The sequence below is a fragment of the Bufo bufo genome, chromosome 8 (genome assembly GCF_905171765.1).
Source record: "Bufo bufo chromosome 8, aBufBuf1.1, whole genome shotgun sequence".
Lineage (NCBI taxonomy): Eukaryota > Metazoa > Chordata > Amphibia > Anura > Bufonidae > Bufo > Bufo bufo.
The window spans coordinates 1,316,147-1,460,325 of NC_053396.1; the positions used below are offsets into that span (position 1 = coordinate 1,316,147).

Sequence of the window (144,179 nt, forward strand, 5' to 3'; positions counted from 1 at the left end):
CGTCTGTGTGAGGACAGTGGAGGGCGATACTAGGGAAACTGTATGTGCGGGACGCAGAAGGAATCCCGAAGGGGAATGGAAGATTGGCTGTGATTCTGTGAAGTTAGTGAACTTGATAAGAAGTGATGCAATAAAGCGTGATGATGATGATGATGGGATGGAACGTTTAGGAGCCATTGATCATAAGTATTCCCATCTAAGGGGGGGGGGAATAGAAAGCTGAAAGTGCAGCTACTCGGCTCTGCTACACCGGCATGTTCAGTCTCTGGCCTCAGCTGTCAGAAGATGATGTGAAGCTGCACCACGTTCGGTGTGATGGCGGTCTCTGGATATACCGATGTCCTGACTACATAATGTGTGCGTTATTGGAGAGCTGGCGATGCCCCCCCTGCGGTGTTCTGGGAAAGAGATGCATCGGAAGGCAGTAGATGCTGGCCATGAAGTAAGCACCCCCTCCGACAGGTTCTCTTGGTATGTAGTACAAGGCCTCGGTCTCCGCTCTGTGGACTCCTCCATCTTCTGACACACCTCACCGGGTTTCTCTGCACCTTCCATAGGTGAAGCTCCAGCTTCTATAGATGACTGTAGAGCTCCCCCAGGGGAAGTAGCCGGTGTGTACGCCGTCTATAAGGGCTATTCCGAATCCAGGATGACCTGGGCAGACAATAGTTAAATCTCCTCAACAATCATTTCATTTTCAGGTGAAATGAATGTGACAAAAGCTTGCAGACGCCTCCAGATAACTCCTTCCATCTGACAAAAAAATGGACAAGGGCCGACCAATAACCCGTGGACACGTAGGTCAGGATACTGGACTCCACATGATCGGAGACTCCTTCACAGGCCCGGTGCCTTTCTACCTCCACTGAGACCACGTTGGTGGGTAAAGAGCCTTCGAATCCACCTCACTTGTCACAAAGACACCACCCAAACTGGTGAAGGATAAGGTCCTTACTGGAACGTCTATCGGTAGACAACGCATTCTGGAGTTCAAAGGACTCCTTTTCCAAGTCTCAAGCACTGGACGTAGAGGCTCTAGGAAGCTGCTGCTTTTATTTGTCAGTGTGCTGGCCGAGCTATCAACCGCTCTCCGGGGCCCCTGTGTCCCGGGCCTCTGCACACCGGGCCCCTGCATCCCACTCGCTCATCCGGGGGCCCCTGCGTCCCGCTCTCAGGGGGTCTCTGCGTCCCGCCTACATCTAGTCCTCCGGGGCCCGTGTCCGGCTCTCTCCGGGGCCTCTGCGCACTGGGCCCCTGCGTCCCGCTCTCCGGGGGCCCCTGCGTCCCGCCTACATCCAGCCCTCCAGATTTCTGAAACACGTTGCAGTGATGACCTTATCCTTCTCCAGTTTGGGTCGTGTCTTTGTGCCAAGTGAGGTCCCTTTGCAGGTGGATTTGAAGCCTCTTCGCCCACTGTATTCTTGATGTCCTCCTCCGGATTAGCACCCCATGCAATGAGGACCCAAACACCAGCAGCACCACCACCCAATACCAGGCTGTATTAGCATTGTGCCTACCGTAGCACAACACAAAGCAGGGGCACCACCACCCCCTACAGGCACTGTGTACCCCATGAGCCCTTCCTTCTTTCTGACCTTCTTGAATTGCAGTATTTAGAAGAGTTTTAAGCATGCAAATCAGGAGGTCGGGCCCCAGCCACACTCTGCACCTTAACTCCTCCTCTCGAGGACACGCCCTCTATTCCAGGGCCCGGCCTCCAGTTGATCGTCTGTGTGTGTATATAGTAGGGATCGACCGATTATCGGCCGATATTCAGGATTTTGAACGTTATCGGTATCGGCATCTATTTTGCCGATATACCGATAACGTATGGGGAACACAGACCGCGCTGCTATCAGCGCTCTCTGTGTTCCCTCCGCATCACAGGGGAGAAGGAAGCAGTGGCTCCTCCCCCTGTGCTGCTGCCGCCGCCAATGAGAGGAGAGAAGATAAGAGGAGGGGCTGTGGCCACCGCTCCACCAATGAAGATAAGCCTTTCATTAATTCATATACAGGAGGCGGGAGCTGGCTGCAGAATCACATAGCCGGCTCCCGGTAGCTGCGGTCCGTGGTAGTTAACCCCTCAGGTGCCGCGGATCGCAGCTACCGCTCATAGAGGGAGGGAGATGCTGGTCTGCGCCGTCTTAATGCTATACTTACGGTACTACAGTAAGTACTGTACAGAGCATATACAATTAGATATAGATCAGATTGAATGTTTAACAGTTGCGGGGCCCAGTGTATTAGAGTAGAGCCACTGCACTGGGCCCCGCCATGAGTGTCCCCGCCTCCTCCCTCCACACTGATACTTCGCTGGCTGCGCTGTGCAGCATAGCGGCCAGCGAAGTATTCGCTTTATAAGACGCACGGCCATTTCCCCCCCACTTTTGGGGGGGGAAAAGTGCGTTTTATAAAGCGAAAAATACGGTATATATATATATATATATATATATATATATATATAGTGGGCAGTGTGTATGTGTGTATAGTGGGCAGTATGTATATATATATATAGTGGGCAGTATGTATATATATATATAGTGGGCAGTGTGTATAGTGGGCAGTATGTATATATATATATATATATATATATATAGTGGGCAGTGTGTATGTGTGTATAGTGGGCAGTATGTATATATATATATATATATATATATATATAGTGGGCAGTGTGTATAGTGGGCAGTATGTATATATATATATATATATATATATATAGTGGGCAGTGTGTATAGTGGGCAGTATGTATATATATATATATATATATATATATATATAGTGGGCAGTGTGTATATGTGTGTATAGTGGGCAGTATGTATATATATATATATATATATATATATATAGTGGGCAGTGTATATAGTGGGCAGTATTTATATATGTGTGTATAGTGGGCAGTATGTATATGTGTGTATAGTGGGCAGTATGTATAGGTGTGTATAGTGGGCAGTATGTATATATATATAGTGGGCAGTATGTATATATATATAGTGGGCAGTATGTATAGTGGGCAGTATGTGTATATATATATATATATATATATATATATATATACTGGGCAGTATGTATATGTGTGTATATAGTGGGCAGTATTTATATATGTGTGTATAGTGGGCAGTATATATATATATATATAGTGGGCAGTATGTATATGTGTGTATAGTGGGCAGTATGTATATATATATATAGTGGGCAGTATGTATAGTGGGCAGTATGTATATATATATATATATATATATATAGTGGGCAGTATGTATATGTGTGTATAGTGGGCAGTATGTATATATATATATATATATATATATATATATAGTGGGCAGTGTATATAGTGGGCAGTATTTATATATGTGTGTATAGTGGGCAGTATGTATATGTGTGTATAGTGGGCAGTATGTATATGTGTGTATAGTGGGCAGTATGTATATGTGTGTATAGTGGGCAGTATGTATAGGTGTGTATAGTGGGCAGTATGTATATATATATATAGTGGGCAGTATGTATATATATATACTGGGCAGTATGTATATGTGTGTATATAGTGGGCAGTATTTATATATGTGTGTATAGTGGGCAGTATGTATATGTGTGTATAGTGGGCAGTATGTATATGTGTGTATAGTGGGCAGTATGTATAGGTGTGTATAGTGGGCAGTATGTATATATATATACTGGGCAGTATGTATATATATATACTGGGCAGTATGTATATGTGTGTATATAGTGGGCAGTATTTATATATGTGTGTATAGTGGGCAGTATGTATATGTGTGTATAGTGGGCAGTATATATATATATATATAGTGGGCAGTATGTATATGTGTGTATAGTGGGCAGTATGTATATGTGTGTATAGTGGGCAGTATGTATATATATATATAGTGGGCAGTATGTATAGTGGGCAGTATGTATATATATATATATATACTGGGCAGTATGTATATGTGTGTATATAGTGGGCAGTATGTATATGTGTGTATATAGTGTGCAGTATATATATATATATAGTGGGCAGTATGTATAGGTGTGTATAGTGGGCAGTATGTATATGTGTGTATAGTGGGCAGTATGTGTATATATATATAGTGGGCAGTATGTATAGTGGGCAGTATGTATATATATATATATATACTGGGCAGTATGTATATGTGTGTATATAGTGGGCAGTATGTATATGTGTGTATATAGTGTGCAGTATGTATAGGTGTGTATAGTGGGCAGTATGTGTATATATATATATATATATATATATAGTGGGCAGTATGTATATATATATATATATATAGTGGGCAGTATGTATATGTGTGTATAGTGGGCAGTATGTATATGTGTGTATAGTGGGCAGTATGTATATGTGTGTATAGTGGGCAGTATGTATATATATATATATAGTGGGCAGTGTGTATGTGTATAGTGTGCAGTATATATATAGTGGGCAGTATTTATATATGTGTGTGTATATTGTGTGCAGTATATATATATATATAGTGGGCAGTATGTATATGTGTGTATAGTGGGCAGTATGTATATATATATATAGTGGGCAGTGTGTATGTGTATAGTGTGCAGTATGTATATATATATATATATATAGTGGGCAGTGTGTATAGTGGGCAGTATGTATATGTGTGTATAGTGGGCAGTATGTATATATATATATATATATATATATATATATATATAGTGGGCAGTGTGTATAGTGGGCAGTATGTATATGTGTGTATATAGTGTGCAGTATGTATATATATATATATATAGTGGGCAGTGTGTATAGTGGGCAGTATGTATATGTGTGTATAGTGGGCAGTATGTATATATATATATATAGTGGGCAGTGTGTATGTGTATAGTGTGCAGTATATATATAGTGGGCAGTATTTATATATGTGTGTGTATATTGTGTGCAGTATATATATATATATAGTGGGCAGTATGTATATGTGTGTATAGTGGGCAGTATATATATATATATAGTGGGCAGTATGTATATGTGTGTATAGTGGGCAGTATGTATATATATATAGTGGGCAGTGTGTATATGTGTGTATAGTGGGCAGTATTTATATATGTGTGTGTATATTGTGTGCAGTATATATATATATATAGTGGGCAGTATGTATATGTGTGTGTATAGTGGGCAGTATATATATATATATATAGTGGGCAGTATGTATATGTGTGTATAGTGGGCAGTATTTATATATGTGTGTGTATATTGTGTGCAGTATATATATATATATAGTGGGCAGTATGTATATGTGTGTATAGTGGGCAGTATGTATATGTGTGTATAGTGGGCAGTATGTATATATATATATAGTGGGCAGTATGTATATGTGTGTATAGTGGGCAGTATGTATATATATATATATAGTGGGCAGTGTGTATGTGTATAGTGTGCAGTATATATATAGTGGGCAGTATTTATATATGTGTGTGTATATTGTGTGCAGTATATATATATATATATAGTGGGCAGTATGTATATGTGTGTATAGTGGGCAGTATTTATATATGTGTGTGTATATTGTGTGCAGTATATATATATATATAGTGGGCAGTATGTATATGTGTGTGTATAGTGGGCAGTATATATATGTATATGTGTGTATAGTGGGCAGTATGTATATGTGTGTATAGTGGGCAGTATGTATATGTGTGTATAGTGGGCAGTATGTATATATATATATATATATATATATAGTGGGCAGTGTGTATGTGTGTATAGTGGGCAGTATTTATATATGTGTGTGTATATTGTGTGCAGTATATATATATATATAGTGGGCAGTATGTATATGTGTGTGTATAGTGGGCAGTATATATATGTATATGTGTGTATAGTGGGCAGTATGTATATGTGTGTATAGTGGGCAGTATGTATATGTGTGTATAGTGGGCAGTATGTATATATATATATATATATATATATATATATATAGTGGGCAGTGTGTATGTGTGTATAGTGGGCAGTATTTATATATGTGTGTGTATATTGTGTGCAGTATATATATATATATATATATAGTGGGCAGTGTGTATGTGTATAGTGTGCAGTATATATATAGTGGGCAGTATTTATATATGTGTGTGTATATTGTGTGCAGTATATATATATATATATAGTGGGCAGTATGTATATGTGTGTATAGTGGGCAGTATTTATACCCTATCTCAGCACGGTTTGTCGGTCAGTAATAATATACGAAGCACAGATGGCGCTGACTGCTAGCCCCCCATAGAACCCCCGGCGACAGTGTATACTGGGAGTGGTAGAGAAGTGACAGCAGCGCCCGCAGACCAGTACAATGATGCCAGTCACACAAACCATCCAAGTGCTATTGCTGCGCTTATTTATAAAGGGAGACGCTTGGCCAATACATTTTGTACAAACCATCGGAGCCCGTCTGCCGGAGGTCAGATCTCTGTAAGACGGGTCCTGACACTAAATACTGCCTGTTGTGCGCCATAGAGTTCCGGAGGTGTTGGCTCCACATGCATGCTGGGTCCACTCTGCCTTTTACCATTTGTTTACTGGGAGTTGTAGTTCTGCCATAAACCCACACATATTATCTAGGGGAACCAAGCACCTGGAAGATGAATGTCACACAGTCTACTGCTGCCTCTGCTGAGGCTCTTCCTCCCTGTCAGGACATGCTGGGGGTTGTAGTTCCTGGCTGCACCGTCTGCTGCAGTCGTTTTTTCTAGGGATGATTGAACTTTTTGGCCACAATGATGTTCTCGTACTCGGCCTCCACCCGCAGCAGGGAGTCCATGAGGAGCGGACTGCCCAGCCCTGCAGCAAGCGCCCGATGGCGGCGGATACTGGAGAGAGCGTCCTCCAAGGCCATCGGAGGAGCCTCCAGGTCACCGGCCGGGGGGTCACTGTGGGGGTCCTCCTCCTCCTCCTCCTCCCTGCTAAAGCATTCCACATTTTCATCGATATTTTCTAAGTCAATGCTCACGTCGGCAGCTTTACCAAGTTGGTTTAAAATGGCAAGAGAGCGGGCGAGATCTTCGTCATCGTCATGGCTGACATCCACCGTTGGCACAAAGCCGCTCTGTAGGAAGCCCTGTGTGATGGTCTCTGGCTTTACTTCGCCCCATGCCATCTTCACCCAGCTCAGCGCGTCCACCACAGTGATGCCCTCAGCCAGCACGTGCAGCGGCTGGGCGTCATCCATCCTGGCCAGTAAGGAGCGCAGCAGCTTCTTCCGGTAATGGATCTTGAAGGCACGGATGGCACCTTGGCACATTGGTGATGACCATGGTGTGCCGTTTGTTGGGAGCAGCGTCACCTCCACATGTGACAGCTTTTCTGCGCAGTGACAGGGAGCGCCATCTACAAAGAGCAGGATCCTTCTGTCCTGCAGCCGCATTCTCTCGTTCAGCCTCTCCAGCCATGAGCGATAGATCTCGGGTGTCATCCACGCCTTCCTGTTAGTATGCCGCCATATGCCCAGCGCCTCGGTGCTGTGGGGGCGTCCTGTACCAGTGTGGATCACCAGCGGCGGCTCCTTGTCTCCGCACAGGTTGGCACACAGTGCCACGGTCAGTCTTTGTTCTGCCCAGTTCCCGCCCTGGCACTGGGCACTTCTCACGGTTAGGCTCTTGTCCGGGATGGCTTTGAAGAAAAGGCCTGTTTCATCCATGTTGTAGATGTCGCTGTCAGCATAGCCCGCCGCTATGACATGCAGCTGGTCCTTCCAGGCCGTGCCATCCTCCTCTCTCATCTCTATGGTGGCGCCAGCAATGGGGTGAAAAACTATGTTGTGTCGCGTCCGGAACTTATTCAGCCATCCGTTACTGGCATGGAAGCGGTGAAGGCCCAGCTGGGAGGCGATCTGTAGGGCCTTCTCCTGCAGCATGGGGCCACTTATCGGGAAGTGTTCGGAGCGGGCGTGGTAGAGCCAATCCAGCAGCGCCTTGTTCACGTCCTCGTATGGCTGCCAGCGCCGTCTCTTTGAGTTCTCGTTCACATTCTCCTGCCACTGTCTCAGGTAATGCTCCCTGTTGGCCAGAGTAGCCTGGATCTGCGTCTTACTGCAGTTAAACTCCTTGGCCAGGTCCCGCTGCGACCGCCCCGCTTCACTCTCCTTGATAACCGAGATTCTGTCCCGTAAAGTCAAGATGCACAGTTTCCTTTTGGTGCCGGAGGTCGCCATGTCTGGAAACACAGACCACATTACACCTTCACCAGGTCTGTCCCAGCTCATACGACCTGCCCCTCCTGCACAGTGTGGTCCCCTCTCCTCACCGCTGTGATCCCCTCTACTCCCCAGACTGGTCCCCTCTCCTGCACAGTGTGGTCCCCTCTCCTCACCGCTGTGATCCCCTCTACTCCCCAGACTGGTCCCCTCTCCTCACCGCTGTGATCCCCTCTACTCCCCAGACTGGTCCCCTCTCCTCACCGCTGTGATCCCCTCTACTCCCCAGACTGGTCCCCTCTCCTGTACAGTGTGGTCCCCTCTCCTCACCGCTGTGATCCCCTCTACTCCCCAGACTGGTCCCCTCTCCTGCACAGTGTGGTCCCCTCTCCTCACCGCTGTGATCCCCTCTACTCCCCAGACTGGTCCCCTCTCCTGCACAGTGTGGTCCCCTCTCCTCACCGCTGTGATCCCCTCTACTCCCCAGACTGGTCCCCTCTCCTCACCGCTGTGATCCCCTCTACTCCCCAGACTGGTCCCCTCTCCTCACCGCTGTGATCCCCTCTACTCCCCAGACTGGTCCCCTCTCCTCACCGCTGTGATCCCCTCTACTCCCCAGACTGGTCCCCTCTCCTGCACAGTGTGGTCCCCTCTCCTCACCGCTGTGATCCCCTCTACTCCCCAGACTGGTCCCCTCTCCTGTACAGTGTGGTCCCCTCTCCTCACCTCTGTGATCCCCTCTACTCCCCAGACTGGTCCCCTCTCCTCACCGCTGTGATCCCCTCTACTCCCCAGACTGGTCCCCTCTCCTGCACAGTGTGGTCCCCTCTCCTCACCGCTGTGATCCCCTCTACTCCCCAGACTGGTCCCCTCTCCTGCACAGTGTGGTCCCCTCTCCTCACCCCTGTGATCCCCTCTACTCCCCAGACTGGTCCCCTCTCCTGACCTCTGTGATCCCCTCTACTCCCCAGACTGGTCCCCTCTCCTGACCTCTGTGATCCCCTCTACTCCCCAGACTGGTCCCCTCTCCTCACCGCTGTGATCCCCTCTACTCCCCAGACTGGTCCCCTCTCCTGCACAGTGTGGTCCCCTCTACTCCCCAGACTGGTCCCCTCTCCTGCACAGTGTGGTCCCCTCTCCTCACCGCTGTGATCCCCTCTACTCCCCAGACTGGTCCCCTCTCCTGCACAGTGTGGTCCCCTCTCCTCACCCCTGTGATCCCCTCTACTCCCCAGACTGGTCCCCTCTCCTCACCTCTGTGATCCCCTCTACTCCCCAGACTGGTCCCCTCTCCTGCACAGTGTGGTCCCCTCTCCTCACCTCTGTGATCCCCTCTACTCCCCAGACTGGTCCCCTCTCCTCACCGCTGTGATCCCCTCTACTCCCCAGACTGGTCCCCTCTCCTCACCGCTGTGATCCCCTCTACTCCCCAGACTGGTCCCCTCTCCTGCACAGTGTGGTCCCCTCTCCTCACCGCTGTGATCCCCTCTACTCCCCAGACTGGTCCCCTCTCCTCACCGCTGTGATCCCCTCTACTCCCCAGACTGGTCCCCTCTCCTGCACAGTGTGGTCCCCTCTACTCCCCAGACTGGTCCCCTCTCCTCACGGCTGTGATCCCCTCTACTCCCCAGACTGGTCCCCTCTCCTCACCGCTTTGATCCCCTCTACTCCCCAGACTGGTCCCCTCTCCTGCACAGTGTGGTCCCCTCTCCTCACCGCTGTGATCCCCTCTACTCCCCAGACTGGTCCCCTCTCCTGCACAGTGTGGTCCCCTCTCCTCACCCCTGTGATCCCCTCTACTCCCCAGACTGGTCCCCTCTCCTCACCTCTGTGATCCCCTCTACTCCCCAGACTGGTCCCCTCTCCTGCACAGTGTGGTCCCCTCTCCTCACCTCTGTGATCCCCTCTACTCCCCAGACTGGTCCCCTCTCCTCACCGCTGTGATCCCCTCTACTCCCCAGACTGGTCCCCTCTCCTCACCGCTGTGATCCCCTCTACTCCCCGGACTGGTCCCCTCTCCTGTACAGTGTGGTCCCCTCTCCTCACCGCTGTGATCCCCTCTACTCCCCAGACTGGTCCCCTCTCCTGTACAGTGTGGTCCCCTCTCCTCACCGCTGTGATCCCCTCTACTCCCCAGACTGGTCCCCTCTCCTGTACAGTGTGGTCCCCTCTCCTCACCTCTGTGATCCCCTCTACTCCCCAGACTGGTCCCCTCTCCTGCACAGTGTGGTCCCCTCTCCTCACCGCTGTGATCCCCTCTACTCCCCAGACTGGTCCCCTCTCCTGCACAGTGTGGTCCCCTCTCCTCACCGCTGTGATCCCCTCTACTCCCCAGACTGGTCCCCTCTCCTGTACAGTGTGGTCCCCTCTCCTCACCTCTGTGATCCCCTCTACTCCCCAGACTGGTCCCCTCTCCTCACCGCTGTGATCCCCTCTACTCCCCAGACTGGTCCCCTCTCCTCACCGCTGTGATCCCCTCTACTCCCCAGACTGGTCCCCTCTTCTCACCGCTGTGATCCCCTCTACTCCCCAGACTGGTCCCCTCTCCTCACCGCTGTGATCCCCTCTACTCCCCAGACTGGTCCCCTCTCCTCACCGCTGTGATCCCCTCTACTCCCCAGACTGGTCCCCTCTCCTGCACAGTGTGGTCCCCTCTCCTCACCGCTGTGATCCCCTCTACTCCCCAGACTGGTCCCCTCTCCTCACCGCTGTGATCCCCTCTACTCCCCAGACTGGTCCCCTCTCCTCACCGCTGTGATCCCCTCTACTCCCCAGACTGGTCCCCTCTCCTGCACAGTGTGGTCCCCTCTACTCCCCAGACTGGTCCCCTCTCCTCACCGCTGTGATCCCCTCTACTCCCCAGACTGGTCCCCTCTCCTCACCGCTGTGATCCCCTCTACTCCCCAGACTGGTCCCCTCTCCTGCACAGTGTGGTCCCCTCTACTCCCCAGACTGGTCCCCTCTCCTGCACAGTGTGGTCCCCTCTCCTCACTGCTGTGATCCCCTCTACTCCCCAGACTGGTCCCCTCTCCTGCACAGTGTGGTCCCCTCTCCTCACCGCTGTGATCCCCTCTACTCCCCAGACTGGTCCCCTCTCCTCACCGCTGTGATCCCCTCTACTCCCCAGACTGGTCCCCCCTCCTGCACAGTGTGGTCCCCTCTCCTCACCTCTCTGATCCCCTCTACTCCCCAGACTGGTCCTCTCTCCTGCACAGTGTGGTCCCCTCTCCTCACTGCTGTGATCCCCTCTACTCCCCAGACTGGTCCCCTCTCCTCACCGCTGTGATCCCCTCTACTCCCCAGACTGGTCCCCTCTCCTGCACAGTGTGATCCCCTCTACTCCCCAGACTGGTCCCCTCTCCTCACTGCTGTTATCCCCTCTACTCCCCAGACTGGTCCCCTCTCCTCACCGCTGTGATCCCCTCTACTCCCCAGACTGGTCCCCTCTCCTGCACAGTGTGGTCCCCTCTCCTCACTGCTGTGATCCCCTCTACTCCCCGGACTGGTCCCCTCTCCTGCACAGTGTGGTCCCCTCTACTCCCCAGACTGGTCCCCTCTCCTCACTGCTGTGATCCCCTCTACTCCCCAGACTGGTCCCCTCTCCTGCACAGTGTGGTCCCCTCTACTCCCCAGACTGGTCCCCTCTCCTGCACAGTGTGGTCCCCTCTACTCCCCAGACTGGTCCCCTCTCCTGCACAGTGTGGTCCCCTCTCCTCACTGCTGTGATCCCCTCTACTCCCCAGACTGGTCCCCTCTCCTGCACAGTGTGGTCCCCTCTCCTCACTGCTGTGATCCCCTCTACTCCCCAGACTGGTCCCCTCTCCTGCACAGTGTGGTCCCCTCTCCTCACCGCTGTGATCCCCTCTACTCCCCAGACTGGTCCCCTCTCCTGCACAGTGTGGTCCCCTCTACTCCCCAGACTGGTCCCCTCTCCTGCACAGTGTGGTCCCCTCTCCTCACCGCTGTGATCCCCTCTACTCCCCAGACTGGTCCCCTCTCCTGCACAGTGTGGTCCCCTCTCCTCCCCCCCCCCCCGGTCTGGTCCCCTCTGCTCCACGATGTTGCCCCTCTCCTGGTCCCCGGACTGGCCCCTTTCCTCCACTGTCTGGTCCCCTCTCCTCCCCGGTGTGGTCCCCTTTCCTCCTCCCCGGTGTGGCCCCCTCTGCTCCTCCCCGGTGTGGCCCCCTCTGCTCCTCCCCGGTGTGGCCCCCTCTGCTCCTCCCCGGTGTGGCCCCCTCTGCTCCTCCCCGGTGTGGTCCCCTCTCCTCCTCCCCGGTGTGGCCCCCTCTGCTCCCCTTTCCTCCTCCCCGGTGTGGCCCCCTCTGCTCCTCCCCGGTGTGGTCCCCTCTCCTCCTCCCCGGTGTGGCCCCCTCTGCTCCTCCCCGGTGTGGCCCCCTCTGCTCCTCCCCGGTGTGGTCCCCTCTCCTCCTCCCCGGTGTGGCCCCCTCTGCTCCTCCCCGGTGTGGCCCCTCTCTTCCTACTTACTTGCTCTGTTTTCCCGTTCGGATGAGAATGGAGCTGCCGGTGGTCTGATGACGTAGCAGTCAGGTGGTCTCGGGAGGTCATGTGATCCTTCCTGTGTCTTCCGTGCAGCACAGTGGGGGGTGTAATGTGCTGGCTGTGGGGGAGGTCTGGTGCAGGAGGGGTTAATGTCTGATCTACTGGGGGGGGGGGGGGGGGGGGGCTTACAGGAGCTGGAGGATGAAGGGGGGTTCTAGATCCGCGTTACACACAGCGGAACTCCGCCCACAACATAACTTCGCCCATAGTGTAAATGAACACAGCCTAACTCCGCCCACAGCATAACTGCAGACAACATAACCCCGCCCATAGTGTGACTGCACATAACATAACTCCGCCCACAGTATAACCCCACCCATAATGTAAGTGCAGACAACATAACCCCGCCCATAGTGTAACTGCAGACAACATAACCCCGCCCATAGTGTAACTGCAGACCACATAACCCCGCCCATAGTGTAACTGCAGACAACATAACCCCGCCCATAGTGTAAGTGCAGACAACATAACCCCGCCCATAGTGTAAGTGCAGACAACATAACCCCGCCCATAGTGTAAGTGCAGACAACATAACCCCGCCCATAGTGTAAGTGCAGACAACATAGCTCCGCCCATAGTGTAAGTGCAGACAACATAACTCCGCCCATAGTGTAACTGCAGACAACATAACCCCGCCCATAGTGTGGCTGCACATAACATAACTCCGCCCACAGTATAACCCCACCCATAGTGTAACTGCAGACAACATAACCCCGCCCATAGTGTAAGTGCAGACAACATAACCCCGCCCATAGTGTAAGTGCAGACAACATAACCCCGCCCATAGTGTAAGTGCAGACAACATAAACCCGCCCATAGTGTAAGTGCAGACAACATAACCCCGCCCATAGTGTAAGTGCAGACAACATAACCCCGCCCATAGTGTAAGTGCAGACAACATTGTAATATCACCCATGTCATAGAGCCCCTCCCCGTGTAATATCACCCATGTCATAGAGCCCCTCCCCCGTGTAATATCACCCATGTCATAGAGCCCCTCCCCGTGTAATATCACCCATGTCATAGAGCCCCTCCCCCGTGTAATATCACCCATGTCATAGAGCTTCCCCCACCCATGTAATACAGAGACCGCACAGTGTAATATCACACATGTAATACAGAGGCCGCACAGTGTAATATCACACATGTAATACAGAGGCCGCACAGTGTAATATCACACATGTAATACAGAGGCCGCACAGTGTAATATCACACATGTAATACAGGCCGCACAGTGTAATATCACACATGTAATACAGAGGCCACACAGTGTAATATCACACATGTAATACAGGCCGCACAGTGTAATATCACACATGTAATACAGGCCGCACAGTGTAATATCACACATGTAATACAGGCCGCACAGTGTAATATCACACATGTAATACAGAGGCCGCACACTGTAATATCACACATGTAATACAGAGGCCGCACAGTGTAATATCACACATGTAATACAGAGGCCGCACAGTGTAATATCACACATGTAATACAGAGGCCGCACAGTGTAATATCACACATGTAATACAGAGGCCGCACACTGTAATATCACACATGTAATACAGAGGCCGCACACTGTAATATCACACATGTAATACAGAGGCCGCACAGTGTAATATCACACATGTAATACAGAGGCCGCACAGTGTAATATCACACATGTAATACAGAGGCCGCACAGTGTAATATCACACATGTAATACAGAGGCCGCACACTGTAATATCACACATGTAATACAGAGGCCGCACAGTGTAATATCACACATGTAATACAGAGACCGCACAGTGTAATATCACACATGTAATACAGAGGCCGCACAGTGTAATATCACACATGTAATACAGAGGCCGCACAGTGTAATATCACACATGTAATACAGAGGCCGCACAGTGTAATATCACATGTAATACAGACCCCGCACAGTGTAATATCACACATGTAATACAGACCCCGCACAGTGTAATATCACACATGTAATACAGAGACCGCACAGTGTAATATCACACATGTAATACAGAGGCCGCACAGTGTAATATCACACGTGTAATACAGAGGCCGCACAGTGTGATATCACACATGTAATACAGAGGCCGCACAGTGTAATATCACACATGTAATACAGAGGCCGCACAGTGTAATATCACACATGTAATACAGAGGCCGCACAGTGTAATATCACAGATGTAATACAGAGGCCGCACAGTGTAATATCACACATGTAATACAGAGGCCGCACAGTGTAATATCACACATGTAATACAGAGGCCGCACAGTGTAATATCACATGTAATACAGAGGCCGCACAGTGTAATATCACATGTAATACAGAGGCCGCACAGTGTAATATCACACGTGTAATACAGAGGCCGCACAGTGTAATATCACACGTGTAATACAGAGGCCGCACAGTGTAATATCACACGTGTAATACAGAGGCCGCACAGTGTAATATCACACGTGTAATACAGAGGCCGCACAGTGTAATATCACACGTGTAATACAGAGGCCGCACAGTGTAATATCACACATGTAATACAGAGGCCGCACAGTGTAATATAAGACATGTAATACAGAGGCCGCACAGTGTAATATCACATGTAATACAGAGGCCGCACAGTGTAATATCACACATGTAATACAGAGGCCGCACAGTGTAATATCACATGTAATACAGAGGCCGCACAGTGTAATATCACACATGTAATACAGAGGCCGCACAGTGTAATATCACATGTAATACAGAGGCCGCACAGTGTAATATCACACATGTAATACAGAGACCGCACAGTGTAATATCACACATGTAATACAGAGACCGCACAGTGTAATATCACACATGTAATACAGACACCGCACAGTGTAATATCACACATGTAATACAGAGGCCGCACAGTGTAATATAAGACATGTAATACAGAGGCCGCACAGTGTAATATCACACATGTAATACAGAGACCGCACAGTGTAATATCACACATGTAATACAGAGACCGCACAGTGTAATATCACACATGTAATACAGAGGCCGCACAGTGTAATATCACACATGTAATACAGAGGCCGCACAGTGTAATATCACCCATGTAATACAGAGGCCGCACAGTGTAATATCACACATGTAATACAGAGGCCGCACAGTGTAATATCACCCATGTAATACAGAGGCCGCACAGTGTAATATCACACATGTAATACAGAGGCCGCACAGTGTAATATCACACATGTAATACAGAGGCCGCACACTGTAATATCACACATGTAATACAGAGGCCGCACAGTGTAATATCACATGTAATACAGAGGCCGCACAGTGTAATATCACACATGTAATACAGAGGCCGCACAGTGTAATATCACACATGTAATACAGAGGCCGCACAGTGTAATATCACACATGTAATACAGAGACCGCACAGTGTAATATCACACATGTAATACAGAGGCCGCACAGTGTAATATTACACATGTAATACAGAGACCGCACAGTGTAATATCACACATGTAATACAGAGACCGCACAGTGTGATATCACACATGTAATACAGAGGCCGCACAGTGTAATATCACACATGTAATACAGACACCGCACAGTGTAATATCACACATGTAATACAGAGACCGCACAGTGTAATATCACACATGTAATACAGAGACCGCACAGTGTAATATCACACATGTAATACAGAGACCGCACAGTGTAATATCACACATGTAATACAGACCCCGCACAGTGTAATATCACACATGTAATACAGACCCCGCACAGTGTAATATCACACATGTAATACAGAGACCGCACAGTGTAATATCACACATGTAATACAGAGGCCGCACAGTGTAATATCACATGTAATACAGAGGCCGCACAGTGTAATATCACACATGTAATACAGAGACCGCACAGTGTAATATCACATGTAATACAGAGGCCGCACAGTGTAATATCACACATGTAATACAGACCCCGCACAGTGTAATATCACACATGTAATACAGAGACCGCACAGTGTAATATCACACATGTAATACAGAGGCCGCAAAGTGTAATATCACACATGTAATACAGAGGCCGCACAGTGTAATATCACACATGTAATACAGAGGCCGCACAGTGTAATATCACACATGTAATACAGAGGCCGCACAGTGTAATATCACACATGTAATACAGAGGCCGCACAGTGTAATATCACACATGTAATACAGAGGCCGCACAGTGTAATATCACACATGTAATAGAGGCCGCACAGTGTAATATCACACATGTAATACAGAGACCGCACAGTGTAATATCACACATGTAATACAGAGACCGCACAGTGTAATATCACACATGTAATACAGAGGCCGCACAGTGTAATATCACACATGTAATACAGAGGCCACACAGTGTAATATCACACATGTAATACAGAGACCGCACAGTGTAATATCACACATGTAATACAGAGGCCGCACAGTGTAATATCACACATGTAATACAGACACCGCACAGTGTAATATCACACATGTAATACAGAGACCGCACAGTGTAATATCACACATGTAATGCAGACACCGCACCGTGTAATATCACACATGTAATACAGAGGCCGCACAGTGTAATATCACACATGTAATACAGAGGCCGCACAGTGTGATATCACACATGTAATACAGAGACCGCACAGTGTAATATAAGACATGTAATACAGAGACCGCACAGTGTAATATAAGACATGTAATACAGAGACCGCACAGTGTAATATAAGACATGTACAGTCAGGTCCATAAATATTGGGACATGGACACAAGTCTGACATTTTTGCCTCTATTCACCACCACAATGGATGTGAGATGAATCGGACAAGATGTGCTTTACCTGCAGACTGTCAGCTGTAATCTGAGGGGATTTACATCCAAATCAGGTGAACGGTGCAGGAATTACAGCAGTTTACATCTGTGCCTCCCACTTGTTAAGGAACCAGAAGTAATGGGACAATTGTCTTCTCAGCTGTTCCAAGGCCAGGTGTGTGTTGTTCCCTCATTATCCCAATTACAATCAGCAGATAAAAGGTCAGAGGTCATTTCCAGTCTGCTATCTGCATCTGGAATCTGTTGCTGTCAACTCTCAAGATGAGATCCAAAGAGCGGTCACTATCAGTGAAGCCATCATTGGGCTGAAAAAACACCACAAACCTATCAGAGAGATAGCAAAAACATTAGGCGCGGCCAAAACAACTGCTTGGAACATTCTTATAAAGAAGGAACGAACCAGTGAGCTCAGCAACACCAAAAGACCCGGAAGACCACGGAAAACAACTGTGGTGGATGACCGAAGAATTCCTTCCCTGGTGAAGAAAACGCCCTTCACAACAGTTGGCCAGATCAAGACCACTCTCCAGGAGGTAGGTGTATGTGTGTCAGAGTCAACCATCAGGAGAAGACTTCACCAGAGTGAATACAGAGGGTTCACCACAAGATGGAAACCATTGGTGAGCCTCAAACAGGGAGGCCAGATTAGAGTTTGCCAAACGACATCTAAAAAAGCCTTCACAGTTCTGGAACAACATCCTATGGAGAGATGAGACCAAGACCAACTTGTACCAGAGTGATGGGAAGAGAAGAGTATGGAGAAGGAAAGGAGCTGCTCATGATCCTAAGCATACCACCTCATCAGTGAAGCATGGTGGTGGTAGTGTCATGGCGGGGGCATGTATGGCTGCCAATGGAGCTGCTTCTCTTGTAGTTATTGAGGATGTGACTGCTGACAAAAGCCGCAGGATGAATTCTGAAGGGTTTCGGGCAATATTATCTGCTCATATTCAGCCAAATGCTTCAGACCTCATTGGACGGCGCTTCACAGTGCAGATGGACAATGACCCAAAGCATACTGCAAAAGCAACCAGAGAGTTTTATAAGGGAAAGAAGTGGAATGTTCTGCAATGGCCGAGTCAATCCCCGGACCTGAATCCGATTGAGCATTTCACTTGCTGAAGACAAAACTGAAGGGAAAATGTCCCCAGAACAAGCAGGAGCTGAAGACAGTGGCAGTAGAGGCCGGGCAGAGCATCACCAGGGATGAGACCAGCGTCTGGTGATGTCTATGCGTTCCAGACTTCAGGCTGTAATTGACTGCAAAGGATTTGTAACCAAGTATTAAAAAGTGAGAGTTTGATTTATGATTATTATTCTGTCCCATTACTTCTGGTTCCTTAACAAGTGGGAGGCACAGATGTAACTGCTGTAATTCCTGCACCGTTCACCTGATGTGGATGTAAATACCTCACATTACAGCTGACAGTCTGCAGGTAAGGGCACTTTCACACCAGCGTTTTTCTTTTCCGGCACTGAGTTCCGTCCTCGGGGCTCAATACCGGGAGAGAACTGATCAGTCACATCCCCATGCATTCTGAATGGAGAGGAATCCGTTCAAGATGCATCAGGATGTCTTCAGTTCAGTCGTTTTGACTGATCAGGCAAAAGAGAAAACCGCAGCATGCTACGGTTTTATCTCCGGCGAAAAAAACTGAAGACTTGCCTGAATGCCGGATCCGGCATTTTTTTTCCATAGGAATGTATCAGTGCCAGATCCGTCCTTCCGGTCTGCACATGCGCAAACCTTTAAAAATGAGAAATAAATAAATACCGGATCCGTTTTGCCTGATGACACCTGGAAAAACGGATCCGGTATTGCAATGCATTTTTCAGACTGATCAGGATCCTGATCAGTCTGAAAAAATGAGATGCGTTGCATACAGTTTGCCTGATCAGGCAACGGAACTGCCTGCCGGAATCAAACGACGCCAGTGTAAAGTAGCCTAAGGCCTCTTCACACTTGCTTTGTCCGGATCCGGCGGGTACTCCACTTGCCGGAGGTGCCCGCCGGATCCGGAAAAACGCAAGTGTTCTGAAAGCATTTGAAGACGGATCCGTCTTCAAATTGCGTTCAGTGTTACTATGGCAGCCAGGACGCTATTAAAGTCCTGTCAGCCATGGTAAAGTGTAGTGGGGAGCGGGGGAGCAGTATACTTACAGTCCGTGCGGCTCCCGGGGCGCTCCAGAGTGACATCAGAGCGCCCCATGCGCATGGATCACGTGTCCATGCGACACATCATCCATGCACGTGGGGCGCCCTGACGTCACTCTGAAGCGCCCTTGGAGCCGCACGGACAGTAAGTATGCTGCTCCCCCGTCTCCCCACTACACTTTACCATGGCTGACAGGACTTTAGCGTCCTGGCAGCCATGGTAACCATTCAGAAAAAGCTAAACGTCGGATCCGGATCAATGTCTTTCAATGGGCATTAATTCCGGATCCGGCCTTGCGGCAAGTGTTCAGGATTTTTGGCCGGAGCAAAAAGCGCAGCATGCTGCGGTATTTTCTCCGGCCAACAAACGTTCCGTTCCGGAACTGAAGACATCCTGATGCATCCTGAACGGATTTCTCTCCATTCAGAATGCATTGGGATAAAACTGATCAGGATTCTTCCGGCATAGAGCCCCGACGACGGAACTCTATGCCCGAAGAAAAGAACAACGCAAGTGTGAAAGAGCCCTAACTCTCCATTCAGAATGCATGGGGATATGCCTGATCAGTTCTTTACCGGCATAGACCCCCGACGACGGAACTCAGTGCCGGAAGACAAGAACGCAGGTGTGCAAGAGCCCTAACTCTCCATTCAGAATGCATGGGGATATGCCTGATCAGTTCTTTACCGGCATAGACCCCCGACGACGGAACTCAGTGCCGGAAGACAAGAACGCAGGTGTGGAAGAGCCCTAACTCTCCATTCAGAATGCATGGGGATATGCCTGATCAGTTCTTTACCGGCATAGACCCCCGACGACGGAACTCAGTGCCGGAAGACAAGAACGCAGGTGTGGAAGAGCCCTAACTCTCCATTCAGAATGCATGGGGATATGCCTGATCAGTTCTTTACCGGCATAGACCCCCGACGACGGAACTCAGTGCCGGAAGACAAGAACGCAGGTGTGAAAGAGCCCTAACTCTCCATTCAGAATGCATGGGGATATGCCTGATCAGTTCTTTACCGGCATAGACCCCCGACGACGGAACTCAGTGCCGGAAGACAAGAACGCAGGTGTGGAAGAGCCCTAACTCTCCATTCAGAATGCATGGGGATATGCCTGATCAGTTCTTTACCGGTATAGACCCCCGACGACAGAACTCAGTGCCGGAAGACAAGAACGCAGGTGTGGAAGAGCCCTAACTCTCCATTCAGAATGCATGGGGATATGCCTAATCAGTTCTTTACCGGTATAGACCCCCGACGACGGAACTCAGTGCCGGAAGACAAGAACGCAGGTGTGAAAGAGCCCTAACTCTCCATTCAGAATGCATGGGGATATGCCTGATCAGTTCTTTACCGGTATAGACCCCCGACGACGGAACTCAGTGCCGGAAGACAAGAACGCAGGTGTGAAAGAGCCCTAACTCTCCATTCAGAATGCATGGGGATATGCCTGATCAGTTCTTTACCGGCATAGACCCCCGACGACGGAACTCAGTGCCGGAAGACAAGAACGCAGGTGTGGAAGAGCCCTAACGCTCCATTCAGAATGCATGGGGATATGCCTGATCAGTTCTTTACCGGTATAGACCCCCGACGACGGAACTCAGTGCCGGAAGACAAGAACGCAGGTGTGGAAGAGCCCTAACGCTCCATTCAGAATGCATGGGGATATGCCTGATCAGTTCTTTACCGGTATAGACCCCCCGACGACGGAACTCAGTGCCGGAAGACAAGAACGCAGGTGTGGAAGAGCCCTAACGCTCCATTCAGAATGCATGGGGATATGCCTGATCAGTTCTTTACCGGTATAGACCCCCGACGACGGAACTCAGTGCCGGAAGACAAGAACGCAGGTGTGGAAGAGCCCTAACGCTCCATTCAGAATGCATGGGGATATGCCTGATCAGTTCTTTACCGGTATAGACCCCCGACGACGGAACTCAGTGCCGGAAGACAAGAACGCAGGTGTGGAAGAGCCCTAACGCTCCATTCAGAATGCATGGGGATATGCCTGATCAGTTCTTTACCGGTATAGACCCCCGACGACGGAACTTAGTGCCGGAAGACAAGAACGCAGGTGTGAAAGAGCCCTAACGCTCCATTCAGAATGCATGGGGATATGCCTGATCAGTTCTTTACCGGCATAGAGCCCCGACGACGGAACTCAGTGCCGGAAGACAAGAACGCAGGTGTGGAAGAGCCCTAACTCTCCATTCAGAATGCATGGGGATATGCCTGATCAGTTCTTTACCGGCATAGACCCCCGACGACAGAACTCAGTGCCGGAAGACAAGAACGCAGGTGTGGAAGAGCCCTAACTCTCCATTCAGAATGCATGGGGATATGCCTGATCAGTTCTTTACCGGTATAGACCCCCGACGACGGAACTCAGTGCCGGAAGACAAGAACGCAGGTGTGGAAGAGCCCTAACTCTCCATTCAGAATGCATGGGGATATGCCTGATCAGTTCTTTACCGGTATAGACCCCCGACGACGGAACTCAGTGCCGGAAGACAAGAACGCAGGTGTGAAAGAGCCCTTAGCACATCTTGTCCGCTTCATTCCACATCCATTGTGGTGGTGAATAGAGCCAAACAGGTTACAATTGTGTCCATGTCCCAATATTTATGGACAGGACTGTAATACAGACGTATAATATCAGACACAAAGGGGGGATTGCTCGCCCTGCGGTGACGTGGACCTGATTGGCTGCCTTGGGCTCCTCAGCCAGTTTTGATGAATCTCCCCCAGAGTTTGTATGCAGCGCTGTTCCTTCCCCCCGATGTCTGCCGCTCTCCAGGCATGAAGGGGTTACAGCGTGCTGTGGTTCCGGTAATGGGTGTTTGGTCTGGACTTGCACAATGTGTTTGCTCTCAGGTGATGCCTCCCAGGATTTTGTATGGGGGTTGGGGTGTGACCTCCTGGTGACCTGGTCTGTGCTGATCCTCTGATAACACCTCAAAGTACATTATGGGGGCGCTGTGGAGGTCACTGTTATGGGGGGCGCTGTGGAGGTCACTGTTATGGGGGGCGCTGTGGAGGTCACTGCTATGGGGGGCGCTGTGGATGTCACTGCTATGGGGGGCGCTGTGGAGGTCACTGTTATGGGGGGGCGCTGTGGAGGTCACTGTTATGGGGGCGCTGTGGAGGTCACTGTTATGGGGGCACTGTGGAGGTCACTGTTATGGGGGCACTGGGGAGGTCACTGTTATGGGGGGCGCTGTGGAGGTCACTGTTATGGGGGGCGCTGTGGATGTCACTGCTATGGGGGGCGCTGTGGAGGTCACTGTTATGGAGGGTGCTGTGGAGGTCACTGTTATGGGGGGTGCTGTGGAGGTCACTGTTATGGGGGGGGCGCTGTGGAGGTCACTGTTATGGGGGCGCTGTGGAGGTCACTGTTATGGGGGCACTGTGGAGGTCACTGTTATGGGGGCGCTGTGGAGGTCACTGTTATGGGGGCGCTGTGGAGGTCACTGTTATGGGGGCACTGGGGAGGTCACTGTTATGGGGGGCGCTGTGGATGTCACTGCTATGGGGGGCGCTGTGGAGGTCACTGTATGGGGGGGCGCTGTGGAGGTCACTGTTATGGGGGCGCTGTGGAGGTCACTGTTATGGGGGCGCTGTGGAGGTCACTGTTATGGGGGCGCTGTGGAGGTCACTGTTATGGGGGGCGCTGTGGAGGTCACTGTTATGGGGGGCGCTGTGGAGGTCACTGCTATGGGGGCACTGTGGAGGTCACTGTTATGGGGGGCGCTGTGGAGGTCACTGTTATGGGGGGCGCTGTGGAGGTCACTGTTATGGGGGGCGCTGTGGAGGTCACTGTTATGGGGGGCGCTGTGGATGTCACTGCTATGGGGGGCGCTGTGGAGGTCACTGTATGGGGGGGCGCTGTGGAGGTCACTGTTATGGGGGCGCTGTGGAGGTCACTGTTATGGGGGCGCTGTGGAGGTCACTGTTATGGGGGGCGCTGTGGAGGTCACTGTTATGGGGGGCGCTGTGGAGGTCACTGTTATGGGGGCACTGGGGAGGTCACTGCTATGGGGGCACTGTGGAGGTCACTGTTATGGGGGGCGCTGTGGAGGTCACTGTTATGGGGGGCGCTGTGGAGGTCACTGTTATGGGGGGCGCTGTGGAGGTCACTGTTATGGGGGCGCTGTGGAGGTCACTGTTATGGGGGCGCTGTGGATGTCACTGTTATGGGGGGTGCTGTGGAGGTCACTGTTATGGGGGGCGCTGTGGAGGTCACTGTTATGGGGGGCGCTGTGGAGGTCACTGTTATGGGGGGGCTGTGGAGGTCACTGTTATGGGGGCACTGTGGAGGTCACTGTTATGGGGGCGCTGTGGAGGTCACTGTTATGGGGGCACTGGGGAGGTCACTGTTATGGGGGGCGCTGTGGAGGTCACTGTTATGGGGGCACAGTGGAAGTCACTGTTATGGGGGGCGCTGTGGAGGTCACTGCTATGGGGGCACTGTGGAGGTCACTGCTATGGGGGCACTGGGGAGGTCACTGCTATGGGGGCACTGTGGAGGTCACTGTTATGGGGGGCGCTGTGGAGGTCATTGTTATGGGGGCACAGTGGAGGTCACTGCTATAGGGGGCGCTGTGGAGGTCACTGCTATAGGGGGCGCTGTGGAGGTCACTGCTATGGGGGGCGCTGTGGAGGTCACTGTTATGGGGGGTGCTGTGGAGGTCACTGTTATGGGGGCGCTGTGGAGGTCACTGTTATGGGGGCGCTGTGGAGGTCACTGTTATGGGGGGGCTGTGGAGGTCACTGTTATGGGGGCGTTGTGGAGGTCACTGTTATGGGGGCACTGGGGAGGTCACTGTTATGGGGGGCGCTGTGGAGGTCACTGTTATGGGGGGCGCTGTGGATGTCACTGTTATGGGGGGCGCTGTGGAGGTCACTGCTATGGGGGGCGCTGTGGATGTCACTGCTATAGGGGGCGCTGTGGAGGTCACTGTTATGGGGGGCGCTGTGGAGGTCACTGTTATGGGGGCGCTGTGGAGGTCACTGCTATGGGGGGCGCTGTGGAGGTCACTGCTATGGGGGCGCTGTGGAGGTCACTGCTAACCCTTTTGTCTCTGACTCCATAGTCACCCACTGCTGTGCCGTCGTTACACTGTGCCAGCCTCTTTTCAGGGCAGTGACGGACATGTGACCTCCAGACAAACACTGGCCGCAGGGCAGTGTCCACACAGTACAGTCCAGGAGCGGCCAGAGGCTGCGACATCCGGAGCACCATGATCCTCGTTCACACGGCGCTGCTTTTCGTGCTTTATGGAGGAGGCTGCAGCCAGGAGCAAACGTGAGTCCCATGGCCGCGGCGCAGTCCCATGTAAACTGCGGGTTTAGGGCAAACAGGTTTGTTACAATGTATCAGTCTGGAGTCAGACTGTGTGAGCCGGACCCGGTCAGGTTCTCAGCCTGTAAATGGAAGTAATGAATGTTTGTATTCCCTGACAGCAAGCAGAGATCGGAGGCATGTTATTCTATGGTTTGTTCTGCCGTCGGGGGTCCTGGATTCCTCGTGCTCAGGGCCACAGATGGGGGAGGGGCGTCCCTCGGCTCTGGTCAGTGCTGGTTACAATGTATCAGACCGCTTCCCTGTTACATTGTAACAAAAATCCCAGCTGTGCAGCATTGGGGCTCAAACTGGGCTCCCAGCTCCAATAGGACATCCAGGCACTAGGCTTATGGCCCGGGGCCCCAGAGAAGGGCCACTTCATGTTATGGCAGGCGGCCCAATGACCTCTCCTCCACCGGGCAGGGATCTAATACCGCCAAACCGATACCACAGTCTCAGGGCACAGTGGGGCGCTATTACTGTGGGGGGAGGGGCATTATTACTGTGTGGGGGGTCTTATTCAGTCATGTAGCAGTCAGGGGGTGGCGGTATTATTTGGATTCTGGTTTTATTCTGTTATGATGCTGTGAAGTGCAGGAGATCAGCGGCGCCCTCTCTGCTCATCTCTTCTTGTGAACTGTCTGGTTGTTGATACAATACCCTGTGCAGCAAGCAGAGATCTTATCCGCAGGCATTGGGGCCAGCCGCTCACCCAGGTGCTGTCTTTCAGGTTCCTGGTGATGGGCCCCCGGGTGTGGCGAGTGGGCGCTCAGGAGCCCGTGCTCGTCCAGAGCTTTGGACACAAAGAGAGTCTCCCCGTCCGGATCTCCTTACTCAGTTACCCCGATAAAAAGAGGAAGTTCTCCGCCCAGCCCCTGGAGCTGACCCCCGCCAACAACTTCCAGGGGCTGGCCACCCTCCAGGTAAGTGGGGTACCTCCGTACTGACCGCCATGTCCGTGCATGGGGTGTACCTCAGTCTACAAGTACATACCCTACATCAGTAAGTACCCCCACCTCAGCTGTAGATACCCTACATCAGTAAGTACCCCCACCCCACAAGTACATACCCTACATGAGTAAGTACCCCCACCTCAGCTGTAGATACCCTACATCAGTAAGTACCCCCACCTCAGCTGTAGATACCCTACATCAGTAAGTACCCCCCCACCCCACAAGTACATACCCTACATCAGTAAGTACCCCCACCTCAGCTGTAGATACCCTACATCAGTAAGTACCCCCACCCCACAAGTACATACCCTACATGAGTAAGTACCCCCACCTCAGCTGTAGATACCCTACATCAGTAAGTACCCCCACCTCAGCTGTAGATACCCTACATCAGTAAGTACCCCCACCCCACAAGTACATACCCTACATCAGTAAGTACCCCTACCCTACATCAGTAAGTACCCCCACCTCAGCTGTAGATACCCTACATCAGTAAGTACCCCCACCTCAGCTGTAGATACCCTACATCAGTAAGTACCCCCACCTCAGCTGTAGATACCCTACATCAGTAAGTACCCCCACCTCAGCTGTAGATACCCTACATCAGTAAGTACCCCCCACCCCACAAGTACATACCCTACATCAGTAAGTACCTCCACCTCAGCTGTAGATACCCTACATCAGTAAGTACCCCCACCTCAGCTGTAGATACCCTACATCAGTAAGTACCCCCACCTCAGCTGTAGATACCCTACATCAGTAAGTACCCCCACCTCAGCTGTAGATACCCTACATCAGTAAGTACCCCCACCCCACAAGTACATACCCTACATCAGTAAGTACCCCCACCTCAGCTGTAGATACTCTACATCAGTAAGTACCCCCACCCCACAAGTACATACCCTACATCAGTAAGTACCCCCACCTCAGCTGTAGATACCCTACATCAGTAAGTACCCCCACCCCACAAGTACATACCCTACATCAGTAAGTACCTCCCACCCCACAAGTACATACCCTACATCAGTAAGTACCTCCACCTCAGCTGTAGATACCCTACATCAGTAAGTACCCCCCACCTCAGCTGTAGATACCCTACATCAGTAAGTACCCCCCACCTCAGCTGTAGATACCCTACATCAGTAAGTACCCCCACCTCAGCTGTAGATACCCTACATCAGTAAGTACCCCCACCCCACAAGTACATACCCTACATGAGTAAGTACCCCTACCTCAGCTGTAGATACCCTACATCAGTAAGTACCCCCCACCCCACAAGTACATACCCTACATCAGTAAGTACCCCCCACCTCAGCTGTAGATACCCTACATCAGTAAGTACCCCTACCCTACATCAGTAAGTACCCCCACCTCAGCTGTAGATACCCTACATCAGTAAGTACCCCCACCCCACAAGTACATACCCTACATCAGTAAGTACCCCCCACCCCACAAGTACATACCCTACATCAGTAAGTACCCCCACCTCAGCTGTAGATACCCTACATCAGTAAGTACCCCCCACCCCACAAGTACATACCCTACATCAGTAAGTACCCCCCACCCCACAAGTACATACCCTACATCAGTAAGTACCCCCACCTCAGCTGTAGATACCCTACATCAGTAAGTACCCCCACCTCAGCTGTAGATACCCTACATCAGTAAGTACCCCCACCTCAGCTGTAGATACCCTACATCAGTAAGTACCCCCACCTCAGCTGTAGATACCCTACATCAGTAAGTACCCCCCACCTCAGCTGTAGATACCCTACATCAGTAAGTACCCCCCACCTCAGCTGTAGATACCCTACATCAGTAAGTACCCCCCACCTCAGCTGTAGATACCCTACATCAGTAAGTACCCCCACCCCACAAGTACATACCCTACATCAGTAAGTACCCCCACCTCAGCTGTAGATACCCTACATCAGTAAGTACTCCCACCTCAGCTGTAGATACCCTACATCAGTAAGTACCCCCACCCCACAAGTACATACCCTACATCAGTAAGTACCCCCACCTCAGCTGTAGATACCCTACATCAGTAAGTACCCCCCACCCCACAAGTATATACCCTACATCAGTAAGTACCCCCCACCCCACAAGTACATACCCTACATCAGTAAGTACCCCCCACCCCACAAGTACATACCCTACATCAGTAAGTACCCCCACCTCAGCTGTAGATACCCTACATCAGTAAGTAGCCCCACCCCACAAGTACATACCCTACATGAGTAAGTACCTCCATCTCAGCTGTAGATACCCTACATCAGTAAGTACCCCCCACCCCACAAGTACATACCCTACATCAGTAAGTACCCCCAGTCCACATCTACACGCCCCTGTATGTGTCCTCTCTATATACAGTCTACACACCCCTGTATGTGTCCTCTATATATACAGTGGATATAAAAAGTCTACACGCCCCTGTATGTGTCCTCTATATATACAGTGGATATAAAAAGTCTACACGCCCCTGTATGTGTCCTCTATATATACAGTGGATATAAAAAGTCTACACGCCCCTGTATGTGTCCTCTATATATACAGTGGATATAAAAAGTCTACACACCCCTGTATGTGTCCTCTATATATACAGTGGATATAAAAAGTCTACACACCCCTGTATGTGTCCTCTATATATACAGTGAATATAAAAAGTCTACACGCCCCTGTCTGTGTCCTCTATATATACAGTGGATATAAAAAGTCTACACGCCCCTGTCTGTGTCCTCTATATATACAGTGAATATAAAAAGTCTACACACCCCTGTATGTGTCCTCTATATATACAGTGAATATAAAAAGTCTACACGCCCCTGTATGTGTCCTCTATATATACAGTGAATATAAAAAGTCTACACACCCCTGTATGTGTCCTCTATATATACAGTGAATATAAAAAGTCTACACGCCCCTGTATGTGTCCTCTATATATACAGTGGATATAAAGTCTACACACCCCTGGTAAAATCTCAGGTTTCTGTGATGTAAAAAAATTAGACAAAGATAAATCATTTCAGAACTTTCTTCACCTTTAATGTGACCTATAAACTGTACAACTCAATGGAAAACAAACTGAAATCTTTTAGGTGGAGGGAAGAAAACAAAAAAAACTAATAATAATCTGGTTGCAGAAGTGTGTACACCCTTAAACTAATACTTGGTTGAAGCCCCTTTTGATGTTATTCCAGCCTCAGTCTTTTTGGGGATGAGTCTATCAGCATGGGCACATTTTGACTCTTCTTTGCAAAAACCCTCCAAATCTGTCAGATTGTGAGGCCATCTCCTGGGCACGGCCCTCTTCAGATCACCCCACAGACTGTGAGGGCATCTCCTGGGCACGGCCCTCTTCAGATCACCCCACAGATTGTGAGGGCATCTCCTGGGCACGGCCCTCTTCAGATCACCCCACAGATTGTGAGGGCATCTCCTGGGCACAGCCCTCTTCAGATCACCCCACAGACTGCGAGGGCATCTCCTGGGCACGGCCCTCTTCAGATCACCCCACAGATTGTGAGGGCATCTCCTGGGCACAGCCCTCTTCAGATCACCCCACAGACTGCGAGGGCATCTCCTGGGCACGGCCCTCTTCAGATCACCCCACAGATTGTGAGGGCATCTCCTGGGCACAGCCCTCTTCAGATCACCCCACAGACTGCGAGGGCATCTCCTGGGCACAGCCCTCTTCAGATCACCCCACAGACTGCGAGGGCATCTCCTGGGCACGGCCCTCTTCAGATCACTCCACAGATTGCAAGGGCGTCTCCTGGGCACAGCCCTCTTCAGATCACCCCACAGACTGCGAGGGCGTCTCCTTGGCACAGCCCTCTTCAGATCACCCCACAGATTGCGAGGGCGTCTCCTTGGCACAGCCCTCTTCAGATCACCCCACAGACTGTCAATCGGATTCAGGTCTGGGCCATTCCAAAGCTTTAATCTTCTTCTGGTGAAGCCATTCCTTGGTTGATTTGGATGGATGCTTTGGGTCGTTGTCATGCTGATAGATGAAGTCCCTCCTCTTCATGTCCAGCTTTCTAGCAGAAGCCTGAAGGTTTTGGGCCAATATTGACCGGTATTTGGAGCCGTTCAGAATTCCCTCAGGCTTAACTAAGGCCCCAGTTCCAGTTGAAGAAGAGCAGCCCCTTGGCATGATGCTGCCCCCACCATGCTTCACTGTGGGGATGGGGTTCTTTTGGTGAAGGGCAGGGTTGTTTTTGCGCCAAACATATCTTTTGGAATTATGGCCAAAAAGTTCCACCTTGGGTTCATCAGACCAGAACACCTTTCCCCACATGCTTTTGGGAGACTTCAGATGTGTTTTTGCAGAATGTAGCCCGGCTTGGATGTTTATCTTGGTAAAAAGAGGCTTTCGTCTTGCCCCTCTACCCCATAGCCCAGACATATGAAGAATACGGGAGATGGTTGTCCATGGACCACACGGCCAGGACTGGCCAGAGATTCCTGCAGCTCCTGTAATGTTGCTGTCGGCCTCTTGGTCGCCTCCCAGACCAGTTTTCTTCTCGTCTTTTCATCAGTTTTGGAGGGACGTCCAGTTCGTGGTGATGTCACTGTTGGGCCATATTTCCTCCACTTGATGATGACGGTCTCCACTGTGTTCCATGGTAGATCTAATGCCTTGGACATTCTTTTTTCCCCTTCTCCTGACTGATACAGTCCTGATCAAAAGTTTAAGACCACTTGTTAAATGGCAGACAATCCTATGTATCATGGCTGGATCTTCACAAGGTTCCAAGTGGAGCTTCAACGTCCAACAAGAAGAGACGGGAGGGTTTTTTTGAGCATTCAATTTAATGAAAACAACGAATAAACTGAAACAGGCTGTTTTTCAGCTGATCAAAAGTTTAGGACCACACCTCCAAAAAAAAATAAACCCCCCCAAAACAGAAATCCAACCTCCAAACATGAGCTCAGTAATGAGTAGCTCCGCCGTTATTGTTTCGGCATGCTTGATGCAAGCGTTTCCATGAGGTGAGTGGGAACATTTCTCCAAGTGGTGAAGACGGCCGCACGAAGGCCATCTACTGTCTGGAACTGGTGTCCATTTTTGTAAACTTCCCTTGCCATCCATCTCCAAAGGTTCTCAATTGGATTTAGATCAGGGGAACACGCAGGATGGGCCAAAAGAGTGATGTTATTCTCCTGGAAGAAGCCCCTTGTCCTGCGGGCATTGTGTACTGTAGCGTTGTCTCGTTACCACACAGACGAGGGCCCTCAGCCATGAGGAATGCTCTCTGCAACATCTGGACATAGCCAGCGGCCGTTTGACGCCCCTGCACTTCCTGAAGCTCCATTGTTCCACTGAAGGAAAAAGCCCCCCAGACCACTATGGCGCCCCCTCCACTGTGGCGCGTAGAAAACATCTCAGGTGGGATCTGCTGGTCAGGCCAGTAACGTTGGAAACCATCAGGACCATCAAGGTTACATTGTTTCTCATCAGAGAATAAAACTTTCTTCCACCTTTTGAATGTCCCACGTTTGGTGCTCTCTTGCAAAGTCCAGACGAGCAGTTCTGTTGCGTTCAAGGAGACGAGGTCTTTGAAGACGTTTTTTGTTTCTGAAGCCCTTCACTCTCAGATGCCGTCTGATGGTTATGGGGCTGCAGTCAGCACCAGTAAGGGCCTTCATTTGGGTCGAGGATCGTCCAGTGTCTTGACGGACAGCCAATTGGATCCTCCGGCTCAGTGCTGATGACATTTTTTTTGGGTCTTCCTGCATCCCACCTCAGCAGCGATGGCGCGCTGTGAGAGACCCTGCTTATGCAGTTCAACAACCCGACCACCTTCAAAAAGGGAGAGTTTTTTTGCCTTTGCCATCACAACGTGTGACTACCTGACAGAGAATGACAATAAATCCACATCTTTGCACAGATTTGGCCTTTTAAAGGCATCTGGTCCTAAACTTTTGATCAGCTGAAAAACAGCCGGTTTCAGTTTATTCGTTGTTTTCATTAAATTGAATGCTCAAAAAATGTTCTGTCTCCCTCTCATTTCTTCTTGTTGGACGTTGAAGCTCCACTTGGACCCTTGTTACGATCCAGCCATTATACATAGGATTGTTTGCCATTTTTCAAGTGGTCTTAAACTTTTCATCAGGACTGTACCTTCTAACAATGAGATCCCTCTGATGCTTTGGAAGTTCTCTGTGGACCGTGGCTTCTGCTGTGGGATGTGACCAAGAACATTTCAGGAAAGACCAACTAGAGCGGCTGAGCTTTATCTGGGGTCAATCAGAGGCCCTTTACATGATGGCCGGTGTATGCTGACTCCGATCTAACAGGATTCTGAATGTGATTGCTTCATTCTGAACACAGCGACAGCCCCAGTTATAAGAGGGTGTGCACACTTCTGCAACCACATTGTTTTAGTTTTTTTTGTTTTCTTCCCTCCACCTAAAAGATTTCAGTTTGTTTTCCATTGAGTGGTACAGTTTATAGGTCACATTCAAAGGGGGAAAAAGTCCTGAAATGGTTTATCTTTGTCTCATTTCTTTACATCACAGAAACCTGACATTTTAGCAGGGGCGTGTAGACTTTTTATATCCACTGTATATATACTACAGAGGACGTATACTGTATATATACAGAGGACACATACAGGGGCGTGTAGACTTTTTATATCCACTGTATATATACTACAGAGGACGTATACTGTATATATACAGAGGACACATACAGGGGCGTGTAGACTTTTTATATCCACTGTATATATACTACAGAGGACGTATACTGTATATATACAGAGGACACATACAGGGGCGTGTAGACTTTTTATATCCACTGTATATATACTACAGAGGACGTATACTGTATATATACAGAGGACACATACAGGGGCGTGTAGACTTTTTATATCCACTGTATATATACTACAGAGGACGTATACTGTATATATACAGAGGACACATACAGGGGCGTGTAGACTTTTTATATCCACTGTATATTACTACAGAGGACGTATACTGTATATATACAGAGGACACATACAGGGGCGTGTAGACTTTTTATATCCACTGTATATATACTACAGAGGACGTATACTGTATATATACAGAGGACACATACAGGGGCGTGTAGACTTTTTATAACCAATGTATATATACTACAGAGGACGTACCCAGTATATAAATTTATATATATATATATATATATATATATATACAGAGGACACATACAGGGGTGTGTAGACTTTTTATATCCACTGTATATATACACTATAGAGGATTTATACTGTATATATACTACAGAGGACACATACAGGGGCGTGTAGACTTTTTATATCCACTGTATATATACTACAGAGGACACATACAGGGGCGTGTAGACTTTTATATCCACTGTATATATACACTACAGAGGACACATACAGGGGCGTGTAGACTTTTATATCCACTGTATATATACTACAGAGGACACATACAGGGGCGTGTAGACTTTTATATCCACTGTATATATACTACAGAGGACACATACAGGGGCGTGTAGACTTTTTATATCCACTGTATATATACACTACAGAGGACGTATACTGTATATATACAGAGGACACATACAGGGGCGTGTAGACTTTTTATATCCACTGTATATATACTACAGAGGACACATACAGGGGCGTGTAGACTTTTATATCCACTGTATATATACACTACAGAGGACACATACAGGGGCGTGTAGACTTTTATATCCACTGTATATATACTACAGAGGACACATACAGGGGCGTGTAGACTTTTATATCCACTGTATATATAGAGGACACATACAGGGGCGTGTAGACTTTTATATCCACTGTATATATACACTACAGAGGACACATACAGGGGCGTGTAGACTTTTTATATCCACTGTATATATACTACAGAGGACACATACAGGGGCGTGTAGACTTTTTATATCCACTGTATAAATAAGTACCCCCTCACATGTCCCCCGACCTGTCAGCTGGATTATGGCTCCCGTGTACATGGCGATAGCTGGCTGTGCTGCCATGTGAGACGGATGCCTGCGCACCGCGTGTTCTGATATCTCAGGTCTCTTCTCGTAGTTACAAGTGAAGGATTTCCCCCGGAAGGACGGCACCGCGCAGTATGTGTATCTGGAGGCTCAGTCCAAGTCATTCACCAAGGAGGAGCGTGTCCCTGTTACACATCGCAACGGCTTCCTCTTCATCCAGACCGACAAACCCGTCTACACCCCCGACCAGTCCGGTAACCTCCTCACTTTACAGCTGCTGTAAAACATAATGGCAGTAGAGATTGTGATCACTGAGGATTGGTTATAAAGAGTCCGAAAATTATACAACATAAAATATACCATCATATACTATACAGATATGGTAGAACGTCATGTACTGTACAGGTGCGGTATACGGTCAGGTACGGTACAGGTGCGGTATATGGTCAGGTCAGGTGCAGGCAGTATACGGTCAGGTACTGTACAGGTGCGGTATATGGTCAGGTACAGTACAGGTGCAGTATACGGTCAGGTACAGTACAGGTGCAGTATACGGTCAGGTACGGTACAGGTGCAGTATACGGTCAGGTACTGTACAGGTGCGGTATGCGGTCAGGTACAGTACAGGTGCGGTATACGGTCAGGTACAGTACAGGCGCGGTATACGGTCAGGTACGGTACAGGTGCGGTATACGGTACAGGTGCGGTATATGGTCAGGTGCAGTATACGGTCAGGTACTGTACAGGTGCGGTATATGGTCAGGTACAGTACAGGTGCAGTATACGGTCAGGTACTGTACAGGTGCAGTATACGGTCAGGTACTGTACAGGTGCGGTATACGTCAGGTACGGTAAGGTGGGCGGTATACGGTCAGGTACTGTAACAGGTGCGGTATACGGTCAGGTACTGTACAGGTGCGGTATACGGTCAGGTACTGTACAGGTGCGGTATACGGTCAGGTGCGGTATACGGTCAGGTACAGTACAGGCGCGGTATACGGTCAGGTACTGTACAGGCGCGGTATACGGTCAGGGTATGTACAGGCGCGGTAAACGGTCAGGTACTGTACAGGCGCGGTTTACGGTCAGGTACAGTACAGGCGCGGTATACGGTCAGGTACAGTACAGGCGCGGTATACGGTCAGGTACAGTACAGGCGCGGTATACGGTCAGGTACAGTACAGGCGCGGTATACGGTCAGGTACAGTACAGGCGCGGTATACGGTCAGGTACAGTACAGGCGCGGTATACGGGTCAGGTACAGTACAGAGGCGCGGTATACGGTCAGGTACAGTACAGGCGCGGTATACGGTCAGGTACATGTACAGGGCGCGGTATACGGTCAGGTACAGTACAGGCGCGGTATACGGTCAGGTACAGTACAGGCGCGGTATACGGTCAGGTACAGTACAGGCGCGGTATACGGTCAGGTACTGTACAGGCGCGGTATACGGTCAGGTACTGTACAGGCGCGGTATACGGTCAGGTACTGTACAGGCGCGGTATTCGGTCAGGTACAGTACAGGCGCGGTATACGGTCAGGTACAGTACAGGTGCGGTATACGGTCAGGTACTGTACAGGTGCGGTATACGGTCAGGTACTGTACAGGTGCGGTATACGGTCAGGTACTGTACAGGTGCGGTATACGGTCAGGTACAGTACAGTATACGGTCAGGTACAGTACAGGGGCAGTATACGGTCAGGTACAGGTGCAGTATACGGTCGGGTACAGTATACGGTTGGGTAGTGTGCAGGTGCGGTATACGGTCGGGTAGTGTGCAGGTGCGGTATACGGTCGGGCACTGCGCAGGTGCGGTATACGGTCGGGTAGTGTGCGGGTGCAGTATACGGTCGGGTAGTGTGCGGGTGCAGTATACGGTCGGGCACTGTGCGGGTGCGGTATACGGTCGGGTAGTGTGCGGGTGCGGTATACGGTCGGGCACTGTGCAGGTGCGGTATACGGTCGGGTAGTGTGCGGGTGCAGTATACGGTCGGGTAGTGTGCGGTATACGGTCGGGTAGTGTACAGGTGTGGTATACGGTCATATATCGTACAAGATACGGTTGTGTACTGCACAGATATAATATTGCGTTATATCGTCTTCTTGTGTTCGCAGTGAAGTTTCGGGTCTACTCCATGGATGAAGAGCTGAGGCCGGCGCGCCGAGACGTCACTGTCACCTTCAAGGTGAGTTCTACACGGCACCGACAGCAGACAGAATGTGGCTGCAGCTCTGGAAGTGATTGAGCGATTAGGCCTCTTGCACACGGCCGTTGCTGTCCCCAATGCACAGGCAACATCCGTGCGGCGGCCGGGACGGATCCAGACCCATCCAACTTGTCCGTGACCAGTCCGTTCCACAGAAAAACATAACAAGTTCGACTTTTTTTACGGAACAGAAGCTCAGATCGGAACCCCACGGAAACACTCCATAGTGCTTTCGTTGCGTTCTGTTCCGTGCTTCCGTTCCGCACCGCATCTCCGGATCTGAATGGGTCCACATCCGTGATGTGGAGTGCACACGGTCGGTGCCCCGTGTATTGCTGAACCGCCATATGCAGCCCACAATACAGCCACGGGAGCACAACGGCCGTGTGCAAGAGGCCTAAGACATGATGTAACAGGAGAAATGTGACTGCAGCTCTGGAAGTGACTGGAGGATAAGACATGATGTAACAGGAGAAATGTGACTGCAGCTCTGGGAGTGACTGGAGGATAAGACATGAGGAAACAGCAGAAATGTGACTGCAGCTCTGGGAGTGACTGGAGGATAAGACATGAGGTAACGGCAGAAATGTGACTGCAGCTCTGGGAGTGACTGGAGGATAAGACATGAGGAAACGGCAGAAATGTGACTGCAGCTCTGGGAGTGACAGGAGGATAAGACATGAGGTAACAGCAGAAATGTGACTGCAGCTCTGGGAGTGACAGGAGGATAAGACATGAGGAAACAGCAGAAATGTGACTGCAGCTCTGGGAGTGACTGGAGGATAAGACATGAGGTAACAGCAGAAATGTGACTGCAGCTCTGGGAGTGACTGGAGGATAAGACATGAGGAAACAGCAGAAATGTGACTGCAGCTCTGGGAGTGACAGGAGGATAAGACATGAGGTAACAGCAGAAATGTGACTGCAGCTCTGGGAGTGACAGGAGGATAAGACATGAGGAAACAGCAGAAATGTGACTGCAGCTCTGGGAGTGACTGGAGGATAAGACATGAGGTAACAGCAGAAATGTGACTGCAGCTCTGGATGTGACTGGAGGATAAGACATGAGGTAACAGCAGAAATGTGACTGCAGCTCTGGGAGTGACAGGAGGATAAGACATGAGGAAACAGCAGAAATGTGACTGCAGCTCTGGGAGTGACTGGAGGATAAGACATGAGGTAACAGCAGAAATGTGACTGCAGCTCTGGGAGTGACTGGAGGATAAGACATGAGGAAACAGCAGAAATGTGACTGCAGCTCTGGGAGTGACTGGAGGATAAGACATGAGGAAACGGCAGAAATGTGACTGCAGCTCTGGGAGTGACTGGAGGATAAGACATGAGGAAACAGCAGAAATGTGACTGCAGCTCTGGGAGTGACTGGAGGATAAGACATGAGGAAACAGCAGAAATGTGACTGCAGCTCTGGGAGTGACTGGAGGATAAGACATGAGGTAACAGCAGAAATGTGACTGCAGCTCTGGATGTGACTGGAGAGAGTTGGTATTTGGGGTGCGCTGTGTTGGGGGACGTGTGAGGACACTAACGAGATCATTTCTACCGTTCATGAAGGATCCGGACGAGGTGAAGATGGATGTGATCACGCAGCCGGACGCCACTGGAATCATCTCCTTTCCTGAATTTAAGATTCCAGCCAACCCCAAGTACGTGCCCCCCCCCCCCGTCAGAGGATGTCTCCGCTCCGGCCGCCATCACATTTCAGTGCGCTAATGTCTCCGGAAAAACCTTTAAAGGGCCGGTAACACCTGAAGAGCCAGCAGAGGCTCTTCACTCTCAAGACCTCTGCCTGCTATTAGTGAATGGAAACCCCTAGGGACCTAATCCTGGTCTCACAGCAACCTACCTTATATAAGTTCTGTTCCCTAACAGCAAGCAGAGATCTTGAAAATGGTGAGTAACTGAACAACAAAATCTATTAGAAAGCTGCAGACAATCGGAGTGCCTCAAACGCTCCCGTAAAACCCAAATTCACCCTTCTCACCCTCAGATTTGGGACATGGAAGATGGAAGCTGTCTACGGCGCAGACTACTCGACCGCCACCGCTGCGGTGTTTGACGTAAAGGAATACGGTATTTTCATTCTCCCATCGTTACATCTGGTCGGAGCGGCAGTTGCAGAACATGGCGTCTCACGTCACCTCTCTGTCTTCCAGTCCTGCCCAGATTCTTTGTCACCATCGAACCGCAGCAAAACTTCATATCGTACGAGACGTTTGACACGTTCACTGTAACGGTGAAGGCAAGGTAAGTGGCCACGAACCTTCAGCATGCTGGGAGTCATTCCTCATCAGGATATATACAGCAAGATGCCAATGGGCAGTAAAACACAAAACCGGAATACGCTTGTATAGGACGCTGCTAGATGGGACAAGCCCAGGCGCTCCGCAGAGCCAAAAATATACATCCAAAAATATTTCCTTATTGAAATCGATAAAACAAATAAATGGTCAAAGACAACCACAACATGGAGAGTGCACAGAACACGGCCCCTGAGGAAGCTGAATCCAAACACATGTCGGGGGGTCTCGGAGGTGCCACTAGCCGGGTCTGTATTGCGTACGTGTCGTGAATCGTGGTCTTTTATCTAGGTGGGGAGCCACATGGTTGGATTCTGTATTTCTTTATACTTGCTTTTCCATCCCACCTTTTCTGCTACTTGCAATACTATAACTTAATGTCCCGACGTGTTCTGTGCACGCTCCATGTTGGACTGTGCACGCTCCACTAGAGGGAGCTCACTGCATACAGATTATACAGCCACCACTAGAGGGAGCTCACTACATACAGATTATACAGTCACCGCTAGGGGGAGCTCACTACATACAGATTATACAGCCACCACTAGAGGGAGATTACTACATACAGATTATACAGCCACCACTAGAGGGAGCTCACTACATACAGATTATACAGCCACCACTAGAGGGAGCTCACTACATACAGATTATACAGCCACCACTAGAGGGAGCTCACTACATAGAGATTATACAGCCACCACTAGAGGGAGATCACTACATACAGATTATACAGCCACCACTAGAGGGAGCTCACTACATACAGATTATACAGCCACCACTAGAGGGAGCTCACTACATACAGATTATACAGCCACCACTAGAGGGAGCTCACTACATACAGATTATACAGTCACCACTAGAGGGAGCTCACTACATACAGATTATACAGCCACCACTAGAGGGAGCTCACTACAACAGATTATACAGCCTCCACTAGAGGGAGCTCACTACATACAGATTATACAGCCACCACTAGAGGGAGCTCACAGCTCACTACATACAGATTATACAGCCACCACTAGAGGGAGCTCACTATATACAGATTATACAGCCACCACTAGAGGGAGCTCACTGCATACAGATTATACAGCCACCACTAGAGGGAGCTCACTGCATACAGATTATACAGTCACCACTAGAGGGAGCTCACTGCATACAGATTATACAGTCACCGCTAGAGGGAGCTCACTGCATACAGATTATACAGTCACCACTAGAGGGAGCTCACTACATACAGATTATACAACCACCACTAGAGGGAGCTCACTACATACAGATTATACAGCCACCACTAGAGGGAGCTCACTACATACAGATTATACAGCCACCACTAGAGGGAGCTCACTACATACAGATTATACAGTCACCACAAGAGGGAGCTCACTACATACAGATTATACAGCCACCACTAGAGGGAGCTCACTATATACAGATTATACAGCCACCACTAGAGGGAGCTCACTACATACAGATTATACAGCCACCACTAGAGGGAGCTCACTGCATACAGATTATACAGTCACCACTAGAGGGAGCTCACTGCATACAGATTATACAGTCACCACTAGAGGGAGCTCACTGCATACAGATTATACAGTCACCACTAGAGGGAGCTCACTACATACAGATTATACAGCCACCACTAAGGGAAGCTCACTACATACAGATTATACAGCCACCACTAGAGGAAGCTCACTACATACAGATTATACAGTCACCACAAGAGGGAGCTCACTACATACAGATTATACAGCCACCACAAGAGGGAGCTCACTACATACAGATTATACAGCCACCACTAGAGGGAGCTCACTATATACAGATTATACAGCCACCACTAGAGGAAGCTCACTACATACAGATTATACAGCTACCACTAGAGGGAGCTCACTACATACAGATTATACAGCCACCACTAGAGGGAGCTCACTACATACAGATTATACAGCCACCACTAGAAGGAGCTCACTACATACAGTCACCACTAGAGGGAGCTCACTACATACAGACTATACAGCCACCACTAGAAGGAGCTCACTACATACAGTCACCACTAGAGGGAGCTCACTACATACAGGTTATACAGTCACCACTAGAGGGAGCTCACTACATACAGATTATACAGCCACCACTAGAGGGAGCTCACTACATACAGATTATACAGCCACCACTAGAGGGAGCTCTCTACATACAGATTATACAGCCACCACTAGAGGGAGCTCACTACATACAGACTATACAGCCACCACTAGAAGGAGCTCACTACATACAGATTATACAGCCACCACTAGAGGGAGCTCACTACATACAGATATACAGCCACCACTAGAGGGAGCTCACTACATACAGATTATACAGCCACCACTAGAGGGAGCTCACTACATACAGATTATACAGCCACCACTAGAGGGAGCTCACTATATACAGATTATACAGCCACCACTAGAGGGAGCTCACTACATACAGATTATACAGCTGCCACTAGAGGGAGCTCACTACATACAGATTATACAGCCACCACTTGAGGGAGCTCACTACATACAGATTATACAGACACCACTAGAGGGAGCTCACTACATACAGATTATGCAGCTCACTACATACAGATTATACAGCCACCACTAGAGGGAGCTCACTACATACAGATTATACAGTCACCACTAGAGGGAGCTCACGACATACAGATTATACAGCCACCACTAGGGGGAGCTCACTACATACAGATTATACAGCCACCACTAGAGGGAGCTCACTACATGCAGGTTATACAGCCACCACTAGAGGGAGCTCACTACATACAGATTATACAGCCACCACTAGAGGGAGCTCACTACATACAGATTATACAGTCACCACCAGAGGGAGCTCACTACATACAGTCACCACTAGAGGGAGCTCACTACATACAGATTATACAGTCACCACTAGGGGGAGCTCACTACATACAGATTATACATCCACCACTAGAGGGAGCTCACTACATACAGATTATACAGTCACCACTAGGGGGAGCTCACTACAGATTATACAGTCACCACTAGATGGAGATCACTACATACAGATTATACAGCCACCACTAGAGGGAGCTCACTACATACAGATCATACAGCCACCACTAGAGGGAGCTCGTTGTATACAGATTATACAGTCACCACTAGGGGGAGCTCACTACATACAGATTATACATCCACCACTAGAGGGAGCTCACTACATACAGATTATACAGTCACCACTAGGGGGAGCTCACTACAGATTATACAGTCACCACTAGAGGGAGATCACTATATGCAGATTATACAGCCACCACTAGAGGGAGCTCACTACATACAGATTATACATCCACCACTAGAGGGAGCTCACTACATACAGATTATACAGCCACCACTAGAGGGAGCTCACTACATACAGATTATACAGCCACCACTAGAGGGAGCTCACTACATACAGATTATACAGCCACCACTAGAGGGAGCTCACTACATACAGATTATACAGCCACCACTAGAGTAAGCTCACTACATACAGATTATACATCCACCACTAGAGGGAGCTCACTACATACAGATTATACAGCCACCACTAGAGGGAGCTCACTACATACAGATTATACATCCACCACTAGAGGGAGCTCACTACATACAGATTATACAGCCACCACTAGAGGGAGCTCACTACATACAGATTATACAGCCACCACTAGAGGGAGCTCACTACATACAGATTATACAGCCACCACTAGAGGGAGCTCACTACATACAGATTATACAGCCACCACTAGAGTAAGCTCACTACATACAGATTATACATCCACCACTAGAGGGAGCTCACTACATACAGGTTATACAGTCACCACTAGAGGGAGCTCACTACATACAGATTATACAGTCACCACTAGAGGAGCTCACTACATACAGATTATACAGCCACCACTAGAGGGAGCTCACTACATACAGATTATACAGCCACCACTAGAGGGAGCTCACTACATACAGATTATACAGCCACCACTAGAGGGAGCTCACTACATACAGATATACAGTCACCACTAGAGGGAGCTCACTACATACAGATTATACAGTCACCACTAGGGGGAGCTCACTAGATACAGATTAAACAGCTACCACTAGAGTGAGCTCACTACATACAGATTATACAGTCACCACTAGGGGGAGATCACTACATACAGATTATACAGCCACCACTAGAGGGAGCTCACTACATACAGATTATACAGCCACCTCTAGAGGGAGCTTACTACATACAGATTATACAGCCACCACTAGAGGGAGCTCACTACATACAGATTATACAGCCACCACTACAGGGAGCTCACTACATACAGATTATACAGCCACCACTAGAGGGAGCTCACTACATACAGATTATACAGTCACCACTAGAGGGAGCTCACTACATACAGATTATACAGCTACCACTAGAGGGGGCTCACTACATACAGATTATACAGTCACCACTAGAGGGAGCTCACTACATACAGATTATACAGCCACCACTAGAGGGAGCTCACTACATACAGATTATACAGCCACCACTAGAGGGAGCTCACTACATACAGATTATACAGCCACCACTAGAGTCACCCAGGCAGCCCTCCTGACTTGAGCATCGGAGCAGTTCATGCTCCGATGCTCACCTTTGCCCTGCGCTAAATCGCGCAGGGCAAAGGCATTTTTAGGAGTTCCGGTGACGTACTGGGGCTCTCCATGGGGCTGCCAGGAAGCCCGGTGACCTCACCGGCACTGATGGGCGGGCTTTAGCGCTGCTGCTGCCCTAGCCAGTAAAACGGCTAGGGCAGCGCTAAAGCTCGCCCATCAGAGCCTGTGACGTCACCGAACACACTGCCGGGCGGAAGCTTCCCCCGGCAGTGTGTTATGATAAAAAAAAAAAGCCCTTGCCCTGCGTGATCTAGCGCAGTGCAAGGGAGCAAATCGGAGCATGAGATGCTCCGATGCTAGTCTAAGGGGGGCTGCCTGGGTGAAAATAAGGGTATGTCCGGGTTCAGCTCTGAACCCGGACAACCCCTTTAAGTCTCTATGTTGCAAGGACCCCTTTATGGTTACAGGTAGAATTACATCACTGAATTCCACTTTTAGGGACTATAAAGGGAGGTTTGAGACTCCTCCTCCAGTATTACACTGACATAATGTCATGCCCGGCTCAGACGGTGTGCGGAGGTCTGTCAGATTGGCTGCACGTGTCTAACCTTTTGTTTGTTTTGGAATCCTGCTGGATCCGCCTTCCTTCAGGTGCTCTGGGTGGGGTCATTGGCTTAAATTGCCTTCAATCCCAGAGGGCCGTGCGGGTTATAGCTTTCAGTCTGGCCTTGGATTCAAGGAAGGAAGGATTGTCTGTTCCAGCTCTGATAAGTTTGATTTCTGTTTGCGGTCTAGGCTATTTGTGTGTCTTCTGCCCCTTCTCCCCTTTCACCATCTCGGGGATTCTAGGGTGTTTGCAGTCCAGGCATGAGGACACTTCATTCCTACCATTTAGGTCTTAATGTGGGCTTAGCAGCATAGGGAGAGAAGTCAGGGATGTGCTAGGAGGGGACCTGTCCCCAGCATCTCGCCTAGACACTTGTGTATTTGGTTGTCTGTCTATCTGAGTTCCTGTCCGCCGTGACACCTAATACATTTGTATATGTGATAAATTCCCCTTAGAATATTATATCTGGATGAAACTGTATCAGATCCTCTGCTGTGAGAAGTGTAAGGTCAGGATGGGTTTTCAGCCTGTAACTAAGAGCGTGCCTATTTACAGACAGCAAGCAGAGATCATGAACTTGTGAGAATACAACTTATTATTTTACAGTTATTATTACACTAAAAAAGTGGAGCGGGCGAAAGTCTTCATCCGCTACGGGTTAATAGAGAGCGGCAGGCGGAGGATGATGGCGAACTGCATCGATGTGCAGACAGTAAGTGACCCCCACCCATCGTAGCTCCCCTACCCACCTGTCATCCCGATTACCCCCCTCCAATCTCCTGTGACACCTCCCTGTCCTCCCCCCTCAATCACCCCCCTCCAATCTCCTGTGACACCTCCTGTCCTCCCCCATCACCCCCCTCCAATCTCCTGTGACCCCTCCCTGTCCTCCCCCATCACCCCCCTCCAATCTCCTGTGACCCCTCCCTGTCCTCCCCCATCACCCCCCTCCAATCTCCTGTGACTCCTCCCCCATCACCCCCCTCCAATCTCCTGTGACACCTTCCTGTCCTCCCCCCAATCTCCTGTGACCCCTCCCTGTCCTCCCCCATCACCCCCCTCCAATCTCCTGTGACTCCTCCCCATCACCCCCCTCCAATCTCCTGTGACACCTTCCTGTCCTCCCCCCATCACCCCCTCCAATCTACTGTGACTCCTCCCCCTCATCACCCTCCTCCAATCTCCTGTGACACCTCCCTGTCCTCCCCAATCACCCCCCTCCAATCTCCTGTGACACCTCCCTGTCCTCTCCAATCTCCTGTGACACCTCCCTGTCCTCCCCCCATCACCCCCTCCAATCTCCTGTGACTCCTCCCCCATCACCCCCCTCCAATCTCATGTGACACCTCCTTGTCCTCCCCCCATCACCCCCCTTTAATCTCCTTTGACTCCTCCCCCATCACCCCCCTCCAATCTCCTGTGACTCCTCCCCCATCACCCCCCTCCAATCTCCTGTGACTCCTCCCCCCCATCATCCCCCTCCAATCTCCTGTGACACCTCCTTGTCCTCCCCCCATCACCCCCCTCCAATCTCCTGTGACACCTTCCTGTCCTCCCCCATCACCCCCCCTCCAATCTCCTGTGACACCTCCTTGCCCTCCCCCCATCACCCTCCTCCAATCTCCTATGACACCTCCCTGTCCTCCCCCATCACCCCCCTCCAATCTCCTGTGACACCTTCCTGTCCTCCCCCCCCAATCTCCTGTGACCCCTCCCTGTCCTCCCCCATCACCCCCCTCCAATCTCCTGTGACTCCTCCCCCATCACCCCCCTCCAATCTCCTGTGACACCTTCCTGTCCTCCCTCCATCACCCCCTCCAATCTCCTGTGACTCCTCCCCCTCATCACCCTCCTCCAATCTCCTGTGACACCTCCCTGTCCTCCCCAATCACCCCCCTCCAATCTCCTGTGACACCTCCCTGTCCTCTCCAATCTCCTGTGACACCTCCCTGTCCTCCCCCCATCACCCCCTCCAATCTCCTGTGACTCCTCCCCCATCACCCCCCTCCAATCTCCTGTGACACCTCCTTGTCCTCCCCCCATCCCCCCCCTTTAATCTCCTTTGACTCCTCCCCCATCACCCCCTCCAATCTCCTGTGACTCCTCCCCCATCACCCCCTCCAATCTCCTGTGACTCCTCCCCCCCATCATCCCCCTCCAATCTCCTGTGACACCTCCTTGTCCTCCCCCCATCACCCCCCTCCAATCTCCTGTGACACCTTCCTGTCCTCCCCCATCACCCCCCTCCAATCTCCTGTGACACCTCCTTGCCCTCCCCCCATCACCCTCCTCCAATCTCCTATGACACCTCCCTGTCCTCCCCCATCACCCCCCTCCCATCTCCTTTGACCACTCCCTGTCCTCCCCCATCACCTCCTCCAATCTCCTGTGACACCTCCCTGTCCTCCCCCCCCCCCCCAATCAACCCCCTCCAATCTCCTGTGACACCTCCTTGTTCTCCCCCCTTCACCCTCCTCCAATCTCCTGTGACACCTCCCTGTCCTCCCCCCCAATCACCCCCCCTCCAATCTCCTGTGACTCCTCCCCCCCATCACCCCCCTCCAATCTCCTGTGACTCCTCCCTGTCCTCCCCCCCCAATCACCCCCCTCCAATCTCCTGTGACTCCTCCCTGTCCTCCCCCCATCACCCCCCCTCCAATCTCCTGTGACACCTCCCCCATCACCCCCCTCCAATCTCCTGTGACACCTCCCTGTCCTCCCCCCCATCACCCCCCTCCAATCTCCTGTGACTCCTCGCTGTCCTCCCCCCCCCAATCACCCCCCTCCAATCTCCTGTGACTCCTCCCTGTCCTCCCCCCATCACCCCCCTCCAATCTCCTGTGCCTCCTCCCTGTCCTCCCCCCATCACCCCCCTCCAATCTCCTGTGACTCCTCCCTGTCCTCCCCCCAATCACCCCCCTCCAATCTCCTGTGACTCCTCCCTGTCCTCCCCCCAATCACCCCCCTCCAATCTCCTGTAACTCCTCCCCCCATCACCCTCCTCCAATCTCCTGTGACTCCTCCCTGTCCTCCCCCCCAATCACCCCCCTTCAATCTCCTGTGACTCCTCCCTGTCCTCCCCCCAATCACCCTCCCTCCAATCTCCTGTGACTCCTCCCCCCCAGCACCCTCCTCCAATCTCCTGTGACACCTCCTTGTCCTCCCCCATCACCTCCTCCAATCTCCTGTGACTCCTCCCTGTCCTCCCCCATCATCCCCCTCCAATCTCCTGTGACACCTCCCTGTCCTCCCCCCATCACCCCCTCCAATCTCCTGTGACACCTCCCTGTCCTCCCCATCACCCCCCTCCAATCTCCTGTGACACCGCCCTGTCCTTCCCCCATCACCCCCCTCCAATCTCCTGTGACACCGCCCTGTCCTCCCCCCATCACCCCCCTCCAATCTCCTGTGACTCCTCCTTGTCCTCCCCCATCACCTCCTCCAATCTCCTGTGACACCTCCTTGTCCTCCCCCCATCATCCCCCTCCAATCTGCTGTGACACCTCCCTTTCCTCCCCCATCACCCCCCTCCAATCTCCTGTGACTCCTCCCCCATCACCCCCCTCCAATCTCCTGTGACACCTCCTTGTCCTCCCCCATCATCCCCCTCCAATCTCCTGTGACACCTCCTTGTCCTCCCCCCATCACCTCTTCCAATCTCCTGTGACACCTCCTTGTCCTCCCCCATCATCCCCCTCCAATCTCCTGTGACACCTCCCTGTCCTCCCCCCATCACCCCCCTCCAATCTCCTGTGACACCTCCTTGTCCTCCCCCATCACCTCCTCCAATCTCCTGTGACACCTCCTTGTCCTCCCCATCACCTCCTCCAATCTCCTGTGACTCCTCCCCCCATCACCCCCCTCCAATCTCCTGTGACTCCTCCCCCCATCACCCCCCTCCAATCTCCTGTGACACCTCCCTGTCCTCCCCATCATCCCCCTCCAATCTCCTGTGACACCTCCTTGTCCTCCCCCATCACCTCCTCCAATCTCCTGTGACACCTCCTTGTCCTCCCCCCATCACCCCCCTCCAATCTCCTGTGACTCCTCCCCCATCACCCCCCTCCAATCTCCTGTGACTCCTCCCCCATCACCCCCTCCAATCTCCTGTGACTCCTCCCTGTCCTCCCCCATCATCCCCCTCCAATCTCCTGTGACACCTCCCTGTCCTCCCCCCATCACCCCCTCCAATCTCCTGTGACTCCTCCCTGTCCTCCCCATCACCCCCCTCCAATCTCCTGTGACTCCTCCCCCATCACCCCCCTCAAATCTCCTGTGACACCTCCTTGTCCTACCCCCATCACCCTCCTCCAATCTCCTGTGACTCCTCCCTGTCCTCCCCCCATCACCCTCCTCCAATCTCCTGTGACTCCTCCCCCATCACTCCCCTCCAATCTCCTGTGACTCCTCCCCCATCACTCCCCTCCAATCTCCTGTGACTCCTCCCTGTCCTCCCCCATCACCCCCCTCCAATCTCCTGTGACTCCCCCCTGTCCTCCCCCATCACCCCCCTCCAATCTCCTGTGACTCCTCCCCCATCACCCCTCCAATCTCCTGTGACTCCTCCCTGTCCTCCCCCCATCACCCTCCTCCAATCTCCTGTGACTCCTCCCCCATCACCCTCCTCCAATCTCCTGTGACTCCTCCCCCATCACCCTCCTCCAATCTCCTGTGACTCCTCCCCCATCACCCTCCTCCAATCTCCTGTGACTCCTCCCCCATCACCCTCCTCCAATCTCCTGTGACTCCTCCCCCATCACCCTCCTCCAATCTCCTGTGACTCCTCCCCCATCACCCTCCTCCAATCTCCTGTGACTCCTCCCCCATCACCCTCCTCCAATCTCCTGTGACTCCTCCCCCATCACCCCCCTCCAATCTCCTGTGACTCCTCCCCCATCACCCTCCTCCAATCTCCTGTGACTCCTCCCCCATCACCCTCCTCCAATCTCCTGTGACTCCTCCCCCATCACCCTCCTCCAATCTCCTGTGACTCCTCCCCCATCACCCTCCTCCAATCTCCTGTGACTCCTCCCCCATCACCCTCCTCCAATCTCCTGTGACTCCTCCCCCATCACCCCCCTCCAATCTCCTGTGACTCCTCCCCCATCACCCTCCTCCAATCTCCTGTGACTCCTCCCCCATCACCCTCCTCCAATCTCCTGTGACTCCTCCCCCATCACCCTCCTCCAATCTCCTGTGACTCCTCCCCCATCACCCTCCTCCAATCTCCTGTGACTCCTCCCCCATCACCTCCTCCAATCTCCTGTGACTCCTCCCCCATCACCCCCTCCAATCTCCTGTGACTCCTCCCCCATCACCCTCCTCCAATCTCCTGTGACTCCTCCCCCATCACCCTCCTCCAATCTCCTGTGACTCCTCCCCCATCACCCTCCTCCAATCTCCTGTGACTCCTCCCCCATCACCCTCCTCCAATCTCCTGTGACTCCTCCCCCATCACCCTCCTCCAATCTCCTGTGACTCCTCCCCCATCACCCTCCTCCAATCTCCTGTGACTCCTCCCCCATCACCCTCCTCCAATCTCCTGTGACTCCTCCCCCATCACCCCCTCCAATCTCCTGTGACTCCTCCCTGTCCTCCCCCCATCACCCTCCTCCCCCTCGGTCCCCCCTCCCCCCCCCCTCACTGGTGCGCAGTGCTCAGATGCCCCATCTTCTGCAGATGACTGATGGAGAAGCCGTGTTCCAGTTCCGGGGGCGGCAGGCGGTGCAGGAGCTCGGATATTCGCAGCTGGAGGATCTAGACGGAGCCTTCCTGTATATAACGGCCACCGTGGAGGAGACTGAAGGTAATGGAGACCACCCCCCCTACGCATCGCTGCAGCCTGGTCCTGGAAGATGAGTGTGAACTGGGCCTGAGATTGACTCACAGGAGTTCCAGTTCCTAAGCCAGTCCTGCAGATGGGGCCACATTAGCAGGGAGTGGGCGACTCGGGTCATGATAACTAAGCTCAAAGATTTTAAGGGGTTGTTCAGGATTAGACAACATGGCTGCTTCCTCTCTGACAGCGCCCCCCCACTGTCTTCAGGTTGTGTGTGGTATTGACTGGAGCTGCAATCCCAGACACGACCCGCAGACAGGTGTAGCGCTATTTCTGGAAGAAAGATGTTGTGGTTTATAATTCTGGACATCCCCTTTAAGCATGGCATGTGGCACGTGTGTGCGCTGAGGGCGGAGCTTGTCTGTGGGTTCTTTTCTGCATCCTATTCTCTGTTCTCAGGTTCTCAGTCAGAAGAGAGTGAAAACTCGGACGTCAAATTTGTGACAACTCCGTACACCCTAAAACTGATCAGGACCCCGCTCTATGTGAAGCCCACGTTGCCCTACTACGTGAAGGTGAGAGAAGACACAACGTTCTGTCAAACTGCTGTATTAAAGGACTACTTTTTAACATATGAAAATCTTCTCAAAAGTCGGGTGTCGTCTTATACGCCGGGTGTCGTCTTATACGCCGGGTGTCGTCTTATACGCCGGGTGTCGTCTTATACGCCGGGTGTCGTCTTATACGCCGGGTGTCGTCTTATACGCCGGGTGTCGTCTTATACGCCGGGTGTCGTCTTATACGCCGGGTGTCGTCTTATACGGCGGGTGTCGTCTTTTACGCCGGGTGTCGTCTTTTACGCCGGGTGTCGTCTTATACGCCGGGTGTCGTCTTATACGCCGGTATACGGCGTGCTGAAACTTACTTCCTAGCCGGTCCGGAGAAGTTGTCCTTCTCCAGCTTCAGGGACAGGCACCCTCTAGCTGAGCCACCGTGCGCTGCATCCCGGCCAGCCGCTCCTGAAGCAGCCCCCTCTCCCCGCTCTCAGAGGTTTTCTCATGCCGGCAGTATCACATTGCGTATTACCGCTCAGATCGTCCTGAAGACAGGGAGAGCTGACCCACCCAATCCAAGCAGGCTTTGTATGCAGTGTGCACAGAAAATACCGGTACATCGCTTGCCGTGATTGGCTGGTTGTTGTATACTGGGTTGGATTGGCGATTCTGAGTGGAGGCAGGGGGAAGCAGGAGCATCTGCACTTCAGCCAATGCTAATGTTGGAACGGCGGATCTCTAAGGAAGTTTGGTGTGCATCTTATCTGTGGTGAAAAAACAGAGTCTATCTGGGGAGCAGATACATGTGGTGGTGAATACAGTACAGCACCAGTATCTGTACATACAGTACAGCACCAGTATCTGTACATACAGTGCAGCACCAGTATCTGTACATACAGTACAGCACCAGTATCTGTACATACGGTACAGCACCAGTATCTGTACATACGGTACAGCACCAGTATCTGTACATACAGTACAGCACCAGTATCTGTGCATACAGTACAGCACCAGTATCTGTACATACAGTACAGCACCAGTATCTGTACACACGGTACAGCACCAGTATCTGTGCATACAGTACAGCACCAGTATCTGTACATACAATACAGCACCAGTACATACAGTACAGCACCAGTATCTGTACATACAGTACAGCACCAGTATCTGTACATACAGTACAGCACCAGTATCTGTACATACAATACAGCACCAGTACATACAGTACAGCACCAGTACATACAGTACAGCACCAGTATCTGTACATACAGTACAGCACCAGTATCTGTACATACAGTACAGCACCAGTATCTGTACATACAGTACAGCACCAGTATCTGTACATACAATACAGCACCAGTATCTGTACATACAGTACAGCACCAGTATCTGTACATACAGTACAGCACCAGTATCTGTACATACAGTACAGCACCAGTATCTGTACATACAGTACAGCACCAGTATCTGTGCATACAGTACAGCACCAGTATCTGTACATACAGTACAGCACCAGTATCTGTACATACAGTACAGCACCAGTATCTGTACACACAGTACAGCACCAGTATCTGTACACACAGTACAGCACCAGTATCTGTACACACAGTACAGCACCAGTATCTGTACATACAGTACAGCACCAGTATCTGTACATACAATACAGCACCAGTACATACAGTACAGCACCAGTATCTGTGCATACAGTACAGCACCAGTATCTGTACATACAGTACAGCACCAGTATCTGTACACACAGTACAGCACCAGTATCTGTGCATACAGTACAGCACCAGTATCTGTACATACAGTACAGCACCAGTATCTGTGCATACAGTACAGCACCAGTATCTGTACATACAGTACAGCACCAGTATCTGTGCATACAGTACAGCACCAGTATCTGTGCATACAGTACAGCATCAGTATCTGTACATACAGTACAGCACCAGTAGCTGTACATACAGTACAGCACCAGTATCTGTACACACAGTACAGCACCAGTATCTGTACATACAGTACAGCACCAGTATCTGTACATACAATACAGCACCAGTACATACAGTACAGCACCAGTATCTGTACATACAGTACAGCACCAGTATCTGTGCATACAGTACAGCACCAGTATCTGTACATACAGTACAGCACCAGTATCTGTACATACAGTACAGCACCAGTATCTGTGCATACAGTACAGCACCAGTATCTGTGCATACAGTACAGCACCAGTATCTGTGCATACAGTACAGCACCAGTATCTGTACATACAGTACAGCACCAGTATCTGTACATACAGTACAGCACCAGTATCTGTACACACAGTACAGCACCAGTATCTGTACATACAGTACAGCACCAGTATCTGTACATACAATACAGCACCAGTACATACAGTACAGCACCAGTATCTGTACATACAGTTCAGCACCAGTATCTGTACATACAGTGCAGCACCAGTATCTGTACATACAGTACAGCACCAGTATCTGTACACACAGTACAGCACCAGTATCTGTACATACAGTACAGCACCAGTATCTGTACATACAGTACAGCACCAGTATCTGTACACACAGTACAGCACCAGTATCTGTACATACAGTACAGCACCAGTATCTGTACATACAGTACAGCACCAGTATCTGTACATACAGTACAGCACCAGTATCTGTACAGCACCAGTATCTGTACATTCAGTACAGCACCAGTATCTGTACATACAGTACAGCACCAGTATCTGTACATACAGTACAGCACCAGTATCTGTGCATACAGTACAGCACCAGTATCTGTACATACAGTACAGCACCAGTACATACAGTACAGCACCAGTACATACAGTACAGCACCAGTATCTGTACATACAGTACAGCACCAGTATCTGTACATACAGTACAGCACCAGTATCTGTACATACAGTACAGCACCAGTATCTGTACATACAGTACAGCACCAGTATCTGTACATACAGTACAGCACCAGTATCTGTACATACAGTACAGCACCAGTCTACAGTACAGCACCAGTACATACAGTACAGCACCAGTACATACAGTACAGCACCAGTATCTGTACATACAGTACAGCACCAGTATCTGTACATACAGTACAGCACCAGTATCTGTACATACAGTACAGCACCAGTATCTGTGCATACAGTACAGCACCAGTACATACAGTACAGCACCAGTACATACAGTACAGCACCAGTATCTGTACATACAGTACAGCACCAGTATCTGTGCATACAGTACAGCACCAGTATCTGTACATACAGTACAGCACCAGTATCTGTACATACAGTACAGCACCAGTATCTGTACATACAGTACAGCACCAGTATCTGTACATACAGTACAGCACCAGTATCTGTACATACAGTACAGCACCAGTATCTGTACATACAGTACAGCACCAGTATCTGTGCATACAGTACAGCACCAGTATCTGTACATACAGTACAGCACCAGTATCTGTACATACAGTACAGCACCAGTATCTGTGCATACAGTACAGCACCAGTATCTGTACATACAATACAGCACCAGTACATACAGTACAGCACCAGTATCTGTACATACAGTACAGCACCAGTATCTGTGCATACAGTACAGCACCAGTATCTGTGCATACAGTACAGCACCAGTATCTGTGCATACAGTACAGCACCAGTATCTGTGCATACAGTACAGCACCAGTATCTGTATGTACAGTACAGCACCAGTATCTGTGCATACAGTACAGCACCAGTATCTGTGCATACAGTACAGCACCAGTATCTGTAAATACAGTACAGCACCAGTACATACAGTACAGCACCAGTATCTGTACATACAATACAGCACCAGTACATACAGTACAGCACCAGTATCTGTACATACAGTACAGCACCAGTATCTGTACATACAGTACAGCACCAGTATCTGTACATACAGTACAGCACCAGTATCTGTACATACAGTGCAGCACCAGTATCTGTACATACAGTACAGCACCAGTATCTGTACACACAGTACAGCACCAGTATCTGTACATACAGTACAGCACCAGTATCTGTGCATACAGTACAGCACCAGTATCTGTACATACAGTACAGCACCAGTACATACAGTACAGCACCAGTATCTGTACATACAATACAGCACCAGTACATACAGTACAGCACCAGTATCTGTACATACAGTACAGCACCAGTATCTGTACATACAGTACAGCACCAGTATCTGTACACACAGTACAGCACCAGTATCTGTACATACAATACAGCACCAGTACATACAATACAGCACCAGTACATACAGTACAGCACCAGTATCTGTACATACAGTGCAGCACCAGTATCTGTACATACAGTGCAGCACCAGTATCTGTACATACAGTACAGCACCAGTATCTGTACACAAAGTACAGCACCAGTATCTGTGCATACAGTACAGCACCAGTATCTGTGCATACAGTACAGCACCAGTATCTGTAAATACAGTACAGCACCAGTACATACAGTACAGCACCAGTATCTGTACATACAATACAGCACCAGTACATACAGTACAGCACCAGTATCTGTACATACAGTACAGCACCAGTATCTGTACATACAGTACAGCACCAGTATCTGTACATACAGTACAGCACCAGTATCTGTACATACAGTACAGCACCAGTATCTGTACACACAGTACAGCACCAGTATCTGTACATACAGTACAGCACCAGTATCTGTACATACAATACAGCACCAGTACATACAGTACAGCACCAGTATCTGTACATACAATACAGCACCAGTACATACAGTACAGCACCAGTATCTGTACATACAGTACAGCACCAGTATCTGTACATACAGTACAGCACCAGTATCTGTACATACAGTGCAGCACCAGTATCTGTACATACAGTGCAGCACCAGTATCTGTACATACAGTACAGCACCAGTATCTGTACATACAGTGCAGCACCAGTATCTGTACATACAGTACAGCACCAGTATCTGTACATACAATACAGCACCAGTATCTGTACATACAGTACAGCACCAGTATCTGTACATACAGTACAGCACCAGTATCTGTACATACAATACAGCACCAGTATCTGTGCATACAGTACAGCACCAGTATCTGTACATACAATACAGCACCAGTATCTGTACATACAGTACAGCACCAGTATCTGTGCATACAGTACAGCACCAGTACATACAGTACAGCACCAGTATCTGTACATACAATACAGCACCAGTACATACAGTACAGCACCAGTATCTGTACACACAGTACAGCACCAGTATCTGTACACACAGTACAGCACCAGTATCTGTACATACAGTACAGCACCAGTATCTGTGCATACAGTACAGCACCAGTATCTGTGCATACAGTACAGCACCAGTATCTGTACATACAATACAGCACCAGTACATACAGTACAGCACCAGTATCTGTACATACAATACAGCACCAGTACATACAGTAAAGCACCAGTATCTGTACATACAGTACAGCACCAGTATCTGTACATACAGTGCAGCACCAGTATCTGTACATACAGTGCAGCACCAGTATCTGTACATACAGTACAGCACCAGTATCTGTACACACGGTACAGCACCAGTATCTGTACACACGGTACAGCACCAGTATCTGTACACACGGTACAGCACCAGTATCTGTACACACAGTACAGCACCAGTATCTGTACATACAGTACAGCACCAGTACATACAGTACAGCACCAGTATCTGTACATACAATACAGCACCAGTACATACAGTACAGCACCAGTATCTGTACATACAATACAGCACCAGTACATACAGTACAGCACCAGTACATACAGTACAGCACCAGTATCTGTACATACAGTACAGCACCAGTATCTGTACATACAGTACAGCACCAGTATCTGTACATACAGTACAGCACCAGTATCTGTACATACAGTACAGCACCAGTATCTGTACACACAGTACAGCACCAGTATCTGTACATACAGTACAGCACCAGTATCTGTACATACAGTACAGCACCAGTATCTGTACATACAGTACAGCACCAGTATCTGTACATACAGTACAGCACCAGTATCTGTACATACAGTACAGCACCAGTATCTGTACATACAGTGCAGCACCAGTATCTGTACATACAGTACAGCACCAGTATCTGTACATACAGCTCAGGATTTTCTGTTTACCAACAGGTTATAACATGACGAAATACAGATTAATACAGGAACAATAAATGTTGTCCCTTGACTCTGTCTCAGCCTATGACAATCAAAAATATAAATGATATTAATATGATATTATATCCCACTCGGCAATCAGACTATGGAAATATAATTTCCCAGAGTTTTTCCTCCACTCAGACAATGTCTAATCTCCCATTAGCAATATGCATCTTTGCTAAGAGGACAACTAGCATTAGGGAGGTGATTAACACTATACGTTCCCTCAGTATGGGGACTCTTGACTATATGCTGAGAGGAATATCTTATTAATATCACAAGCAATAAATAATATACATTACCAAGTCAAGGATGGACAGCGTCTTGGATGGGACCAGTTTTCAGGAGTTCTCTAGTAATCAAAATGTAATTCAATTTTCTTCTGATATATCTTTCTGATGATCTGATCTGATGGTTTGATCTGACCTTTTTGATCTCCTCCCCCTATGTTCCTATCCAGCAGTACTTATCCTCCCTGATAGCTTGCGTTACCACCTCCTGGATTATGATCTCCCAATTAACTGAGGAGGGTGTAACGTATGTTAATACTACTATGCTGTCATCTTAACCCTTGATATGCTGGTGAAAATGACATGCTATTATCCATCTACCCCTAGATGGCACTGTTGTACCACATAACAATTTCAACATTAATTCTAAATACCGAATACGTTCACATGACCTTCTTAACCTCTCCAATATACATCAGTAATAAGGGTTTCTTCCTGACATTTTAATTACCCATAATCTAGACATGTTGGAGTCACTATTTTCTACTATCTTCTTAAATTTATGATAATGGAACAATGGGCCTTTTACTTGGCATCCGGGTTCACATATTTAACTCGTCCACATGGATGACTAATAACATTCAGCTCTCCTCATGAAACCCAATTAGTAGGAAGATAACTTCAATACTTTCTAAACCTACTAAGGTTATATCCAGTCAGTGAAATATGCATTGCATAAAATATATATTAATAAAAAAATATAGATATATATCGACACACTGTTACACATAGATGACCTATTATATAAACCATTAGTTAAGATATGTTGTAAATCTAAATATACCACACAGAAATATATAGAATATAATCATACACTCTATGTCCGTTACAGACATGTTACCCAAATTGAACTCGGCATAACCTCATCTCGGCCTATTTCAATTCTATAGAAAAGATTTTAGACTCTGGTTCAATCTGTCTTTACACTTAAAGGCAATGAGCAATGATATTTAGATTATAATATCTTCAGATAAGACTGTACACTTATGAAAATGCATGACAGTTCACTGCCCAGAGCAGAAATCTGCGCCCCCCCCCCCCCTAGTACTGCGGCTGATAATAGGCATGTGGCGGTACGGGTGTGGTACATTGGGGGGCAGAGTTGGGGGTCCCTGCAGCCCCCCATGTACTGCGCGTCTCTTCTGGTAACGTCTCCACTCATTTCGCCTCCCACCAGGTTCAGGTGAAGGACACGCTGGACAATACAGTGTCTAGAATCCGACTGACGCTCACCGGAGACACGGTCCAAGATGGCGGAGAAGTCGTCCCCCTAGGCAGCCAGCATGGTCTGACCCAGCAGACTGACAGCAAGGGGACCGCCGTGTTTGTGGTGAACATCCCGTCAGGCGTCACCTCTCTGGACTTTAAGGTGAGGCCCTCCCCCGCCCACACGACGAACCCTCCACCTCCCTGCCCCCTGAGGACGCCTCCACCTCCCTGCCCCCTGAGGACGCCTCCACCTCCCTGCCCCCTGAGGACGCCTCCACCTCCCTGCCCCCTGAGGACGCCTCCACCTCCCTGCCCCCTGAGGACGCCTCCACCTCCCTGCCCCCTGAGGACGCCTCCACCTCCCTCCACCTCCCTGCCCCCTGAGGACGCCTCCACCTCCCTGCCCCCTGAGGACGCCTCCACCTCCCTGCCCCCTGAGGACGCCTCCACCTCCCTGCCCCCTGAGGACGCCTTCACCTCCCTGCCCGCTGAGGACGCCTCCACCTCCCTGCCCGCTGAGGACGCCTCCACCTCCCTGCCCGCTGAGGACGCCTCCACCTCCCTGCCCGCTGAGGACGCCTCCACCTCCCTGCCCCCTGAGGACGCCTCCACCTCCCTGCCCCCTGAGGACGCCTCCACCTCCCTGCCCCCTGACGACGCCTCCACCTCCCTGCCCCCTGAGGACGCCTCCACCTCCCTCCACCTCCCTGCCCCCTGAGGACGCCTCCACCTCCCTGCCCCCTGAGGACGCCTCCACCTCCCTGCCCCCTGAGGACGCCTCCACCTCCCTGCCCCCTGAGGACGCCTTCACCTCCCTGCCCGCTGAGGACGCCTCCACCTCCCTGCCCGCTGAGGACGCCTCCACCTCCCTGCCCCCTGAGGACGCCTCCACCTCCCTGCCCCCTGAGGACGCCTCCACCTCCCTGCCCCCTGAGGACGCCTCCACCTCCCTGCCCGCTGAGGAGGCCTCCACCTCCCTGCCCGCTGAGGAGGCCTCCACCTCCCTGCCCGCTGAGGAGGCCTCCACCTCCCTGCCCGCTGAGGAGGCCTCCACCTCCCTGCCCGCTGAGGAGGCCTCCACCTCCCTTCCCGCTGAGGATGCCTCCACTGCTCGCTGCGGATGCTGGTGCTTGATTATAATAGTTTTTTTCTTTCAGATAACGACTGCCGATAACAACCTCCAGGATGACAATCAAGCAAGTGCCACCTACAAAGCAACCGCCTACGAGTCACCGACAAAGAGCTACCTGTACATCAATTGGGCACGGGGGAGCGATGCTCTGCAGGTCGGAGACTTCCTAAATGTCCAGGTGGTGCCCAGTAGTCCGTACCTGGCCAAACTAACCCATTACAGCTACCTGGTGAGCACAGCGGGGGATGCTGCTGAGCACAGGGGGTGGGGTGTATTACGTGTACATCTCCATCCTCATCCTCCTCTCTCCGCTCAGATCATTTCTCGGGGGAAGATCGTGGCGTTCGATACGGTGCAGAGAGTCCACGAGTCGACCTCTCAGAATCTGAACATCCAGGTGACAGCGGCCATGGTGCCCTCCATCCGCCTACTGGTATATTACATCATCACCAGAGACACCAGCGCCGAGGTTGTGGCCGATTCCATCTGGGTGGACATCAGAGACAAGTGCGTCAATAATCAGAAGGTGAGAGACTAGACTGTCAGCTCCTGGGGTCAATAATGATGGGAGTAATACAGTCTGCTCTTGTATCTTCTGGTCATTAGTGATGAGGGGTTCCGTTCCACAGTTGGCGGAGTAGTCTGATGGCGTCGTGCTGCAGTCGGGGGGGGGGGGGTCTGATGGCGTCGTGCTGCAGTCGGGGGGGGTTCTGATGGCGTCGTGCTGCAGTCGGGGGGGGGGGGTCTGATGGCGTCGTGCTGCAGTTGGGGGAGGTCTGATGGCGTCGTGCTGTAGTCGGGGGGGGGGGGTCAGATGGCGTCGTGCTGCAGTCGGGGGGGATTCTGATGGCGTCGTGCTGCAGTCGGGGGGGGGGGGGTCTGATGGCGTCGTGCTGCAGTTGGGGGGGGTCTGATGGCGTCGTGCTGCAGTCGGGGGTGGGGGGTCAGATGGCGTCGTGCTGCAGTCGGGGGGGATTCTGATGGCGTCGTGCTGCAGTCGGGGGGGGGGGTCTGATGGCGTCGTGCTGCAGTCGGGGGGGGGTGGTCTGATGGCGTCGTGCTGCAGTCGGGGGGGATTCTGATGGCGTCGTGCTGCAGTCGGGGGGGTCTGATGGCGTCGTGCTGCAGTCGGGGGGAGGTCTGATGGCGTTGTGCTGCAGTCGGGGGTGGGGGGGTCTGATGGCGTCGTGCTGCAGTCGGGGGGGATTCTGATGGCGTCGTGCTGCAGTCGGGGGGAGGTCTGATGGCGTCGTGCTGCAGTCGGGGGGGGTCTGATGGCGTCGTGCTGCAGTCGGGGGGAGGTCTGATGGCGTCGTGCTGCAGTCGGGGGGGATTCTGATGGCGTCGTGCTGCAGTCGGGGGGAGGTCTGATGGCGTCGTGCTGCAGTCGGGGGGGGTTCTGATGGCGTCGTGCTGCAGTCGGGGGGGGGGGTCTGATGGCGTCGTGCTGCAGTCGGGGGGGATTCTGATGGCGTCGTGCTGCAGTCGGGGGGAGGTCTGATGGCGTCGTGCTGCAGTCGGGGGGGATTCTGATGGCGTCGTGCTGCAGTCGGGGGGAGGTCTGATGGCGTCGTGCTGCAGTCGGGGGGGATTCTGATGGCGTCGTGCTGCAGTCGGGGGGGGGGGGGGTCTGATGGCGTCGTGCTGCAGTCGGGGGGGGTTCTGATGGCGTCGTGCTGCAGTCGGGGGGAGGTCTGATGGCGTCGTGCTGCAGTCGGGGGGGTCTGATGGCGTCGTGCTGCAGTCGTGGGGGGGTCTGATGGCGTTGTGCTGCAGTCGGGGGGGGTCTGATGGCGTCGTGCTGCAGTCGGGGGGGATTCTGATGGTGTCGTGCTGCAGTCGGGGGGGGTCTGATGGCGTCGTGCTGCAGTCGGGGGGGGGCTGATGGCGTCGTGCTGCAGTCGGGGGGAGGTCTGATGGCGTCGTGCTGCAGTCGGGGGGGGGGGGGTCTGATGGCGTCGTGCTGCAGTCGGGGGGGGGTGGTCTGATGGCGTCGTGCTGCAGTCGGGGGGGGTTCTGATGGCGTCGTGCTGCGGTCGGGGGGGGGGGGGTCTGATGGCGTCGTGCTGCAGTCGGGGGGGGGGGGGGCTGATGGCGTCGTGCTGCAGTCGGGGGGGATTCTGATGGCGTCGTGCTGCAGTCGGGGGGAGGTCTGATGGCGTCGTGCTGCAGTCGGGGGGGTCTGATGGCGTCGTGCTGCAGTCGTGGGGGGGTCTGATGGCGTTGTGCTGCAGTCGGGGGGGGGCTGATGGCGTCGTGCTGCAGTCGGGGGGGATTCTGATGGTGTCGTGCTGCAGTCGGGGGTGGGGGGGTCTGATAGCGTCGTGCTGCAGTCGGGGGGGATTCTGATGGCGTCGTGCTGCAGTCGGGGGGGAGGTCTGATGGCGTCGTGCTGCAGTCGGGGGGGGTCTGATGGCGTCGTGCTGCAGTCGGGGGGGGTCTGATGGCGTCGTGCTGCAGTCGGGGGGAGGTCTGATGGCGTCGTGCTGCAGTCGGGGGTGGGGGGGTCTGATGGCGTCGTGCTGCAGTCGGGGGGGGGGGGGTCTGATGGCGTCGTGCTGCAGTCGGGGGGGATTCTGATGGCGTCGTGCTGCGGTCGGGGGGGGGGGGGCTGATGGCGTCGTGCTGCAGTCGGGGGGGGGGTGGTCTGATGGCGTCGTGCTGCAGTCGGGGGGGATTCTGATGGCGTCGTGCTGCAGTCGGGGGGGTCTGATGGCGTCGTGCTGCAGTCGGGGGGAGGTCTGATGGCGTTGTGCTGCAGTCGGGGGTGGGGGGGGTCTGATGGCGTCGTGCTGCAGTCGGGGGGGATTCTGATGGCGTCGTGCTGCAGTCGGGGGGAGGTCTGATGGCGTCGTGCTGCAGTCGGGGGGGATTCTGATGGCGTCGTGCTGCAGTCGGGGGGAGGTCTGATGGCGTCGTGCTGCAGTCGGGGGGGATTCTGATGGCGTCGTGCTGCAGTCGGGGGGGGGGGGGGGTCTGATGGCGTCGTGCTGCAGTCGGGGGGGATTCTGATGGCGTCGTGCTGCAGTCGGGGGGAGGTCTGATGGCGTCGTGCTGCAGTCGGGGGGGGTCTGATGGCGTCGTGCTGCAGTCGTGGGGGGGTCTGATGGCGTTGTGCTGCAGTCGGGGGGGGTCTGATGGCGTCGTGCTGCAGTCGGGGGGGATTCTGATGGTGTCGTGCTGCAGTCGGGGGGGGGGGGGTCTGATAGCGTCGTGCTGCAGTCGGGGGGGATTCTGATGGCGTCGTGCTGCAGTCGGGGGGGAGGTCTGATGGCGTCGTGCTGCAGTCGGGGGGGTCTGATGGCGTCGTGCTGCAGTCGGGGGGGGGGTCTGATGGCGTTGTGCTGCAGTCGGGGGGGGTCTGATGGCGTCGTGCTGCAGTCGGGGGGAGGTCTGATGGCGTCGTGCTGCAGTCGGGGGGGGTCTGATGGCGTCGTGCTGCAGTCGGGGGGGAGGTCTGATGGCGTCGTGCTGCAGTCGGGGGGGGGTCTGATGGCGTCGTGCTGCAGTCGGGGGGAGGTCTGATGGCGTCGTGCTGCAGTCGGGGGGGGGCTGATGGCGTCGTGCTGCAGTCGGGGGGGTGGTGTGATGGCGTCGTGCTGCAGTCGGGGGGGGTCTGATGGCGTCGTGCTGCAGTCGGGGGGGGTCTGATGGCGTCGTGCTGCGGTCGGGGGGGGTCTGATGGCGTCGTGCTGCAGTCGGGGGGGGTCTGATGGCGTCGTGCTGCAGTCGGGGGGGTCTGATGGCGTCGTGCTGCAGTCGGGGGGAGGTCTGATGGTGTCGTGCTGCAGTCGGGGGGGGGGGGTCAGATGGCGTTGTGCTGCAGTTGGGGGGGGGTCTGATGGCATCGTGCTGCAGTCGGGGGGGATTCTGATGGCGCCGTGCTGCAGTCGGGGGGGGGGGGGTCTGATGGCGTCGTGCTGCAGTCGGGGGGGGTCAGATGGCGTTGTGCTGCAGTTGGGGGGGTCTGATGGCGTCGTGCTGCAGTTGGGGGGGGTCTGATGGCGTTGTGCTGCAGTCGGGGGGGGTCAGATGGCGTCGTGCTGCAGTTGGGGGGGTCTGATGGCGTCGTGCTGCAGTTGGGGGGGGTCTGATGGCGTTGTGCTGCAGTTGGGGGGGGGGGGTCTGATGGCGCCGTGCTGCAGTCGGGGGGGGGGGGTCAGATGGCGTTGTGCTGCAGTTGGGGGGGGTCTGATGGCGTCGTGCTGCAGTCGGGGGGGGGGGGTCTGATGGCGTCGTGCTGCAGTCGGGGGGGGGGGGGTCTGATGGCGTCGTGCTGCAGTCGGAGGGAGGTCTGATGGCGGCGTGCTGCAGTCGGGGGGGAGGGGGGTCAGATGGCGTTGTGCTGCAGTCGGGGGGGAGGGGGGTCAGATGGCGTTGTGCTGCAGTTGGGGGGGGGTCTGATGGCATCGTGCTGCAGTCGGGGGGGATTCTGATGGCGCCGTGCTGCAGTCGGGGGGGGGGGTCTCATGGCGTCGTGCTGCAGTCGGGGGGGGGGGGTCATACGGCGTTGTGCTGCAGTTGGGGGGTGTCTGATGGCATCGTGCTGCAGTCGGGGGGGATTTTGGTGGCATTGTGCTGCAGTCAGGGGTCTGATGGCGTCGTGCTGCAGTCGGGGGGGGGGGTCATATGGCGTTGTGCTGCAGTTGGGGGGGGTCTGATGGCATCGTGCTGCAGTCGGGGGGGATTTTGGTGGCATTGTGCTGCAGTCAGGGGTCTGATGGCGTCGTGCTGCAGTCGGGAGGGGGGTCATATGGCGTTGTGCTGCAGTTGGGGGGGGTCTGATGGCATCGTGCTGCAGTCGGGGGGGATTTTGGTGGCATTGTGCTGCAGTCAGGGGTCTGATGGCGTCGTGCTGCAGTCGGGGGGGGGGGGTCATATGGCGTTGTGCTGCAGTTGGGGGGGGTCTGATGGCGCCGTGCTGCAGTCGGGGGGAGGTCTGATGGCGCCGTGCTGCAGTCGGGGGGGGGGGTCAGATGGCGTTGTGCTGCAGTTGGGGGGGGTCTGATGGCGTCGTGCTGCAGTCGGGGGGGGGGGGTCTGATGGCGCCGTGCTGCAGTCGGGGGGGGGGGGGTCTGATGGCGCCGTGCTGCAGTCGGGGGGGGGGGTCAGATGGCGTTGTGCTGCAGTTGGGGGGGGGGTCTGATGGCATCGTGCTGCAGTCGGGGGGGATTCTGATGGCGCCGTGCTGCAGTCGGGGGGGGGGGGGTCAGATGGCGTTGTGCTGCAGTTGGGGGGGGGGGTCTGATGGCATCGTGCTGCAGTCGGGGGGATTCTGATGGCGTCGTGCTGCAGTCGGGGGGATTCTGATGGCGTCGTGCTGCAGTTGGGGGGGGGTCTGATGGCGTCGTGCTGCAGTCGAGGGGGTCTGATGGCGTCGTGCTGCAGTCGGGGGTGGGGGGGTCTGATGGCGTCGTGCTGCAGTTGGGGGGGGTCTGATGGCGTCGTGCTGCAGTCGAGGGGGTCTGATGGCGTTGTGCTGCAGTCGGGGGTGGGGGGGGCTGATGGCGTCGTGATGCAGTCGGGGGTGGGGGGGGTCTGATGGCGTCGTGATGCAGTCGGGGGTGGGGGGGTCTGATGGCGTCGTGCTGCAGTCGGGGGTGGGGGGGTCTGATGGCGTCGTGATGCAGTCGGGGGTGGGGGGGTCTGATGGCGTCGTGCTGCAGTCGGGGGTGGGGGGGTCTGATGGCGTCGTGCTGCAGTCGGGGGTGGGGGGGTCTGATGGCGTCGTGCTGCAGTCGGGGGTGGGGGGGGGTTCTGATGGCGTCGTGCTGCAGTCGGGGGTGGGGGGGTCTGATGGCGTCGTGCTGCAGTCGGGGGTGGGGGGGTTCTGATGGCGTCGTGCTGCAGTCGGGGGTGGGGGGGTCTGATGGCGTCGTGCTGAAGTCGGGGGTGGGGGGGTCTGATGGCGTCGTGCTGCAGTCGGGGGTGGGGGGGTCTGATGGCGTCGTGCTGCAGTCGGGGGGGATTCTGATGGCGTCATGCTGCAGTCGGGGGGGGGGGGGGGATTTCGGTGGCGTCGTGCTGCAGTCGGGGGTCTTCCTCTCAGTAATTCTCTTGGGTCTTCCTCTCATCAGGTTCAGCTTTCAACCATAAAAGAACAGTTTAAGCCCAAAGCGGCGGTGCCGCTGACTGTCCGGGCGCAGAGCGGCTCCATCGTGGCGCTGTCCGCTGTGGACGTCTCCGTCTATGATGTCACCAAGAAGAGGCAGCGACCGATGGAGAGGGTAAGTGCAGAAACGAATCTTCTCCCCATCCCACCCGCCCCCTCAGAGGATTTGGTGGACGTCCTGAGACCCTAGTACAGCAACTCCTGGCACTCCAGCTGCTGTGAAACTACAACTCCCAGCATGCACACATACTTGGCTGTTCTTGTAACTCCCACAGAAATGAAAGGAGGATTCTGGGAGTTGTAGTTTCAGAACAGCTGGAGAGATTGCTGATCCCTGCCCTAGTATGTCTCACAGCTGAGGGTTTGCTACAGTGCATCCAGTCAAGGGAATAAACATCCTGGACTCCAGACTGATACATTGTAACTATCAGGACAGGAGGGAGATTTCTGCTGGTCTAGCTCACTGACACGCTGTAACAAACCCTCAGCGGTGACGTTCTTCAGCCGCTGACCTTCTCATTCACAGGTTCTCAGGCAGATTGAGGAGAGTGACCTCGGCTGCGGCGCTGGAGCGGGACGGGACAACGTGGACGTGTTTGAAATGGCTGGACTGATGTTCATTACTAATGCCAACATCCGGGTGTCTCAGAGGACAGGTAGCGGATGATGGTGGTTGTAGTTCTCCAGTTTATATGCTGAAGCTAACCAATGGCCTGCTTTCAGTGCATTCTGACGCCGCTCGTCGCCGGCACTACATAGAGGATTCCTATTCTTAGGACATGCTGTATTTTTTTGCGGAGCCGCGGACCGGAAATGCGGATGCGGACAGCTTACTGTGTACTGTCCGCATCTTTTCCAGCTCCATTAAAAATGAATGGGTCCGCACCTGTTCCACATAATTGCAGAACGGGTCCGGACCAGTGAATGGACCCTAAGGGTGTGAATAACTCTGCAAACAGCCTAATAACCTATCACTCTCAGCGTCTGCGTTCCCGCTGCGGATAGGGTTTGGCGGGGCACGTTCCCCGGCCGGTTACCTCCGCCTCACACGCGGTTTATACTTCACTTTCAGAACTGACGTGTAATGAAATGTTAAGAAGCCGACGTTCCACGTCCCTGGGTGATGAAATCAAGAGACTAGGTAAGTGCCTCCCCCACGGTCCGCCCCGGGGTGTCTACAGCTCTCTCTCCAACCATCAACAGGTCCCGTCCATAGTGTCTAGCACCTCTTAACTGCTGAGGGTTTGTTACAATGTCTCAGTCTGGAGTCCACAACGGATTGTCCAGACCAGATACAAAGTACCAACCCCTCTGCTGTGGCCCCGCGTGTCTCATTGTGTTTGCCTGGTAATGGTTGCTCTTCCTCAGCCGCCTCATACACCAAGAAGATCCTCAAGAAGTGCTGCATGGACGGGGGGACGGCGTTCGCGGAGGACCGCCAGTGCCAAGCCGGAGTGGAGCGGGTCCGAAATAGCAAAGGGGAGCAGTGTGTGAAAGCGTTCAAGACGTGCTGCGAGCTGATCGAGAAGAGAGCCTCTGACCTCTCCCAAAAAGCGATGGGAGTGGGCCGCGTCTGTGAGTGGAAAAACGCTGACATGGGGGGAGGCGGTATTATCAACTACAACAAGTGGGAGGGTGCAGTATTATAAACTACGACACATGGTGGGGGCGGTATTATAAACTAAGACAAGGGATGGGGGGCGGTAATATAATCTACAAGTGTAGAAGGGTGCAGTATTATAAACTACGACACATGTTTGGGTGCGGTATTATAATCTACAAGTGTAGAAGGGTGCAGTATTATAAACTACGACACATGGTGGGGGCGGTAATATAATCTACAAGTGTAGAAGGGTGCAGTATTATAAACTACGACACATGGTGGGGGCGGGTAATATAATCTACAAGTGTAGAAGGGTGCAGTATTATAAACTACGACACATGGTGGGGGCGGTATTATAAACTAAGACAAGGGATGGGGGGCGGTAATATAATCTACAAGTGTAGAAGGGTGCAGTATTATAAACTACGACACATGGTGGGGTGCGGTATTATAATCTACAAGTGTAGAAGGGTGCAGTATTATAAACTACGACACATGGTGGGGGCGGTAATATAATCTACAAGTGTAGAAGGGTGCAGTATTATAAACTACGACACATGGTGGGGGCGGTAATATAATCTACAAGTGTAGAAGGGTGCAGTATTATAAACTACGACACATGGTGGGGGCGGTATTATAAACTAAGACAAGGGATGGGGGGCGGTAATATAATCTACAAGTGTAGAAGGGTGCAGTATTATAAACTACGACACATGTTTGGGTGCGGTATTATAATCTACAAGTGTAGAAGGGTGCAGTATTATAAACTACGACACATGGTGGGGGCGGTAATATAATCTACAAGTGTAGAAGGGTGCAGTATTATAAACTACGACACATGGTGGTGGCGGTAATATAATCTACAAGTGTAGAAGGGTGCAGTATTATAAACTACGACACATGGTGGGGGCGGTAATATAATCTACAAGTGTAGAAGGGTGCAGTATTATAAACTACGACACATGGTGGGGGCGGTATTATAAACTAAGACAAGGGATGGGGGGCGGTAATATAATCTACAAGTGTAGAAGGGTGCAGTATTATAAACTACGACACATGTTTGGGTGCGGTATTATAATCTACAAGTGTAGAAGGGTGCAGTATTATAAACTACGACACATGGTGGGGGCGGTAATATAATCTACAAGTGTAGAAGGGTGCAGTATTATAAACTACGACACATGGTGGGGGCGGTAATATAATCTACAAGTGTAGAAGGGTGCAGTATTATAAACTACGACACATGGTGGGGCGGTATTATAAACTAAGACAAGGGATGGGGGGCGGTAATATAATCTACAAGTGTAGAAGGGTGCAGTATTATAAACTACGACACATGTTTGGGTGCGGTAATATAATCTACAAGTGTAGAAGGGTGCAGTATTATAAACTACGACACATGGTGGGGGCGGTAATATAATCTACAAGTGTAGAAGGGTGCAGTATTATAAACTACGACACATGGTGGGGGCGGTATTATAATCTACAAGTGTAGAAGGGTGCAGTATTATAAACTACGACACATGGTGGGGGCGGTAATATAATCTACAAGTGTAGAAGGGTGCAGTATTATAAACTACGACACATGGTGGGGGCGGTAATATAATCTACAAGTGTAGAAGGGTGCAGTATTATAAACTACGACACGTTTGGGTGCGGTATTATAAACTAAGACAAGTGGTGGGGTGCGGTATTATAAACTACGACACATGGTGGGGGCGGTAATATAAACTAAGACAAGTGGTGGGGGCGGTAATATAATCTACAAGTGTGGAAGGGTGCAGTATTATAAACTACGACACATGGTGGGATGCGGTATTATAAACTAAGACAAGTGGTGGGTGCGGTATTATAAACTAAGACAAGTGGTGGGGGCGGTATTATAAACTAAGACAAGGGATGGGGGCGGTATTATAATCTACAAGTGTAGAAGGGTGCAGTATTATAAACCGACACATGGTGGGGTGCGGTATTATAAACTAAGACAAGTGGTGGGTGCGGTATTATAAACTAAGACAAGTGGTGGGGGCGGTATTATAATCTACAAGTGTGGAAGGGTGCAGTATTATAAACTACGACACGTTTGGGTGCGGTATTATAAACTAAGACAAGTGGTGGGGTGCGGTATTATAAACTAAGACACATGGTGGGGGCGGTAATATAAACTAAGACAAGTGGTGGGGGCGGTAATATAATCTACAAGTGTAGAAGGGTGCAGTATTATAAACTACGACACATGGTGGGATGCGGTATTATAAACTAAGACAAGTGGTGGGTGCGGTATTATAAACTAAGACAAGTGGTGGGGGCGGTATTATAAACTAAGACAAGTGGTGGGGGCGGTATTATAAACTAAGACAAGGGATGGGGGGCGGTATTATAATCTACAAGTGTAGAAGGGTGCAGTATTATAAACCGACACATGGTGGGGTGCGGTATTATAAACTAAGACAAGTGGTGGGTGCGGTATTATAAACTAAGACAAGTGGTGGGGGCGGTATTATAATCTACAAGTGTGGAAGGGTGCAGTATTATAAACTACGACACGTTTGGGTGCGGTATTATAAACTAAGACAAGTGGTGGGGTGCGGTATTATAAACTAAGACACATGGTGGGGGCGGTAATATAAACTAAGACAAGTGGTGGGGGCGGTAATATAATCTACAAGTGTAGAAGGGTGCAGTATTATAAACTACGACACATGGTGGGATGCGGTATTATAAACTAAGACAAGTGGTGGGTGCGGTATTATAAACTAAGACAAGTGGTGGGGGCGGTATTATAAACTAAGACAAGTGGTGGGGGCGGTATTATAAACTAAGACAAGTGGTGGGGGCGGTATTATAAACTAAGACAAGGGATGGGGGGCGGTATTATAATCTACAAGTGTAGAAGGGTGCAGTATTATAAACTACGACACATGGTGGGGGCGGTAATATAAACTAAGACAAGTGGTGGGGGCGGTATTATAATCTACAAGTGTGGAAGGGTGCAGTATTATAAACTACGACACATGGTGGGGTGCGGTATTATAAACTAAGACAAGTGGGAGGGTGCGGTATTATAAACTACGACACATGGTGGGGGCGGTAATATAAACTAAGACAAGTGGTGGGGCGGTATTATAATCTACAAGTGTGGAAGGGTGCAGTATTATAAACTACGACACATGGTGGGGTGCGGTATTATAAACTAAGACAAGTGGTGGGGGCGGTATTATAATCTACAAGTGTAGAAGGGTGCAGTATTATAAACTAAGACAAGTGGTGGGGTGCGGTATTATAATCTACAAGTGTGGAAGGGTGCAGTATTATAAACTACGACACATGGTGGGGTGCGGTATTATAAACTAAGACAAGTGGTGGGGGCGGTATTATAATCTACAAGTGTAGAAGGGTGCAGTATTATAAACTACGACACATGGTGGGGTGCGGTATTATAAACTACGACACATGGTGGGGTGCGGTATTATAAACTAAGACAAGTGGTGGGGTGCGGTATTATAAACTAAGACAAGTGGTGGGGTGCGGTATTATAAACTAAGACAAGTGGTGGGGTGCGGTATTATAAACTAAGACAAGTGGTGGGGTGCGGTATTATAAACTACGACACATGGTGGGGTGCAGTATTATAATCTACAAGTGTGGAAGGGTGCAGTATTATAATCTACAAGTGTAGAAGGGTGCAGTATTATAAACTACGACACATGGTGGGGTGCGGTATTATAAACTAAGACAAGTGGGAGGGTGCAGTATTATAAACTACGACACATGGTGGGGGCGGTATTATAATCTACGAGTGTAGAAGGGTGCAGTATTATAAACTACGACACATGGTGGGGTGCGGTATTATAAACTAAGACAAGTGGTGGGGTGCGGTATTATAAACTGAGACAAGTGGTGGGGGCGGTATAAACTGAGACAAGTGGTGGGGTGCGGTATTATAAACTACGACAAGTGGTGGGGTGCGGTATTATAAACTACGACACATGGTGGGGTGCGGAATTATAAACTAAGAAGTGATGGGGCGGTATTATAAACTAAGACAAGTGGTCGGGTGCGGTATTATAAACTAAGACAAGTGGTGGGGGCGGTATTATAAACTGAGACAAGTGGTGGGGTGCGGAATTATAAACTAAGAAGTGATGGGGCGGTATTATAAACTAAGACAGAGATGGGGGGCGGTATTATAATCTAAAAGTGTAGAAGGGTGCAGTATTATAAACTACGACACATGGTGGGGTGCGGTATTATAAACTAAGACAAGGGATGGGGGTGGTATTATAATCTACAAGTGTAGAAGGGTGCAGTATTATAAACTAAAACAAGTGGGGGTGGTATTATAAACTAAAACAAGTGGTGGGGGCGGTATTAGAAACTAAAACAAGTGGGGGCGGTATTATAAACTAAAACAAGGGATGGGGGTGGTATTATAATCTACAAGTGTAGAAGGGTGCAGTATTATAAACTACGACACATGGTGGGGGCGGTATTATAAACTAAGACAAGGGATGGGGGTGGTATTATAATCTACAAGTGTAGAAGGGTGCAGTATTATAAACTACGACACATGGTGGGGGCGGTATTATAAACTAAGACAAGGGATGGGGGTGGTATTATAATCTAGAAGTGTAGAAGGGTGCAGTATTATAAACTAAGACAAGTGGTGGGGGCGGTATTATAAACTGAGACAAGTGGTGGGGTGCGGAATTATAAACTAAGAAGTGATGGGGCGGTATTATAAACTAAGACAGAGATGGGGGCGGTATTATAATCTAAAAGTGTAGAAGGGTGCAGTATTATAAACTACGACACATGGTGGGGTGCGGTATTATAAACTAAGACAAGTGGGAGGGTGCAGTATTATAAACTACGACACATGGTGGGGGCGGTATTATAATCTACGAGTGTAGAAGGGTGCAGTATTATAAACTACGACACATGGTGGGGTGCGGTATTATAAACTAAGACAAGTGGTGGGGTGCGGTATTATAAACTGAGACAAGTGGTGGGGGCGGTATTATAAACTGAGACAAGTGGTGGGGTGCGGTATTATAAACTACGACAAGTGGTGGGGTGCGGTATTATAAACTACGACACATGGTGGGGTGCGGAATTATAAACTAAGAAGTGATGGGGCGGTATTATAAACTAAGACAAGTGGTCGGGTGCGGTATTATAAACTAAGACAAGTGGTGGGGGCGGTATTATAAACTAAGACAAGTGGTGGGGTGCGGAATTATAAACTAAGAAGTGATGGGGCGGTATTATAAACTAAGACAGAGATGGGGGGCGGTATTATAAACTAAGACAGAGATGGGGGTGGTATTATAATCTAAAAGTGTAGAAGGGTGCAGTATTATAAACTACGACACATGGTGGGGTGCGGTATTATAAACTAAGACAAGGGATGGGGGTGGTATTATAATCTACAAGTGTAGAAGGGTGCAGTATTATAAACTAAAACAAGTGGGGTGGTATTATAAACTAAAACAAGTGGGGGCGGTATTATAAACTAAAACAAGTGGGGGCGGTATTAGAAACTAAAACAAGTGGGGGCGGTATTATAAACTAAGACAAGGGATGGGGGTGGTATTATAATCTACAAGTGTAGAAGGGTGCAGTATTATAAACTAAGACAAGTGGTGGGGGGCGGTATTATAATGGCCACTCTGGCTGCTGTAACCTCGGGTGACCTCCTCTTCTCGTCTCTTCAGATATCAGGACGGTTCTTGATTTGGATGAACCAGAAGTCCGGAGTTATTTTCCAGAAAGTTGGCTATGGGAGGAGCTCTCCATCTCTGACAGGTGACCGCCCTATAGTTTTACTTCAGGGGTGGAGTCTGTGATCCTATATGTAATTCTCTGTGATCCTATATGTAATTCTCTGTCTGTGATCCTATATGTAATTCTCTGTGATCCTATATGTAATTCTCTGTCTGTGATCCTATATGTAATTCTCTGTGATCCTATATGTAATTCTCTGTCTGTGATCCTATATGTAATTCTCTGTCTGTGATCATATATGTAATTCTCTGTCTGTGATCATATATGTAATTCTCTGTGATCCTATATGTAATTCTCTGTCTGTGATCCTATATGTAATTCTCTGTCTGTGATCCTATATGTAATTCTCTGTCTGTGATCATATATGTAATTCTCTGTAATCCTATATGTAATTCTCTGTCTGTGATCATATATGTAATTCTCTGTAATCCTATATGTAATTCTCTGTCTGTGATCCTATATGTAATTCTCTGTCTGTGATCCTATATGTAATTCTCAGTCTGTGATCATATATGTAATTCTCAGTCTGTAATCCTATATGTAATTCTCAGTCTGTGATCCTATATGTAATTCTCTGTCTGTGATCCTATATGTAATTCTCTGTCTGTGATCCTATATGTAATTCTCAGTCTGTGATCCTATATGTAATTCTCTGTCTGTGATCCTATATGTAATTCTCTGTGATCCTATATGTAATTCTCTGTGATCCTATATGTAATTCTCTGTCTGTGATCCTATATGTAATTCTCTGTCTGTGATCCTATATGTAATTCTCAGTCTGTGATCCTATATGTAATTCTCTGTCTGTGATCCTATATGTAATTCTCTGTGATCCTATATGTAATTCTCTGTGATCCTATATGTAATTCTCAGTCTGTGATCATATATGTAATTCTCTGTCTGTGATCCTATATGTAATTCTCTGTCTGTGATCCTATATGTAATTCTCTGTGATCCTATATGTAATTCTCTGTGATCCTATATGTAATTCTCTGTCTGTGATCCTATATGTAATTCTCTGTCTGTGATCCTATATGTAATTCTCTGTCTGTGATCCTATATGTAATTCTCAGTCTGTGATCCTATATGTAATTCTCTGTCTGTGATCCTATATGTAATTCTCTGTGATCCTATATGTAATTCTCTGTGATCCTATATGTAATTCTCTGTCTGTGATCCTATATGTAATTCTCTGTCTGTGATCCTATATGTAATTCTCAGTCTGTGATCCTATATGTAATTCTCTGTCTGTGATCCTATATGTAATTCTCTGTGATCCTATATGTAATTCTCTGTGATCCTATATGTAATTCTCAGTCTGTGATCCTATATGTAATTCTCTGTCTGTGATCCTATATGTAATTCTCTGTCTGTGATCCTATATGTAATTCTCTGTGATCCTATATGTAATTCTCTGTGATCCTATATGTAATTCTCTGTCTGTGATCCTATATGTAATTCTCTGTCTGTGATCATATATGTAATTCTCTGTGATCCTATATGTAATTCTCTGTCTGTGATCCTATATGTAATTCTCTGTCTGTGATCATATATGTAATTCTCTGTCTGTGATCCTATATGTAATTCTCTGTGATCCTATATGTAATTCTCTGTGATCCTATATGTAATTCTCAGTCTGTGATCCTATATGTAATTCTCAGTCTGTGATCCTATATGTAATTCTCTGTCTGTGATCCTATATGTAATTCTCTGTGATCCTATATGTAATTCTCTGTGATCCTATATGTAATTCTCTGTGATCCTATATGTAATTCTCTGTCTGTAATCCTATATGTAATTCTCTGTGATCCTATATGTAATTCTCTGTCTGTGATCCTATATGTAATTCTCTGTGATCCTATATGTAATTCTCTGTCTGTGATCATATATGTAATTCTCAGTCTGTAATCCTATATGTAATTCTCTGTCTGTAATCCTATATGTAATTCTCTGTCTGTAATCCTATATGTAATTCTCTGTCTGTGATCCTATATGTAATTCTCTGTGATCCTATATGTAATTCTCTGTCTGTGATCCTATATGTAATTCTCTGTCTGTGATCCTATATGTAATTCTCTGTGATCCTATATGTAATTCTCTGTCTGTGATCCTATATGTAATTCTCTGTGATCCTATATGTAATTCTCTGTCTGTGATCCTATATGTAATTCTCTGTCTGTGATCCTATATGTAATTCTCTGTCTGTGATCCTATATGTAATTCTCTGTCTGTGATCCTATATGTAATTCTCTGTCTGTGATCCTATATGTAATTCTCTGTGATCCTATATGTAATTCTCTGTCTGTGATCCTATATGTAATTCTCTGTGATCCTATATGTAATTCTCTGTCTGTGATCATATATGTAATTCTCAGTCTGTGATCCTATATGTAATTCTCAGTCTGTGATCCTATATGTAATTCTCAGTCTGTGATCCTATATGTAATTCTCTGTCTGTGATCCTATATGTAATTCTCTGTGATCCTATATGTAATTCTCTGTCTGTGATCCTATATGTAATTCTCTGTGATCATATATGTAATTCTCTGTGATCCTATATGTAATTCTCTGTCTGTGATCCTATATGTAATTCTCAGTCTGTGATCCTATATGTAATTCTCTGTGATCATATATGTAATTCTCTGTCTTCTCCTTAGACGAGACTTCAAGGAAACCAGTCTGACCCTTCCGGACTCTCTGACCACTTGGGAGATCCAGGGGATCGGCATGTCTGACAAAGGTGCGGAATGCGAGCGGCACCTTAATAATGGCCGCCCCTACGGAGGAGTTACTGCTAATGAGCTGCAGTTATTGGGGGGGGGGGGGGGGGGGGGTGGCCTTCTAGTGGTCAAGGAAAGGTATTCTGTAATAGAACAGAGCCCCCTAGTGGTCAAGGAAAGGTATCCTGTAATAGAACAGAGCCCCCTAGTGGTCAAGGAAAGGTATCCTGTAATAGAACAGAGCCCCCTAGTGGTCAGGTAAATATGAAGTAACTGGAGAGCAGCGGCGCTATCTTGGCGGCTGCCTCCTGACGGTTCCGGTCTTGCAGGCGTGTCTGTGGCGGATCCGATCCAGATCACGGTGTTCAAAGACTTGTTCCTAGACGTGCAGCTGCCGTACTCCGTCATCCGTCTGTAATAGAACAGAGCCCCCTAGTGGTCAAGAGGAGGAAGTCTGTAATGGAACAGGGCCCCCTAGTGGTCAAGAGGAGGAAGTCTGTAATGGAACAGGGCCCCCTAGTGGTCAAGAGGAAGAAGTCTGTAATAGAACTGGGCCCCCTAGTGGTCAAGAGGAGGAAGTCTGTAATAGAACTGGGCCCCCTAGTGGTCAAGAGGAGGAAGTCTGTAATGGAACAGAGCCCCCTAGTGGTCAAGAGGAAGAAGTCTGTAATAGAACTGGGCCCCCTAGTGGTCAAGAGGAGGAAGTCTGTAATGGAACAGGGCCCCCTAGTGGTCAAGAGGAGGAAGTCTGTAATGGAACAGAGCCCCCTAGTGGTCAAGAGGAAGAAGTCTGTAATGGAACAGGGCCCCCTAGTGGTCAAGGGGAGGAAGTCTGTAATGGAACAGAGCCCCCTAGTGGTCAAGAGGAGGAAGTCTGTAATGGAACAGGGCCCCCTAGTGGTCAAGGGGAGGAAGTCTGTAATGGAACAGGGCTCCCTAGTGGTCAGGGGAGGAAGTCTGTAATGGAACAGGGCCCCCTAGTGGTCAAGGGAAGGAAGTCTGTAATGGAACAGGGCCCCCTAGTGGTCAAGAGGAGGAAGTCTGTAATGGAACAGGGCCCCCTAGTGGTCAGGGGAAGGAAGTCTGTAATGGAACAGGGCCCCCTAGTGGTCAGGGGAAGGAAGTCTGTAATGGAACAGGGCCCCCTAGTGGTCAGGGGAAGGAAGTCTGTAATGGAACCGGGCCCCCTAGTGGTCAGGGGAAGGAAGTCTGTAATGGAACAGGGCCCCCTAGTGGTCAGGGGAAGGAAGTCTGTAATGGAACAGGGCCCCCTAGTGGTCAAGAGGAGGAAGTCTGTAATGGAACAGGGCCCCCTAGTGGTCAAGGGGAGGAAGTCTGTAATGGAACAGGGCCCCCTAGTGGTCAAGAGGAGGAAGTCTGTAATGGAACAGGGCCCCCTAGTGGTCAAGTGGAGGAAGTCTGTAATGGAACAGGGCCCCCTAGTGGTCAAGAGGAGGAAGTCTGTAATGGAACAGGGCCCCCTAGTGGTCAAGAGGGGGAAGTCTGTAATGGAACAGAGCCCCCTAGTGGTCAAGAGGAGGAAGTCTGTAATGGAACAGGGCCCCCTAGTGGTCAGGGGAGGAAGTCTGTAATGGAACCGGGCCCCCTAGTGGTCAAGGGGAGGAAGTCTGTAATGGAACAGGGCCCCCTAGTGGTCAAGGGGAGGAAGTCTGTAATGGAACAGGGCCCCCTAGTGGTCAGGGGAAGGAAGTCTGTAATGGAACAGGGCCCCCTAGTGGTCAGGGGAAGGAAGTCTGTAATGGAACAGGGCCCCCTAGTGGTCAGGGGAAGGAAGTCTGTAATGGAACAGAGCCCCCTAGTGGTCAGGGGAGGAAGTCTGTAATGGAACAGAGCCCCCTAGTGGTCAAGGGGAGGAAGTCTGTAATGGAACAGGGCCCCCTAGTGGTCAGGGGAAGGAAGTCTGTAATGGAACAGGGCCCCCTAGTGGTCAGGGGAAGGAAGTCTGTAATGGAACAGAGCCCCCTAGTGGTCAGGGGAGGAAGTCTGTAATGGAACAGGGCCCCCTAGTGGTCAAGAGGAGGAAGTCTGTAATGGAACAGGGCCCCCTAGTGGTCAGGGGAAGGAAGTCTGTAATAGATCAGAGCCCCCTAGTGGTCAGGGGAGGAAGTCTGTAATAGAACAGGGCCCCCTAGTGGTCAGGGGAGGAAGTCTGTAATGGATCAGAGCCCCCTAGTGGTCAAGGAAAGGTATCCTGTAATGGAACAGAGCCCCCTAGTGGTCAGGGGAGGAAGTCTGTAATGGATCAGAGCCCCCTAGTGGTCAAGGAAAGGTATCCTGTAATAGAACAGAGCCCCCTAGTGGTCAGGTAAATATGAAGTAACTGGAGAGCAGCGGCGCTATCTTGGCGGCTGCCTCCTGACGGTTCCGGTCTTGCAGGCGTGTCTGTGGCGGATCCGATCCAGATCACGGTGTTCAAAGACTTGTTCCTAGACGTGCAGCTGCCGTACTCCGTCATCCGTCTGTAATAGAACAGAGCCCCCTAGTGGTCAGGGGAAGGAAGTCTTTAATGGAACAGGGCCCCCTAGTGGTCAGGGGAAGGAAGTCTGTAATGGAACAGGGCCCCCTAGTGGTCAGGGGAAGGAAGTCTTTAATGGAACAGGGCCCCCTAGTGGTCAGGGGAAGGAAGTCTGTAATGGAACAGGGCCCCCTAGTGGTCAAGAGGAGGAAGTCTGTAATGGAACAGGGCCCCCTAGTGGTCAAGAGGGGGAAGTCTGTAATGGAACAGAGCCCCCTAGTGGTCAAGGGGAGGAAGTCTGTAATGGAACAGGGCCCCCTAGTGGTCAGGGGAAGGAAGTCTGTAATGGAACAGGGCCCCCTAGTGGTCAAGAGGAGGAAGTCTGTAATGGAACAGGGCCCCCTAGTGGTCAAGTGGAGGAAGTCTGTAATGGAACAGGGCCCCCTAGTGGTCAAGAGGAAGAAGTCTGTAATGGAACAGGGCCCCCTAGTGGTCAAGAGGAGGAAGTCTGTAATGGAACAGGGCCCCCTAGTGGTCAAGAGGGGGAAGTCTGTAATGGAACAGAGCCCCCTAGTGGTCAAGAGGAGGAAGTCTGTAATGGAACAGGGCCCCCTAGTGGTCAGGGGAGGAAGTCTGTAATGGAACAGGGCCCCCTAGTGGTCAGGGGAGGAAGTCTGTAATGGAACAGGGCCCCCTAGTGGTCAAGGGGAGGAAGTCTGTAATGGAACAGGGCCCCCTAGTGGTCAGGGGAAGGAAGTCTGTAATAAAACAGGGCCCCCTAGTGGTCAAGGGGAGGAAGTCTGTAATGGAACAGAGCCCCCTAGTGGTCAAGGGGAGGAAGTCTGTAATGGAACAGGGCCCCCTAGTGGTCAAGGGGAGGAAGTCTGTAATGGAACAGGGCCCCCTAGTGGTCAGGGGAAGGAAGTCTGTAATGGAACAGGGCCCCCTAGTGGTCAAGAGGAGGAAGTCTGTAATGGAACAGGGCCCCCTAGTGGTCAAGTGGAGGAAGTCTGTAATGGAACAGGGCCCCCTAGTGGTCAAGAGGAAGAAGTCTGTAATGGAACAGGGCCCCCTAGTGGTCAAGAGGAGGAAGTCTGTAATGGAACAGGGCCCCCTAGTGGTCAAGAGGGGGAAGTCTGTAATGGAACAGAGCCCCCTAGTGGTCAAGGGGAGGAAGTCTGTAATGGAACAGGGCCCCCTAGTGGTCAGGGGAAGGAAGTCTGTAATGGAACAGGGCCCCCTATTGGTCAAGGGGAGGAAGTCTGTAATGGAACAGAGCCCCCTAGTGGTCAAGGGGAGGAAGTCTGTAATGGAACAGGGCCCCCTAGTGGTCAGGGGAAGGAAGTCTGTAATGGAACAGGGCCCCCTAGTGGTCAGGGGAAGGAAGTCTGTAATGGAACAGGGCCCCCTAGTGGTCAGGGGAAGGAAGTCTGTAATGGAACAGGGCCCCCTAGTGGTCAGGGGAAGGAAGTCTGTAATGGAACAGAGCCCCCTAGTGGTCAGGGGAGGAAGTCTGTAATGGAACAGGGCCCCCTAGTGGTCAAGAGGAGGAAGTCTGTAATGGAACAGGGCCCCCTAGTTGTCAAGAGGAGGAAGTCTGTAATGGAACAGGGCCCCCTAGTGGTCAAGAGGAGGAAGTCTGTAATGGAACAGGGCCCCCTAGTGGTCAAGGGGAGGAAGTCTGTAATGGAACAGGGCCCCCTAGTGGTCAGGGGAAGGAAGTCTGTAATGGAACAGGGCCCCCTAGTGGTCAAGGGGAGGACGTCTGTAATGGAACAGAGCCCCCTAGTGGTCAAGGGGAGGAAGTCTGTAATGGAACAGGGCCCCCTAGTGGTCAGGGGAAGGAAGTCTGTAATGGAACAGGGCCCCCTAGTGGTCAGGGGAAGGAAGTCTGTAATGGAACAGGGCCCCCTACTGGTCAGGGGAAGGAAGTCTGTAATGGAACAGGGCCCCCTAGTGGTCAGGGGAAGGAAGTCTGTAATGGAACAGAGCCCCCTAGTGGTCAGGGGAGGAAGTCTGTAATGGAACAGGGCCCCCTAGTGGTCAAGAGGAGGAAGTCTGTAATGGAACAGGGCCCCCTAGTGGTCAGGGGAAGGAAGTCTGTAATAGATCAGAGCCCCCTAGTGGTCAGGGGAGGAAGTCTGTAATAGAACAGGGCCCCCTAGTGGTCAGGGGAGGAAGTCTGTAATGGATCAGAGCCCCCTAGTGGTCAAGGAAAGGTATCCTGTAATGGAACAGAGCCCCCTAGTGGTCAGGGGAGGAAGTCTGTAATGGATCAGAGCCCCCTAGTGGTCAAGGAAAGGTATCCTGTAATAGAACAGAGCCCCCTAGTGGTCAGGTAAATATGAAGTACTTGGAGAGCAGCGGCGCTATCTTGGCGGCTGCCTCCTGACGGTTCCGGTCTTGCAGGCGTGTCTGTGGCGGATCCGATCCAGATCACGGTGTTCAAAGACTTGTTCCTAGACGTGCAGCTGCCGTACTCCGTCATCCGTCTGTAATAGAACAGAGCCCCCTAGTGGTCAGGGGAAGGAAGTCTTTAATGGAACAGGGCCCCCTAGTGGTCAGGGGAAGGAAGTCTGTAATGGAACAGGGCCCCCTAGTGGTCAAGGGAAGGAAGTCTGTAATGGAACAGAGCCCCCTAGTGGTCAGGGGAAGGAAGTCTTTAATGGAACAGGGCCCCCTAGTGGTCAGGGGAAGGAAGTCTGTAATGGAACAGGGCCCCCTAGTGGTCAAGGGAAGGAAGTCTGTAATGGAACAGGGCCCCCTAGTGGTCAGGCGAGGAAGTCTGTAATGGAACAGGGCTCCCTAGTGGTCAGGCGAGGAAGTCTGTAATGGATCAGAGCCCCCTAGTGGTCAGGGGAAGGAAGTCTTTAATGGAACAGGGCCCCCTAGTGGTCAGGGGAAGGAAGTCTGTAATGGAACAGGGCCCCCTAGTGGTCAAGGGGAGGAAGTCTGTAATGGAACAGGGCTCCCTAGTGGTCAGGCGAGGAAGTCTGTAATGGATCAGAGCCCCCTAGTGATCAGGGGAAGGAAGTCTGTAATGGAACAGGGCCCCCTAGTGGTCAAGAGGAGGAAGTCTGTAATGGAACAGGGCCCCCTAGTGGTCAAGGGGAGGAAGTCTGTAATGGAACAGGGCCCCCTAGTGGTCAAGAGGAGGAAGTCTGTAATGGAACAGGGCCCCCTAGTGGTCAAGAGGGGGAAGTCTGTAATGGAACAGAGCCCCCTAGTGGTCAAGAGGAGGAAGTCTGTAATGGAACAGGGCCCCCTAGTGGTCAGGGGAAGGAAGTCTGTAATAGATCAGAGCCCCCTAGTGGTCAAGAGGAGGAAGTCTGTAATGGAACAGGGCCCCCTAGTGGTCAAGAGGAGGAAGTCTGTAATGGAACAGGGCCCCCTAGTGGTCAAGAGGAGGAAGTCTGTAATGGAACAGGGCCCCCTAGTGGTCAAGGGGAGGAAGTCTGTAATGGAACAGGGCCCCCTAGTGGTCAGGGGAAGGAAGTCTGTAATGGAACAGGGCCCCCTAGTGGTCAAGGGGAGGAAGTCTGTAATGGAACAGGGCCCCCTAGTGGTCAAGGGGAGGAAGTCTGTAATGGAACAGGGCCCCCTAGTGGTCAAGGGGAGGAAGTCTGTAATGGAACAGGGCCCCCTAGTGGTCAAGGGGAGGAAGTCTGTAATGGAACAGAGCCCCCTAGTGGTCAGGGGAAGGAAGTCTGTAATGGAACAGGGCCCCCTAGTGGTCAGGGGAGGAAGTCTGTAATGGAACAGGGCCCCCTAGTGGTCAGGGGAAGGAAGTCTGTAATGGAACAGGGCCCCCTAGTGGTCAAGGAAAGGTATCCTGTAATGGAACAGAGCCCCCTAGTGGTCAGGGGAGGAAGTCTGTAATGGATCAGAGCTCCCTAGTGGTCAGGGGAAGGAAGTCTGTAATAGATCATAGCCCCCTAGTGGTCAGGGGAGGAAGTCTGTAATAGAACAGGGCCCCCTAGTGGTCAGGGGAGGAAGTCTGTAATGGATCAGAGCCCCCTAGTGGTCATGGAAAGGTATCCTGTAATGGAACAGAGCCCCCTAGTGGTCAGGGGAGGAAGTCTGTAATGGATCAGAGCCCCCTAGTGGTCAAGGAAAGGTATCCTGTAATAGAACAGAGCCCCCTAGTGGTCAGGTAAATATGAAGTAACTGGAGAGCAGCGGCGCTATCTTGGCGGCTGCCTCCTGACGGTTCCGGTCTTGCAGGCGTGTGTGTGGCGGATCCGATCCAGATCACGGTGTTCAAAGACTTGTTCCTAGACGTGCAGCTGCCGTACTCCGTCATCCGAGGGGAGCAGGTGGAGATCCAGGTCACCGTCTACAACTACCAGAGGTCCACAGTGAAGGTAAGTGTCCCCGGAAAGCTGGGTGTCAACCTGTTCTCTGAGCCCCCTAGTGATGGAGGGGGGTATTACAGGGTAACCAGGAAGATTTGGAGGATTTGGTGGCGGCCATATTGGTTGTCCCCCAGCTTTCCCATAGGTCCTTGCTGATGTGACATTCTAATGACCCCCCTCTCACCGCTCAGGGCTGCGTCCGTGTGTCTGTGGGCAAAGAAATCTGTCTGGTGGACGAATCCAAAGCCGTCCGGAGTGTGAGACACAAAGGCTGCAGCACGGAGTTCCAGCCGAATGTCCCCAGGTCCTTCACCTACAACATCCTGCCGCTGGAGCTCGGCCTGCACCCCATCACCTTCACCCTGGACGTCGCCTTCAACAGCGAGAAAGTGGTGAAAACGCTGCGGGTCGTGGTAGGCGAGCGAGCAAAGGGGGAGGGGCCACAAGACAAGTGCACTGTCCCTTTAACTACCATGTGACCTTCTCATCTCTTCCAGCCGGAGGGCATTAAGATGCAGCAGAGCACCGGATTCACGCTGGATCCGCAGGGCCTCCGCGGTACGGGCTGGGGGTGGGGCTCACACACCTTTATTATAGACCTTGTGCTTCAGTTCCTGACCATTGTCAAGATCTCTGCTTGCCGTCAGTGAGTGGAATCTAGAGACTGAAACCTGTTTTGACCTAGTCGAGTACACAGCTGCAGGTTTGTTACAATGTATCCAGTCTAGAAAATCCTTTGTGAGCTGATCTCTCTCCTTTCCTGATGCTTCGTTACAGTGTATCAGTCTGGAGTGCAGGCTGTTTAGCTGGGTGGGCAGCACCAGACAGGTCATGAGCCTCTGAATATAATGATCCCATTCACTGACAGCAAGCAGAGATTTCCAAAACGGCAATGAGATAAAACCTGACGCTAACCATTATTTTTATTGTGGAATTTTGGGCACTTTCTGCAATGTGCGGCGGAAGCTGAACAGATGAGACTGCCAGCTCCGTGCCCCCGGATTGTCAGCTCTTTGACCCAGCTCACTGCTGATTCCATTCACTTCAGGTGTGATGAAGAGGCAGCAGGATTTACACTATAAGATTCCAGCTAACGTCGTGCCCAAGTCCAGCATCAGCCGCATCTTCTCCATTAACGGTAACAACACCCCCGTGGGACTACAAGTCCCAGCATGCACTACAGACCAGCCAGACAACTGCTGCTCATCACAGCTGAGCTGATCTCCCATGGTGCTCTGGGGCACGTCATTGTGGGGTCTGTTCAGCCTCCTAGCATGGAGTATAGGACATGGTGTGACAGCAGAATAGTGAGTGCAGCTCTGGGTGTGACTGGAGTATAGGACATGGTGTCACAGCAGAATAGTGAGTGCAGCTCTGGGTGTGACTGGAGTATAGGACATGGTGTGACAGCAGAATAGTGAGTGCAGCTCTGGGTGTGACTGGAGTATAGGACATGATATGACTACAGCTCTGGCTGTGACAGGAGTATACAACATGATGTGACTGCAGAATAGAGAGTGCAGCTCTGGCTGTGACAGGAGTATACAACATGATGTGACTGCAGAATAGTGAGTGCAGATCTGGGTGTGACTGGAGTATAGGACATGGTGTCACAGCAGAATAGTGAGTGCAGCTCTGGGTGTGACTGGAGTATAGGACATGATATGACTACAGCTCTGGCTGTGACAGGAGTATACAACATGATGTGACTGCAGAATAGAGAGTGCAGCTCTGGCTGTGACAGGAGTATACAACATGATGTGACTGCAGAATAGTGAGTGCAGATCTGGGTGTGACTGGAGTATAGGACATGGTGTCACAGCAGAATAGTGAGTGCAGATCTGGGTGTGACTGGAGTATAGGACATGGTGTGACAGCAGAATAGTGAGTGCAGATCTGGGTGTGACTGGAGTATAGGACATGGAGTGACAGCAGAATAGTGAGTGCAGCTCTGGCTGTGACTGGAGTATAGGACATGATATGACTACAGCTCTGGCTGTGACAGGAGTATACAACATGATGTGACAGCAGAATAGTGAGTGCAGCTCTGGCTGTGACTGGAGAATAGGACATGGTGTGACAGCAGAATAGTGAGTGCAGATCTGACTGACTGGAGTATAGGACATGGAGTGACAGCAGAATAGTGAGTGCAGCTCTGGCTGTGACTGGAGAATAGGACATGGTGTCACAGCAGAATAGTGAGTGCAGATCTGGGTGTGACTGGAGTATAGGACATGGAGTGACAGCAGAATAGTGAGTGCAGCTCTGGCTGTGACTGGAGTATAGGACATGATATGACTACAGCTCTGGCTGTGACAGGAGTATACAACATGATGTGACAGCAGAATAGTGAGTGCAGCTCTGGCTGTGACTGGAGAATAGGACATGGAGTCACAGCAGAATAGTGAGTGCAGATCTGGGTGTGACTGGAGTATAGGACATGGAGTGACAGCAGAATAGTGAGTGCAGCTCTGGCTGTGACTGGAGTATAGGACATGATATGACTACAGCTCTGGCTGTGACAGGAGTATACAACATGATGTGACAGCAGAATAGTGAGTGCAGCACTGGGTGTGAACATCTTTGATGTGCACTAGGACCTGTCACCCCTTCTTCCTGTAACCACAGGGAACATTCTGGGCGAGGTGATCGACTCGGTCCTTAATGAGGAAGGGGTGAGGTACCTGGTGAGCATCCCCAAAGGCAGCGCAGAGACGGAGCTGGCGAGGGTGGCCCCCATATTCTACGTCTACCATTATCTGGAGACCAAGAAGCAGTGGAGTCTCCTGGGGGACAACATCTTCACTGCACAGCTGACCATGAAGAAAAAGATAAGAGAAGGTGAGTGCTGACCCCTGACACCCCTCTACACCTCACAGTCACTCCTCCCCCCTCTGCACCCCTGACACCCCTCTACACCCCACAGTCACTCCTCCCCCCTCTGCACCCCTGACACCCCTCTACACCCCACAGTCACTCCTCCCCCCTCTGCACCCCTGACACCCCTCTACACCCCACAGTCACTCCTCCCCCCTCTGCACCCCTGACACCCCTCTACACCCCACAGTCACTCCTCCCCCCTCTGCACCCCTCTACACCCCTCTACACCCCACAGTCACTCCTCCCCCCTCTGCACCCCTGACACCCCTCTACACCCCACAGTCACTCCTCCCCCCTCTGCACCCCTGACACCCCTCTACACCCCACAGTCACTCCTCCCCCCTCTGCACCCCTCTACACCCCACAGTCACTCCTCCCCCCTCCACACCCCTCTACACCCCTGACACCCCTCTACACCCCACAGTCACTCCTCCCCCTCTACACCCCACAGTCACTCCTCCCCCCTCTGCACCCCTCTACACCCCACAGTCACTCCTCCCCCCTCCACACCCCTGACACCCCTCTACACCCCTGACACCCCTCTACACCCCACAGTCACTCCTCCCCCTCTACACCCCACAGTCACTCCTCCCCCCTCCACACCCCTGACACCCCTCTACACCCCACAGTCACTCCTCCCCCCTCTGCACCCCTCTACACCCCACAGTCACTCCTCCCCCCTCCACACCCCTGACACCCCTCTACACCCCACAGTCACTCCTCCCCCCTCTACACCCCACAGTCACTCCTCCCCCCTCCACACCCCTGACACCCCTCTACACCCCACAGTCACTCCTCCCCCCTCCACACCCCTCTGCACCCCTGACACCCCTCTACACCCCACAGTCACTCCTCCCCCCTCTGCACCCCTGACACCCCTCTACACCCCACAGTCACTCCTCCCCCTCTGCACCCCACAGTCACTCCTCCCCCCCTCTACACCCCACAGTCACTCCTCCCCCCTCTGCACCCCACAGTCACTCCTTCCCCCCCTGCACCCCACAGTCACTCCTCCCCCTCTGCACCCCACAGTCACTCCTCCCCCCCTCTACACCCCACAGTCACTCCTCCCCCCTCTGCACCCCACAGTCACTCCTTCCCCCTCTGCACCCCACAGTCACTCCTCCCCCCTCTACACCCCACAGTCACTCCTCCCCCCTCTGCACCCCACAGTCACTCCTCCCCCCTCTACACCCCACAGTCACTCCTCCCCCCTCTGCACCCCACAGTCACTCCTTCCCCCTCTGCACCCCAGTCACTCCTCCCCCCCTGCACCCCACAGTCACTCCTCCCCCCCTCTACACCCCACAGTCACTCCTCCCCCCTCTGCACCCCACAGTCACTCCTCCCCCCTCTGCACCCCACAGTCACTCCTCCCCCCTCTGCACCCCACAGTCACTCCTCCCCCCTCTGCACCCCACAGTCACTCCTCCCCCCTCTACACCCCACAGTCACTCCTCCCCCCTCTGCACCCCACAGTCACTCCTCCCCCCCTCTGCACCCCACAGTCACTCCTCCCCCCCTGCACCCCACAGTCACTCCTCCCCCCTCTGCACCCCACAGTCACTCCTCCCCCCCTGCACCCCACAGTCACTCCTCCCCCCCTGCACCCCACAGTCACTCCTCCCCCCTCTGCACCCCACAGTCACTCCTCCCCCCCTGCACCCCACAGTCACTCCTCCCCCCTCTACACCCCACAATCACTCCTCCCCCCTCTGCACCCCTGACACCCCTCTACACCCCACAGTCACTCCTCCCCTCCTCTACACCCCACAGTCACTCCTCCCGCTCTGCACCCCACAGTCACTCCTCCCCCCCTCTGCACCCCACAGTCACTCCTCCCCCCTCTGCAACCCACAGTCACTCCTCCCCCCCTCTGCACCCCACAGTCACTCCTCCCCCCCTGCACCCCACAGTCACTCCTCCCCCCTCTGCACCCCACAGTCACTCCTCCCCCCCTCTGCACCCCACAGTCACTCCTCCCCCCTCTACACCCCACAGTCACTCCTCCCCCCTCTGCACCCCACAGTCACTCCTCCCCCCTCTGCACCCCACAGTCACTCCTCCCCCCTCTGCACCCCACAGTCACTACTCCCCCCTCTACACCCCACAGTCACTCCTCCCCCCTCTGCACCCCACAGTCACTCCTCCCCCCCTCTGCACCCCACAGTCACTCCTCCCCCCTCTGCACCCCACAGTCACTCCTCCCCCCACTACACCCCACAGTCACTCCTCCCCCCTCTGCACCCCACAGTCACTACTCCCCCCTCTACACCCCACAGTCACTCCTCCCCCCTCTACACCCCACAGTCACTCCTCCCCCCTCTACACCCCACAGTCACTCCTCCCCCCTCTGCACCCCACAGTCACTCCTCCCCCCTCTGCACCCCACAGTCACTCCTCCCCCCTCTGCACCCCACAGTCACTCCTCCCCCCTCTGCACCCCACAGTCACTCCTCCCCCCTCTGCACCCCACAGTCACTCCTCCCCCCTCTGCACCCCAGTCACTCCTCCCCCCTCTACACCCCACAGTCACTCCTCCCCCTCTGCACCCCACAGTCACTCCTCCCCCCTCTGCACCCCACAGTCACTCCTCCCCCCTCTACACCCCACAGTCACTCCTCCCCCCCTGCACCCCACAGTCACTCCTCCCCCCTCTGCACCCCACAGTCACTCCTCCCCCCTCTGCACCCCACAGTCACTCCTCCCCCCTCTGCACCCCACAGTCACTCCTCCCCCCTCTGCACCCCACAGTCACTCCTCCCCCCTCTGCACCCCACAGTCACTCCTCCCCCCTCTGCACCCCACAGTCACTCCTCCCCCCTCTGCACCCCACAGTCACTCCTCCCCCCTCTGCACCCCACAGTCACTCCTCCCCCCTCTGCACCCCAGTCACTCCTCCCCCCTCTACACCCCACAGTCACTCCTCCCCCCTCTGCACCCCACAGTCACTCCTCCCCCCTCTGCACCCCACAGTCACTCCTCCCCCCTCTGCACCCCACAGTCACTCCTCCCCCCCTCTACACCCCACAGTCACTCCTCCCCCCTCTTCACCCCAGTCACTCCTCCCCCCTCTACACCCCACAGTCACTCCTCCCCCCTCTGCACCCCACAGTCACTCCTCCCCCCTCTTCACCCCACAGTCACTCCTCCCCCCTCTGCACCCCACAGTCACTCCTCCCCCCTCTGCACCCCACAGTCACTCCTCCCCCCTCTGCACCCCACAGTCACTCCTCCCCCCCTCTGCACCCCACAGTCACTCCTCCCCCCACTACACCCCACAGTCACTCCTCCCCCCTTTACACCCCTGATACACCTCTACACCCCCCCCCCCCCCCCGTACATCCCACGGTTACCCCTCTAAACCCCTTCCCCCATACACCCCACAATCACCCCTCCCCCACTCTTCACCACACAATCACCCCTTCCCCCATACATTTCACAATCCCCCCTCTACACCCCTCCCCCACTACACCCCACAATCACCCCTCTACACCCCTCCCCCACTACACCCCACAATCACCCCTCCCCCACTACACCCCACAATCAGCCATGTCACCTTTGTTGTAGGGGTAACCAGCATCCTGTCGTTCCGAAACAGAGATTACTCATACAGTCTGTGGAGGGACAGTGACCCCAGCACTTGGTACGTACAGGTACAGGGCAGTGGGATGCAGGAATAGAAGCCCAGAGTGACAGTGAAGACTGACACTTAGCCGCATGCACACGACCGTGGTGTGTTTTGCGGTCCACAAATCGCAGATCCGCATAACCCGGATCGGCCCGGACAGCCTTTACATATAGCTGCCTATTCTTCTCTGCATAGCGCGGACAATAATAGGACAGGTTGTATTTTTTGCGGGCCCACGGAACAGAGCCACGGATGCGGTCAGCGCAAGGAGTGAATGGGTCCGTGTGCATGAGGCCTTGGGCAGAGCAGTATGGGTTCTGCAGGGTGTGACGTTATAATGTGCTCCGCAGGATGACGGCCTTCGCTCTGCGCATCTTTGGCGACGTTCATCAGTACGTTCCGATCGATCAGCTGTCCGTGTGTAACACCCTCCTGTGGCTGATCGAGAACCGGCAGTCTACAGATGGATCCTTCGAGGAGAGATCCACCAGCCAGCCCGTAAAACTGCAGGTGAGGTCCGGGCGCCAGAGGGTTAGATCAGCATTTACTGACAGCAAGCAGAGATCCTGAAAAGGTTTGAAACATAAGTCTATTAGAAAGGTGCAGAACTTTTCACAATGTAAACTTTCATGTACAGCAGCGTAGACGTCGGCCCTTAACCCTTTATTGCCCCGACAACACGTTATCTCTGTCAGGGTGTCGTCTCTTGGGGCAGCATTTACTATCAGCAGAATCATCCCTACGGTGTAAGCGCTCTCAGACCTCAGACCCCGGATTTACCCACCATGCAGCGGGAGACACTGCAGATCCGTAAAAAGGATCTTCCTGAAATCCACCGCAAGGAATGTGCAGTGGGGGCATCATAGAGGGGGAGCAGGAACACCTCACTTCTATAGGAGACGCCTCCTGATGCCTCTGTGTCTCCTGCACCATCAGGGCACCATCCCCCGAGAAGCTGCTGAGAAGACCCTGTACCTGACTGCATACGGCGTCATCAGCATCCAGAAGGCCTTCCACATGTGTCCGCTCGTCGTAAGTGCACACTATATGTACTCACCTGACACTGTATACACTATATGTACTCACCTGACACTGTATACACTATATATAGTCACCTGACTCTGTATACACTATATGTACTCACCTGACACTGTATACACTATATGTACTCACCTGACACGATATACACTATATGTAGTCACCTGACACTGTATACAGTATATGTACTCACCTGACACTGTATACACTATGTACTCAGCTGATACTGTATACACTATATGTACTCACCCAACACTGTATACACTATATGTACTCACCTGACTCTGTATACACTATATGTACTCACCTGACACTGTATACACTATATGTACTCACCTGACACTGTATACACTATATGTACTCACCTGACACTGTATACACTATATGTACTCACCTGACACTGTATACACTATATATAGTCACCTGACTCTGTATACACTATATGTACTCACCTGACACTGTATACACTATATGTACTCACCTGACACGGTATACACTATATGTACTCACCTGACACTGTATACAGTATATGTACTCACCTGACACTGTATACACTATGTACTCAGCTGATACTGTATACACTATATGTACTCACCCAACACTGTATACACTATATGTACTCACCTGACTCTGTATACACTATATGTACTCACCTGACACTGTATACACTATATGTACTCACCCAACACTGTATACACTATATGTACTCACCTGACACTGTATACACTATATGTACTCACCTGACTCTGTATACACTATATGTACTCACCTGACTCTGTATACACTATATGTACTTACCCAACACTGTATACACTATATGTACTCACCTGACACTGTATACACTATATGTAGTCACCTGACTCTGTATACAGTATATGTACTCACCTGACACTGTATACACTATGTACTCAGCTGATACTGTATACACTATATGTACTCACCCAACACTGTATACACTATATGTACTCACCTGACTCTGTATACACTATATGTAGTCACCTGACACTGTATACACTATATGTACTCACCCAACACTGTATACACTATATGTACTCACCTGACACTGTATACACTATATGTACTCACCCGACATTGTATACACTATATGTACTCACCTGACACTGTATACACTATATGTAGTCACCTGACACTGTATACACTATATGTAGTCACCTGACTCTGTATACACTATATGTACTCACCTGACACTGTATACACTATATGTACTCACCCAACACTGTATACACTATATGTACTCACCTGACACTGTATACACTATATGTAGTCACCTGACCCTGTATACACTATATGTACTCACCTGACCCTGTATACACTATATGTACTCGCCTGACACGGTATACACTATATGTAGTCACCTGACATTGTATACACTATATGTACTCACCTGACACTGTATACACTATGTACTCACCTGACACGGTATACACTATATGTACTCACCTGACACTGTATACACTATATGTAGTCACCTGACACTGTATACACTATATGTACTCACCTGACACTGTATACACTATATGTACTCACCTGACACTGTATACACTATATGTACTCACCTGACACTGTATACACTATATGTAGTCACCTGACACTGTATACACTATATGTAGTCACCTGACACTGTATACACTATATGTACTCACCTGACACTGTATACACTATATGTACTCACCTGACACTGTATACACTATATGTACTCACCTGACACTGTATACACTATATGTAGTCACCTGACACTGTATACACTATATGTAGTCACCTGACACTGTATACACTATGTACTCATCTGACACGGTATACACTATATGTACTCACCTGACACTGTATACACTATATGTACTCACCTGACACTGTATACACTATATGTACTCACCTGACACTGTATACACTATATGTACTCACCTGACACTGTATACACTATGTATACTCACCTGACACTGTATACACTATATGTACTCACCTGACACGGTATACAGTATATGTAGTCACCTGACTCTGTATACACTATATGTAGTCACCTGACACTGTATACACTATATGTAGTCACCTGACACTGTATACACTATATGTAGTCACCTGACACTGTATACACTATATGTAGTCACCTGACACTGTATACACTATATGTAGTCACCTGACACTGTATACACTATATGTAGTCACCTGACACTGTATACACTATGTACTCACCTGACACGGTATACACTATATGTACTCGCCTGACACTGTATACACTATATGTAGTCGCCTGACACTGTATACACTATATGTAGTCACCTGACACTGTATACACTATGTACTCACCTGACACTGTATACACTATATGTACTCCCCTGACACGGTATACACTATATGTACTCACCCGACACTGTATACACTATATGTACTCACCCGACACTGTATACACTATATGTAGTCACCTGACTCTGTATACACTATATGTACTCGCCTGACCCTGTATACACTATATGTACTCGCCTGACCCGGTATACACTATATGTACTCGCCTGACCCGGTATACACTATATGTACTCAGCTGACACTGTATACACTATATGTAGTCACCTGACTCTGTATACACTATATATAGTCACCTGACTCTGTATACACTATATATAGTCACCTGACTCTGTATACACTATATGTACTCACCCGACACTGTATACACTATATGTACTCACCCGACACTGTATACACTATATGTACTCACCCGACACTGTATACACTATATGTACTCACCCGACATTGTATACACTATATGTACTCACCTGACACTGTATACACTATATGTACTCACCTGACACTGTATACACTATATGTAGTCACCTGACCCTGTATACACTATATGTAGTCACCTGACCCTGTATACACTATATGTACTTGCCTGACACGGTATACACTATATGTACTCAGCTGACACCGTATACACTATATGTACTTGCCTGACACCGTATACACTATATGTACTCAGCTGACACCGTATACACTATATGTACTCAGCTGACACAGTATACACTATATGTACTCAGCTGATACTGTATACACTCTGTGTACTCAACTGAAACTATATATAACCACCTGACACTGTATACACTATGTACTCACCTGACACTGTATACAGTGTATGTACTCACCTAGCAATATGTACAGTACAGACCAAAAGTTTGGACACACCTTCTCATTCAAAGAGTTTTCTTTATTTTCATGACTATGAAGGCATCAAAACTATGAATTAACACATGTGGAATTATATACATAACAAACAAGTGTGAAACAACTGAAAATATGTCATATTCTAGGTTCTTCAAAGTAGCCACCTTTTGCTTTGATTACTGCTTTGCACACTCTTGGCATTCTCTTGATGAGCTCCAAGAGGTAGTCCCCTGAAATGGTTTTCACTTCACAGGTGTGCCCTGTCAGGTTTAATAAGTGGGATTTCTTGCCTTATAAATGGGGTTGGGACCATCAGTGGCGTTGAGGAGAAGTCAGGTGGATACACAGCTGATAGTCCTACTGAATAGACTGTTAGAATTTGTATTATGGCAAGAAAAAAGCAGCTAAGTAAAGAAAAACGAGTGGCCATCATTACTTTAAGAAATGAAGGTCAGTCAGTCAGCCGGAAAATTGGGAAAACTTTGAAAGTAAGGGCTATTTGACCATGAAGGAGAGTGATGGGGTGCTGCGCCAGATGACCTGGCCTCCACAGTCACCGGACCTGAACCCAATCGAGATGGTTTGGGGTGAGCTGGACCGCAGAGTGAAGGCAAAAGGGCCAACAAGTGCTAAGCATCTCTGGGAACTCCTTCAAGACTGTTGGAAGACCATTTCAGGGGACTACCTCTAGAAGCTCATCAAGAGAATGCCAAGAGTGTGCAAAGTAGTAATCAAAGCAAAAGGTGGCTACTTTGAAGAACCTAGAATATGACCTATTTTCAGTTGTTTCACACTTGTTTGTTATGTATATAATTCCACATGTGTTAATTCATAGTTTTGATGCCTTCATAGTCATGAAAATAAAGAAAACTCTTTGAATGAGAAGGTGTGTCCAAACTTTTGGTCTGTACTGTATGTGTGTGTGTGTGTGTATATATATATATAGTGTACTGTCCTCTGTAGTGTATATATATATATAGTATACTGTTCTCTGTAGTGTGTGTGTGTGTATATATATATATAGTGTACTGTCCTCTGTAGTGTATATATATATATAGTATACTGTTCTCTGTAGTGTGTGTGTGTGTATATATGTGTATATATATATATATATATATATATATATATATATATATATAAAATCACCTGACACTATATATATGCTCACACACTATAATATATATATATATATATATATATAATCACCTGACACTATATATATGCTCACACACTATAATATATATATATATATATATATATATATATATATATATATACACACACTCACCTGACACTATATATATGCTCACACACTATAATATATATATAATCACCTGACACTATATTGTGTACTGTATATATACTGTACCTTACAGACACACACTATATACACACACTACATCTTGTACTGTATACCTCCCTTACATCAGATCACATTAACCCCTTCATCTCTTGTGCAGCAAGTGGAGAACGCACGGAACCGCGCTATAGAGTATTTGTCGAGGCACGCCTCCAACGCACAGAGCACCTTCTCGCTGGCGGTCACTGCCTACGCCCTGGCCATATCCGAGGCCACTCTGCAAAGTAAACGCTACACCTATGGAAAGTTACAGAGCGAAGCCTTCACTATAGGAGTCAGTAAGTGAGGTTGTTGGGGATGGGGCAGTGTGTACAGGGGCCAGAAGGGGCGCCCCAATGTCTGTATGGGGCCCGCCAGCACCCACATCTCCCCCCGCCATGCCTGTATACGACCTGCTCACTCTGCAGAATCGGAAGGGCTGTCACTTTATACACTGCCGATCCATTTCTCACCATTGTTATTTACACCGGCAGGATGAGACCCTTTCCTGACACAAATATTTCTCACAGCTGATGGTTTGTTACAGTTGTATCCAGTCCATACAATCCTCTGTGAGATAAGGGTACTTTCACACTAGCGTCGCTGGATTCTGGCAGGCAGTTCCGGCAATCTGTATGCAAACGGGCAGCATTTGTGGACGGATCCGGATGCGGATCCGTCTCACAAATGTATTGCAATACCGGATCCGTCTCTCTAGTTGTCTTCCGGAAAAACTGATCCAGTATTTATCTTTTTCACATTTTGCGCAGACCGCAAAACCAGATCCGTTTTTCCAGAACACTTAGATCCGTCAATAATGCATTTCAATGTAAAATAATGCCAGATCCGGCATTCTAGCAAGTGTTCCGGAATTTTGGACGGAGAAAATACCACAGCATGCTGCAGTATTTTCTCCGTCCAAAAACTGTAGTGACTGAACTGAAGACGTCCTGATGCATCCTGAGCGGATCGCTCTCCATTCGGATAAAACTGATCCGTTCTTTTCCGGTATTGAGCCCCTAGGACAGAACTCAGAGCTGGAGAAGAAAAACGCTAGTGTGAAAGTAGCCTAAGAACACCAGCATCTGTCTTCTGTCCTGATAGTTTGTTACAATGTATCAGTTCAGGTAACGTCAGTCTGGAGTCCGGGATGTCTCCCTCACAGAGCATTGTTTACACTGGATACATTGTAACAAACCCTCAGCTGAGAGCAGGACTAGGCTAGGAACTGTGTCAGCCTCTGAGTGTAACTAAGGATGTTGCCTTCCACTGACAGCAAGCGCATATCTTGGAATCAGTGAGGAAATGGAACACCAGCCCATCAGAGGGTGGCAGAGCCTTCAGCATTACCTTGGGCCCTGCACGTTACTCTCATGTGGCCCCTGGGTGTCATATTACTGGAAGGTTGTGTCTCTTCTCACAGGTCATCCTCCAGTTTATCGATATTGGAAAGATACGCTGAAGAAATTTGACAAAACTGCGCCGAGCACCGAGACTGCGAAAATGGTGGAGACGACGGCGTACGCTCTGCTGACCGCCCTGAAGAACGCCGACAAGGACTACGCTCAACCCATCATCCGCTGGCTGAAAGAGCAGCAACGATACGGCGGCGGATTCTTCTCCACGCAGGTGACGGATGGCGACTACTACACATCGTGCAGGGGCCACGCCAGGCCCCAGGGCGCTCAGAATTGACACTGTTTTAACCCTTTTGTGTCCAGGACACAGTAGTCGCTCTTGAAGCCCTGACAGAAATCGCCATCCTGGATGAGAAACTCTCCCTCAACATGGACGTGAAAGTCTCCTACAAGAAATCCGGAGACTTCAAGAGCTACCGCCTGACCGAGGCGAAGCCCTTCACCCGGCCCGTAGAGGTAAGTACACAAGAGCTGCAGTCATTATTCTGCCTATACGTCTTATCCTCCAGTCACCAGAGCTGCAGTCCCTAATCTGCTGTAATATCATGTCTTATCCTCCAGTCACGTGCAGAGCTGCAGTCACTATTCTGCTGTAATATCATGTCTTATCCTCCAGTCACGGGCAGAGCTGCAGTCACTATTCTCCTGTAATATCATGTCTTATCCTCCAGTCACGGGCAGAGCTGCAGTCACTATTCTGCTGTAATATCATGTCTTATCCTCCAGTCACGGGCAGAGCTGCAGTCACTATTCTGCTGTAATATCATGTCTTATCCTCCAGTCACATCCAGAGCTGCAGTCCCTAATCTGCTGTAATATCATGTCTTATCCTCCAGTCACATCCAGAGCTGCAGTCACTATTCTGCTGTAATATCATGTCTTATCCTCCAGTCACATCCAGAGCTGCAGTCACTATTCTGCTGTAATATCATGTCTTATCCTCCAGTCACGGGCAGAGCTGCAGTCACTATTCTGCCGCAATATCATGTCTTATCCTCCAGTCACGGGCAGAGCTGCAGTCACTATTCTGCTGCAATATCATTATTAGAGCGCGGTCAGTCGTGTGGCGGGACGGTGACTGGCGCTATGTGATACATGATGCTGCTGCTTTGATTTCCAGGTTCCGACTTTAGACGATCTGGTGGTCAGCACGAGGAGCGCCAGAGGGATTGCAACAGGAAACGTGCGTATTACACATGGGGGCGCCACTTATCACATCAACTAACCTTCTGACATTGATAACATTGTAAAATCTCCCGCAGCACACGACACACTGTAACGTCTCCCGCAGCACACGACACACTGTGACGTCTCCCGCAGCGCGCGACACACTGTGACGTCTCCCGCAGCGCGCGACACACTGTGACGTCTCCGGCAGTGCGCGACACACTGTAACGTCTCCCGCAGCACACGACACACTGTAACGTCTCCCGCAGCACACGACACACTGTGACGTCTCCCGCAGCACACGACACACTGTGACGTCTCCCGCAGCACACGACACACTGTGACGTCTCCCGCAACACACGACACACTATGACGTCTCCCGCAGCACACGACACACTGTGACGTCTCCCGCAGCACACGACACACTGTAACGTCTCCCGCAGCACACGACACACTGTAACGTCTCCCGCAGCACACGACACACTGTGACGTCTCCCGCAGCGCGCGACACACTGTAACGTCTCCCGCAGCACACGACACACTGTGACGTCTCCCGCAGCACACGACACATTGTAACGTCGCTGCTATCTGCCACTGATACCACGTGTGTGTTCTGCAGGTGCGGACCGTGTATCACATCATGACTCCCACACAGGAAAACTGCAAATTCGACCTGCGCATCCAGAAGAAGATGAACCCATGTAAAGTATCCCGGCAGCAGGCGCGCCATGTGGCCTGCCTGACCTTGGAACGGTCTGCTGCTTCTCTCGCTTAGTGATTCACGGCTCATGGAAATGAGCAGCTAAGTGCCCCCTGGGTGGGTCTCAAACATTCTGTGCACCCTTGCTCCTCCTGCCAGCTTCTCCTTCTTAATTCATGGCGATGGGCTCCTGCATTGGCATCTCCCCTGTCAATCAGAAAGGAGAGGGAGGGGCTGGCAGAGGAACCAGAAGGACCAGAGGTGCACAGAGCAGCTTGGCCCTGCCCTCGATGCACTTAACTGTTAATTTGCATAAGAATTAAAATTTCTCTTTTTCCAGAATGAAGCCACATATCACTACATGAAGTGTCATTATATTCAGCTGAGCCAGTGCCCAGAGATGGCTACACAAATAGTTTGTTACAATGTGTCAGTGCAGTTAAAGGCATGTTCACATCTGCGTTGCGTGCAGGACATTTTTCTTTGCCGAAAAAACATGTTCTCCTAAAGTGAAACCCAACAGATCCGATTAAAGTCAATGTCAGGCGCGGTTCCTGTCAGTTACATGCTGAATCTGGCTTTTTCTCCTATAACGGATCAGTAGAACGGAAATAAATAGCACTGATGTGAATGAGCCCTAAAACGGAGCAGTCAAGCCTTTTTATATCCTAAAAGATTCTTTAGACTGGATACAACTGTAACAAACCCTCAGCAGTGAGTGTTTCAATCTGTGGATGTGAACATAGATTCGTTCACTGACAGGAAGCAGATCTTAAATGTTGAGGAAATACAGAAAGCTGCAGAATTTCTCATAATGAAGCTTTCTTTCTATGAACCATTTTATTCGTCAAATTTTCACGTTTTTGTCATTTTCGCTGTTTAGCGCAGACAGAAGAATCCATATTTGATGACGATACATCTCAGATGCTGCTCCTAGAAGCCTGCGCCAGGTATGGCCCTGTACACACATGCAGCATCCCACTGACTGCCCTCATATGTGATGTGGTTACATCATTATAAGCAGAACACACCATCATCTAATAATTATAGGTAAAACGCAGCACCATCTAGTGGTTACATGGTGTGAGTAGAATGCAGCGCCATCTAGTGGTTACATGGTGTGAGTAGAATGCAGCGCCATCTAGTGGTTACATGGTGTGAGTAGAATGCAGTGCCATCTAGTGGTTACATAGTGTGAGTAGAACACAGCACCATCTAGTGGTTACATATTGTGAGTAGAATGCAGTGCCATCTAGTGGTTACATGGTGTGAGTAGAATGCAGCGCCATCTAGTGGTTACATATTGTGAGTAGAATGCAGCGCCATGTAGTGGTTACATAGTGTGAGTAGAACACAGCACCTTCTAGTAGTTTTATAGTATGAGAAGAATGCAGCACCATCTAGTGCTTACATAGTATGAGAAGAACGTAGAGCCATCTAATAATGCTATAATTAAGGGTAGAAGGGGAGAAAAGTGCAGAGCCATCTAGTGGTTACATAGTATAAATAGAACGCAGAGCCATCTAGTGGTTACATAGTATAAATAGAACGCAGAGCCATCTAGTGGTTACATAGTACGAGTAGAACAGACACCCATTTAGTGGTTATATAATCGAGTAGAACACACAACCATCTAGCGGTTATATAATTATGAGTAGAACGCAGTGCCAACTAGTGGTTATATAATTGTAAATAGATGCATCTAGAGGTTATATAATTATAAATATAAGACAGCTGTATCTAGTGGTTACATAATGATCAGTAGAACGCAGCGCCATCTGGTGGTCACATAATTATCAGAAGACAGCTGTATCTAGTGGTTACATAATGATCAGTAGAACGCAGCGCCATCTGGTGGTCACATAATTATCAGAAGACAGCTGTATCTTGTGGTTACATAATGATCAGTAGAACGCAGCGCCATCTGGTGGTCACATAATTATCAGAAGACAGCTGTATCTAGTGGTTACATAATGATCAGTAGAACGCAGCGCCATCTGGTGGTAACATAATTATCAGAAGACAGCTGTATCTAGTGGTTACATTATTGTAAGTAGAACGTAGCGCCATCTGGTGGTAACATAATTATCGGAAGACAGTTGTATCTAGTGGTTACATAATGATCAGTAGAACACAGCGCCATCTGGTGGTAACATAATTATCAGAAGACAGCTGTATCTAGTGGTTACATTATTGTAAGTAGAACGCAGCGCCATCTGGTGGTAACTTAATTATCAGAAGACAGCTGTATCTAGTGGTTACATAATGATCAGTAGAACGCAGCGCCATCTGGTGGTCACATAATTATCAGAAGACAGTGGTATCTAGTGATTACATAATGATCAGTAGAACGCAGCGCCATCTGGTGGTAACATAATTATCAGAAGACAGCTGTATCTAGTGGTTACATAATGATCAGTAGAACGCAGCGCCATCTGGTGGTCAAATAATTATCAGAAGACAGCTGTATCTAGTGGTTACATAATGATCAGTAGAACGCAGCGCCATCTGGTGGTCACATAATTATCAGAAGACAGCTGTATCTAGTGGTTACATATAGATCAGTAGAACGCAGCGCCATCTGGTGGTCACATAATTATCAGAAGACAGCTGTATCTAGTAGTTACATTATTATCAGTAGAACGCAGCGCCATCTGGTGGTAACATAATTATCAGAAGACAGCTGTATCTAGTGGTTACATATAGATCAGTAGAACGCAGCGCCATCTGGTGGTCACATAATTATCAGAAGACAGCTGCATCTAGTGGTTACATAATTGTAAGTAGAACGCTGCGCCATCTGGTGGTCACATAATTATCAGAAGACAGCTGTATCTAGTGGTTACATAATGATCAGTAGAACGCAGCGCCATCTGGTGGTAACATAATTATCAGAAGACAGCTGTATCCAGTGGTTACATAATGATCAGTAGAACGCAGCGCCATCTGGTGGTAACATAATTATCAGAAGACAGCTGTATCTAGTGGTTACATATAGATCAGTAGAACGCAGCGCCATCTGGTGGTCACATAATTATCAGAAGACAGCTGTATCTAGTGGTTACATAATGATAAGTAGAACACAGCGCCATCTGGTGGTCACATAATTATCAGAAGACAGCTGTATCTAGTGGTTACATAATGATCAGTAGAACGCAGCGCCATCTGGTGGTAACATAATTATCAGAAGACAGCTGTATCCAGTGGTTACATAATGATCAGTAGAACGCAGCGCCATCTGGTGGTAACATAATTATCAGAAGACAGCTGTATCTAGTGGTTACATATAGATCAGTAGAACGCAGCGCCATCTGGTGGTCACATAATTATCAGAAGACAGCTGTATCTAGTGGTTACATAATGATAAGTAGAACGCAGCGCCATCTGGTGGTCACATAATTATCAGAAGACAGCTGTATCTAGTGGTTACATTATTGTAAGTAGAACGCAGCGCCATCTGGTGGTCACATGACTGAGTTGAACTAGTAAATAACATTGGGGGATCACATCTGTCTGTGAGCTCCACAAATATCAAACTAAATCAGAAAATCTGGAGAATTCCTGTGGGATCGGATGATGGAGTTACATGTTCTGTGTTTTGTGTTGCACTTCGCTTGGGTCCCTGACGTTTTCTCCTCCATATTTCAGATATAAACCACAAAAAGATGAAATTTCCACATCTGGCCAGGCTGTCATGGAGATAACGCTGCTGACCGGGCTGCAGGCTGATGAGAAGCAACTAAGCAAGGTAACGACCAGCGTGGCCCACGTGAATAGAGGTCACATGTTTTCTGTCAGTGCCGGCCCACGTGAATAGAGGTCACATGTTTTCTGTCAGTGCCGGCCCACGTGAATAGAGGTCACATGTTTTCTGTCAGTGCCGGCCCACGAGGACAGAGGTCACACGATGTCTTGTGTCAGTGCCGGCCCACGAGGACAGAGGTCACATGTTTTCTGTCAGTGCCGGCCCACGTGAATAGAGGTCACATGTTTTCTGTCAGTGCCGGCCCACGTGAATAGAGGTCACATGTTTTCTGTCAGTGCCGGCCCACGAGGACAGAGGTCACACGATGTCTTGTGTCAGTGCCGGCCCACGAGGACAGAGGTCACATGTTTTCTGTCAGTGCCGGCCCACGACGACAGAGGTCACACGATGTCTTGTGTCAGTGCCGGCCCACGAGGACAGAGGTCACATGTTTTCTGTCAGTGCCGGCCCACGAGGACAGAGGTCATATGTTTTCTGTCAGTGCCGGCCCACGAGGACAGAGGTCACACGATGTCTTGTGTCAGTGCCGGCCCACGAGGACAGAGGTCACATGTTTTCTGTCAGTGCCGGCCCACGAGGACAGAGGTCACATGTTTTCTGTCAGTGCCGGCCCACGAGGACAGAGGTCACACGATGTCTTGTGTCAGTGCCGGCCCACGAGGACAGAGGTCATATGTTTTCTGTCAGTGCCGGCCCACGAGGACAGAGGTCACATGATGTCTTGTGTCAGTGCCGGCCCACGAGGACAGAGGTCACATGTTTTCTGTCAGTGCCGGCCCACGAGGACAGAGGTCACACGATGTCTTGTGTCAGTGCCATCCCACGAGGACAGAGGTCACATGATGTCCTGTGTCAGTGCCGGCCCACGAGGACAGAGGTCACACGATGTCTTGTGTCAGTGCCGGCCCACGAGGACAGAGGTCACATGTTTTCTGTCAGTGCCATCCCACGAGGTCAGAGGTCACATGATGTCTTGTGTCAGTGCCGGCCCACGTGAATAGAGGTCACATGTTTTCTGTCAGTGCCGGCCCACGAGGACAGAGGTCACACGATGTCTTGTGTCAGTGCCGGCCCACGAGGACAGAGGTCACATGTTTTCTGTCAGTGCCGGCCCACGACGACAGAGGTCACACGATGTCTTGTGTCAGTGCCGGCCCACGAGGACAGAGGTCACATGTTTTCTGTCAGTGCCGGCCCACGAGGACAGAGGTCATATGTTTTCTGTCAGTGCCGGCCCACGAGGACAGAGGTCACACGATGTCTTGTGTCAGTGCCGGCCCACGAGGACAGAGGTCACATGTTTTCTGTCAGTGCCGGCCCACGAGGACAGAGGTCACATGTTTTCTGTCAGTGCCGGCCCACGAGGACAGAGGTCACACGATGTCTTGTGTCAGTGCCGGCCCACGAGGACAGAGGTCATATGTTTTCTGTCAGTGCCGGCCCACGAGGACAGAGGTCACATGATGTCTTGTGTCAGTGCCGGCCCACGAGGACAGAGGTCACATGTTTTCTGTCAGTGCCGGCCCACGAGGACAGAGGTCACACGATGTCTTGTGTCAGTGCCATCCCACGAGGACAGAGGTCACATGATGTCCTGTGTCAGTGCCGGCCCACGAGGACAGAGGTCACACGATGTCTTGTGTCAGTGCCGGCCCACGAGGACAGAGGTCACATGTTTTCTGTCAGTGCCATCCCACGAGGTCAGAGGTCACATGATGTCTTGTGTCAGTGCCGGCCCACGAGGACAGAGGTCACATGTTTTCTGTCAGTGCCGGCCCCCGTGAATAGAGGTCATATGTTTTCTGTCAGTGCCGGCCCACGAGGACAGAGGTCACATGATGTTCCGTGTCCTACCTGCTACAGATAGTGAAGGGTGAAGTGCTACAGTCTGAGTCTGAGTGTGTGGGCGGGGGATGAATGGAATTTTTTTTTAACTGAGATTTAATTTTTCAACATTTTTAGCTTGTGAACAGAGTTGATCAGTTTGTCACAGACTACAGCATAGAAGACGGAAAAGTCATCCTCCATTTTAATTGGGTATGGTTATTACTGTGTTAAGAACATCCTGACTCCGCCTCTGCCCTGTAATAAGCAGTGTATTTCCCTGACTCCGCCCTGCCCTGTAATAAGCAGTGTATTTCCCTGACTCCGCCCCTGCTTTGTAATAAGTGTATTCCTTGATTCTGCCCCTCCCTTGTAATAAGTGGTGTATACCCTGACACTACCCCTACCCTATTATAAGTTGTGTATTCCCTGACTCCGCCCCGGCCTTGTAATAGGCACTGTATTCCCTGACTCCGCCTCTGTCCTCTAATAATCAGTGTATTCCCTGACTCCGCCTCTGCATTGTAATAAGCAATGTATTACCTGACACCGCCTCTGCATTGTAATAATCAGTGTATTCCCTGACTCCGCCTCTGTCCTGTAATAATCAGTGTATTCCCTGACTCCGCCTCTGCATTGTAATAAGCAATGTATTCCCTGACTCCGCCTCTGTCCTCTAATAATCAGTGTATTCCCTGACTCCGCCTCTGCATTGTAATAAGCAATGTATTCCCTGACTCCGCCTCTGCATTGTAATAAGCAATGTATTCCCTGACTCCGCCTCTGTCCTGTAATAATCAGTGTATTCCCTGACTCTGCCTCTGCATTGTAATAATCAGTGTATTCCCTGACTCTGCCTCTGTCCTGTAATAATCAGTGTATTCCCTGACTCCGCCTCTGTCCTGTAATAATCAGTGTATTCCCTGACTCCGCCTCTGCATTGTAATAAGCAATGTATTCCCTGACTCCGCCTCTGTCCTCTAATAATCAGTGTATTCCCTGACTCCGCCTCTGTCCTGTAATTAGCACTGCATTACCTGACTCCGCCTCTGTCCTGTAATAAGCTGTTTTCCCCCTCCCCCACTACAGATTACGTCTGATAATTATGTCTGCGCTCCACTGTACATCAGGAAGATATTTAAGGTGTCGTTCATGAGCCCCGGGATCTTTAAAGTCTACGAGTTCCACGCTCCAGGTAGTGGCGGCGCGCCGCATCCATCTTACCGCTGCGTATGGTGTACAGTAGGTTATATAATAGGGGGGGGGGGGGGCAGAAGTCAGAAAAGGCTGCTGAAGTTCTATGCGGCAACAGGGTGGAACAAGTGATGGCGGTTCACAGCGCGGTCGAGGTGAGGTCAAGGCGCCCTCCACGGCACTACTCCGATATCAGGTCTGCCTGATGAGTGGGGCGCTTCAGTGGACCAATCACCATGGAGCTCACCACCAGTCATGGTGTCTGGGGCCCGAGAGAACCGCCAATCATAAAGTGCTGAGCGTTACTGAAGGACCTGACAACATGAGCCACAGGTCCTACTGCATGTACTGCACAGCCTGTCCACTAGGTGGCGGCACAGACAATGAGGGCATATCGCTACAATGAGAATGGAGCGGGGAAACGAACGGAGGGCGCACTGTGCATGCGCAGCCACCCATTCACTTCTATGGGAGCAGCGCTTGGTGGTGGACGAACCCCAAGAAGTCCAGGGTCCTCCAGCCACGGCTCTCCCCGCTCCGTTCTCATCCTAGCAATATGCCCCCATTGTCTGAGATGGGAATACTGGGATGATAGGGAGGAAATCTGCATGAAGATGGTGGCACATAAGACCAGTGAAAATCTCCCCACAACGCAGGATTATGACATCATCTGCCCCCATCTTACATGGGGGGGCTCACCCTGCAGCCCCCATCTTGTGTTCACATTCAGCTTCCTCCCCACAGAACAGGAGTGCACCACCTACTACAACCCCTTCCTGGACGAGAACCTGACGAGAGTGTGCGCCGGAGATGCCTGCAAATGTATTGAAGGTAAGTGAACCACCACCAGTACTGCTACCTCCAGGTATTACCACCCCTATCATTATATGAACTATCACCCTCATCATCATCTGGGCAATGACTGTGTCCTCAGGTGAATGTCCCAAGGAGAAGAGCAGACTGGACATGAGTGTGACGGCGAGGCAGAGGAAGGACGCCGCATGCAAGGGCGACATGACCTACGGTGAGGAGGGGCTCATGTGGATGTGCTCCCTGTGTGAGGGGGGGGGGGAGATCATGGGGGTCTGGACTGTGAGGAGGGGCTCATAAGGATGTGCCCCCTGTGTGAGGGGGGGGGGCAGATCATCGGGGTCTGGACTGTGAGGAGGGGCTCATAAGGATGTGCCCCCTGTGTGAGGGGGGGGAGATCATGGGGGTCTGGACTGTGAGGAGGGGCTCATAAGGATGTGCCCCCTGTGTGAGGGGGGGGCAGATCATCGGGGTCTGGACTGTGAGGAGGGGCTCATAAGGATGTGCCCCCTGTGTGAGGGGGGGGCAGATCATCGGGGTCTGGACTGTGAGGAGGGGCTCATGTGGATGTGCCCCCTGTGTGAGGGGGGGGGGGGGCAGATCATCGGGGTCTGGACTGTGAGGAGGGGCTCATAAGGATGTTCCCCCTGTGTGAGGGGGGGGGGAGATCATGGGGGTCTGGACTGTGAGGAGGGGCTCATAAGGATGTGCCCCCTGTGTGAGGGGGGGGCAGATCATCGGGGTCTGGACTGTGAGGAGGGGCTCATGTGGATGTGCCCCCTGTGTGAGGGGGGGGGGGAGATCATGGGGGTCTGGACTGTGAGGAGGGGCTCATAAGGATGTGCCCCCTGTGTGAGGGGGGGGGGAGATCATCGGGGTCTGGACTGTGAGGAGGGGCTCATAAGGATGTGCCCCCTGTGTGAGGGGGGGGGCAGATCATCGGGGTCTGGACTGTGAGGAGGGGCTCATAAGGATGTGCCCCCTGTGTGAGGGGGGGGAGATCATCGGGGTCTGGACTGTGAGGAGGGGCTCATAAGGATGTGCCCCCTGTGTGGGGGGGGGGGCGGGTAAGATCATGGGGGTCTGGACTGTGAGGAGGGGCTCATAAGGATGTGCCCCCTGTGTGATGGGGGGGCAGATCATCGGGGTCTGGACTGTGAGGAGGGGCTCATAAGGATGTGCCCCCTGTGTGAGGGGGGGACGGGTAAGATCATCAGGGTCTGGACTGTGAGGAGGGGCTCATAAGAATGTGCCCCCTGTGTGAGGGGGGGGGGAAGATCATTGGGGTCTGGACTGTGAGGAGGGGCTCATAAGGATGTGCCCCCTGTGTGAGGGGGGGGGGAGATCATGGGGGTCTGGACTGTGAGGAGGGGCTCATAAGGATGTGCCCCCTGTGTGAGGGGGGGGGAGATCATGGGGGTCTGGACTGTGAGGAGGGGCTCATAAGGATGTGCCCCCTGTGTGAGGGGGGGGGGGGAGATCATCGGGGTCTGGACTGTGAGGAGGGGCTCATAAGGATGTGCCCCCTGTGTGAGGGGGGGGGGGGGGGAGATCATGGGGGTCTGGACTGTGAGGAGGGGCTCATAAGGATGTGCCCCCTGTGTGAGGGGGGGGAGATCATCGGGGTCTGGACTGTGAGGAGGGGCTCATAAGGATGTGCCCCCTGTGTGAGGGGGGGGGGAGATCATGGGGGTCTGGACTGTGAGGAGGGGCTCATAAGGATTTGCCCCCTGTGTGAGGGGGGGGGAGATCATCGGGGTCTGGACTGTGAGGAGGGGCTCATAAGGATGTGCCCCCTGTGTGAGGGGGGGGGAGATCATGGGGGTCTGGACTGTGAGGAGGGGCTCATAAGGATGTGCCCCCTGTGTGATGGGGGGGCAGATCATGGGGGTCTGGACTGTGAGGAGGGGCTCATAAGGATGTGCCCCCTGTGTGGGGGGGGGGGGGGGGGGCGGGTAAGATCATGGGGGTCTGGACTGTGAGGAGGGGCTCATAAGGATGTGCCCCCTGTGTGGGGGGGGGGCGGGTAAGATCATAGGGGTCTGGACTGTGAGGAGGGGCTCATAAGGATGTGCCCCCTGTGTGAGGGGGGGGGAGATCATGGGGGTCTGGACTGTGAGGAGGGGCTCATAAGGATGTGCCCCCTGTGTGAGGGGGGGGGGGAGATCATCGGGGTCTGGACTGTGAGGAGGGGCTCATAAGGATGTGCCCCCTGTGGGAGGGGGGGGGGGGAGATCATGGGGGTCTGGACTGTGAGGAGGGGCTCATAAGGATGTGCCCCCTGTGTGAGGGGGGGGAGATCATCGGGGTCTGGACTGTGAGGAGGGGCTCATAAGGATGTGCCCCCTGTGTGAGGGGGGGGGGGGAGATCATGGGGGTCTGGACTGTGAGGAGGGGCTCATAAGGATTTGCCCCCTGTGTGAGGGGGGGGAGATCATCGGGGTCTGGACTGTGAGGAGGGGCTCATAAGGATGTGCCCCCTGTGTGAGGGGGGGGGAGATCATGGGGGTCTGGACTGTGAGGAGGGGCTCATAAGGATGTGCCCCCTGTGTGAGGGAGGGGGGGGGCAGATCATGGGGGTCTGGACTGTGAGGAGGGGCTCATAAGGATGTGCCCCCTGTGTGTGGGGGGGGGGGGCGGGTAAGATCATGGGGGTCTGGACTGTGAGGAGGGGCTCATAAGGATGTGCCCCCTGTGTGGGGGGGGGGGGGGCGGGTAAGATCATGGGGGTCTGGACTGTGAGGAGGGGCTCATAAGGATGTGCCCCCTGTGTGATGGGGGGGCAGATCATCGGGGTCTGGACTGTGAGGAGGGGCTCATAAGGATGTGCCCCCTGTGTGAGGGGGGGACGGGTAAGATCATCAGGGTCTGGACTGTGAGGAGGGGCTCATAAGGATGTGCCCCCTGTGTGGGGGGGGGGGGGCAGATCATTGGGGTCTGGACAGTGAGGAGGGGCTCATAAGGATGTGCCCCCTGTGTGAGGGGGGGGGAGATCATGGGGGTCTGGACTGTGAGGAGGGGCTCATAAGGATGTGCCCCCTGTGTGAGGGGGGGGGGCCGGGAACATCATGGGGGTCTGGACTGTGAGGAGGGGCTAATAAGGATGTGCCCCCTGTGTGATGGGGGGGGGGCGGGTAAGATCATGGGGGTCTGGTCTGTGAGGAGGGGCTCAAGGATGTGCCCCCTGTGTGAGGGGGGGGGAGATCATGGGGTCTGGACTGTGAGGAGGGGCTCATAAGGATGTGCCCCCTGTGTGAGGGGGGGGGGGAGATCATGGGGTCTGGACTGTGAGGAGGGGCTCATAAGGATGTGCCCCCTGTGTGAGGGGGGGGGGGAGATCATCGGGGTCTGGACTGTGAGGAGGGGCTCATAAGGATGTGCCCCCTGTGTGGGGGGGGGGGGGGAGATCATGGGGGTCTGGACTGTGAGGAGGGGCTCATAAGGATGTGCCCCCTGTGTGAGGGGGGGGAGATCATCGGGGTCTGGACTGTGAGGAGGGGCTCATAAGGATGTGCCCCCTGTGTGAGGGGGGGGGGGAGATCATGGGGGTCTGGACTGTGAGGAGGGGCTCATAAGGATTTGCCCCCTGTGTGAGGGGGGGGAGATCATCGGGGTCTGGACTGTGAGGAGGGGCTCATAAGGATGTGCCCCCTGTGTGAGGGGGGGGGAGATCATGGGGGTCTGGACTGTGAGGAGGGGCTCATAAGGATGTGCCCCCTGTGTGAGGGGGGGGGGGGGCAGATCATGGGGGTCTGGACTGTGAGGAGGGGCTCATAAGGATGTGCCCCCTGTGTGGGGGGGGGGGGGGGGGCGGGTAAGATCATGGGGGTCTGGACTGTGAGGAGGGGCTCATAAGGATGTGCCCCCTGTGTGGGGGGGGGGGGCGGGTAAGATCATGGGGGTCTGGACTGCGAGGAGGGGCTCATAAGGATGTGCCCCCTGTGTGATGGGGGGGCAGATCATCGGGGTCTGGACTGTGAGGAGGGGCTCATAAGGATGTGCCCCCTGTGTGAGGGGGGGACGGGTAAGATCATCAGGGTCTGGACTGTGAGGAGGGGCTCATAAGGATGTGCCCCCTGTGTGAGGGGGGGGGGGCAGATCATTGGGGTCTGGACAGTGAGGAGGGGCTCATAAGGATGTGCCCCCTGTGTGAGGGGGGGGGAGATCATGGGGGTCTGGACTGTGAGGAGGGGCTCATAAGGATGTGCCCCCTGTGTGAGGGGGGGGGCCGGGAACATCATGGGGGTCTGGACTGTGAGGAGGGGCTAATAAGGATGTGCCCCCTGTGTGATGGGGGGGGGCGGGTAAGATCATGGGGGTCTGGTCTGTGAGGAGGGGCTCAAGGATGTGCCCCCTGTGTGGGGGGGGGGCGGGGGCAGGGGCAGATCATGGGGGTCTGGACTGTGAGGAGGGGCTCATAAGGATGTGCCCCCTGTGTGGGGGGGGGGGGGGAGATCATCGGGGTCTGGACTGTGAGGAGGGGCTCATAAGGATGTGCCCCCTGTGTGAGGGGGGGGGGAGATCATGGGGGTCTGGACTGTGAGGAGGGGCTCATAAGGATGTGCCCCCTGTGTGAGGGGGGGGAGATCATCGGGGTCTGGACTGTGAGGAGGGGCTCATAAGGATGTGCCCCCTGTGTGAGGGGGGGGGGGGATCATGGGGGTCTGGACTGTGAGGAGGGGCTCATAAGGATGTGCCCCCTGTGTGAGGGGGGGGAGATCATCGGGGTCTGGACTGTGAGGAGGGGCTCATAAGGATGTGCCCCCTGTGTGAGGGGGGGGAGATCATCGGGGTCTGGACTGTGAGGAGGGGCTCATAAGAATGTGCCCCCTGTGTGGGGGGGGGAGATCATCGGGGTCTGGACTGTGAGGAGGGGCTCATAAGGATGTGCCCCCTGTGTGAGGGGGGGGAGATCATGGGGGTCTGGACTGTGAGGAGGGGCTCATAAGGATGTGCCCCCTGTGTGAGGGGGGGGGGGGAGATCATGGGGGTCTGGACTGTGAGGAGGGGCTCATAAGGATTTGCCCCCTGTGTGAGGGGGGGGAGATCATCGGGGTCTGGACTGTGAGGAGGGGCTCATAAGGATGTGCCCCCTGTGTGAGGGGGGGGAGATCATGGGGGTCTGGACTGTGAGGAGGGGCTCATAAGGATGTGCCCCCTGTGTGAGGGAGGGGGGGGGCAGATCATGGGGGTCTGGACTGTGAGGAGGGGCTCATAAGGATGTGCCCCCTGTGTGTGGGGGGGGGGGGGGGGCGGGTAAGATCATGGGGGTCTGGACTGTGAGGAGGGGCTCATAAGGATGTGCCCCCTGTGTGGGGGGGGGGCGGGTAAGATCATGGGGGTCTGGACTGTGAGGAGGGGCTCATAAGGATGTGCCCCCTGTGTGATGGGGGGGCAGATCATCGGGGTCTGGACTGTGAGGAGGGGCTCATAAGGATGTGCCCCCTGTGTGGGGGGGGGACGGGTAAGATCATCAGGGTCTGGACTGTGAGGAGGGGCTCATAAGGATGTGCCCCCTGTGTGAGGGGGGGGGGCAGATCATTGGGGTCTGGACAGTGAGGAGGGGCTCATAAGGATGTGCCCCCTGTGTGAGGGGGGGGGGAGATCATGGGGGTCTGGACTGTGAGGAGGGGCTCATAAGGATGTGCCCCCTGTGTGAGGGGGGGGGGGGCCGGGAACATCATGGGGGTCTGGACTGTGAGGAGGGGCTAATAAGGATGTGCCCCCTGTGTGATGGGGGGGGGCGGGTAAGATCATGGGGGTCTGGTCTGTGAGGAGGGGCTCAAGGATGTGCCCCCTGTGTGAGGGGGGGGGAGATCATGGGGGTCTGGACTGTGAGGAGGGGCTCATAAGGATGTGCCCCCTGTGTGAGGGGGGGGGGAGATCATCGGGGTCTGGACTGTGAGGAGGGGCTCATAAGGATGTGCCCCCTGTGTGAGGGGGGGGGGGGAGATCATGGGGGTCTGGACTGTGAGGAGGGGCTCATAAGGATGTGCCCCCTGTGTGAGGGGGGGGAGATCATCGGGGTCTGGACTGTGAGGAGGGGCTCATAAGGATGTGCCCCCTGTGTGAGGGGGGGGGGGGAGATCATGGGGGTCTGGACTGTGAGGAGGGGCTCATAAGGATTTGCCCCCTGTGTGAGGGGGGGGAGATCATCGGGGTCTGGACTGTGAGGAGGGGCTCATAAGGATGTGCCCCCTGTGTGAGGGGGGGGGAGATCATGGGGGTCTGGACTGTGAGGAGGGGCTCATAAGGATGTGCCCCCTGTGTGAGGGAGGGGGGGGGCAGATCATGGGGGTCTGGACTGTGAGGAGGGGCTCATAAGGATGTGCCCCCTGTGTGGGGGGGGGGGGGGGGGGGGGAAGATCATGGGGGTCTGGACTGTGAGGAGGGGCTCATAAGGATGTGCCCCCTGTGTGGGGGGGGGGGCGGGTAAGATCATGGGGGTCTGGACTGTGAGGAGGGGCTCATAAGGATGTGCCCCCTGTGTGATGGGGGGGCAGATCATCGGGGTCTGGACTGTGAGGAGGGGCTCATAAGGATGTGCCCCCTGTGTGAGGGGGGGACGGGTAAGATCATCAGGGTCTGGACTGTGAGGAGGGGCTCATAAGGATGTGCCCCCTGTGTGAGGGGGGGGGGCAGATCATTGGGGTCTGGACAGTGAGGAGGGGCTCATAAGGATGTGCCCCCTGTGTGAGGGGGGGGGAGATCATGGGGGTCTGGACTGTGAGAAGGGGCTCATAAGGATGTGCCCCCTGTGTGAGGGGGGGGGGGGCCGGGAACATCATGGGGGTCTGGACTGTGAGGAGGGGCTAATAAGGATGTGCCCCCTGTGTGATGGGGGGGGGGCGGGTAAGATCATGGGGGTCTGGTCTGTGAGGAGGGGCTCAAGGATGTGCCCCCTGTGTGAGGGGGGGGCGGGGGCAGGGGCAGATCATGGGGGTCTGGACTGTGAGGAGGGGCTCATAAGGATGTGCCCCCTGTGTGAGGGGGGGGGGGGGGAGATCATCGGGGTCTGGACTGTGAGGAGGGGCTCATAAGGATGTGCCCCCTGTGTGAGGGGGGGGGGAGATCATGGGGGTCTGGACTGTGAGGGGGGGCTCATAAGGATGTGCCCCCTGTGTGAGGGGGGGGAGATCATCGGGGTCTGGACTGTGAGGAGGGGCTCATAAGGATGTGCCCCCTGTGTGAGGGGGGGGGGAGATCATGGGGGTCTGGACTGTGAGGAGGGGCTCATAAGGATGTGCCCCCTGTGTGAGGGGGGGGAGATCATCGGGGTCTGGACTGTGAGGAGGGGCTCATAAGGATGTGCCCCCTGTGTGAGGGGGGGGGAGATCATGGGGGTCTGGACTGTGAGGAGGGGCTCATAAGGATGTGCCCCCTGTGTGAGGGAGGGAAGGGGGCAGATCATGGGGGTCTGGACTGTGAGGAGGGGCTCATAAGGATGTGCCCCCTGTGTGGGGGGGGGGGGGGGGCGGGTAAGATCATGGGGGTCTGGACTGTGAGGAGGGGCTCATAAGGATGTGCCCCCTGTGTGAGGGGGGGGCGGGTAAGATCATCAGGGTCTGGACTGTGAGGAGGGGCTCATAAGGATGTGCCCCCTGTGTGAGGAGGGGGGGGGAGATCATGGGGGTCTGGACTGTGAGGAGGGGCTCATAAGGATGTGCCCCCTGTGTGAGGGGGGTGGAGATCATTGGGGTTTGGACTGTGAGGAGGGGCTCATAAGGATGTGCCCCCTGTGTGAGGGGGGGGGAGATCATGGGGGTCTGGACTGTGAGGAGGGGCTCATAAGGATGTGCCCCCTGTGTGAGGGGGGGGGGGAGATCATGGGGGTTTGGACTGTGAGGAGGGGCTCATAAGGATGTGCCCCCTGTGTGAGGGGGGGGAGATCATGGGGGTCTGGACTGTGAGGAGGGGCTCATAAGGATGTGCCCCCTGTGTGAGGGGGGGGGGAGATCATCGGGGTCTGGACTGTGAGGAGGGGCTCATAAGGATGTGCCCCCTGTGTGAGAGGGGGGGGGAGATCATGGGGGTCTGGACTGTGAGGAGGGGCTCATAAGGATGTGCCCCCTGTGTGAGGGGGGGGGAGATCATCGGGGTCTGGACTGTGAGGAGGGGCTCATAAGGATGTGCCCCCTGTGTGAGGGGGGGGGGAGATCATGGGGGTCTGGACTGTGAGGAGGGGCTCATAAGGATGTGCCCCCTGTGTGAGGGGGGGGAGATCATCGGGGTCTGGACTGTGAGGAGGGGCTCATAAGGATGTGCCCCCTGTGTGAGGGGGGGGGGGGAGATCATGGGGGTCTGGACTGTGAGGAGGGGCTCATAAGGATGTGCCCCCTGTGTGAGGGAGGGGGGGGCAGATCATGGGGGTCTGGACTGTGAGGAGGGGCTCATAAGGATGTGCCCCCTGTGTGGGGGGGGGGCGGGTAAGATCATGGGGGTCTGGACTGTGAGGAGGGGCTCATAAGGATGTGCCCCCTGTGTGGGGGGGGGGGCGGGTAAGATCATGGGGGTCTGGACTGTGAGGAGGGGCTCATAAGGATGTGCCCCCTGTGTGGGGGGGGGCGGGTAAGATCATGGGGGTCTGGACTGTGAGGAGGGGCTCATAAGGATGTGCCCCCTGTGTGATGGGGGGGCAGATCATCGGGGTCTGGACTGTGAGGAGGGGCTCATAAGGATGTGCCCCCTGTGTGAGGGGGGGACGGGTAAGATCATCAGGGTCTGGACTGTGAGGAGGGGCTCATAAGGATGTGCCCCCTGTGTGAGGGGGGGGGGCAGATCATTGGGGTCTGGACTGTGAGGAGGGGCTCATAAGGATGTGCCCCCTGTGTGAGGGGGGGGGGGAGATCATGGGAGTCTGGACTGTGAGGAGGGGCTCATAAGGATGTGCCCCCTGTGTGAGGGGGGGGGGGGCCGGGAACATCATGGGGGTCTGGACTGTGAGGAGGGGCTCATAAGGATGTGCCCCCTGTGTGAGGGGGGGGGGGGCGGGTAAGATCATGGGGGTCTGGACTGTGAGGAGGGGCTCAAGGATGTGCCCCCTGTGTGAGGGGGGGGCGGGGGCAGGGGCAGATCATGGGGGTCTGGACTGTGAGGAGGGGCTCATAAGGATGTGCCCCCTGTGTGAGGGGGGGGGGGGAGATCATCGGGGTCTGGACTGTGAGGAGGGGCTCATAAGGATGTGCCCCCTGTGTGAGGGGGGGGGGGGAGATCATGGGGGTCTGGACTGTGAGGAGGGGCTCATAAGGATGTGCCCCCTGTGTGAGGGGGGGGAGATCATCGGGGTCTGGACTGTGAGGAGGGGCTCATAAGGATGTGCCCCCTGTGTGAGGGGGGGGGGAGATCATGGGGGTCTGGACTGTGAGGAGGGGCTCATAAGGATGTGCCCCCTGTGTGAGGGGGGGTAGATCATCGGGGTCTGGACTGTGAGGAGGGGCTCATAAGGATGTACCCCCTGTGTGAGGGGGGGGGAGATCATGGGGGTCTGGACTGTGAGGAGGGGCTCATAAGGATGTGCCCCCTGTGTGAGGGAGGGGGGGGGGCAGATCATGGGGGTCTGGACTGTGAGGAGGGGCTCATAAGGATGTGCCCCCTGTGTGGGGGGGGGGGGGGGCGGGTAAGATCATGGGGGTCTGGACTGTCAGGAGGGGCTCATAAGGATGTGCCCCCTGTGTGTGGGGGGGGGGCGGGTAAGATCATGGGGGTCTGGACTGTGAGGAGGGGCTCATAAGGATGTGCCCCCTGTGTGATGGGTGGGGCAGATCATCGGGGTCTGGACTGTGAGGAGGGGCTCATAAGGATGTGCCCCCTGTGTGATGGGTGGGGCAGATCATCGGGGTCTGGACTGTGAGGAGGGGCTCATAAGGATGTGCCCCCTGTGTGAGGGGGGGACGGGTAAGATCATCAGGGTCTGGACTGTGAGGAGGGGCTCATAAGGATGTGCCCCCTGTGTGAGGGGGGGGCAGATCATTGGGGTCTGGACTGTGAGGAGGGGCTCATAAGGATGTGCCCCATGTGTGAGGGGGGGGGGGCAGATCATTGGGGTCTGGACTGTGAGGAGGGGCTCATAAGGATGTGCCCCCTGTGTGAGGGGGGGGGGAGATCATGGGGGTCTGGACTGTGAGGAGGGGCTCATAAGGATGTGCCCCCTGTGTGAGGGGGGGGGGAGATCATGGGGGTCTGGACTGTGAGGAGGTGCTCATAAGGATGTGCCCCCTGTGTGAGGGGGGGGAGATCATCGGGGTCTGGACTGTGAGGAGGGGCTCATAACGATGTGCCCCCTGTGTGAGGGGGGGGGGGCCGGGAAGATCATGGGGGTCTGGACTGTGAGGAGGGGCTCATAAGGATGTGCCCCCTGTGTGAGGGGGGGGGGGGGGGCGGGTAAGATCATGGGGGTCTGGACTGTGAGGAGGGGCTCAAGGATGTGCCCCCTGTGTGAGGGGGGGGGCGGGGGCAGGGGCAGATCATGGGAGTCTGGACTGTGAGGAGGGGCTCATAAGGATGTGCCCCCTGTGTGAGGGGGGGGGAGATCATGGGGGTCTGGACTGTGAGGAGGGGCTCATAAGGATGTGCCCCCTGTGTGAGGGTGGGGCGGGGGCAGATCATGGGGGTCTGGACTGTGAGGAGGGGCTCTCATAAGGATGTGCCCCCTGTGTGGGGGGGGGGGGCGGGTAAGATCATGGGGGTCTGGACTGTGAGGAGGGGCTCATAAGGATGTGCCCCCTGTGTGAGGGGGGGGCAGATCATCGGGGTCTGGACTGTGAGGAGGGGCTCATAAGGATGTGCCCCCTGTGTGAGGGGGGGGGGGGCGGATAAGATCATGGGGGTCTGGACTGTGAGGAGGGGCTCAGGGATGTGCCCCCTGTGTGAGGGGGGGGGCGGGGGCAGGGGCAGGTCATCGGGGTCTGGACTGTGAGGAGGGGCTCATAAGGATGTGCCCCCTGTGTGAGGGAGGGGGGGGCAGATCATCGGGGTCTGGACTGTGAGGAGGGGCTCTCATAAGGATGTGCCCCCTGTGTGGGGGGGGGGGCGGGTAAGATCATGGGGGTCTGGACTGTGAGGAGGGGCTCATAAGGATGTGCCCCCTGTGTGAGGGGGGGGGCAGATCATCGGGGTCTGGACTGTGAGGAGGGGCTCATAAGGATGTGCCCCCTGTGTGGGGGGGGGGCGGGTAAGATCATGGGGGTCTGGACTGTGAGGAGGGGCTCATAAGGATGTGCCCCCTGTGTGAGGGGGGGGCAGATCATCGGGGTCTGGACTGTGAGGAGGGGCTCATAAGGATGTGCCCCCTGTGTGAGGGGGGGGGGCGGATAAGATCATGGGGGTCTGGACTGTGAGGAGGGGCTCAGGGATGTGCCCCCTGTGTGAGGGGGGGGCGTGGGCAGGGGCAGATCATCGGGGTCTGGACTGTGAGGAGGGGCTCATAAGGATGTGCCCCCTGTATGAGGGGGGGGGGGATCATGGGGGTCTGGACTGTGAGGAGGGGCTCATAAGGATGTGCCCCCTGTGGGGGGGGGGGGGGGGGGCAGATCATGGGGGTCTGGACTGTGAGGAGGGGCTCATAAGGATGTGCCCCCTGTGTGGGGGGGGGGGGCGGGTAAGATCATGGGGGTCTGGACTGTGAGGAGGGGCTCATAAGGATGTGCCCCCTGTGTGAGGGGGGGGCGGGTAAGATCATGGGGGTCTGGACTGTGAGGAGGGGCTCAGGGATGTGCCCCCTGTGTGAGGGGGGGGGCGGGGGCAGGGGCAGATCATCGGGGTCTGGACTGTGAGGAGGGGCTCATAAGGATGTGCCCCCTGTGTGAGGGGGGGGGGGCGGATAAGATCATGGGGGTCTGGACTGTGAGGAGGGGCTCAGGGATGTGCCCCCTGTGTGAGGGGGGGGCGGGGGCAGGGGCAGATCATCGGGGTCTGGACTGTGAGGAGGGGCTCATAAGGATGTGCCCCCTGTGTGAGGGGGGGGAGATCATGGGGGTCTGGACTGTGAGGAGGGGCTCATAAGGATGTGCCCCCTGTGTGAGGGGGGGGGGGGGCAGATCATGGGGGTCTGGACTGTGAGGAGGGGCTCATAAGGATGTGCCCCCTGTGTGGGGGGGGGGGCGGGTAAGATCATGGGGGTCTGGACTGTGAGGAGGGGCTCAAGGATGTGCCCCCTGTGTGAGGGGGGGCGGGGGCAGGGGCAGATCATCGGGGTCTGGACTGTGAGGAGGGGCTCATAAGGATGTTCCCCCTGTGTGAGGGGGGGGGAGATCATCGGGGTCTGGACTGTGAGGAGGGGCTCATAAGGATGTTCCCCCTGTGTGAGGGGGGGGGGAGATCATGGGGGTCTGGACTGTGAGGAGGGGCTCATAAGGATGTGCCCCCTGTGTGGGGGGGGGAGATCATCGGGGTCTGGACTGTGAGGAGGGGCTCATAAGGATGTTCCCCCTGTGTGGGGGGGGGGGGCAGATCATCGGGGTCTGGACTGTGAGGAGGGGCTCATAAGGATGTGCCCCCTGTGTGAGGGGGGGGCAGATCATCGGGGTCTGGACTGTGAGGAGGGGCTCATAAGGATGTGCCCCCTGTGTGAGGGGGGGGCGGGGGCAGGGGCAGATCATCGGGGTCTGGACTGTGAGGAGGGGCTCACGAGGATGTGCCCCCTGTGTGAGGGGGGGGGGCAGATCATGGGGGTCTGGACTGTGAGGAGGGGCTCAGGGATGTGCCCCCTGTGTGAGGGGGGGGCGGGGGCAGGGGCAGATCATCGGGGTCTGGACTGTGAGGAGGGGCTCATAAGGATGTGCCCCCTGTATGAGGGGGGGGGGGATCATGGGGGTCTGGACTGTGAGGAGGGGCTCATAAGGATGTGCCCCCTGTGTGAGGGAGGGGGGGGGCAGATCATGGGGGTCTGGACTGTGAGGAGGGGCTCATAAGGATGTGCCCCCTGTGTGGGGGGGGGGGGGGCGGGTAAGATCATGGGGGTCTGGACTGTGAGGAGGGGCTCATAAGGATGTGCCCCCTGTGTGAGGGGGGGGCGGGTAAGATCATGGGGGTCTGGACTGTGAGGAGGGGCTCAGGGATGTGCCCCCTGTGTGAGGGGGGGGCGGGGGCAGGGGCAGATCATCGGGGTCTGGACTGTGAGGAGGGGCTCATAAGGATGTGCCCCCTGTGTGAGGGGGGGGGAGGCGGATAAGATCATGGGGGTCTGGACTGTGAGGAGGGGCTCAGGGATGTGCCCCCTGTGTGAGGGGGGGGCGGGGGCAGGGGCAGATCATCGGGGTCTGGACTGTGAGGAGGGGCTCATAAGGATGTGCCCCCTGTGTGAGGGGGGGGGAGATCATGGGGGTCTGGACTGTGAGGAGGGGCTCATAAGGATGTGCCCCCTGTGTGAGGGAGGGGGGGGCAGATCATGGGGGTCTGGACTGTGAGGAGGGGCTCATAAGGATGTGCCCCCTGTGTGGGGGGGGGGGGGGGCGGGTAAGATCATGGGGGTCTGGACTGTGAGGAGGGGCTCAAGGATGTGCCCCCGTGTGAGGGGGGGCGGGGGCAGGGGCAGATCATCGGGGTCTGGACTGTGAGGAGGGGCTCATAAGGATGTTCCCCCTGTGTGAGGGGGGGGGAGATCATCGGGGTCTGGACTGTGAGGAGGGGCTCATAAGGATGTGCCCCCTGTGTGAGGGGGGGGAGATCATCGGGGTCTGGACTGTGAGGAGGGGCTCATAAGGATGTTCCCCCTGTGTGAGGGGGGGGGGCAGATCATCGGGGTCTGGACTGTGAGGAGGGGCTCATAAGGATGTGCCCCCTGTATGAGGGGGGGGCAGATCATCGGGGTCTGGACTGTGAGGAGGGGCTCATAAGGATGTGCCCCCTGTGTGAGGGGGGGGCGGGGGCAGGGGCAGATCATCGGGGTCTGGACTGTGAGGAGGGGCTCACGAGGATGTGCCCCCTGTGTGAGGGGGGGGGGAGATCATGGGGGTCTGGACTGTGAGGAGGGGCTCATAAGGATGTGGTATTAAGTAGACATTACAGTAAATTGTGGGCGGCAGGTCCAGGGAGTCGGGGTCATCGGTGGTTGTGACTGAAGTATCACCATGCTGTTTCCTGCAGCCTATAAAGTGGAAGCCGCAATGTCTGAGGACGAGGGGGAGTTTGTGAAGTACACGGTGACCATCGTGGATATATTCAATAAAGGTAAGTCAGGTGACAGCGGTAGTAATGGCGGTGGAACTCAGCGCTGACCGCGTCGTCTCCTCCACAGGCTCCGCCTCAGTGAGGTTTAATAAACAAGTGCGGCTTATCAAGAAGAAGACATGCGACAAGTTCAGTCTGCAGCGCGGGGAGCGCTACCTGATCATGGGGAAGGACGGCCTCCAGCTCCGAGGAGAGCGTGAATTCGAGTAAGTAACGCCCCCGCGGCGCCAGAGTGCGGGATAACGTAATCTGTCATCACCCAGCTTTCTCAGTCTCCCGAATCCTATTGGCGCTGTGGAGAAGTGCGGGAAACCTGGCTGACCAATCCCACTGATGATATCATCAGTGCCCCGCTGTCAACTCATTGGCTCTAGCTGGTCACATGATTACTCCCTTGCAGGTACATGTATCCCCTAGACTCCAGCACGTGGGTGGAGTGGTGGCCGGAGTCCTCATCCTGCAGCACTCGCTCCTGCACGCAGTTCCTCACCGTCCTGGAGGATTTCTCAGAGAGCATACTTCTGGATGGCTGCAAGCCGTAGTCACTGCTGAAGATTTGTCACATTGTTTCACCCCAGTTAGCGACTGTGTCACTTTCCTGTTTTCTTGTGTTTTTACTTTTTTCCAAATATGTACATAATAAAACAAGTCACATGACTGATCACTGTGCACGCGGGTGCTGGGCGTCTCCTTACTGCTACTTGTATGAGCTCCCTCTAGTGGTGGCTGTATAATCTGTATGTAGTGACCTCCCTCTAGTGGTGGCTGTATAATCTGTATGTTGTGAGCTCCCTCTGGTGGTGGCTGTATAATCTGTATGTTGTGAGCTCCCTCTGGTGGTGACTGTATAATCTGTATGTAGTGAGCTCCCTCTAGTGGTGGCTATATAATCTGTGTGTAGTGAGCTCCCTATAGTGGTGGCTGTATAATCTGTATGTAGTGAGCTCCCTCTAGTGGTGGCTGTATAGTCTGTATGTAGTGAGCTCCCTCTAGTGGTGGCTGTATGATCTGTATGTAGTGAGCTCCCTCTAGTGGTGGGTGTATAATCTGTATGTAGTGAGCTCCCTCTAGTGGTGGCTGTATAATCTGTATGTAGTGACCTCCCTCTAGTGGTGGCTGTATAATCTGTATGTTGTGAGCTCCCTCTGGTGGTGACTGTATAATCTGTGTGTAGTGAGCTCCCTCTAGTGGTGGCTGTATAATCTGGATGTAGTGAACTCCCCCTAGTGGTGGATGTATAATCTGTATGTAGTGAGCTCCCTCTAGTGGTGGCTATATAATCTGTGTGTAGTGAGCTCCCTATAGTGGTGGCTGTATAATCTGTATGTAGTGAGCTCCCTCTAGTGGTGGCTGTATAGTCTGTATGTAGTGAGCTCCCTCTAGTGGTGGCTGTATGATCTGTATGTAGTGAGCTCCCTCTAGTGGTGGGTGTATAATCTGTATGTAGTGAGCTCCCTCTAGTGGTGACTGTATAATCTGGTTGTAGTGAGCTCCCTCTAGTGGTGGTTGTATATTCTGTATGAAGTGAGCTCCCTCTAGTGGTGGCTGTATAATCTGGTTGTAGTGAGCTCCTCCTAGTGGTGACTGTATAATCTGTATGTAGTGAGCTTCCTCTAGTGGTGGCTGTATAATCTGTATGTAGTGAGCTCCCTCTAGTGGTGGATGTATAATCTGTATACAGTGAGCTCCCTCTAGTGGTGGCTGTATAATCTGTATGTAGTGAGCTCCCTCTAGTGGTGGCTGTATAATCTGTATGTAGTGAGCTCCCTCTAGTGGTGACAGTATAATCTGTATGTAGTGAGCTCCCTCTAGTGGTGGCTGTATAATCTGTATGTAGTGAGCTCCCCCTAGTGGTGGCTGTATAATCTGTATGTAGTGAGCTCCCTCTAGTGGTGACTGTATAATCTGTATGTAGTGAGCTCCCTCTAGTGGTGGCTGTATAATCTGGTTGTAGTGACTTCCCCCTAGTGGTAGCTGTATATATCTGTATGTAGTGAGCTCCCTCTAGTGGTGGCTGTATAATCTGTATGTAGTGAGCTCCCTCTAGTGGTGGCTGTATAATCTGTATGTAGTGAGCTCCCTCTAGTGGTGGCTGTATAATCTGGTTGTAGTGACTTCCCCCTAGTGGTAGCTGTATATATCTGTATGTAGTGAGCTCCCTCTAGTGGTGACTGTATAATCTGCATGTAGTGAGCTCCCTCTAGTGGTGACTGTATAATCTGTATGTAGTGAGCTCCCTCTAGTGGTGGCTGTATAATCTGGTTGTAGTGACTTCCCCCTAGTGTCGCTGTATATATCTGTATGTAGTGAGCTCCCTCTAGTGGTGGCTGTATATTCTGTATGAAGTGAGCTCCTTCTAGTGGAGGCTGTATAATCTGTATGCAGTGAGCTCCCTCTAGTGTTGGTTGTATAATCTGTATGTAGTGAGCTCCCTCTAGTGGTGGCTGTATAATATGTATGTAGAGAGGTCCCTCTAGTGGTGGCTTTATAATCTGTATGTAGTGATCTCTCTCTAGTGGTGGCTGTATGATCTGTATATAGTGACTTCCCCCTAGTGGTAGCTGTATATATCTGTATGTAGTGAGCTCCCTCTAGTGGTGGCTAACTGCAGGCATGCAGAAATGTCAGAGCAGGGATTGGATCTTTCTATGAAGAACATAAGAACGATTATATCCTTCTATTGTCATGAACGCCAGGTTGACAACTTTTACCTGCACTGACACACTGTAACAGACCCCACATCTTAAAAACTAAAAAGAGCAGAAGAAACCTTTGTGCAACAATTATGTCCAATGACATGATGTTTCAGCAGTGACTGCAGGGAGAACAGGGACATTACAGAGCAGCAAGTGACAGTGAGTAAAGCAGAAACCCTTTATATCATTATGCAGGACAGCTTACTGTAAACTGGTGAAACTGGGAAGATTGTCCCCTGAAACTGGTATTACCTTATATATTACACCTAAATTTTTAGAGACAGACAGCACTCCGTTTATGCTTGTGAAATCAGTGAATTTTTTTATTATTATTCAGCATGTCATAATTAAGCAACGTTTCGGGTCATACAAGAAAGACCCTTCATCAGGCCACTCTGTAGCGCTGTAATGTAAAAATTTAAGTTCAAGTTCCTGAGGTGGAGTCGGCAATAAACCTAGACATGCACCCGAAAGTGGCCGAACTATAGGTGTCCGTGCTGTGACCTGAATAATTAAGACTTATATTTTACACCAGCATCCCGTATGACTTCATACTAAAATGGCTGATAACAGGGGGCAATAGACTGTATTCTCCTGTCCTACAGTCATCCTCTCCCCTGAAATGGCTGATAACAGGGGGCAATAGACTGTATTCTCCTGTCCTACAGTCATCCTCCCCCCTGAAATGGCTGATAACAGGGAGCAATAGTCTGTATTCTCCTGTCCTACAGTCATCCTCTCCCCTGAAATGGCTGATAACAGGGGGCAATAGACTGTATTCTCCTGTCCTACAGTCATCCTCTCCTCTGAAATGGCTGATAACAGGGAGCAATAGATTGTATTCTCCTGTCCTACAGTCATCCTCTCCCCTGAAATGGCTGATAACAGGGGGCAATACACTGTATTCTCCGGTCCTACAGTCATCCTCTCCCCTGACATGGCTGATAACAGGGAGCAATAGACTGTATTCTCCTGTCCTACAGTCATCCTCTCCTCTGAAATGGCTGATAACAGGGGGCAATAGATTGTATTCTCCTGTCCTACAGTCATCCTCTCCCCTGAAATGGCTGATAACAGGGGGCAATACACTGTATTCTCCGGTCCTACAGTCATCCTCTCCCCTGAAATGGCTGATAACAGGGGGCAATAGACTGTATTCTCCTGTCCTACAGTCATCCTCTCCCCTGAAATGGCTGATAACAGGGAGCAATAGACTGTATTCTCCTGTCCTACAGTCATCCTCTCCCCTGAAATGGCTGATAACAGGGGGCAATAGACTGTATTCTCCTGTCCTACAGTCATCCTCTCCCCTGAAATAGCTGATAACAGGGAGCAATAGACTGTATTCTCCTGTCCTACAGTCATCCTCTCCCCTGAAATGGCTGATAACAGGGAGCAATAGACTGTATTCCCCTGTCCTACAGTCATCCTCTCCCCTGAAATAGCTGATAACAGGGGGCAATAGACTGTATTCTCCTATCCTACAGTCATCCTCTCCCCTGAAATGGCTGATAACAGGGGGCAATAGACTGTATTCTCCTGTCCTACAGTCATCCTCTCCCCTGAAATGGCTGATAACAGGGGGCAATAGACAGTATTCTCCTGTCCTACAGTCATCCTCTCCCCCTGAAATGGCTGATAAAAGGGGTAGTAGACTGTATTCTGTCCTACAGTCATCCTCTCCCCTGAAATGGCTGATAACAGGGAGCAATAGACTGTATTCTCCTGTCCTACAGTCATCCTCTCCCCTGAAATGGCTGATAACAGGGAGCAATAGACTGTATTCTCCTGTCCTACAGTCATCCTCTCCCCTGAAATGGCTGATAACAGGGGGCAATAGACTGTATTCTCCTGTCCTACAGTCATCCTCTCCCCTGAAATGGCTGATAACAGGGGGCAATAGACTGTATTCTCCTGTCCTACAGTCATCCTCCCCCTGAAATGGCTGATAACAGGGAGCAATAGACTGTATTCTCCTGTCCTACAGTCATCCTCTCCCCTGAAATGGCTGATAACAGGGGGCAATAGACTGTATTCTCCTGTCCTACAGTCATCCTCTCCCCTGAAATGGCTGATAACAGGGAGCAATAGATTGTATTCTCCTGTCCTACAGTCATCCTCTCCCCTGAAATGTCTGATAACAGGGAGCAATGGACTGTATTCTCCTGTCCTACAGTCATCCTCTCCCCTGAAATGGCTGATAACAGGGAGCAATAGGCTGTATTCTCCTGTCCTACAGTCATCCTCTCCCCTGAAATGGCTGATAACAGGGGGCAATACACTGTATTCTCCGGTCCTACAATCATCCTCTCCCCCTGAATTGCCTGATAACAGGGGGCAATAGACTGTATTCTCCTGTCCTACAGTCATCCTCTCCCCTGAAAGGGCTGATAACAGGGGGCAATAGACTGTATTCTCCTGTCCTACAGTCATCCTCTCCCCTGAAATGGCTGATAACAGGGAGAAATAGACTGTATTCTCCTGTCCTACAGTCATCCTCTCCCCTGAAATGGCTGATAACAGGGAGCAATAGACTGTATTCTCCTGTCCTACAGTCATCCTCTCCCCTGAAATGGCTGATAACAGGGAGCAATAGACTGTATTCTCCTGTCCTACAGTCATCCTCTCACCTGAAATGGTTGATAACAGGGGGCAATAGACTGTATTCTCCTGTCCTACAGTCATCCTCTCCCCTGAAATGGCTGATAACAGTGAGCAATAGATTGTATTCTCCTGTCCTACAGTCATCCTCTCCCCTGAAATGGCCGATAACAGGGGGCAATAGATTGTATTCTCCTGTCCTACAGTCATCCTCTCCCCTGGAAATGGCTGATAACAGGGGGCAATAGACTGTATTCTCCTGTCCTACAGTCATCCTCTCCCCTGACATGGCTGATAACAGGGGGCAATAGATTGTATTCTCCTGTCCTACAGTCATCCTCTCCCCTGAAATGGCTGATAACAGGGGGCAATACACTGTATTCTCCGGTCCTACAATCATCCTCTCCCCCTGAATTGCCTGATAACAGGAGGCAATAGACTGTATTCTCCTGTCCTACAGTCATCCTCTCCCCTGAAATGGCTGATAACAGGGGGCAATACACTGTATTCTCCGGTCCTACAATCATCCTCTCCCCCTGAAATGGCTGATAACAGGGGGCAATAGACTGTATTCTCCTGTCCTACAGTCATCCTCTCCCCTGAAAGGGCTGATAACAGGGGGCAATAGACTGTATTCTCCTGTCCTACAGTCATCCTCTCCCCTGAAATGGCTGATAACAGGGAGCAATAGACTGTATTCTCCTGTCCTACAGTCATCCTCTCCCCTGAAATGGCTGATAACAGGGAGCAATAGACTGTATTCTCCTGTCCTACAGTCATCCTCTCCCCTGAAATGGCTGATAACAGGGAGCAATAGACTGTATTCTCCTGTCCTACAGTCATCCTCTCCCCCTGAAATGGCTGATAACAGGGGTAATAGACTGTATTCTCCTGTCCTACAGTCATCCTCTCCCCTGAAATGGCTGATAACAGGGAGCAATAGACTGTATTCTCCTGTCCTACAGTCATCCTCTCCCCTGAAATGGCTGATAACAGGGGGCAATAGACTGTATTCTCCTGTCCTACAGTCATCCTCTCCCCTGAAATGGCTGATAACAGTGAGCAATAGATTGTATTCTCCTGTCCTACAGTCATCCTCTCCCCTGAAATGTCTGATAACAAGGGGCAATAGACTGTATTCTCCTGTCCTACAGTCATCCTCTCCCCTGAAATGGCTGAAAAGAGAGGGCAATAGACTGTATTCTCCTGTCCTACAGTCATCCTCTCTCCTGAAATGGCTGATAACAGGGAGCAATAGATTGTATTCTCCTGTCCTACAGTCATCCTCTCCCCTGAAATGGCTGATAACAGGGGGCAATATACTGTATTCTCCTGTCCTACAGTCATCCTCTCTCCTGAAATGGCTGCTAACAGGGGGCAATAGACTGTATTCTCCTGTCCTACAGTCATCCTCTCCCCTGAAATGGCTGATAACAGGGGGCAATAGACTGTATTCTCCTGTCCTACAGTCATCCTCTCCCCTGAAATGGCTGATAACAGGAGGCAATAGACTGTATTCTCCTGTCCTACAGTCATCCTCCCCCCTGAAATGGCTGATAACAGGGGGCAATAGACTGTATTCTCCTGTCCTACAGTCATCCTCTCTCCTGAAATGGCTGATAACAGGGGGCAATAGATTGTATTCTCCTGTCCTACAGTCATCCTCTCCCTGAAATGGCTGATAACAGGGAGCAATAGACTGTATTCTACTGTCCTACAGTCATCCTCTCCCCTTAAATGGCTGATAACAGGGGGCAATAGACTGTATTCTCCTGTCCTACAGTCATCCTCTCCCCTGAAATGGCTGATAACAGGGGGCAATAGACTGTATTCTCCTGTCCTACAGTCATCCTCTCCTCTGAAATGGCTGATAACAGGGGGCAATAGACTGTATTCTCCTGTCCTACCGTCATCCTCTCCCCTGAAATGGCTGATAACAGGGAGCAATAGACTGTATTCTCCTGTCCTACAGTCATCCTCTCTCCTGAAATGGCTGATAACAGGGGGCAATAGACTGTATTCTCCTGTCCTACAGTCATCCTCTCCCCTGAAATGGCTGATAACAGGGGGCAATAGACTGTATTCTCCTGTCCTACAGTCATCCTCTCCTCTGAAATGGCTGATAACAGGGGACAATAGACTGTATTCTCCTGTCCTACAGTCATCCTATCCCCTGAAATGGCTGATAACAGGGAGCAATAGACTGTATTCTCCTGTCCTACAGTCATCCTCTCCCCTGAAATGGCTGATAACAGGAGGTAATAGATTGTATTCTCCTGTCCTACAGTCATCCTCTCCCCTGAAATGGCTGATAACAGGGAGCAATAGACTGTATTCTCCTGTCCTACAATCATCCTCTCCCCTGAAATGGCTGATAACAGGGGGCAATAGACTGTATTCTCCTGTCCTACAATCATCCTCTCCCCTGAAATGGCTGATAACAGGAGGCAATAGACTGTATTCTCCTGTCCTACAGTCATCCTCTCCCCTGAAATGGCTGATAACAGGGGGCAATATAGACTGTATTCTCCTGTCCTACAGTCATCCTCTCCCCTGAAATGGCTGATAACAGGGAGCAATAGACTGTATTCTCCTGTCCTACAGTCATCCTCTCCCCTGAAATGGCTGATAACAGGGAGCAATAGACTGTATTCTTCTGTCCTACAGTCATCCTCTCCCCTGAAATGGCTGATAACAGGGGACAATAGACTGTATTCTCCTGTCCTACAGTCATCCTCTCCCCTGAGATGGCTGATAACAGGGGGCAATAGACTGTATTCTCCTGTCCTACAGTCATCCTCTCCCCTGTAATGGCTGATAACAGGGGGCAATAGACTGTATTCTCCTGTCCTACAGTCATCCTCTCCCCTGAAATGGCTGATAACAGTGAGCAATAGACTGTATTCTCCTGTCCTACAGTCATCCTCTCCCCTGAAATGGCTGATAACAGGGAGCAATAGACTGTATTCTCCTGTCCTACAGTCATCCTCTCCCCTGAAATGGCTGATAACAGGGGGCAATAGACTGTATTCTCCTGTCCTACAGTCATCCTCTCCCCTGAAATGGCTGATAACAGTGAGCAATAGATTGTATTCTCCTGTCCTACAGTCATCCTCTCCCCTGAAATGTCTGATAACAAGGGGCAATAGACTGTATTCTCCTGTCCTACAGTCATCCTCTCCCCTGAAATGGCTGAAAAGAGAGGGCAATAGACTGTATTCTCCTGTCCTACAGTCATCCTCTCTCCTGAAATGGCTGATAACAGGGAGCAATAGATTGTATTCTCCTGTCCTACAGTCATCCTCTCCCCTGAAATGGCTGATAACAGGGGGCAATATACTGTATTCTCCTGTCCTACAGTCATCCTCTCTCCTGAAATGGCTGCTAACAGGGGGCAATAGACTGTATTCTCCTGTCCTACAGTCATCCTCTCCCCTGAAATGGCTGATAACAGGGGGCAATAGACTGTATTCTCCTGTCCTACAGTCATCCTCTCCCCTGAAATGGCTGATAACAGGAGGCAATAGACTGTATTCTCCTGTCCTACAGTCATCCTCCCCCCTGAAATGGCTGATAACAGGGGGCAATAGACTGTATTCTCCTGTCCTACAGTCATCCTCTCTCCTGAAATGGCTGATAACAGGGGGCAATAGATTGTATTCTCCTGTCCTACAGTCATCCTCTCCCCTGAAATGGCTGATAACAGGGAGCAATAGACTGTATTCTACTGTCCTACAGTCATCCTCTCCCCTTAAATGGCTGATAACAGGGGGCAATAGACTGTATTCTCCTGTCCTACAGTCATCCTCTCCCCTGAAATGGCTGATAACAGGGGGCAATAGACTGTATTCTCCTGTCCTACAGTCATCCTCTCCTCTGAAATGGCTGATAACAGGGGGCAATAGACTGTATTCTCCTGTCCTACCGTCATCCTCTCCCCTGAAATGGCTGATAACAGGGAGCAATAGACTGTATTCTCCTGTCCTACAGTCATCCTCTCTCCTGAAATGGCTGATAACAGGGGGCAATAGACTGTATTCTCCTGTCCTACAGTCATCCTCTCCCCTGAAATGGCTGATAACAGGGGGCAATAGACTGTATTCTCCTGTCCTACAGTCATCCTCTCCTCTGAAATGGCTGATAACAGGGGACAATAGACTGTATTCTCCTGTCCTACAGTCATCCTATCCCCTGAAATGGCTGATAACAGGGAGCAATAGACTGTATTCTCCTGTCCTACAGTCATCCTCTCCCCTGAAATGGCTGATAACAGGAGGTAATAGATTGTATTCTCCTGTCCTACAGTCATCCTCCCCCCTGAAATGGCTGATAACAGGGGCAATAGACTGTATTCTCCTGTCCTACAGTCATCCTCTCCCCTGAAATGGCTGATAACAGGGAGCAATAGACTGTATTCTCCTGTCCTACAATCATCCTCTCCCCTGAAATGGCTGATAACAGGGGGCAATAGACTGTATTCTCCTGTCCTACAATCATCCTCTCCCCTGAAATGGCTGATAACAGGAGGCAATAGACTGTATTCTCCTGTCCTACAGTCATCCTCTCCCCTGAAATGGCTGATAACAGGGGGCAATATAGACTGTATTCTCCTGTCCTACAGTCATCCTCTCCCCTGAAATGGCTGATAACAGGGAGCAATAGACTGTATTCTCCTGTCCTACAGTCATCCTCTCCCCTGAAATGGCTGATAACAGGGAGCAATAGACTGTATTCTTCTGTCCTACAGTCATCCTCTCCCCTGAAATGGCTGATAACAGGGGACAATAGACTGTATTCTCCTGTCCTACAGTCATCCTCTCCCCTGAGATGGCTGATAACAGGGGGCAATAGACTGTATTCTCCTGTCCTACAGTCATCCTCTCCCCTGTAATGGCTGATAACAGGGGGGAATAGATTGTATTCTCCTGTCCTACAGTCATCCTCTCCCCTGAAATGGCTGATAACAGGGAGCAATAGACTGTATTCTCCTGTCCTACAGTCATCCTCTCCCCTGAAATGGCTGATAACAGGGGCAATAGACTGTATTCTCCTGTCCTACAGTCATCCTCTCCCCTGAAATGGCCGATAACAGGGGGGAATAGACTGTATTCTCCTGCCCTACAGTCATCCTCTCCCCTGAAATGGCCGATAACAGGGGGCAATAGACTGTATTCTCCTGTCCTACAGTCATCCTCCCCCCTGAAATGGCTGATAACAGGGGGCAATAGACTGTATTCTCCTGCCCTACAGTCATCCTCTCCTCTGAAATGGCTGATAACAGGGGGCAATAGACTGTATTCTCCTGTCCTACAGTCATCCTCCCCCCTGAAATGGCTGATAACAGGGGGCAATAGACTGTATTCTCCTGTCCTACAGTCATCCTCTCCCCTGAAATGGCTGATAACAGGGGGCAATAGACTGTATTCTCCTGTCCTACAGTCATCCTCTCCCCTGAAATGGCTGATAACAGGGGGCAATAGACTGTATTCTCCTGTTTTACAGTCATCCTCTCCCCTGAAATGGCTGATAACAGGGAGCAATAGACTGTATTCTCCTGTCCTACAGTCGTCCTCTCCTCTGAAATGGCTGATAACAGGGGGCAATAGACTGTATTCTCCTGTCCTACAGTCATCCTCTCCCCTGACATGGCTGATAACAGGGGGCAATAGACTGTATTCTCCTGTCCTACAGTCATCCTCTCCCCTGAAATGGCTGATAACAGGGGCAATAGACTGTATTCTCCTGTCCTACAGTCATCCTCTCTCCTGAAATGGCTGATAACAGGGGGCAATAGACTGTATTCTCCTGTCCTACAGTCATCCTCTCCCCTGAAATGGCTGATAACAGGGGGCAATAGACTGTATTCTCCTGTCATACAGTCATCCTCTCCTCTGAAATGGCTGATAATAGGGGGCAATAGACTGTATTCTCCTATCCTACAATCATCCTCTCCCCTGAAATGGCTGATAACAGGGGGCAATAGACTGTATTCTCCTGTGCAAGTTGAGTGTCCCTTTTAGTGAATTTTCCCTCGAGCAGTCCACTTCCTGGGGAAGCCCCTGGGGGGGGGCGGGGATTAGTAATGTCATGCAGGGGGTTTCCGCACCAGTTCTTGGTAGATATAGTCTGAGGTCACGTGGCTGAGGCGGCAGGAATGGAGCAGACGAGAAGTGGCCCCTGCTCTCTTCCCCATGAGAACGAGTTTGTGTCCGGGTATCCAGCGAGTATCTGCAACATCGTCCCCGGCAGCAAATATCTCTGCTGCAACTGCAACAATGTCCTAAAGAAGGCGCAGCAGACGCTTTGCGGACACCGCTACTGTGCACCGTGCCTCGCCTGGATTGTCAGGTAAGTCACCCTACACCTAAAGACTAACAGCAAGCGGAGATCTTAAAAATGGTGAGGAGTTAAAACGAAAGAAACAATCTTATTTACACCCAGAGGCTATAAACCAGTCCTGAATGAAGACTTTTCACAGCAGCAGGCTTGTTTCAGTGTGTCAGGGTAGACAATCCTGTCTCCAGACTCACTTTTCAGGCTCTGTTTACCCCCTAGCCTTACCTGCACTGATACAAACAGGACAGGAGAGCAATTTGTGATGCTTATCTGTTAGTGTATGATTCTAGACTGATACACTGTAACAAACCTCAGCTGTGAGAAGCATGCAATCATTAGCCTCTTAGTGAATGGATAACAGCAAGCAGAGTTATTTTGCATTTGTATGGAGCGGGTTGCTGCTGTGAGCCCGCTCTATGCGCTGAGGGTGTCGGCTGCATTATACAGCAGGTACCTGGCCACAATGACGGAGAATGGCGATCCTGCCGAACCCCGTCATTTAACCCCTCAGATCGCAGCATCTGTAAAGAGATTGGGGCCCCCGCAGTGAAATCACAGGGCTCTGAATGGTTACCATGGCAGCCTGGATGCTGTTGAAGCCTTCCAGGCCTGCCATGGTAAGCTCCCTGCTGTGCTGTGCACAAGGCACAGCACAGCAGGGGCAGTGTCAGTATCCTATTCACCCTTAGGCCTCTTTCACACGGGTGAGTTTTCCGCGTGGGTGCAATGTGTGACGTGAACGCATTGCACCCGCACTGAATCCGGACCCATTCATTTTATTGGGTCTGTGTACATGAGCGGTTTTTTTAACGCATCAGTTCTGCGTTGCGTGAAAAACGCAGCATGTTCTATATTCAGCATCGCATCCGGAAGCAGGTGCGGGTGTGATGCGTTTTTCACTGATGGTTGCTAGGAGATGTTGTTTGTAAAACTTCAGTTTTTTATCACGTGCGTGAAAAACGCATCAAAACGCACCTGCGCGGTAAAAATTGAACAACTGAACGCAATCGCAGACAAAACTGACTGAACTTGCTTGCAAAATGGTGCGAGTTTCACTGAACGCATCCGGAGCCACGCTCGTGTGAAAGAGGCCTAAAAAAAACACCAAAATATTAAAGTTTAAATCATTCTTCTTTCCACAATTTTACATATAAAAATATATAAACAATAAAAAAAAATATAAACATTGGGGATCGCCGTGTCCGAAAATGTCTGAACTATTAAGACTACTAAGAGGTGACTGTGGTAACTGGAAAAAAAAAGAAAAACATGCGATTCGCCATTTTTTTATGATCTTGTTCCCCCCAAAAAGTAGAATAACATAACAGTGATCAAAAAGTCGTACATACCATAAAAACTGTACTAATAAAAACTATAGTTCGTTACATAAAAAAACAAGTGCCACACAGATCTAGATTTCTTTCAAAGGTTTTTATTTTTTGAAAAGTGATTCAAATAAAAACGCTACAAGTTTGGTACAGTGGGCAGAGTGTTCTAGCTGGACCCCCAACTCCTGGACAGATATACGGAAACTCCGACACCCACACAACCATCCGGGGGTAGAGGGAAATTCTGCCATGAAGCAGTGTAATGCCTTAAGCTCCAGTCACATCAAGAGCTGTAGTCAGATCTTGTACTCCATTCACATCCAGAGCTGTGGTCACAATACTGCTGTCAGATGTCTCATACTCTATTCACATCCAGAGCTGCAGTCACATCTCATGCTCCAGTCACATCCAAAGCTGCGCTCACAATACTGTTGTCACTTGTCTCATACTCCATTCACATCCAGAGCTGCGGTGCGGTCACGCTTCTACATGTCTTTTTGCATAGAGATTTGCTGCTTTATTGTAACAACCCTCCAGACATCTGCCAGACACGGCGGCCCCACGGTTACCACACAAGCTGCATCCATTCTTTATGTTTCCTGCAGACATGGTGAATCTTCCTTGTGCCCCAAGTGTGCGGAGGAGCCGAGTGCCCTGACCGAGGACAGCTACCTGACAGAAGACAAGGTGGGTACTGAGCAGCAGCACAGAGGATATCAGGGGATGCGGGAGGCCCTATTGGCTTCAGAACCACAAGAGCTTACAATCTGAACCTACAAAGGTTGTAACTTCCCATGACTGCTTATTCTAGGGGATCCCAGCAGCGGGTTCCCCCACAGTCTTCTGGTGAAGGGGGGATTCCCACTGTGTGATGTGATATTGGTGACGCCGCTGATCATCCCGGAATTTCCAGCCTGATTTCTGGTTTCGGTTTTAGGCTTTCAGCGACACGGCCATTAACAAAGAGATCTCAGAATTAGGGGTTCACTGCGTGATCCCGGGGTGCAGCTGGAGCGGGGTGCTGAGCGAGTACGAGGTGAGTACAGGATAAATATTCACTGGAGATCAGCGGTGCCATCACTGAGAATGCAGCCTGTCCATCACTAGAGATCAGCGGTGCCATCACTGGGAATGCTGCCTATCCATCACTAGAGATCAGCGGTGACATCACTGAGAATGCAGCCTATCCATCACTAGAGATCAGCGGTGACATCACTGAGAAAGCCGCCTATCCATCACTAGAGATTAGCGGTGACATCACTGAGAATGCCACCTATCCGTCACTAGAGATCAGCGGTGACATCACTGAGAATGCCGCCTATCCATCACTAGAGATCAGCGGTGACATCACTGAGAATGCCACCTATCCGTCACTAGAGATCAGCGGTGACATCACTGAGAATGCCGCCTATCCATCACTAGAGATCAGCGGTGACATCACTGAGAATGCCACCTATCCGTCACTAGAGATCAGCGGTGCCATCACTGAGAATGCAGCCTATCCATACACTAGAGATCAGCGGTGACATCACTGAGAATGCCACCTATCCGTCACTAGAGATCAGCGGTGACATCACTGAGAAAGCCGCCTATCCATCACTAGAGATTAGCGGTGACATCACTGAGAATGCCGCCTATCCATCACTAGAGATCAGCGGTGACATCACTGAGAATGCCGCCTATCCATCACTAGAGATTAGCGGTGACATCACTGAGAATGCAGCCTGTCCATCACTAGAGATCAGCGGTGACATCACTGAGAATGCCGCCTATCCATCACTAGAGATTAGCGGTGACATCACTGAGAATGCCGCCTATCCATCACTAGAGATCAGCGGTGACATCACTGAGAATGCCGCCTATCCATCACTAGAGATCAGCGGTGACATCACTGAGAATGCAGCCTATCCATCACTAGAGATCAGTGGTGACATCACTGAGAATGTAGCCTATCCATCACTAGAGATCAGCGGTGACATCACTGAGAATGCCGCCTATCCATCACTAGAGATCAGCGGTGACATCACCGAGAATGCCGCCTATCCATCACTAGAGATCAGCGGTGACATCGCTGAGAATGCAGCCTATCCATCACTAGAGATCAGTGGTGACATCACTGAGAATGTAGCCTATCCATTCACTAGAGATCAGCGGTGACATCACGGAGAATGCCACCTATCCATCACTAGAGATCAGCGGTGACATCACGGAGAATGCCACCTATCCATCACTAGAGATCAGCGGTGACATCACGGAGAATGCCACCTATCCATCACTAGAGATCAGCGGTGACATCACGGAGAATGCCACCTATCCATCACTAGAGATCAGTGGTGACATCACTGAGAATGTAGCCTATCCATTAACTAGAGATCAGCGGTGACATCACGGAGAATGCCACCTATCCATCACTAGAGATCAGTGGTGACATCACTGAGAATGTAGCCTATCCATTAACTAGAGATCAGCGGTGACATCACTAAGAATGCAGCCTGTCCATCACTAGAGATCAGCGGTGACATCACTGAGAATGTAGCCTATCCATTCACTAGAGATCAGCAGTATCCATCACTAGAGATTAGCGGTGACATCACTAAGAATGCAGTTTATCCATACACTAGAGATCAGCGGCGCCCTCCTCCTGCGGTCACACTGGGCTCATTGTCTCATTTCTGCCGCAGGATCACCACAGGGGGTGTGACTTTGGGGCTGTGCGCTGTCACCTCGGCTGCGGGGCGATGCTTCAGCGGCGGGCTCTGACCGCGCACTTGGACGGTGATTGTCCCGCTAACTCCTCGCTGTGTCCCAGATGTTCCCAGAGAATCTCAAGAAACCAGATACCGGTAAGACAAATTTCCAGACAACCTCTAATCATGCTGGAGACAAGCAACACTGCTCAGAAGACACAACAGTCTGGTACAGTCCCAGTATAGCTTTTATGTCCGCTGTGCTGTACCCTGCAGCTTCTCTCTTGATTGCATCTTCATTTCAGAAACATAATTGCGAGAAAATGTCCAAGGATCCGACGGCCCGGAAATCAGATATTCCAGCAAAAGGCCAAGTAAGGAAGCCTCTGGTCTAGGAAGGGTTAACAGGACAATATAAATTACAGAACTTCTCAGGGTTAAACCCATGTTGTTCTCCCCACAGAACCCCCAGAGCCCAGCAGACTGCCGCTTCACTCCCTTGGGATGCACTTACAAGGTACAAGAAGCGTGAAGAACATCCTCTGTGCTGCTGTGGAAAACACCCTTTCCACCAACATACTGCTGAGGACCCCAGCAGCACAGAGTATTACAGGAGAGGAGTGTTCTTATCTTGCATGAGTCACAGACAGAAGTCATGAGGACCATGCTCCTTCCAGTATATAACTCTCATCTTTATGACCTCGCACGTATCAGCACACTCCTCTCCTGAAATACACTGTGCTGCTGTGCTCAGTATATAAACCTTGTATTATTAGTAGAGTAATAATAAAATTCTACCTGCCAACACTAGGGGGAGCTCACTGCACATGTATAAATCTCTACACAGTGAGCTCCCTCTAGTGGGGGCTGTATAATCTGTATGTAGTGAGCTCCCTCTGGTGGTGGCTGTATAATCTGTATGTAGTAAGCTCCCTCTGGTGGTGGCTGTATAATCTGTATGTAGTGAGCTCCCTCTGGTGGTGGCTGTATAATCTGTATGTAGTGAGCTCCCTCTAGTGGTGGCTGTATAATCTGTATGTAGTGAGCTCCCTCTAGTGGTGACTGTATAATCTGTATATAGTTAGCTCCCTCTAGTGGTGGCTGTATAATCTGTATGTAGTGAGCTCCCTCTAGTGGTGGCTGTATAATCTGTATGTAGTGAGCTCCCTCTAGTGGTGGCTGTATAATCTGTATGTAGTGAGCTCCCTCTAGTGGTGGCTGTATAATCTGTATGTAGTGAGCTCCCTCTAGTGGTGGCTGTATAATCTGTATGTAGTGATCTCCCTCTAGTGGTGACTGTATAATCTGTATGTAGTGAGCTCCCCCTAGTGGTGGCTGTATAATCTGTATGTAGTGAGCTCCCTCTAGTGGTGGCTGTATAATCTGTATGTAGTGAGCTCCCTGTAGTGGTGGCTGTATGATCTGTATGTAGTGAGCTCCCTCTAGTGGTGGCTGTATAATCTGTATGTAGTGAGCTCCCTCTAGTGGTGACTGTATAATCTGTATATAGTTAGCTCCCTCTAGTGGTGGCTGTATAATCTGTATGTAGTGAGCTCCCTCTAGTGGTGGCTGTATAATCTGTATGTAGTGAGCTCCCTCTAGTGGTGGCTGTATAATCTGTATGTAGTGAGCTCCCTCTAGTGGTGGCTGTATAATCTGTATGTAGTGAGCTCCCTCTAGTGGTGGCTGTATAATCTGTATGTAGTGATCTCCCTCTAGTGGTGACTGTATAATCTGTATGTAGTGAGCTCCCCCTAGTGGTGGCTGTATAATCTGTATGTAGTGAGCTCCCTCTAGTGGTGGCTGTATAATCTGTATGTAGTGAGCTCCCTGTAGTGGTGGCTGTATGATCTGTATGTAGTGAGCTCCCCCTAGTGGAGGCTGTATAATCTGTATGTAGTGAGCTCCCTCTAGTGGTGGCTGTATAATCTGTATGTAGTGAGCTCCCTCTAGTGGTGGCTGTATAATCTGTATGTAGTGAGCTCCCTCTAGTGGTGGCCATATAATCTGTATGTAGTAAGCTCCCTCTAGTGGTGGCTGTATAATCTGTATGTAGTGAGCTCCCTCTAGTGGTGGCTGTATAATCTGTATGTAGTGAGCTCCCTCTAGTGGTGGCCATATAATCTGTATGTAGTAAGCTCCCTCTAGTGGTGGCTGTATAATCTGTATGTAGTGAGCTCCCTCTAGTGGTGGCTGTATAATCTGTATGTAGTGAGCTCCCTCTAGTGGTGGCTGTATAATCTGTATGTAGTGAGCTCCCTGTAGTGGTGGCTGTATAATCTGTATGTAGTGAGCTCCCTCTAGTGGTGGCTGTATAATCAGATGATTTTCCTATTTCATGACGTAAAGTCATGATTTTATTAAAGACCCGGAGGCTCGTATTGCTATTCTCCTTCTTTACTTCTGACCAATAGCAGCAAAGAAAATAGAAAAATATTGAAACATGTCATCAGCCCCTCCCCATAGTCTCCCTATAACAGGCCACACCGCCTGCAAAACCTCCTCTTTCTTTGTAAGTCCAAACCGAAAAGTCCAACAGAACCGCCAACCAGGAACCGGAACAGCCTGGAAACAAAAGCGCCATCCATCCGGAAGCGAACTGGAACAACAGGAACCACTCTGAAGAATCTCCTGAAGCTGTCCACATCACCCGATCGGCTGGAACCAAACTGCCGACCCTCCGAACCAAGACGTAGACCACAGGATACCGCCTATTAGGCCGATCTCAACCTGAAAAAAGGTGAAAAACAGAACCATGATAGAAGCAAATTGTGACATTGTATTCACAAAACAAATGGTTGCGACAAACCTACTCAGGAAAAAACTCATAGAGTTAAAGCAATATGCAAATGATTTACAGTCAACATCATTCCTATTTTAAAACCCACATAGGGAGGGAAAAACCTAGGGTGGGCAATACTCGCCTCCGTGTCTTTAATAAAATCATGACTTTACGTCATGAAATAGGAAAATCATCTGATTTTATTACAAGACCCGGAGGCTCGTATTGCAAGTTCAAAGTTAAGACAAATTCTCAATAATTGCTGAGAAAACGTGAGGACCTGGACGAAAATAAAATTCCCTAAACGTGGATACTCTGGACCAGTCCGCCAATTTCAAAATGTCTTCCAGTCTGGCGCCAGAAACCGCCAAAGAGGTAGCAGATGCCCCCCTAGCGGAATGCGCCGAAAATATAGAAGTGTCCACGCCCGCCATCTCCATGATCCACTTCATCCACCTAGCCAGTGTGGGAGTGGTCACTGGGGCAAAAGGACGAATGGTAGAAAGGAAAAGCTGCGGAAACTCTCGTGACCGATGAAGAGAAGTACGCGCTTCATATTCTTTGAGGCACGCCACGGGACAAAGAGAAGGCGAGGCCGGGAAAGCAGGATAAGCGACCGATCGTATGTGGGTCTTAGTCCTCCTAGAGATGTCAAAGGAGACCCCCTCCGGGGTGTACGAGCGTGCATCATAGTCCAAAGCCCGGACGTCTGAAACCCGCTTGCAGGAAATAAGACAAAAAAGAGTGACTAGCTTCGCCGACAGTTGCCGCAGGGAAAGGTCCGCATTCTGAGGCCAAGAAGATAAAAAGGAAAGGACACAAGACACATCCCAAGTGGCAGAAAATCTAGGCCTAGGAGGACGAGACATCCGAGAACCGCGCAGGAGACGACATACTAAAGGATGTTGCCCCGCAGGAGTACCATCAAAACCTTGATGGGAGGCAGAAATAGCCGACCTGAACAGGCTGATTGTGCGGTAAGCCTTGCCCTGGTCAAACAAAGAAGATAGGAAATGTAAGATCTCCGTTACAGGTGCCGATACGGGATCCAAGTCCCTGGCCACGCACCAGCGAGCCCAAGATCCCCAGGCTGATCTGTAAGATCTTCTGGTGCCTGGGGCCCATGCATTTTCCAAAAGGACTCTAGCTGTTCCCGAAACACCTGGGACCTCCCAGGGTCCCCTGAAATCCGACACGCCAACAGGCGCAGGGATCCGTCCAGAAGAAGAGGGTGTAGTTGGTGATTCGGTCCTCGGAGGAGAGTCTGAGATGTCGGGAGCAGGTACGGGATCTCTATCAACATCTCCAGAAGGTGGGGAAACCACGACTGGGAGTTCCAAAACGGGACCAGCAGCACCAGATCTGCCGAATATCGTCGTACTTGAATCAGGGTCCTGGGAATCAGCTGGAATGGAGGAAACGCGTAGAGCAGATCTCTGGACCAATCCTGCAGGAACGCGTCCACCGCTTCGGCTTCCGGATCCGGGCGCCAGCTGTAAAAGCGGTCTAGTTGCGAGTTCAGACGGGAAGCAAAGAGGTCGATGCAGAAAGGGCCCCAAACTGACATTAAGGAACGGAACACCGTTGGATCTAACTGCCAGTCGCTGGAATCGGAAAGATACCGAGAACTCCAATCCGCATGAATGTTCTGGACCCCTGGAAGATATTCCGCCAAAACAACCAACTCCTTGTCTAGGCAGTAGTCCCAGAAATCCTTCGCCAAACGAGACAAGATGGTGGAACGGGTTCCGCCCATGCCGTTGATGTACCTCACCGCTGACACATTGTCCATGCGTAGTTGGATGCAGGATCTGGCCGTGTCCCTTGTGAAGCTCTTGATCGCGAACGATCCAGCCAACAGTTCCAGCGCGTTGATATGGAATCCTGCCTCGGCCTCTGACCAACCGCCTCCAGTTGTGATCCCTTCGCAATGAGCTCCCCAGCCTGACAGGCTGGCATCCGAATCCACCACGAAATCCGGACGATGGCCGAAGATAGCCTTGCCATTCCAAGCTTGCAGATTGTGGATCCACCAGGAAAGTTCCTCCTTGGTCTCCTTGTCCAGAGAGATCCAATCCGCGTAGGAAACTCCCGCCCGTAGGTGGGAAATCTTCAGGCGCTGAAGGGCCCGATAATGAAGTGGAGCCGGAAAAACCGCCTGGATAGAAGAGGCCAGCAGACCTATGATCCTGGCTAGTTGGCGTAAAGGGATCTGGGCAGATGACCTGGCTTTGCACAATTCCTTCCGTATTGCACGAACCTTGGCCGGAGGTAGGCTGAGTGTTCCCGCCGTGGAATCCACCAGAAAACCCAAGAACTCCATCTCGCGAGACGGGATGAGGCAAGATTTCTCCTGATTGATGAGGAAACCCAGATCCGCCAGAAGATCCATGGTCCAATGCAGATGATTCAGCAGTACCGATCGATCCTGGGCCATGATCAGAATGTCGTCCAGATATACGATGAGACGAACTCCTTGACTGCGTAACCATGCCATAGCCGGGCGCATCAGCTTGGTGAAGCACCAGGGAGCTGAAGAGAGGCCGAATGGGAGGCACGTGAACCGCCAAATCCTGTCCTGCCAAGAAAAACAGAGAAGATTTCTGGACGCGCCCTCCACCGGGACAGTAAGGTAAGCGTCCTTCAAGTCCAACTTGACCATCCAATCGCCCATCTGTAGAAGGTCCCGAAGGAGATGGATGCCCTCCATCTTTAAATGGCGGTATCTGACAAACGCGTTGAGGGCGCGTAAATTGATAACGGGCCGAAGTTGGCCCCCCTTCTTTGCCACCAGAAATATATTGCTGATTACCACGCAAGGGGATACAGGAGCCGGTTCTATGGCTCCTTTGCGGACAAGATCCGACAGTTCTGAGTCGACCAGTATGCGGCTTTCCGCTGACAGCACCACAGGATGTGGATGTGGGATGGACAGCGGGGAGGACGTCAGCTCGATGTGGAAACCCCTGACCGTGGATAGGACCCATTGGTCTGAGGTGATACGGGACCAAGCTGGAGAAAAAAGACGTAATCTGCCCCCTACACAAACACTTAAAGAATTGGAATGAGTTGGTAGACTCACCGTAGGGACGTCTGGAATTAGGATTTCCTCTATATCCTCTTGGACGCCAGGAACTTCCTCGTGAAGGGAAGAAGGATGACGGCTCCCGTCTATGCTCCTGGAAGGTAGATCTCTGAGAAAAGGAGCCTCGGCCCGAACCACGGGACTGAAACTGGGCACGGCCGGACAGGCGGCCCCTAAAGCTGCCGGCCCTGGTAGAGACCCTACCGTGAAAGACTCTTTTCATAGAGCTTTGGGCCTTGTCTAGGGCAGTGAAAGCCCCCACAAATCTCCCAAGGTCCTTAATAAAAGGTTCTCCAAATAATAGGCCCTGGGCCTCTTTACCGGCCTCCGTAAGAGCTAAGTTGGATAGTTTGGGTTCTATTTTGAAAAGTATGGCTTTCCGCCTTTCTATAGCCAGGGACGTATTTACGTTTCCTGCTATGCAAATGGCACGTTGTACCCATTCGCGCAATTCAACAGGGTCAACCTGTTTATTGTCTGCATTAGCTACCTCCGCCAGGTCCAAAATTTTTGCTAACGGCCCAAAGATGTCCAGGAGTTTATCCTGACAGGACCTTAACGCCGACTCCAGACCCCTACGCGGGTTCCAGCCGGATTTTGCGAGGAACTGCGTCATTTTGGGATCGACAGTAGGAGTCTCGCATACCCTGTTAGGGATGACAGGTCTGGGGCATTCCGCCCTAAGCTTATTGCGAGCCTCTTTGGAAAGAGGACAGCGCACTCTAGCCTCCAAATATTTGGAGACGTGCTCCAACGGTAACCAGCCGAGCGGGGGTGGTGGAGCGAATCTGGGTCGAACAAGGGTTCCCCAGAGGGGTCCATTAAAGATGCAGGCATTCCTTCTGCAGCGGACATAAGGGAGCTACACCCGGGTACGGGGTTATCATCAATGACCCCTGATGGGTCCTCCTCTGCCTCCTCAAAGGCGTCATCCATAGCCTCCTCCTCGGATCCGACTTCAGAGTCGGAATCCAAATCCTGTAGTGCTCTAGCACTTTTCCAATTGCGCGTGCGTTCTGCCTGACGCGTACAGGCTCTCTTGCGCGGACCAAGCGCGCCAACATTGGTGGAAACATCATCACCTTTATTAATTCTTTTTCTGGAGGCAGAAATCCCTGGCCCGGTGGGTGAGGACACCATGACGGGCTGCGGGGTTTGAGAGGTAGTCGGATGAGCAGCAAGGGCCTGCGCAATAGTCTGGGATATGACAGAAGTCATAGATCCCATGGCTGCAGCTATGGCGTTAGATATTGACGCCTGAAAATCCGAACCCTGATCACCAGGGATCGGGGCATGACCATCTTCCCCCGAAGGGGTTAATTCCACTAGAGGAATGTCCTCCTCTGTAGGGCCCTGGCCACTGTGTACTTTTTTGGGCATGTTGGCAAATATTTATTATAGCTGAGACTGCTGAAATACTACCTATAATGTGGGAAAACTAAGTATATACAGTGGGGGAAATAATTATTTGACCCCTCACTGATTTTGTAAGTTTGTCCAATGACAAAGAAATGAAAAGTCTCAGAACAGTATCATTTCAATGGTAGGTTTATTGTAACAGTGGCAGATAGCACATCAAAAGGAAAATCGAAAAAATAACTTTAAATAAAAGATAGCAACTGATTTGCATTTCATTGAGTGAAATAAGTATTTGAACCCCTACCAACCATTAAGAGTTCTGGCTCCCACAGAGTGGTTAGACACTTCTACTCAATTAGTCACCCTCATTAAGGACACCTGTCTTAACTAGTCACCTGTATAAAAGACACCTGTCCACAGAATCAATCAATCAAGCAGACTCCAAACTCTCCAACATGGGAAAGACCAAAGAGCTGTCCAAGGATGTCAGAGACAAAATTGTAGACCTGCACAAGGCTGGAATGGGCTACAAAACCATTAGCAAGAAGCTGGGAGAGAAGGTGACAACTGTTGGTGCGATTGTTCGAAAATGGAAGGAGCACAAAATGACCATCAATCGACCTGGCTCTGGGGCTCCACGCAAGATCTCACCTCGTGGGGTGTCAATGGTTCTGAGAAAGGTGAAAAAGCATCCTAGAACTACACGGGAGGAGTTAGTTAATGACCTCAAATTAGCAGGGACCACAGTCACCAAGAAAACCATTGGAAACACATTACACCGCAATGGATTAAAATCCTGCAGGGCTCGCAAGGTCCCCCTGCTCAGGAAGGCACATGTGCAGGCCCGTCTGAAGTTTGCCAATGAACACCTGAATGATTCAGAGAGTGACTGGGAGAAGGTGCTGTGGTCTGATGAGACCAAAATAGAGCTCTTTGGCATTAACTCAACTCGCTGTGTTTGGAGGAAGAAAAATGCTGCCTATGACCCCCAAAACACCGTCCCCACCGTCAAGCATGGGGGTGGAAACATTTTGCTTTGGGGGTGTTTTTCTGCTAAGGGCACAGGACAACTTATTCGCATAAACGGGAAAATGGACGGAGCCATGTATCGTGAAATCCTGAGCGACAACCTCCTTCCCTCTGCCAGGAAACTGAAAATGGGTCGTGGATGGGTGTTCCAGCACGACAATGACCCAAAACATACAGCAAAGGCAACAAAGGAGTGGCTCAAGAAGAAGCACATTAAGGTCATGGAGTGGCCTAGTCAGTCTCCGGACCTTAATCCAATCGAAAACCTATGGAGGGAGCTCAAGCTCAAAGTTGCACAGAGACAGCCTCGAAACCTTAGGGATTTAGAGATGATCTGCAAAGAGGAGTGGACCAACATTCCTCCTAAAATGTGCGCAAACTTGGTCATCAATTACAAGAAACGTTTGACCTCTGTGCTTGCAAACAAGGGTTTTTCCACCAAGTATTAAGTCTTTTTTTGTTAGAGGGTTCAAATACTTATTTCACTCAATGAAATGCAAATCAGTTGCTATCTTTTATTTAAAGTTATTTTTTCGATTTTCCTTTTGATGTGCTATCTGCCACTGTTACAATAAACCTACCATTGAAATGATACTGTTCTGAGACTTTTCATTTCTTTGTCATTGGACAAACTTACAAAATCAGTGAGGGGTCAAATAATTATTTCCCCCACTGTATATATTGTGGGGTGATTAGCTGGCAAGGGGATTTGCCCCAGGCCAGTAAGGAAGAAAAAACGCTGGGGAAAACCTGTAAGAGAAGACCGAGGACGGACCGATGCTGCCGGAGATCCGAGATGCGATGACGTCACGGCGGAAGCGGAAGTGCCCGAGATCTCGCGAGATCTCGGCCGCACTAGCAAGGAAGACAGGTAGAGCCGCCGCAGCCGCACTGAGGTAAGCGGCGGGAAAAAGAGCCGCCCGATAAGGGAGGGGGGCAGAAAGAAAAGGCACAGGAAGGTGGGAATAACGCAAATGGGGATGAGACGGAATACCGATAAGGGGCGCAAAATTAACCTCCTAAACGCCTAGCATGCGAGGAGGTAACAAGTAGCCCCAGACAAAGCAAAAGAAAGTATATATATATATATATATATCGATAAATACCCTCAACTTGCCCCAAAAAGGGGGGAAAGCAATGTACAGATAAATCAACCAACAATACCTA

General features: G+C 51.6%; 4 protein-coding genes across 5 annotated transcripts in view; 3 read left to right on the top strand and 1 right to left on the bottom strand.

The window, feature by feature from the left end:
* Nucleotides 1-6,149: 6,149 nt before the first annotated feature.
* On the bottom strand, nucleotides 6,150-12,794 carry LOC120977871 (tigger transposable element-derived protein 6-like). Its single transcript, XM_040406029.1, has 2 exons — nucleotides 12,630-12,794; nucleotides 6,150-8,164 (listed from the first exon to the last, which is right to left on the bottom strand). Exon 2 carries the CDS (start codon nucleotides 8,160-8,162, stop codon nucleotides 6,702-6,704), a length of 1,461 nt encoding a protein of 486 aa, XP_040261963.1. The 5' UTR covers nucleotides 8,163-8,164; nucleotides 12,630-12,794; the 3' UTR covers nucleotides 6,150-6,701.
* Nucleotides 12,795-24,856: 12,062 nt separating this feature from the next.
* C5 (complement C5) lies at nucleotides 24,857-119,778 on the top strand. Its single transcript, XM_040406009.1, has 41 exons — nucleotides 24,857-25,031; nucleotides 25,801-25,993; nucleotides 34,093-34,255; nucleotides 36,119-36,189; nucleotides 37,783-37,874; nucleotides 38,219-38,301; nucleotides 38,385-38,475; nucleotides 44,358-44,463; nucleotides 49,431-49,557; nucleotides 49,990-50,105; nucleotides 57,786-57,977; nucleotides 58,975-59,178; nucleotides 59,266-59,475; nucleotides 65,027-65,176; nucleotides 65,588-65,717; nucleotides 66,134-66,202; nucleotides 66,430-66,636; nucleotides 72,382-72,472; nucleotides 75,109-75,191; nucleotides 81,872-82,011; nucleotides 82,194-82,415; nucleotides 82,500-82,560; nucleotides 83,051-83,140; nucleotides 84,631-84,843; nucleotides 88,453-88,528; nucleotides 88,864-89,023; nucleotides 89,450-89,545; nucleotides 94,186-94,363; nucleotides 95,488-95,693; nucleotides 95,786-95,938; nucleotides 96,603-96,665; nucleotides 97,269-97,350; nucleotides 98,233-98,299; nucleotides 100,998-101,097; nucleotides 103,078-103,152; nucleotides 104,029-104,134; nucleotides 104,878-104,964; nucleotides 105,068-105,157; nucleotides 119,026-119,109; nucleotides 119,177-119,315; nucleotides 119,510-119,778. The coding sequence occupies exons 1-41, from the start codon at nucleotides 24,967-24,969 to the stop codon at nucleotides 119,649-119,651; spliced, it is 5,073 nt and encodes a 1,690-aa protein (XP_040261943.1). The 5' UTR covers nucleotides 24,857-24,966; the 3' UTR covers nucleotides 119,652-119,778.
* On the top strand, nucleotides 101,373-102,865 carry LOC120977872. The gene is made up of 3 exons (XM_040406030.1): nucleotides 101,373-102,035; nucleotides 102,242-102,782; nucleotides 102,823-102,865. Exons 1-2 carry the CDS (start codon nucleotides 101,420-101,422, stop codon nucleotides 102,577-102,579), a joined length of 954 nt encoding a protein of 317 aa, XP_040261964.1. The 5' UTR covers nucleotides 101,373-101,419; the 3' UTR covers nucleotides 102,580-102,782; nucleotides 102,823-102,865.
* A 10,770-nt stretch (nucleotides 119,779-130,548) lies between the features above and the next one.
* TRAF1 (TNF receptor associated factor 1) overlaps nucleotides 130,549-144,179 on the top strand; it is a 21,162-nt gene continuing 7,531 nt past the window's right edge. Inside the window, exons 1-6 of one of the 2 annotated variants that reach the window (XM_040406025.1) lie at nucleotides 130,549-130,754; nucleotides 132,676-132,757; nucleotides 133,008-133,106; nucleotides 134,752-134,913; nucleotides 135,063-135,131; nucleotides 135,221-135,274. In XM_040406025.1, the coding sequence (XP_040261959.1) occupies nucleotides 130,561-130,754; nucleotides 132,676-132,757; nucleotides 133,008-133,106; nucleotides 134,752-134,913; nucleotides 135,063-135,131; nucleotides 135,221-135,274 (660 nt within the window). In that variant the 5' untranslated portion in view covers nucleotides 130,549-130,560. The remainder of the gene's footprint in view (nucleotides 130,755-132,675; nucleotides 132,758-133,007; nucleotides 133,107-134,751; nucleotides 134,914-135,062; nucleotides 135,132-135,220; nucleotides 135,275-144,179) is intronic. The other variant, XM_040406027.1, reaches the window with a different exon arrangement.

Bases quoted from the DNA above. Each gene is read 5' to 3' on its own strand.
- LOC120977871 (XM_040406029.1), bottom strand. From the start codon at position 8,162: ATGGCGACCTCCGGCACCAAAAGGAAACTGTGCATCTTGACTTTACGG.
- LOC120977872 (XM_040406030.1), top strand. From the start codon at position 101,420: ATGTCTTGTGTCAGTGCCGGCCCACGAGGACAGAGGTCACATGTTTTC. The intron at 102,036-102,241 runs GTCACATGTTTT...ACGACGACAGAG, and splicing joins GCCGGCCCACGAGGACAGAG to GTCACACGATGTCTTGTGTC.
- C5 (XM_040406009.1), top strand. From the start codon at position 24,967: ATGATCCTCGTTCACACGGCGCTGCTTTTCGTGCTTTATGGAGGAGGC. The intron at 44,464-49,430 runs GTAAGTGACCCC...CATCTTCTGCAG, and splicing joins ACTGCATCGATGTGCAGACA to ATGACTGATGGAGAAGCCGT. The intron at 98,300-100,997 runs GTATGGCCCTGT...TCCATATTTCAG, and splicing joins CTCCTAGAAGCCTGCGCCAG to ATATAAACCACAAAAAGATG.